Raw genomic sequence first — 140,280 nt, 5'->3', positions numbered from 1 at the left:
TTTTCACACAAATGGGGTTTACCCACAAACCAAAATCAAAAACAAATTTTATATTAAAAATTTTTATGGTCAGTTTTTTATCTAATCAAGCTGGCATATATGAATAAAAAGCAGAGAGCCAGCCACTTCACGAAGAAAACAAAGAAGGTCATGGTCTATCTGACAAGAGCGCCTCTCATTTTGCCAAAAATATATATATATATATTATTCAAAGATATGGGAAATTTTTTTTATATTATAATAAATTTATTTTTATATGCATATAATTTTGGAGAGAGAGAGAAGATCTCCGTCTGCTTAGTCTAATTCAACCTGCCTTTGGAGTTAGTGTAAACACACACAACCATGATGGATCTTTGTGTCCGAGAGTCATCTTCTGAAATAATTCATCTACGTTTATATTTTTTTGGAGAATTAAGTGAAAGTTTAAAGCTTCTAATATTATTGAAATAATGTCATACATGTATCATTTTGATGTATAGATATTTGTTGAAATTAATAATATAGAATGTATACCGCAATAATCTCAAGGGATTAGTCTGCCGGTCAAGGAGGTTTGCTCATTTTCTTGAGTTCTTAGATTCAAACCTTAGGGTGACCTTATCCTGTGGATTTATAAGGTGTTAAATTGACTCTGAGATTAGTTGAGATGCACGTAAACTGATCCGAACATCCCGATTATGGAAAAAAAATGTATATGTCAATATGACAACATCATGACTGGGTTTTACCTCTTACATTATATATTTATTGATTCAAAATTCTTTCAATTATCAATATTGACCTAGTATTAATTAATTAATTATAGGCAAAATTTACATCAAATTCTATGTAAAGTACAAAAAAAAAAAAGAGGAAGAGTATAAGTGAAGGAATTGTTTCCTCCCATGCAACTTAACGTGTACCAATTAATTAAAATGTTAAGCGTGTGAATGAACACTAAATCTTCATGATAATCCAACTGTCCATCCATTTAATTAATGTTCCCATTTATTCTTCCATAGTTCNTTTTTATATGCATATAATTTTGGAGAGAGAGAGAGAGAGAAGATCTCCGTCTACTTAGTCTAATTCAACCTGCCTTTGGAATTAGTGTAAACACACAACCATGTTGGATCTTTGTGTCCGAGAGTCATCTTCTGAAATAATTCATCTACGTTTATATTTTTTTTTGGAGAATTAAGTGAAAGTTTAAAGCTTCTAATATTATTGAAATAATGTTAATACATGTATCATTTTGATGTATAGATATTTGTTGAAATTAATAATATAAAATGTATACCGCAACAATCTCAAGAGTTAGTCTGACGGTTAAGGAGATTTGCTCATTTCCTTTAATTATTAGATTCAAACCTTAGAGTCATCTTGTAATTTGGATTTATAGGGTGTTAAATTGACTCTGAGATTAGTTGAGGTGCATACAAACTGATCTGAACATCCCGATTATGGAAAAAAAAAATGTATATGTCAATATGACAATATCATGACTGGGTTTTACCTCTTACATTATATATTTATTGATTCAGAATTCTTTCAATTATCAATATTGACCTAGTATTAATTAATTAATTATAGGCAAAATTTACATCAAATTCTATGTAAAATACAAGAAAAAAAGAGGAAGAGTATAAGTGAAGGAATTGTTTCCTCCCATGCAACTTAACGTGTACCAATTAATTAAAATGTTAAGCGTGTGAATGAACACTAAATCTTCATGATAATCCAACTGTCCATCCATTTAATTAATGTTCCCATTTATTCTTCCATAGTTCTAACTAAGTCAACTCACCACTTTTGCTAGCAAATTACAGGACCATGTCATTTTATTTTATTTTGTCGGCCAATTAATTAATTATTCGGATAGATTTGTGGCTATGAGTTGTCCATCCATCCATTGATTAGTGTGTTTTCAAAGATACAGAGTTATGACCAATCCCTCAAACCTGCACCTTCTACAGCCATGTAACATGTGTTTCCATATCAAATTAATCTTAATTAAGGTTTTATATTTCAACATTATATAGGCCAATAACTTAGGAAACCTTATTGGGTTGAGATATAAAATCACTAAGGCTTTTGAGATATTCAATATTAAATAGGGGAACGACTTACACATACCCAAAGTTTGCTATAAAGACAAAGTGGTACCCAAAAGGTTTGGAAATGATAAACACCCACTTTCCGTCATATTCAGTTAGGAATTTTCATCTGCTAAAAGACAAAAATGGTGAAAAAACTGGAATACCCACTGATCTCCATTCCCAACGCGCGCCAGCAAGGGCCAGCGCCATTGTTTATCGCCAAACTTTGCAAAAAAATGTTAAATCCAGTCAAAAAATTGATCGATGATACAAGAGGGTTGTGCAAACGGGCTTGAGGTGAGAATGGAATTACCATACTGTCTTTTAGCAGACATAAATCCCTAACAAAATATGACAGAAAGTATTTGTTTGTCATTTCCAAACCTTTTGAGTATCAATCTGTCTTTATGTCAAACTTTGGGTAAGTGGAAGTTGTTCGGCCTATTAAATATCAAAAACCCTTTTGAGTTGGGGATATCTCTTAAGGGTACATGAATTTCGGAGAGCATTAAATATTCCCTAAAAATAAAAATTTCCACAAATATCAAAAACCCTATTGAGCATGGCATTGAGGAGCTTGAACAATAGTTTAGTCCTACTGCGATGTAGCGTTTTATGTCGTTATTGGCATCTTTCACAACATCAATTTCGTTTAAAAAACAATCAAAGAATAGCGAATTTGCAATGTCTCCGCACGTCGATATAAACATTATATACCGACATTGTTCAAAGAATAGCGAATTTACAGTGTCTCCTCACGTCAATGTAGACATTATATACCAACATTATCTCTAACAAACCTCGTCGATACATTGAAGTTTTTATATGATCAACACTTGAGAAGTAGCTATTTTTGAACAGGCGAATGAAATTAATTCATATGTTGATAGAAATATAACTATTTATGTAAATGATTGATATGATTTAAAGTTTAAATTAATGATTAAAAATGAAATGAGAATGACCTTAATGGGATATTAGTAAACAGTAATTTCACCTAATCACTGGTCGTCTTTTCAAACTCAAAAATATATAATTCTAAGGTTTGACAAACTGCCATTAATGATCCTTTGTTCCTTGAACGTAAAGGAAGATTCATTGGAACAACAATGCTCCACATCTCTCTTTCTCTTTCTCACATAATTAATTAATATTATTATCATAAACTAACCTTGATTAAGCTTAATTAATTACACCCTCTTCTTCTCTTCAGTCTCATGAAAGCAAACACTCCCTCCTTGATTCCTCCCTCTCCAATTATATTTCTTTAGCTGCTTTACCTCATTTAAGCAGCTGTCAATTCTATTCTTCTTCTTCTAAACTTCTTCTCCATGCACTCTCTTCTTCTCTTCACTTCTTCTTCTCCTTTTCTCTTTCGCCATGGCCACCAAGTTCCCACAGATCTTTAGTATTATTCTCTCGCTCTCTCTTTTTCTTTTTCTTCTATTCTTTCATAGCTTCAACTCCATTTATGTTTTTCATCACAACACTTTGACCAACACCAAAGTTTCTGCACCTTCCAAATTCGACTTCACTCCATTTCTCTCCCACCACCACCACAACAACCACAACCACAGACACCACCGGAAACACTTGCCCTCGAAGCCGAAAACGGCCGGAGAAGACGTCATCGACCCGCTATACGGCGTAGAAAAACGGCTAGTTCCAACCGGGCCTAACCCGTTACACCATTGAGATATATATATATAGAGAGAGAGGTTTTTAATTCTTCTTCGATCATCATCACTAAGTGCTGTAACTTTGTTCAAAGTGTTCATGTATTAATTTTTGCAATTATTATATATATGATTATTTACCCTAATCATTCATTTTTCTTCTCATTATTCATCACCAGAAGAAAAGAAGAGATCATAAACAACGGCGTCGTCGTCCTGTATGATTATATTCCCATACTTGTTTAGAGATTGATGAGATAGCTTAGATTCATACTTTCATTTGGATCAAACTGTATGTGTTATGTGAATAAGTAAATTAAATATTTATTAATTGCTTTTGTTCTCATTGAATCGTATGCATGCTTGATCATGCAAATAATTTATGTTTATTTTATTTGAGTTCATTCTGGTGCATGTGTAGAAGAAACACAGGAGTGGCTGTGACGGCACGGCATGTTACTGAAACCAGAATTTCAGCAACAATGGCTGTGAGAAACATTATAATATTAATAATCTGATTCTAATAGATTATAATTCGTATGCATAGCAAGGCTATATTAATTACGATTAAGGGTTGACTTAGAGAGATAATTGCATTAATCTATATTTATATATATTTTTTAATCTAAATAATAGCAGTAAGAGAACCATTACGGAATGGTTGGATGGTATAAGAGTAAAAAGAGGTTTTATGAGCTCTTAAATTTAAGTTTTCACAGTCCTTAATAGAAGTAGCCTGAGGGGCTTAACCGGTCATCAATTTCAGGGCTCTAAGGGATTATCTAAGGTGTTTATAAACCGGTAATTTAGACATCCCCGGTCATCAAAAGATTCTCAATAAGTAAGTGTGTGAACAATTTCCGAGTAGATTGAAGTTGATCAAATGGTGTGTTTGTTGTACTTAAAAAACTTTAACCCTTCGGTTTCAATTTCATATTCAAAATTTCAACGTGGGGTTGGTATTAATTAGTTCAAGAAAAGTAAAAATGTCAACCTACTTTCTCAAACTATCTCCATGGACTTTCCTTTATATTTTGGCTAATCCAGCTTTCACATTTGCTTTAATCTCATTTGGGATTGAATTAATTAATTAACCATATATGTCATTTCAATTGAAATTCTCACTAAACATTTAAACGATAAAGTCAGTGTTGAATGTATTGCAATAAATCAAATTTATAAAAGTGATTCGAAAAGGGGCCCCATTTAATTTAATTTAATTTAATCTCTTAAAACCCCTGTGATTATCAGAAATCCCCAGTCTCAAGAGGGGATTTTCAAAGACTCAAACATGCTTCAAATTAAAGGATCTCGTAGAACTATAGGCTATATGAAATTTAGTTGATATAAAATATTAAATTTACATATGGAGAAAGCATCAAAATTTTGAAGAATCTGAAAGCACAAGTGTTGAGTTAGACATGTATTCCTGTTCCAATGGTGCTGCACTATTACTTGGCTTATTGCTTTTGACTTTAAAATTAGTGACAACACCACTTATAATGCCTGGGAATTTTCCTCTCTTCTTTGGCCAGCAATGGTGGGGAAACAACTCATCAACACAAATTTAGTGAAGAAAACAGAGGTACTACACGACAATTGCCGATAAATAACATGTAATGATGTTTTGATAATTATAAATAATAATAAAACTCGTATTATCGAAATGTCTTTACTATGTATACATTGATTACCACTTGTATTTGTAATGATTTAAAAGCACCACAATTGCACTATCCACACAAATTATTCACACTCTGAATTTAGATTTTGAGAGGCAATTGCCAATTCATTCACATATACCTTAGACTTTTCTCAAAGCTTCATTCGGAAAGTACCAGCCCAAAAAACTTGCACCCTTCAGGCATGATTATTAGTATCCTACGTATTCGATATGTATCATATGATATGATTCGATACGGATTACCAACGATACAAATCGATACGATTTATTAATTTTGGCCAAAGGCTCAAAAAAAAATTTGAGAGGCAATTGCCAATTCATTCACATTTACCTCAGACTTTTCTCAAAGCTTCATTCTGAAAGTACAAGCCCAAAAAACTTGCACCCTTAAAGTTCATTAGGCCCGTCAACCCATTTGGGCACAAAATTCACGGGCTAAATGGGCCATCTCAACTTGTACTGCACATCTAGTCCATCCTTGTGGCCCAATAGGCCCATCTTTACCCAGATACAAAACTAAAGCATGTATATTTCTTCTGTATACAAACAGCCAAGATACAGATTTTTTGTAGCTTCAGAATCCAACTGAATCTATGAAAGATATTTATAAACCTTTTGACCAAATCACCTGTCTAACTTTTTTCCTTTAAAAATAAAATAAAATTGAAATATCAATTAAATACAAAATTAATATAGGATAACCTCATTAGAGCATCTCTAATAGACTCTTTATATGATCCAAAATCTTTATTATAAAGAGTCTATCCATAAAAACAAAAGTCCAACAGACTATTTATTCTTTAAATATAAATTAAAGAGTGAGTTCGGCTCTCTATTTCTAGAGAGTCAAATTTCACTCTCTATCTTAATTTTAATTAATAAACTACAAGTTTCTATACATTTTATATATTAATTCTCTCTTCTGTTAAGTCTTTTTCTTGAAAATAAAGAATATCTTCGTTTAATTTAAAGAGTCCATTGGATTTGAATAAAAATTTTATTTTTTATATTTAGAAATTAACAAAGATATTTTTTATTTATATGAATGATGTTCTTTAAAATAAAGAGCATTATTGGAGATTAAATATGTTAGACTCAAACTAGAAGACTTGGGAATCCCAACAAGTGAAATTATTGGCACCCATTAATGGACTAAGAAAGTCTCATTTTTTATGACACCTCTTTTCAAAGTTTTAAAATTAAATCTTTTTTCTAGTGGCACTCCATCAATTCCATAAATGCCCTTCATTTTTATTTTTTTATATTTTAAAAGAGCCTCAATTATGTTATACAACCCATCATAGTTCTTCCTGAAATAAAATTTTAGATAATCAAATGGAAAGTTCATAAAAAATTAAAAGAAAAAAATTTCTACAAGTAATCCCAAGAATATAATATAGTTTAACAATGAAAAAATATTTAGATTTAAATAGCTAAAAAAATATAAAGAAAAAAATAAAAATAAATTTATATGTGAAGCAATTAAAAACTTAGAATTTTGTATTTGGTGTAACTTATATATCCTATTACCAATCTTCTTCCTTCATTAAACTATATTTTTGTTCTTTAAAGCATTAAAAAAAAAAAAACTAAAGTTAATTTTAATTATTTATTATAGGGTTAAATTTATAATTTTAAAAGTATGATTTCTTTAATTCATTAAGGGGGTGTTATCTACTTAATCCCAAAATAAAAAGACTAACGATGAAGAAATAATGAGATGGACCAAGTCATTAAAGACGTAAAGCATAAATTCCACCTATTTAATGGGATAAATCCTACTTTCCAAATGCCCATTGCCAAGGTATTAGACAAAAGTATGAAGGAGAAGTGAAAGGTTAGTACACCAAGACCACAAGATAAATTTTATAAATATTATGTTTCAAGGCATTGAACAGGTATTGATATAATTTTATATGTTATCTAAACATTGTGTTGGTGACCTTATCGATCTCACCATGCATCATGTCTCGTCTTCAATGTCTTTTACTCATTAAAAAATGATTGGTTGAATTGGTAATCTCTTTGGAGTGGTTGATTGTTTAGGAGTGTTCTTGTGCTGTTTGGGTGTCTTTTTTGGCCGATTTTCCCATCGCCAGCAATTCTCCCTTTTAAAAGTAGGATTTCTTTAATTCATTAATGGTGTGTTATCTGCTTAATCCCAAAATAAAAAGACCAACGACGAAGAAATAATGACATGGACCAAGTCATTAAAGGGGCAAAGCGTAAATTCCACATATTTAATGGGATAAATCCCACTTTACAAAAACAAGGAAGTAGCAAGAAAAATGAGTCACTACCATGAAATGTTGAACAAGCAAATGCACATCACCAAGTTATTAGATAGAAGTGTGAAGGAGAAGTGAAAGGTTATATTACACCAAGAGTACAAAATATATCTGAAAGATTACATGCCTATTAGGGTTAAAATGGTGGAAAAATGGCATAACATGAATTAAGGTTCAACACTTGAAGCTTCGATTGGCGATGAAAGGCCTTCAAAAACTATGAAGAATCCTCAAAGTGTATCCACCCCAAGAAGAAGAAGAGAGAGCCAACCTTGAGAGCTTGGATGAGAATTTTTCAATCAAATGAAATTAGGTTAAATTGGGGATAAATCACTTATTTATATACAAGGATTTTTTTGCAATAATTTGAAATTGTTCTCAAGTCCTTGAATTAATATGAATCCCATATTAACCCTTAATACAAATTCAATAATACTTTCAATCCCTTGAATCAATTTCAAATTTAATATTAACACCTAATATTAAATCATTATTGTTCTATGTCCTTGAAGTAATTTTAATTAACATTAAATCCTTGATTTAAACAAATTTATAATCAAGGTATATATTATCCCATTTAATATATTTAACCCATTATTGAATCTAATCCAATAATATATTAGTCCATTACTGAATCTTATCCAATAATGACCAAATTATCTTATTACCCTTGGTAAGTGCTAGCTTTCCATGAGTAATCATTGCTCACTAATATATAAATTCGGATGCACATGTTTACATCTGAACATTGTTAACCTCTACGATATGTATTACTCTCTCTTCTCATACTTGGTTTTTAGGTGTGACCAATTAGGTTCACTATAACATAGCCATGGGCCTAATATCGTGATCCGATAGTTTTGTCATAACTCTTTATGATTGAAACTCCCACTGATCATGATAGGCATCTAGCAATGCTCCATAACTCCTAAGCCACATTGAAGTTAAACTCTAAAGCACATTTTTCCCGGTTGTACGTTCTGTGTAGTAAAATCTCTCGTTTGTCTAATCCCAATTAAGTATAGGTTCATGATATGTCAAAACCTTTAACTTAATCTTTATCCAAATCGTCAATTAATACAATAGAATGTCTCATAATGAAACTCTTTTTCATATGATTATATTGTACTCTGGCAAGAGAATTTCTTTTTCCAATGTTAATTTATTGACATTCATTTGGGAACTCGGGACCAAACTATTTCGAGTTAACGGATCCCATCTTGACCATCACTTGTCCTCGCACATGAATAACATATGACCGAACCAGCTTCTTATACAAGACATGACTAGTCTCGTGTTTATACACCATATGAATCATATGCATCCTATGTCAAATCCAACTGTGATGTCTCAGGTCTAAGGACTAGTAGTACACTCATATGACCCTACGATGTATCATTGACTACATTCTAAATGTTCATGTGATTCATCATAATCAGTCATATTGGATAAACAGTTCACCAACAGTTTATTCAACTGTTTATGCATGCTAATGTTCTAGTGATATAACTCTTATAATCACCCACACTAATACCATCACATGATATTCACTGGAAACATTCAATATATCTACTATGCAATGTTATTGCCCAATTAACATTACTTACTTAGTGAATGCTTCGATGATTTGATCTTCTCAAGATCTGTATTATCCAGACATTTCACATGCATTATAAACAATATAAATGAATCAATAAACAACATATGAAATCAAAACTCTTTATTCCATTCTTAAAAGAATATTTACAAGATATATGCCCTGAAACCGATAATACGATTAGTTCTTAAGGCATACACTAACTATATTTTATGAATATTATGTTTCAAGGCATTGAACATGTATTGATATAATTTTATATGTTATCTAAAAATGGTCTTGGTGACCTTATCGATCTCAACATGCATCATGTCTCGTCTTTAATGCTTTTACTCATTAAAAAATGATTAAGTGAACTGGTAGTCTCTTTGGATTGATTGATTATTTCGGACCGTTCTTGTGCTGTTTGGGTGTCTTTTCTAGTCGATTTTCCTACCGCCAGCGATTCACCATTTTAAGAGTAGGATTTCTTTAATTCATTAATGGGGTGTTACATACTTAATCCCAAAATAAAAAGACTAACGCTGAAGAAATAATGAAATGGATCAAGACATTAATGGGGCAAAGCATAAATTCCACCTATTTAATGGGATAAATCCCACTTTACAAAAACAAGGAAGTAGCAAGAAAAATGAGTCACTTCCATGAAATGCTCGCCATGGGTAAGGAACAAGCAAATGCCTATCACCAAGGTATTAGATAGAAGTGAAAATGTATTACACTAAAAGCACAAGATATATTACATATAGTCAAGTTTAAATGTGCTGGACTCAAAATAAAAGATTTATGAATCTCAAAGAGTGGAGTTATTGACACCTCACTAAAAAACCGCATTTCTCAAGATACCCAATTTCAAAGTTTTTAAAATTAATTTTTTTTTTCTTATAGCACCCCATCAATTCCATAAATGACTTTCATTTCATATTTTTTTTTTCTTTTATATTTTAAAAAAGCTTCACTTATGCTATACACTCCACCATTGTTCTTCCTAAAATAAAATTTTAGATAATTAAATTGAAAGCTCATAAAAAATCAAAGCTAAAAAAAACCTCTATAAGTAATCCCAAGAATATAATATAGTTTAACAACACAATGAATATTTAGATTAAATTAGCTACCTATACTATAAAGAAAAAAATAAAATAAATTTATATGTGAAGTAATTAAAAAACTTACAATTTTGTATTTGTTCTTTGTAGCATTAAAAAAAAAAAATTTGTTTACAAGATATAGTGGAGTGTTTAAGTATTTGTAAAAAAATAAGAAACTAAAGTTAATTTTAATTATTTAATATAGGGTTGGGTTGAATTTATCATTTTAAAAGTATGATTTCTTTAGTTTATTAATGGGGTCTTATCTACTAAGATCCCAAAATAAAAAGACTCACAATGAAGAAATAATGAGATAAACCCAGTCATTAAAGGGGCAAAGCATAAATCCCACTTTCCAAAAACAAGGAAGTAGCAAGAAAAATGAGTCATTACCATGAAATGCTCCCTAAGGTTTGATGGAAACTCTTGAGTATATTACTCAAGAGGTCTTGAGTTCGAGTCCCTTTTTAGTTGCTAATAGAGGTAACCACTAGAGCTCTTACTCAACCAATAGTTTTAGGGTTCCGAGAAATTTGTTTAAGTGTGGGTAAGTTGGCCCGAACACTCCCAATTATCAAAAAAAAAAAAATTGTTCCCTAAGGCCCATGACCAATCATGCTATAAAAAGGTATTAGATAAAGGTGTGAAGAAGAAGTGAAAGGTTATTACACCAAGAGCATAAGATATATTTTATGTATATCATGTTTCAAGGCATTGAACAGGTATTGATGTAATTTTAAATGTTATCTAAACATTGTCTTGGTGACCTTATGAATCTCAACATGCATCATGTCTTGTCTTCAATGACTTCATCGGCTATAATAAATAAGGTAAACGACATGTTCTCACCCAAGGTTTCATGAATCTACAAGTTCCCACCATGGTTTCATAAATTCCAGATTTCTATCTTTAAATCAAGTCCGTTAGTGAGTTTTGGGGTCTGATACAGCATAAAGAGTGTTATTACCAGTCTGCCCTTGACACATAAATTAATAAATTACATTTTATCCCCCAAATTAGTAGAATCAGAAAATGAACATTTTACTTTCAAATTTATTTCAATAACATCCTCTTCTTCAACCTTCCATCTTCTCTAGTTGTCAGGTCGCCAAAAATCACCTCCAACCCAACAAGAGACTCACCGGCATCCCCCCACCAAAACCCCCAACCTCCCCAACCTCATTAGCCCATTGATTGCCGCCGCCAACCCTTTAGGGTTTCACGCGATTATCACGCCTCTCTTGCCAAATTCTGATTGATCCCGACACCAAAAATCACCCTCATCACTGCCAATTGAACCACCGGCACCCCTCCTTCAAAAGCCCCAACACCTTTGACCTCGGTTGCTCACCATTTGCTGTCCACCACTCTCTTAGGATTTCACTTGATTGATGAAATTGGATTTGATTGGAGGTTTATTTGGAGTTGATTTTGATAAGAGATGTTAGTGTATGCCTTAGGAACCAATCATCTTGTCGGTTTTAGGGCATTATATCTTGTAAATATTCTTTTAAGAATGAATCTGATTTCACATGTATGTTTACTGCTTCATTTATATTATTCATGATGCATGTGAAATATCCGGATGATACAGATCTTTAAAATATCAAATCATCGAAGTATTCCCTACGTAAGTAATGTTAATTGGGCAATAACATTGCATAGTAGGCATGCTGAATGTCTCCACTAAATATCATGTGATGGTATTAGTGTGGCTGATTATAAGAGTTATGTCACTAGGACATTAGTATGAATAAACAATTAGTGAACTGTTTATCGAATATGACCGATTACCATGAATCACATGGACATTTAGAATACAGTCAATGATACGTTGTAGGATCATACTAGTGTACTATTGCTCCTTAGACCTGAGATGCCACAGTTGGATTCGACATAGGATGCATATGATTCATATGGTATATAAACATGAGACTAGCCATGTCTTGTGCAAGAAGCTAGTTTGGTCATATGTTATTCATGTCGAGGACAAGTGATGGTCAAGAGGAAATCCGTTGACTCGAAATAGTTTGATCTCAGGTTCTCAAACAAATGTCAATAAACATTTAAAAAATGAAATCTCTGGCCAGAGTATGAAAATTGTCATATAAAAAGAGTTTCATGATGACACATTCCATTGTATTGATTGACGACTTGATTAGAGATGAAGTTAAGGGTTTTGTCATACCATAACACTATACTTAATCGAGATTAGACAACGGAGAGAATTTACTACACAGAAGTTTGATAGGAAAATGGGTTCATTGGAGTGTTTGTGTGTTTGTTGGTTGTTTGCAGATTTTTCCAGCCACTTTCCCTATTGACTGCCACCAAAGAATTTCATGTTAGGGTTTAAGGAAGTCCAAAACAAATATGAAATGTTTTAATGTTTTAATAGTGATTAAAATGTTTATGGATGCATGGAAATGACTGTTGTTCATGTGAGAAATTGTTGCATATTTTAATTTGGTGCAAAAGGGTTGTTTGATCTTTTTTGGCATAATTTGTCATGTTAAATTATGTTTGTTAAATATGTGATATAATGAACATTAAAGGGTATTAAGATAATTTGCCGTAAAGAGTGAAGGGTACAATTGTCTTTGTGCCAAAAAGATGGAAAAATAATGTGAACACAATTTAATTGTTAATTATGTGTTTTGATAAGTTTATTTTATAATTGCATATTTATATGCCATTTGTAATATAAGATAAGTTTAAACTTTTCCATCAATATTAATTTGCCAAGTGTTAGCTTTATAACTGCCAAGTGTTGGATATATTATTACATATTTAATGTAAATGTTACTTTATACCCTAAAGTTTATTTGGCCAACTCTTATTATGTGCCTTGTGCATATTCAATGCAAGATCCATGGTAATAATATGTGATATTATGGGTTAAATATACATGTAATTCAATTGTATTGTGAATACAGTTTTTTAGTGGTGAATTTATGGACATTGGCCATGTTTTAATATGTTAAAATTATGATGATGATCCACACATAAATTGTTTATGTGAAATAGACATATTTAATGGTGATTAGTAGATGTTATTTTTATGATTTTTGCTTGATAGTCATGTGAAAATTGTATGCATGGTTGACGTACATTGGATCATCACGTTTGGCCATGTCATGAATTATATGGTGCTTGAATTGTTCAAGATATGATTTTGATCAAATGTTAAATGTATGGCATGTTAATTAGATGAATTGTTCATGTGCATGTGTAATTAGGGATAAAGATAAGGATTAGGAATATTCTTGATTAACCAATCCATAGTTGATGGGTGGTTAACGTTTTTAATCATGTCACCTTAATTTGGTTAACAAATGACATGCGAGAGCATTCAATTAAATGTAGAGATTTTTTTATAAAGTATAAGATATTTTATAAAATGTTAAGGTTGGTGAAATGTCACATGTACCCTTGGTTACCTTTTCCATATTTCATGTAATTGTTACATGTGTCCATAGTTATCTAAATATTACACTATGCACAAGATATTTATTCATATTTTTTTTTAATAAATATTTGATAAATATACGTGATATATTTATTTATTTTGATTGTCATTCCCTTTATTATTTAATAAATGTGTTCATTTTATAATGGGAGTGTTTTGGTTATATTAATATTTGTTTATGTGATAGATAAATATTAATTAAGGTTTAATCTTAATTGTTAGAATTAGGTGAACAATTTCCCTAATTAGGCTGTTGAATCCCACCATGTTTTATATTTATAATGATTCATTAAGTTGTAGTGTATGAGATAAGTATAAAACATTTCTTAATCAAAGGTTAAACCTAAAATCCCCCTGAGGAATAATATTAAGTCTATGCCTTCCATTATGGGCTAATTAATTCTTTGGCATAAAAGTTAGAGATCCCAAGATTTCTATTATGTGAGGTTTATTAAATTTGATAAGAATTTGATTCTCCACTAGAAATTTATTCCAACGAAATTTTCGAATTTTCACTCACGGGAGTATGGGATTCGAACAAAATAGTGGGAGCTAATTAGATTAGCATTAAAGGTTTAAATTTACAAGACATTGATAAAACGTTTTAATTTCTTACAACCGCTTACAATAGTTGTTGTGTGATATTTAGTTAAAAATGAACAATAATCTTCTTTTGAGGATTTTAAACGACAACAAGTTGATCGGACCAAATTTCAAAGATTGGTTGAGGAACCTGAGAATTTTTGTCAATTTTGAAAAGGTAGTGTACGTTTTGAAAGCACCCCTTACACTCTCTATAGTTTTGAATGCCACACCGAAAGAGAGATAAATTTTTGATAAGGGGCAAGAAGATGTTTTTACAGCTTTTTTGAGTAAGACTTAAGAAGAAGCAATGGAAACCGAAGATTGGCCCAAAAGCTAGACTGCAAAAAAAGGTTTTCAAAAGGGGTGCAACTAAGGCTGAGAGGCCAAAGATAAAAGGAAGTGCTTCCACTATAAGAAAGATGGACATTGGAAGATGAATTGTCCTCTACATCTTGAGAGCTTGAAGAAAGCTCGAGTAGGTACTACAGAATAGTTTTTCATTGTCAAAAGATGAAGTCATGTTGAAGATAGCAAATGGAGCAAAAGTTAAGGCCGAGGCAATAGGGACTTGCCATTTGACATTGCCATCAAGACACATTTTGATTTATACAGAGTTTTATATTTTGCCACAATGACTAGAAACATCATTTATGTTTTTGTGTTATGTAAATCTGATTCCAAAATACAATTTAATGGAAATGAGCGTCTAATTTATTTTGGAAATAAATTAGTTGGCAAAGCTATTAATACAAATGGTTGGTAGGTTCAAGAATTGAATGATCATAACATAACTAATACCATTACTAATAAGAGATCTCGAAATGAAATTAATCCAAAATTGCTTAGGCATCATCGATGAGGTTATATAGGAGATAAAAAGATTAGAAGATTAGAAGTAGATGGGCTTTTTAAGTCCATTGGGTTCAAAACCCTATTCAACCTGTGAATCTTGTTTTTAAGGGGAAAGATCCAAAGAATTACTAGATTTAGTATATTCAAATGTATGTGGACCATTTAGTGAAATGGCCTAAGAAGGTCTTCAATACTTCATTACTTTTACCGACGACTATTCAAGGTATGGGTATGTGTATTTAATAAATACAAATCTAAATCCTTTGAAAAGTTCAAAGAATTAAAAAAAATGAAGGAGAAAAACAAACCAAAAAGAGTATTATAATTCTACGATCGGATCGTGGCGGTGAATACTTGAGTATGGATTCGATATATTCTTAAGGAGAATGGTATAATATCCCAGGTGACACCTCTGGATACGCCGCCACATAATGACATGTCAGAAAGGAAGAATCGTACTTTATTAGAAATGGTACAATCGATGGTGAGTTTCACAAACTTGCCAACGTCACTATAGGGATTTGCCCTGGTTATCGTTATGGACATTCTGAATAGGGCACCATCTAAATCTATCGAGAAGACACCATATGAGATTTGGGATGGTAAACCTCCTAGTCTCAAATATATGAGAATTTGGGATTGTCCAGCTTATGTTAAAATTGTCAAGACAGATAAGTTGAACGTTAGATTTGAGAAATGCCGTTTTATTGGATATCCTAAAGATAGTTTGAGATATTATTTTTACTTCTACATTGATCAAAGAATTTTGATCAGCAAAAATGCACATTTCCTTGAGAAAGAGTTCTTAGAGAAAGGTGGTGTAGGAAGAAAAATTGTGCTCCAAGAAGAGTCCGATAAGCCTCATACCAAAAATACTCAGATGGATGGTCCCTCTCAGGAAACCTTGATGCCTAAAACAATGGTTCTGGTTCGTAAATCATCTAGGGTATCTTGACCTCTGGAAAGATATGGATTTCTTCATGAGGAGATTTTTTAATCTATCATGATTGGATAAATAAATGATGGGGATGATCCTAGAAGCTATCAAGATGCGATATTAGATATTGATTCTGGAAAATGGCTAGAAACTATGAATTCTGAGATAGAATCCATGCACACTAATCAAGTGTGGACTCTTGTTGATCCTCTAGAAGGAATAGTTCCTATTGGATATAAATGGGTCTTCAAGAAAAAGATTGGCAAAGATGAAAAAGTAGAGACCGACAAAGTAAAGCTGGTTGCCAAGGGTTATACTCAGAAACAAGGGCTGGATTATGAGGAAACCTTCTCACCAATCACTATGATTAAATCTATCAGAATTATACTAGTCATAGTTGCACATTATGATTATGAGATATGACAAATGAATGTCAAAACAACATTCCTCAATGGGTGCATTGAGGAAAATATCTACATCCAATAGCCTATAGGTTTTGTATCCAGTTCTAAAAGAAATAAAGTGTGCAAGCAGCATAGATCCATTTAGGGGTTAAAACGAACTTCAAGAAGTTGGAATATCCGGTTTGATGAAACAATCAAATCGTTTGGCTTCATAAAGAATTCGAATGAACCTTGTGTTTATAAATAGACAAAGGATCATGTAATCATATTTTTCATACTATATGTAAATGACATACTATTGATAGGAAACGACATTTGAATGATGATTGAAGTGAAGATGTGGTTGTCCAAAACTTTCTCCATGAAAGACTTTAGAGAATTGACCTACATCCTTGGAATTCATATCTATAGACATAGAGAGGAAGGATTAATAGGCTTATCCCAAAGTATGTACATAGAAAAGATGCTAAAATGGTTTGGCATGTAAAACTCCCAAAGGGGATTTTTGCCCTACGGTCAAGGAATTCATCTTTCCAAAGATATGAGTCCAAAGATTGATCAGGAGCACTAATGGATGGGTGTGATACCTTGTGTTTCGGCTGTAGGCAGTCTCATGTACGCCATGTTATGTACTAGGCCTAATATAACTTATGTTGTAAGTGTTACGAGCACATATCGGTACAACCCAGGGGAAGAGCATTGGTCAGTTGTGAAAACAGTCCTTAAGTACTTGAGGAGAACTAAGAATCTGATCTTGAGTTATGGAGATTCAGGGATACTCAGACTCTGATTTTCAATTAGATGTAGATGATAGAAAGTCTACATCTAGGTTCATTTTCACATGTAATGGAGGAGCAAAGTTCCAAATAGTCAACTACTATTGATTCCACTATAAAAGCTAAATAGATTGTCGCTTCAGAAGTAGCAAAGCAAGTTGTATGGATATGCAAGTTCATGACTAAACTTGGTGTGGTTCCAAACATGGGTTATCTGATAACCTTGTATTATGACAATATTGGTGCTATTGCATAGGCAAATGAACCAAAAGCGCACAAGAAGTCAAAGCATATTCAATGTAAATATCACATTTTGAGAGAATTCGTTGGAGCTAGAGAAATTTTGGTGCAAAAGACACCTTCAATTGATAACGTAGCTGGCCCACTCACTAAAGCAATGACACAGTAGCAATTGGACTATCATCTTGAGAAGATAGATATTAGATACTATAGTGATTGGTTCTAGTGCAAGTGGGAGTATTGTTAGTGTATGCCCTAAGAACCAATCGTCTTGTCGATTTCAGGACATTATATTTTGTAAATATTCTTTTAAGAATGGAAGAAAGAGTTATGATTTCACATGTATATTTACTGTTTCATTTATATTATTCATAATGCATGTGAAATGTTTGGATGATATGGATCTTTAGAAGATCAAATCATCGAAGCATTCCCTACGTAAGTAATGTTAATTGGACAATAACATTGCATAGTAGGCATGTTGAATGTCTCCATTGAGTATCATGTGATGATATTAGTGTGGGTGATTATAAGAGTTATGTCACTAGGACAGTAGCATGAATAAACAATTAGTAAATTGCTTATTGAATATGACCGATTACGATAAATCACATGGACATTTAGAATGTGATCAATGATACATCGTAGGATCGTACTAGTGTACTATTGCTCCTAAGACTTGAGACGTCACAGTTGGATCCGACATATGACTCATATGGTCCATATGGTGTATAAACGCGAGACTAGCCATGTCTTGTGCAAGAAGTCAATTTGGTCATATGTTATTAATGTCAATGACAAGTAATGGTTAAGATGAGATCCATTGACTCGAAATAGTTTGATCTCGAGTTCCCAAACAAATGTCAATAAACATTGGAAAGAGGAAATCTCTGGCCAGAGCATGGAAACTACCATATGAATAGAGTTTTATGATGACACATTCCACTGTATTGATTGACGATTCGATTAGAGATTAAGTTAAAGGTTTTGACATACCATGACATTATACTTAATCAAGATTAGACAACGGAGGGATTTTACTACTCAGAACGTTTGATCAGAAAAATGTTCATTGAAGTTTAACTTTATTGTGGCTTAGGGGTTATTGAGCATTGCTAGATGCCTACCATGATCAGTGGGAGTTTCGATAATAAAGAGTTATGACGAAATATATCGGTTTATGATATTGGACCCACGACTAGGTTACAATGAACCTAAGTGATCACACTTAAAACAAATATGAGAAGAGAAAGTAATATTTATCGTTAAAGGTTAACGATGTTTGGATGTAAACGTCTACGTCCAAATTAATGTATTGGTGAGAAATGATTCCTCATGGAAAGCTAGCACTTATCAAGGGTAATATGGTCATTTGGTCATTATTGAATTAGATTCTATAATGGGCTAATATATATTTATTGGATTAGATTCAATAATAGGTCAATATATATATTTAATGGATTGGATTCAATAATGGGTTGATTTTCAAGGACAAACAAGAATAATGAAATTTTATTAAGAAGTTAATAACAATTTCAAAATTGCAAAATGATCCAAGTATATAAATATGTTTATAATCTCATTTTAACCTAATTTTTTTAGAAGAAATATCTCACAAAAAAAAACCCAATTTTGTTTGGCTCTCTCTTTTCATCTTGTGGTGGATACACTTTGAGGGTTCTTCATCAATTTTGAAGATCTTTAATCTCCAGTCAAAGCTACAAAGGGTTGCAAAGCTTTAAAGGTACAAATTCCACCCTATTTGTTTTAATTTCATGTCATATCATCATTAATTCATGTTACACCATTTTACCCCTAATAAGCATGTAATCTTTCAAGAGATGGGTTTTTTGGAGTGTTTGTGTATTTGTTGGTTGTTTGCAGATTTGTCCGACCACTTTCCCTACTGACGACGCCCAAATTCCCTGCCCACAAATTGCTTGACCTATTGCCCCAACCGGCAACTAGCCAACCCAACACCAACACCCTGCTACTCACCCACCTCCGTCGCATTTCCTTGGTCCTTGATCAACACATAATCTATCCACTCCCGCCTGGTCAACAGATTGGTGCCCATTAGTGTAGTCATTTGCTCAACCTAGTGTTGCGTTTCGTTTGCCAGTGGTGTTGGTGTTGGTGGTGGTGGTGGTGGTGGAGGAGTTGGAGGCAGAGAGGAAGGGTTGGGTTGTGAGAAAATTTGAGATGTGGAGGAAATTTTGAAATTTTACTAATTTGGGGGAGTGAAAGAGAATAAGGTTTACTATTTTTTTGGACAAGAAGACATAAATAGGGTTAGGATCTGGAATTTATGAAACCAGAGATGGAAACTTATAGATTTGCAAAACCTTGGGTAGGAACATTTCATTTACTCTAATAAATAAAAGGCAAAAGCCAATGTTGTTTGTTGAAGCTAGAGTTGGATGATATATTAAGTGCTCTGTGCTGTGCGTGACTTTTGACTTGCACATTGAACTTGCCTTTTCAGAGTTCATTTTTTTTAATTAGTGACTTGCTGGCTTGCTGCATCCCTTTCTTACTTCCTGATTTTTCATGCTATTCACTTTTCAATATTATTAAAGGCAAAATTAGAGACCAAGCTAATTAAGGAAGCAAGACTTTAATAATTGCCATTTGTACTGGGTTCATGTTTTAACCAAATAATTTAACTTAAATATAGTGATTCATTAGAATAAAACGAGCTTGTCGTCAAAACTTCTTGTTAAAATTCCACTAATTTCTCACTCAATTTTATTCTTCTATTCAATTATATATATATATATATAGTTTGAGCAATTCTTGTTAATCTTTGATTCTTTGTCCGTGCTCAAAATTTTCCAAAGATTCGTCCCACTTTTGGTTACAAATTCTAAGAATTGCAAACCAAATAACATAATAAAACATAAATAAATTAGTTTAATCCCTATTTTCCATTTTCTCATGTGAAAGCTATAAGCTTCTTTGAAAAAGCATGAGTTTGGAATTAGACTATCCGCTGATCGCTAATTTTTAGACAACAAAGACTCAAAGATTAATTAACAAAGACAATACGTGAATTTTACTAGGAAAATTAATGGAAGGTTACCTAACACCAAGTCAATAAGGTTCTGAGATGGGTGTAGTTCACCTTACATATTTGTTATTTATTTATTATTCCGTAACCTGCCACCATTTCTTAATGATAATTTAATTGTGATTTTCCATCAATTAAATTATTTATTTTCATGCACCATGAATCATCTTGGCTCTCACGTTATCATTGCATCTTTTGTTTGCCTTTTGTGCAGGTTTACTATAGAGACTCATGAGCATCTATTTTTTAGTTGTGATTTTTCGTCTTATGTTTGGTGAGAGGTTACTGTTAGGATGCTCGTTGCCTAGCCATCTTTCTCTTGGTTCTCTTTGCTCTAGTGGGCGAACTTGCATCTCAGGTGCAAAGGGAATGTCAGGCACATTCTTTCGCAATTAGTCCTTTTTGTAACAGTTTATTTTATATGGTATGAACGGAAATAATAATGTGTTTTATTAGTATTGTAGCTCTCACAGAGATATTGTATCAGCTACATGTGATTTAATTCAAGCCAAAGTTTTGGGTTTAGTACCCAAGTATGAGATCTCGGCGTAATTTCGCTCGATATGACACTTATTTAATTAGTTTTTTTTTTTTTTTTTTTTTTTTTAAAAAAAAAAAAAAACTAATTGAATGTTGTGTAAATTATGATCCGAGGATTTTTTTTTGTGAGGAGTCTGCTTACTCTTTGTGTCATTTGTGGATGTTTCTATGTTTTGATTGAGATTTTTTATCTTCGCTTGGGGTCTTATATCTTTGTATATTTATTTTGTCTCATTTATTTAATTCTTATCTTATAAAAAATAAAATTAATAAAATTAATTTTAAAAAAATAAAATAAAAAGCAAATGCCTATGACCAATCATGCTATAAAAAGGTATTAGATAAAAGTACGAAGGAGACGTGAAAGTTTATTACTCCAAGAGCAAAAGATATTGTCAATTATCCCTTTCTATTCATTCCTTACGTCAAGATAAAAAAAAAAAAATACAACCATCTTATTTATATTTTAAGTATATTATATTTCAAAGGCATTGAACAACCATATTATGAATTGTATATGTTATTTAAACATTGTCTTTGGTGACCTTATCCATCTCAACATGCAACAGGTCTCGTCTTCAATGACTTTATGGGCTGTAATAAGCAAAAGGCAAAAGCCTTTTCGGAGTTCATTTTAATGCTGCATCCCTTTCTCACGTGGTGTTTTTTCATGTTATTCTTAGTTGACCTTGACCAAGTCTTACAGTTAATTTCAATCATAAAATCAAATTTCTTGTTAAAAGTCCACTCAATTTTATTTTCTATTCAATTTTTTTATATTATAAAGTTTGAACGATTCTTTTGAATCTTTGGTTATTTGTCCGTGCTCAAAATTTTCAAAGATTCGTCCCACTTTTGGTTACAAATCCTAAGAATTGCAAACCAAATAACATAATAAAAACGTAAATTAATTAGTTTAGTACCCATTTTCCATTTTCACATGTGAAAGCGAAAAGCTTCCTTGAAAAAGCATGAGTTTGGATTTGGACTATCCATACTGATCGATAATTATTAGACCAACAAAGACTCAGAGATTAATTATAATTAACCCAAATTTGACCTTAATTAACAAAGATAATACTACGTGAATTTTACTAAGAAAATTAATGGAAGGTTACCTAACACTAAGTCTGAAATGGGTGTAGTTCACCTTGCATATTTATTTTATTATTCGGTAACCTGCCACCATTTCTTGACGATAATTTAATTGTGGTTTTCCATCAAAATAGTTGACTTATCTTCTTCACCACAAGTTAACTCCTTGTTCAAATTTTCTCAATTGGGATTTTCCAAATTAATTAATATTTTTCATATTATTTTATCTAATAATATCTAACCACATATAATATGCGTATTTTCATCACAAAATCATGAAATGATATCTTATATTATATTATTCTAACTTGCCTTTTCTGATTCTAAAACCTTCATCTACTTAAACTCACAATCGAGCTTAATCTTATTAGCATCTTATTATTTTTTTTCTTTCAATTTTTTTTTTTATGTTCATAATGCATTTTGAATTTATTAATATTTGCTAATGTATTTAAAGAAGGTAAAATAAATTTTATTTTTACATTTTCTGTCACCAATTAACAAAATATGCTGGTAAAGGTATTTTTGGATTAATTTATTGATTGGGGATTGATTAAAACTACAGAACTTACGATCATTAATAATTTTTAAACTTTAAGAAAATTAAGAAATAGATTTTTTTTAAATAAAAGAAAATATGTGCAATATAACATTACCATAAAATAAAAATGCTTTTTACATTGATTATAATTTGATTGGTTGATAATTATTGATGAATGAATTATGATATAATGCGCCCAGGATTTGGTTAAAATTTTTTTTTAAAATAAAATTATTCTATATATATTTAAAAAAAAAAAAAAGATAGTGGACTGGAACATGCACTATGGGCCCAAGAGAAGTACAAGACACACAAATTTCAAGTTGCAAAGTGAGTCATCGTGGGGGCCACGCGCACTTTCCTTGCCACGCTCCACTACTTGGCAAAATGTGAATAAAATCTAGAGTTTGGCCAAGTCTACGTAGACCTCATAACTTACCGCCATCTGCCGCTGACTCAACCAGTCGCCCCTCACTGCACGACACGTGGAAAATTTCATGATCCCGTGCTTCTCTTGCGTGTAGACTTTATCTGCAACCAGCTATCAGATGAGCTTCCACTAAAATCTTTTAATTAGAAAATATTATTTTTTATTAATTAAGATTAAGATGGTGTTAATCTTTAATTAGTGGCTATTGATTAATTAATATTATCAAATTGGTTTATAGATGTGTCGATATTTGAAAACTTAGCTGGTTAGACCCTTCATAAAATCTCCACCTTTAATTGTGCAATCAATCAACTAAATTATTTTATTAAAGTTAAATTCATAGCCGCTCAAAATTTTTCAGATTTTAATTAACCCAAAAAAAATATTTAAAACCTAAGTATATTATTAGAAATTATTTATTAATTTTTAAGAGGTTACATAATTAATTATAAATTGTCATTTTCAAATATTCAATTTCAAAAATATTAAATTCATGCTCTAAAGAATCTAAAGTCTAAACTCAAATTAATTGCCACCAGTTGTTACGGTCACCTAAACCCATCGCTCACTTATAAATACAATTAACCACCATACAAACACTAACCTTACCGCCATTTTTTTCCGGTTTCAGTTGTTAATAAAAAAAAAACCACCAAGCTGAAAAATTCAAGATGGTCCCAGCTTCCTCCGAACACGACGCCGGCTCCGCCTCACCGAAGCGGCACTCCGCCACCTTCCTCATAACCATCTCCTCCCTCATGGCTCTGTGTGCCAAGCACGCCAGTCGCGTCTCGAGTAAGCTCAAAGCAAAGCCGGTTACCAAAAAATTTTACAAGGAGAGAAGTTACAATACTTCTTTATCGGTTCCTCCGAGTCCTGCTCCTAGTTCGAAATCCCCGTTAAGGGCCCGGCCAAAGCAGCTCATGACGACGATAAGCAACAAGGCTATCAATTTCATGCACAAGAAAAAGGTCGACGAGGAGAAGGACGATGAGATGAATTTCCGCGTGTCCCGGGAGGAGGAGTTCGGGGATGGTGGGGTCTGGCAACGAGCGATTTTGATGGGGGATAAATGTCAGCCGTTGGATTTCTCGGGTGTAATTTATTATGACAACAGGGGGAAGCAGCTGAGCGAGGTGCCTTTGAGGTCGCCACGTGCGAGTCCGTTGCCGGGATATCTTGCTCGAAGACAAGAGGCGTGACTTTGATATATTGTCACAAGCGGGTGAGGAGTGGAGTTGAGTTAGGTCACGGCTAAACGGTCTTGGTCAACGAGTACGGAAACATGCGTTTTGTGGTGGTGGACTGGTGGTGGTGTTAGTGGGTGGGCACAAAGTAAGTTTGAGCGTGTCATGGTGAGGGGATGACCAAGTCTTTTACTGTGGCAAATTAGTAAAAGTGGTGTCGTTTTACATGTGTATGTACAAACATTTTAGATAGCAGAATATATTGGAGAATTTTGATTATGTTTTAAATTAGCTCTTAATTTTGTATGAAGACAAGATCTAATTAGTTAAAGATAAATTTCATGCTAAATAAATTCTTCATATTTTCGTCATCATCTTTGGCCCTTGATTGAGACAATAGCTGAGGAAGAAAGGCGTTGGTATGGTAATACTTTGAACATACTTGTATATATCATATATAACAGATGTCAGGGTGAAAATCAGCCATATCGTTTAAATTTTTTACCTGTTCTTATTATATAATAATTATAATAATATATGGGATAACTTATCTTAAATGATTATGACATTCGATACAAAGGGATAATTGCTCTTTCTTTCGTTTTTTCTTTTCTTACAAGTTATTGATTTATCAATTGTTGGATTACTGTATATAAACGATATTGTGTTTTAATTTCAATAATTTAGATGATTTAGGTTTCGTCTGGTTAGTTATTTAGAATAGCATTCTATGCTATTTAGCAATTTTGGAAAATTGGATACGATTTTGAGAAGCTTTTTTATATATTTCTGAATAGCATTTTTTGAAAATATTTATATTAATTTTAACCCCATAGGTTTGCTAATTTAACTAAACACCTCTAACAATAAAAGTTTATAAATTAACAAAAACATATTTATCCACTCACATGTTGTCCACAACCAGCCACCACCTTTAAGGTGGCCAGAATCTGCCGAAATGGTGCACGACCGATTGGATTTGGCCGGTCGTGTACCGATCTAGCCTTTTTCGGGTAGATCCACCGTGGATTTGGCCAGAAAATGTCATATCTTTGGTCGTTGTTAATGGTTAAAATGTGACCGTCATCAACAACCAGATCTTTGGTCGTAGATTTGGTTTTTTCCAACCATATCCACAATAGATCTGGCCGAAATGGCCAAATTGGTGCATGACCATCTAGATTCAGCCGGTCGTGCACCATTCCAGCCACCTTCGGTGGTAGTGGCCAATTGCCCGCAATATGTGGGTGGGTGGAGATGTTTTTGTTATTTTATAAACTTTTATTATTGGGGGTGTTTAGTTAAACTAACAAACCTATGGGGTTAAAAATAATCTAAATATTTTGAATTAAATAGAATATAATTGAATTTTGAGAATATTAAAACTTACATTTTTTGGTTTTTAGGATAAGATAGTAGGAAAGTAGTGTGCCAAAGGGACCCTTAGGTTTCAATTATTATGTACAGAATTTCAATTTCCAAGCTATTCATAGAAGAAAGCCTTCAACTTCAAACTTCAATGGCTAGATATAACGGTCATCACCATCTGACTGTGACTTCTATATTTAACTTTTCATACGCATAATATATATATATATATATAATTGTGCTCAATTTTATATGTGGCAATTCTGTCAAGATCTCTTGTTAGTTGGGGAAAGAATCCGCACGAGTAGGATTTGTTGAGGAACATATTGAGGGAGAGAGAGAGAGAGAGAGAGAGAGAGAGTTGGATTTGGTTAGATATCTATATGGTAAATAATACGTATCATATGATGTAATATACATTGACTAAAGTCAACATTAATTATATACATGACCATTTCAATTGAATTAACTTGATATGTAAAATTTGTTGGGATTTTTAAATCCCATACGAGTTGCAACGGAAAAAAAAAAACTTTGATTTGACACTGTTATGCCTAAAAAATTAGAGCTAACATCAGCAGGTACCAATCAGAGTTCAGGAAGGCTTTACGTCATCCAGGAGTTGCCACGTCGCTCTATAACAGGAAGAATATGGTTGTCATCAACTTGGCAGATCCAGGTTTTCTCTATGAGTGAATGAGAGTCGTACACTTGTCCAAGCCCCAAGTAATTTGAGGATATCTCATAAGTTACCAGCCAATGAGAGGCAAGGAAGGACTTGTACCACATCTACCCACTTGCAGATTTGTAATCATTATCTTGAATTCCCCTACTATAAATAGAGGACTCCCCCTCTCATTTTCGGGATTCTAATACTGAACCCACATTCTGATTTTAATCTATAACTTTCAAAGCAGAGATAACCTATGAGAAAGAGGCTGACTTGATATTTTATCTGAATACTCAGTTATTGTACCTCTGCTTGATGTTCGCTATATGAGACCTCTTGTAATCTCTCATATCTAAAAGAAAAGTGGACGTAGGATTCGCTTTAAGCATCCGAACCATTTTAAAAACCATTTCTCATTTATTGTTTAGTCTTTGCATTCGATTATCCTAATCATTCACGTATAATTTCTAAGAACAGCTTAGCACCTTGCACGTGCGAGTCATTGGTGTCAAAATCAAGCATCAATAGTTTGATGCTAGAATGAGGGTCTGATTTAGTATTCGCTCTTCATCAGGAATCTCTGATCAATCAGTTTTACTCGCGAACAAATGGCTCGTGGTCTTGAAACCGAGCAAGCTAGCACCAGCAACGAGGAGATCCCCTGGGTACAGGATGATACTTGTCCCGAAGTACCTCCAATTCCGTAGGGTACCACGACGGATATTCCCTCGAGCTCAAAACTCGACCCAGCTGTGATGAATTACCTAGAGAGGTTCAACAGTACTCTCAAAACAGTCAGCCGAAAGCTAGATCGCTTGGATCAGGTCGTACCACCTAATTCTGACAAAGCGGTACTGCCACCGAAGACGCCTGTGGGTCACGCTAAAGCACGGAAGCTGGCAAAAGGCCCATGTCACGCGCACTACAGCGCGTAAAGATAAGGGAAAGCAGGTGGCAAATAATGGGCCAAAGGGCTTCAAGAGACTAGCGAATACTGGTCGTGAAGTAGGTAAAATACCTATGGCTTTGCGACTTGGCAGTATGTCGCATCATGAACCATCCCACGCCACATCGCATGGGCACCTCCACAAGAGTGCAAGGTAGGGAGATTCTCATTATCGCCGGCGTGATGGTTCCAACCATCACCGCGAGGAAATGCCTACCATCCGCAGGTCGGTTCTGACCACCATGGAGGTCAAGATAACTCCCTTAGCCATTCAGTGCCATCACAAGGCTCCAGCCAGCATGTGTCAAGGTGTGCAGGAGGTCTTGCCTAGGTGAGGAAGAGTCCAACCTGCAGTCTTTCCTCAATCGCAATCGTGAGGGGTGAACCACGTTACAGAAAGTGATCCCCAAGTAGCTCTGATTCCTCAGATAGAGGAGTTACAACGAGCTCTGGATCAAATTAGAGCTCAGCAAAATAAGCGAGGGCAGGTCGCTGAGGCGTCTACTTTTTCTCCAGCAGTGTTGACTGCTCCTCTCCCATCAAGGTTTAGAATGCCCGATATGCGAGCATTCGATAAGAATTCTGATCCGCAAGATCATCTTTATGAGTTTGCCGACCTCATGGAGCTTCACCAAGTTTCCAACTTGGCAAAATGTCATTGCTTAGCAGTGACTCTAATTGCCCATGCCAAGCGCTAGTTTAGATCGCTTCCGTCTGGATCTATTAACTCGTGGCAGCAGATGAGTTTGTTATTTCTGAGACACTTCCAAACTAATAGGAAGTTCTCAATGTCGTGGAGCTATCTGAGCAACATACGGCAGGAGAGGAATGAGTCCTTCTAATCCTATATTGAAAAGTTTCATAGAAAGTTGAATAAGGTGGCTAATACACCCGAAGAGTCAGGTCGAACCCTTATTATTGCAGGAGTTCGCCCGCAAACCGACCTATGGAAGAAGCTGCATTCTAAGGATAATATTTCCCTCACCTGCTTCTATAACCTCACTGAGAAATATCTCAGAATTGAAAATTCAATGGCTGCCTTGAATCACCACGACCCCGATCCTTCGACTGGCGCTCCCAGTCGGAGGGAAGAAAACTGGGGAGAGAGTAGTAGAAAGCCTAATCACAGATGGGCTAATGACGATTAGAGAAAGGGAAAGAAGTATAGATTTGAGCCTAAAAAGTCTTATGCCCAAGTCCCTCGTTGCGATCGTAACAAGAATCAGTATACTCCACTGAATGCATCTGTATCAGCTATTCTGGATAAATCAGAAGAAGCTAATATGCTCAAAGAGCCAGTGCCTATGAATAATCCCTCTTCAGCAAGAAACAACAAGAAATATCGTCGTTATCATCGAGATAATGGGCACTATACTGATGAATACTGAGCTCTTAAGCAGGCGATTGAAGACCTCATTAAAAAAGAGCACTTCAAGGAATATGTTGATGGTCCAACTCCCACTTGAGAGAAGGATAAAGAGGACCAGGGGAAGAAGTGTCATGGTCGCAAGGGCCTCCATCTTGTCAGAACCATATTTGGAGGATCGCACCTTGCAGGAAATTCTCAAAGTGCTTAGGAGTAGTATGCTCTAGAAGCTCGCCATGACCCTGTGAGTGTGATGAGCATGGCGTCGTGGCCTGCTAAGGTATGCAGAGAAGAGGAGATTATCTTCTTAGAGAAAACGCAGCACGATTGCATCACCCTCATGAGGATGCACTTGTCATCGCAGCTGAAATAGGTCGGTGCGAAGTCCACAGGATGTTGGTGGATAATGGGAGTATCGTAAACATCATATTTCAACGAGTATTCGAGGAAATGCAATTGGACGAGGCATATCTGAAGCTTGCCTCTATCCCCCTCTATGGTTTTCACAAGGGATCATCTGATTCCCAAGGGAACAATTACACTTCCTATCACTTTGGGTAAGACTCACGAAGTGACTAAGATGACAAAGTTTTTGGTAGTAGATTATCTGTCCGCCTTCAATGGCATATTGGGACGACCTCTACTTCGGAACTTCAAAGCTGTTACCTCCATCTAGAGTGGACATTTGGGACCGGGCCCAAAAGCCTAGCATCAAAACATGGTCCTAGGACCGGTCCTAGGAGGCTTGGTTCCAAAATGGGACCAGGCCTAAGGAGGAGGGCCCTCTTCCAAGGCCCAGGCCTGGGCCCAAATTTTTTTTTGCATTTTATCATTTTAGTCCTTTGTAAAATTACATTAAACCCCTTAAATAAGTATAAATTATAAAGGCTAAAATGAAATTTTACAAAATTTATTTATTTTTTTTTTAAATTTAACTTTTTATAACCGTTGGCTGCCAACGGTCACAAGAGCAGCCAATGGTTATAAACTTATAATTATTTATTAATTATAAGTTTTTTTTTTCATTTTCCCCCCCACAACTACACTATAAATAACCCTAAAACCTTTCATTTTTTTTCACACCAATCAATCTCTCATTCTTTCATTCTCTCAATCTTTCTACTCCAAATCTCCAATCAATTTCTCATTCAATTTATATTTATAATTTATTCATATTATTTATTTATATTATTCAAATTTTTTTCTATTTTTCAATATCATCATAATTTCATATTATTATTTAATTTCTTTTCATTTTAATTATTTATTATTTTATCATAAATTTATAATGTCTTCCCCAAATGAGTTTTACATTCCATCCACCGAAGAAATTGAAGCCTTCAATCCATTTTCACCATTTCCTCCAGAGGATGCAGCTGTAATTCCACAACCACATTCGGCCGGGACGAGGTGTAGCCAAACACATGTGAGCTGCGAGTCAACGGGCACGGACATAGCCCAACCCCCCCGACCGTCAAAGAGGGTCGTGTCCGATGTCTGGCGATACTTCACCAAATCAAAACGGCCAAAGACAAATGGGGAGGGGGAAGAATCGTGTGGGATATGTAATTTATGTGGAACCATTATTGGGGCTGAGAAGGGGACTTCGACGATGCGACGACACGTAGAGAAGAAGCATCCCCAAATAAATGCATCTTCAAGCGGATCAGGTAGACAAATTCAAACTCAACTTAATTTTAATCCACAATCCTCAACTCTCTCAACATGGCAATACAATACACATGTTGCACGAGAGGAAATAGCAAGATATATAGTTGCTACAGACTCTCCCATTTGTTTATCTGAAAATCCTTTTTTTGTTAATATGGTTAAAACTGCATTTTGTCCAGCATATACCCCTGTTAGTAGAACTACAAGTAGAAGAGATATACTAAAACTTTATAACAAAATAAATAATAAACTTAAAAACGAATTTCAAAATTTTAGGAATATATCTATTGCACTTACATCAGACATATGGGCTTGTAGATCAAAAACCGATTTTTTAACTGTTACAGTACATTTCTTAGATCATAATTGGGGTTTACAACAAAAATTGATAGGTTTTAAACCATTATATGAAAAACATAGTGCTAAAACTATTTATTTTACAATTCTTGAAGTTTTGCAAGAATATTTATTAACTGATAGAGTTGTAGCGCTAACGCTTGATAATGCAGCTGCTAACACCGCGGCAATATCTTTATTTGAAAAGAAATTGGATCCGCTTGGTGAAGGCAAATTTTATCACCAGAGATGTGCTTGTCACATCATCAATTTGATAGTTAAAGCAGGTTTAGATGCTATACATTCAAGGATTGAGAGGGTGCGTAGAGCTATCGGATTTATCGTCGGCGGTAGCAATAAAAGATGGCAGGAGTACGTCAAATATTGTAAGCAAGAGGACCCACCTGTTCGACCTTTGAAGTTATGTACAGACATGCCTATCCGTTGGAACTCTACCTACTTGATGTTGGAAAAAGCTTTGCCAACCGCGAAACAAATTACAGATTTCGTCAACCGGAAGAACTATCCAGAGGAAGTTGTCAACTATGATGATTGGGCGGTTTGTGAACTTTTTTATTCATTTCTTAAAATTTTTTATGATGCTACTAATACATTAAGTGGTATTTATTATCCAACTACTAATTTAGTGTTAGATATTTTAGTTCAAATTGCTAAAACTTTTTATCAATATAGACATGATAACATTTTTAGTGAAATTGTTTCAAGTATGGAAGAAAAATATAAGAGATATTGGTTAGATATTCCATTCTTATATGGATTAGGCCTTTTTCTAGATCCTAGGTTTAAATTATCCGTAGTTAACGGTGTAATTACTGAGTTAGGCCATTATTTAGGACATGATTATACGTCTTATTTGACTGACTTTAAACACAAATTGGATAGACTTTTTTCTTTATATGAGAACAGGTACAATGGAAGTGGAAGTGGAAGTGAAACGTCTAGGAGAGGCGATCAGGACCTTGATGCAGCCCCCCCAAGGATCGAGCAAGTGGGCGTATGTGGAATGTGGCGGAAGCTCCAGCTCCAGCTCGTACATACATAGACCAAATGAGATGACTCGCTACCTACAGGTGGACCTTACCTTTATGACGATGAAGGAGCAACTTGACATGGATATTCTTCAATGGTGGAACCAACATGAAAGTCAATTCCCCATTATATCCCAAATGGCACGTGACATTTTATCTGTGCCGATTTCTATAATTGCATCCGAGTCAACATTTTCAACGAGTGGTCGGATTGTTGAAGGCAGAAGATGTTCTTTAACCGATGAGATGATTGAAGTGATAATGTGTTTACGAGATTGAACTCATGCAGAAAGAAGACTACAACAGCACCCTAAAGATCCCGAACTACTCGAACTCTTTAGGAATATAGATTTGAATAATGTAACTAGTGTTGATGATGAAATTGAAGATGAATAATTTAATAAAAAAAATATTTAATTGTTTATTTGTGAAGCGTGAATGTGTGAAATGTGAATATTACATTTATGTTAAAAATTAAAATTAACTATTAATTTATTATTTTTTTAAATTAATTCAATTTTTAGAAACTTACTAATCAACCCCTAAAAAATACTAAAAACTCCCTATAAAATTTCGTTTTGCCCCCAAAATATAAAAAAATTGAGAGGGGAAAATAAAATTATCCAAGCCCCATGGGACCAGTCCCGACCAGGCCTAAGGCCTGGTCCGGGTCCTGGTTTTTCTCATGGGCCTGGGACCGGTCCCAGGCCCATGAGTGACTGGTCCCATTTGGGACCAATCCCAAACAGGCTCAAGGACCGAGCCCAAGCCTGGGCCCGCAAGGGACCGGTCCCTTACCTACCTCTACCTCCATCTATCATCTAAAGATGAAATTTTTCACTCTGACAGGGTGTAGGGAAGTCAAGAGGTCTCAGTGTGAATCTCGTGACTGCTATGTAAGAGCGGTGCAAATGGCATGCAAAGGAAAATGGAAGCCAGTGGGCGTTCCCGAGTAGGCTATGGCGATCAGCAAGATCGAACCCCAACCAGGTCCAATGGAAGACAACATAGATCCTCAAGTTCAAGAGAAGTATTCCCACAGTGGGCCTATTGAGACTATTTGAGGTATTAGTCGACCAGAGCCAGCTGACTTGTGTATTGTCAATCGAAAGTAATCTCAGCCCTCAACTCGCTACAGATCTAACGAGCTTCCTCAGACATAATATTGATGTTTTTGCATAGACTCATGCTGACATGGTCAAGATCAGCCTAAATGTAATATGTCATGCACTCAACATCGACAGTGAGATCAGACCAGTTCGTCAGAAAAGAAGAACCATAGACCCAGAGCGTTATGTTGCTTTTAAGGTTACGGTGGATAAGCTCCTCTCGATCGGGTTCATTCGGGAGGCTCATTATCCGAGTTGGGTCATCAATCCTGTTTTGGTAAGGAAACCCAATGGCAAATGACGAACTTACGTTGATTTCACTGATCTCAACAAAGTCTGTCCAAATGATAATTTTCCTTTGCCTAAAATCGATCAGCTCATTGATGCCATTTCCAGGCACAAGCTATTAAGGTTTATGGATGCCTACTTGAGGTATAATCAGATCTCGATGTACACGTCTGACGAGGAGCATACCTCGTTCATTACAGATCGAGGACTGTACTGTTATAAAGTCATGTCCTTTGGTCTGAAAAATGCTGGGACAACCTATTAGCGTTTGGTTAACCGTATGTTTTCTAAGCAGATCGAGAAATCAATGGAAGTCTATGTCGATGACATGTTAGTCAAGTCGCATGTTGCTTCAGATCACATAGCCAATCTCGCAGAGATGTTTGACAGACTCTGAAGATATAGAATGAAGTTTAATCCTCTTAAGTTTTCATTTAGAGTATCCTCAGGGAAATTCCTGGGGTAGATGGTTAACCATCAGGGAATCGAGGTCAACCCCAAAAAGATCAAAGCTCTCTTAGATATGAAAAGTCTTGCCAATCGAAAGCAAGTGCAGAGCTTATATAGAAGAATAGCGGCTCTCAGTCGCTTCATATCAAGAGCAACAGATCGTTGTTTGCCATTCTTTAATATACTTAGGGCCAACAAGAGATTTGAGTGGACTATAGAATGTGAGTGAGCCTTCAAGAGTATCAAAGAGCATCTCAGAAAGTCACTTCTCCTATCCAAGCCACTTCCTAAGGAAATTTTATTTCTCTACCTATCCGTCTCTCAATATATGGTCAGCGCAGCTCTCATCCGAGAAGAACGCAGAATTCAGTGGCCAATATATTATATCAGCAAGCGACCACTAGATGCCGAAACACGGTATCCAGAGATGGAACGATTAGCTTATTCCCTGCTAATCACTTCCAAGAAGCTGCGACCTTATTTCCATGTACAGACCATCCATGTATTAACCAACTACCCACTTAGACAAGTTCTTTAGAAGCCAAAGGCTTCGAGTAAGTTACTTAAGTGGGCTATGGAACTAAGTCAATTCGATCTGCATTACAGACCAAAAACAGCAATCAGAGGGCAGGTTGTTACTGATTTTATTTCGGAGTTCTCTCATTAGCCAGATCGGGAATCCGAGCAGTTAGCAAAATTGTCTAGAAAACTGTTTGGAACTTGTCAACCTGGAGCCTTTATGTTGATGGGTCTTCGAACAGGAGAAGAGCCTGAGCTGGTCTTCTACTCATCAGTCTTGAAGGGACTTGCATTTATGGAGCCCTTAGGTTTGGGTTCAAAGCTACAAATAATGAGGCTGAATATGAGGCGTTATTTGCTAGTTTGCAACTAGCAAGTGGAATGGGGTCAAACATGATCGACATTAATAGAGACTCCCAACTGGTTGTCAATCAGATTTTGGGAGAGTATCAAGCCAAAAAAGAGAATATGATCAGTTATTTGAAGAAAGCCAAGGTCGTACTCGAGCCCTTCAAGCATTATACAATCAAGTAAATCTCGAGAGACAGTAACTCTATCACAAACGCTTTGGCAAAAATTGCCTCATCACTAGATTTCGATGCTCTGGACAGTATTTCAGTTTGATACATCGAGGTTCCCAGCATTAGCTCGCTTGAGCAAGCCGTAGCTACAATTGAATCTATCTTCTGGATGACTCCGATGTTAGAGTAGATGCCCTAGAGCCAATCAATTATTGTAGAATTGACTCTTTGTAATAATGTTCATTGATCAATAAAAGGCATTTTATTCTATATCGCGTAAATCATTATTATTGCAATATGTATTGATATATGTCCTTAGAATGGTAGAGCCGTGACGAGGGTATCAAGTGTTTCAAATCTTGATAGTGAGAACCCTATGAGCACATATGGTGGCCATTCTAGAAACGTCCGTAGCCCCAGTATTATTCTGAACTAAGGGCACAGATAATACGGTAAGGCTATCATAGTGTTGAACGACCCTGTCGAAAGGCAGTGACTGATCTCACTTGTCAAGGTTGTTTGGTGACAACCTGGTGCAACACATGGGTGTTTGTTGTAGGCGATTACACCACAGCAAGTTCACTGGACTGACCCACCAGAGGATTCCATATGGATGGTAACCCCAGTGTCTATGGAACAAATCCTCTAACGAATGGTGGTGCATGTGATCCTTAGACTTGAGATCACCGGAGTGCCTTGTCACCGATTGGTGTAGTTTGACACTAGCCTAACGCAGTTCTTTTCAGAGCTGTCAACGGTGGTGATTGGCTGCATCAAGGAGTGTATCAAGACTATGGTGGATTGACAGAGGATTCATCACTCTCGGGTACGGGAGAAAGTTATCTCACGCGCAATTCAGTATATGGCAATGACACTAAAACTGTGGCCACAGTGGGATTGAGTTGTTGCTCTATCCAGTTTATAATACGGGTCATTGGTCCAGAAACTGAATAAATAATATCGAGAGTAACCAAAGGTTGACACTATTTCTATGCCTTCGTCTCGTCGAGATAACGTATGATGAAAGGATCGAATTGCCGGTAACCATATCGTTGACAGGTACTACTTTGCTGAATCCGAATCTATCGGGTGGCCATGATGCCTGCTAGGGGCCAATCTTGGTCTGTGTATAGTGAGAACGTTAATTGGTGTTAATCGCATACTATACACTGCCGAAAGATGAGGAGCCTAAGGTCACACACATAGAAGCAATTTAAGACAAGAGAAAGAAGGGCTTTTTCGTCTTTTAAGGCGAAAGGGTATTTTAGTAATTTCACAGTGCAATTAAATTTGCTGAGGTCGTAGCCTTTTTTATTTGTTAGAAAAAATTAAATAAGTGAAATTACTTTAAATATGTGTTCGCACATATTTAAATATATTATCATTATTGTTAAATGTTAATATATATTTAATATATATTAATTGATTTTAATTGAGATAATGATGGAAATTAAAATAAATCAAATTGGGAGTGTTTGGCAACATGGGGCGTTTGGGTTGGAGCCCAAGCCTATTCCGTATGGGATTAGGGCAAATTGTTTTTAAGTATAAAAGGAAAAGTGTGTGATTTTTTAAAAAAATAGTTTTTATTTGTGAAACCTAAAACCACACAGCAGCCCCAATCTTTTGCTCTCCCACGGCAGTAACACCATTGCCAAAAATCAATTCAATTGATTTTGTCTTCTTCTTAATCTTGAAGCCAAAGATATCTAGCAAATCCCTCTTTGGTTCTTTTAAGATTGTCTTCGTGTGGACTACGCAGGTTCGATCCTATACTTGGATCGGTAGCAAAACGTTCGTCGACAAATTTGGAGGAGCCTTCAACGTGCGTTTGTTTCTCTTAACTCATGTTGAATATTTATACAGATTTTATTTAATATAAATTGTTAAAATCATACCCTTGATCTTGGCTCATGTAAACGATCCTGTTATTTATTTTTTTTTTTGTTTCCGCTGCGTATACGGGACCGTTTACTAACATCCGATTATTCAGCATCTCCGAGATCGGATTTTGCCCAACATCAAGACTGAGGTAAGACTCCTACAAACTCGAGTTGCTTGTTACACTCTCATAGGAGATCAGTTGTATAAGCGAGGGTTTAGCACTCCCTTCCTCCGATGTGTAACGGATGATGAAGCAGGCTACATCATGCGAGAGATACATGAAGGGATTTGTGGTAATCACTCTGTTGTACGATCTCTCACCAATAAAATTATTCGCCAAGGATATTATTGGCCCCTACTTCACAAAGATGCCTTCAACTTTGTGAAGAAATATGATAGGTGCTAGAGATTCGCAAACATCCCATGAGCTCCTTCCCACCAGTTAACGACAATAACCAGTCCTTGGTCATTCTATATATGGAGATTTGATCTCATCAGACTCATGCCAACTGGTAAATGGGGTGTCAAGTATGCAGTAGTTGCAGTGGATTATTTCACTAAGTGGGTCGAAGCAGAGCCTTTGGTTGCGATCATTACAAAGAAACTTAACAACTTCATCTTCAAGAATATAATGTGCTGCTATAGGATTCCTCATAAACTCATCTTTGATAATGGGAAACAGTTTGACATGAGGAATTCAAATAGTTTTACGAAGAGTTGGGGATTCATAAGAAATTTGCTTCAGTAGCAAGACCGCAGGCTAATGGTCAAGTTGAAGCTGTCAACAAGACTATTAAGCATACATTGAAGGCCAAGCTTGGCGCAGCTAAGGGCAACTGGGCGATGATCTTCCAAACGTTCTATGGCCATATAGAACAACTCCGAGAACTTCTACTTCAGAAACACCCTTCTCGATAGTATATGGTTGCGAGACAATGGTTCCAGTGGAAGTAGGAGTTAGATCACTTTGGAGAGAATTCTACAATAAAACAGACAATGAAGCACTCTTACATGCAAGTTTGGACTTAATCAAGGAACACTGTGACAAAGCTCGATTAAGGATAGCTTCCTACCAGTAGCGGGCAAAAAGATTCTTCGACTCTAAAGTTAGGAGGAGAGATTTCCAGGTTGGCGACCTGATTTTGAAAGAAGTCCTTTTTGGCACCAAAAAGCTAAGTGCGGGGGTATTGGGACCTAACTGAGAAGGTCCATTTCGCGTTCGCCTGAATGTGGGAAGCCTTTGCCTCTGCATCTGAAACTGCGAGATCTTGCTTCAGTTTGGCAATTTCTTCCTTTAATTCGTGGAATTTGCTGGCAGAATCGATCTTCATCTTCTGTTGGGCCACATTCAAGGCGAGCAAAGACTGCATGGAAAAGGAATAAAAAGTTAGTTTTTTAAGATCTTAAAAAACAAAAAGGTCAACTTGTATGGAAAAGTTCTCAAAGAGAATAAGTCATCTTACCTGACTTTGCATTTGAAGTGCGGTGGTCACCATTGTAATACTTTCTTTCTAGCTAGTATACTCGTAAAATAATTAATAAAACTCATTAAAAATATATATAAGAAAATAGACATATAAACGAGTAATAAAGTATAGGCCCATATTTAATTTTTCTTTATATGCAAATATTTACAAAATATACTCAAAATAGCAACTTGACAGTGTAGCCCAACCCTTCCACTGCATGACGTTCCGAGTGACCGCAACTCACCTATTTCCTGCAAAAACATTAAAAACAATGGAGTGAGCACTAATTGCTCAGTAAGTAAACCCGCTATGCTACCTTTCTCTCTCTGTTGCTTAAATCCTTAATTTTCTTTCCTTACAACTCATTTTCCGAGTATTCTCTATTCTTTCTCTGTTCTTTCTCTATTCTTTCTCTGTTTTGCTCACTGTTTTTCTCTCAATTTTCTAATTTTTCACTACTCACAATAATGAGCATGGTATTATGCATATTCATGATGCAAATGCACAAATGCGTAGATTATGCATTTTCTTTTCTATTTTTCTTATTATGTTTTCTGTTTCTTTTTCTTTATTCCTTTCTTTCTTTTCTAGTCTTTCTTTCTATTCTTTCTTTCTTTCTATTCTTTTTTTTCTTTTTTTCTATTCTTTCTTTTCTTGCCGGTCGGACTTGATTGAGGCATGGATTTGAAGCCTTGGTCGTATGAGTGAATTCTCTAATTTTGGGTATAGTCCTCATCCACACGCACTTGTAACGGACTGTACAATTTTTCTTTCTGAATTCTGAGGCCGCTCACTAAAGGCGGCATGCATGTGGGACTATGTCACTCACGGGCTCCCCATCGCAACAACCTTCTCTTTTTTTTATCTTTTTACACTTCTTTAACTAAAATTTCAGATTTGAATATCTTTGATATTCTCATTTCTTTCTATTTTCTCTTTAACATATTTTAGTGCTTTTTCATACTCTTATTAATATGTATGCATGTAGATGGTTTCATGCTTATCATTCTTTCTAAATGAAAATGTTTAAATGCAAGGATGCCATGTAGTATAAAAATAAGTTTCTCTCTACCATCTACAAACTCATATCAATTCATAAATGAATAAAACTCAAGCGTACACTTCTCTTGGACATTTCATCAAACATATTGTAGGCATAATCAAACTCTAATTTGACTACAATTCTATCTCTTTCTCAAGCCACCAATATTTGAAGTAAAACTCCCTTAAACAATTACCAAACCTGTCCAAAACAATACACTCCCAAAAATTCTACTCAACTCTTTCTAACTCTAACCAAAATTCAATTAATCATCTTACAACCAAAACCACTTCTCATGGCTAAATTCTATTCATCAATAATCATCAAACTCATCAATAATTCATCAATTTCATCAACAATTCTCAAAATCATAAGCATATACATGTATGTAAAATCTCTACACACTTGATTTCTCAAATCATAACTTGGGTTAGATTTACTTACCTTTGATATGAACAATCCAACCCCTTCAAGAATCTTCTTTGATCAAACCCTCTTTTTCTTAAATCCCATGAGCACAAACCATTAAAATTCAATACTTTAAAAATTAATCTCACATCTATTGCAAGAATTCTTACCTTTGGGTGCTTAAGATCAAATCTCTACCAAAATTCTAAGCAAAAGCCCTCTAAAATCCCTTGGAAATTTGATGAAGAGATGAGAGAAATTGAGAGTGAAGATGGCATGAGAGGGAGTAGAGAATGATAGGGTTTTTATGCTTGAACCCTTAATATCTTATATTAATAGGCATACTTTCCCATTTTGCCCTTACACTTTCTTATAAATTCCATCTTTGTCCATTAGTCAATTACCATAATGCTCTCATTTTTATTGCATTCTCCATGAAATTCTATCTCTTTTCACTCTCCACTTTTTCAACTAATTTTGAGTGAAAAGACCATTTTATCCTTACTGCAAGTTTAAGGCATTTTCTTCACATTTCCTTAAAATAACTTTAGCAAAAATATTCTAAAGGTATAAGAGCATAAATTAAATTACGTACCTCCACGTGGGCGTTACAACCAAGTTGGTGGGTCGAAAGACCACAAACTTATCAAAGGTTGTAGCAAGTTGGCATTCTAAGAGGGTGTAAACCACCGACCATAAATGGTTCGGTAGTTACCCTAGTAGATCCAACACGGACGGGTCTAGCCTCATGGGAGCAGGAACCCCTTGAACTCGTTGCTCGTTTGCTTCCCCCTTGAGCAGTCATGGTGGTTCCCTCTTCCCTTTGCAAACTCCCAGGAACAGTTGAAGTCCCGGGAGCATCCCTTGAGGACGTCCTCACAGAGAAGACTTGATAAGGCTGAAGCCTGTCTAGCAATACCCTGAAGTCTTCTGATTTAAACTCGTTTCTTCTTCAGTGGGTATTTGTTTTCTTTTCTTGGTCTTCTGCCCCATGGTCTTCTTCTTTGAAGCACGAGCAACCGCGGGCAGAGAGGCTTCCTTGCGTCGCTCAGGGGGTTGTTTCCTTTCGGCATCAGTTTGTATCCCCCTTGCTAGGATATCATTGGAGGTCGTTCCAACTAGTTCGGTCAGGTTAATCTTAGGGAATGTGAACCCCCTAGGTTTCTTTGATGTCTTCAGGACCTTTTGTGGCATAATTGATGCATGCATGAAAAGGCATCAGCAAAGAAAGTATTCTTTTGTTAATAAAGACTTAAGGTTTTTTTGCATGAGAAATACTTACGAGTTGGAGCTTCCAAAGATGCCTCGGGGTTGAAAAACCTATACTTTTGAAGATTGGCAGTAGTCACGAGCAACTTCGTGTCACGACTCTGGTAGGGCAATCGACCAAATGCCTCCATGCTACTGAAATCAGTTAGCGCCAACAATCTGGTTTTTTTTTTTTTTTTTTTTTTTTTTTTTTTTTTGCAGGAAAGCAAAAAATTCATTAGCCTTATTTATTAAGGAAGAGTTAAAGATAAAGGATAAGCAATCTGGAAATTAAAAGGAAACCCTACTTGGCTCCATAAATTTACAGACTCCATCATACTCGAAGAAGAAATATTTGGTTTCATAAGCCCCAATGTTACTGGGGTAACCAAATGTCCCTCCTTCGATCGTTGATCGCTTGGAGAAGTAGTATGAATCATTGTCTTTACTCTTCTTTAGGTAATAGGCGCAGCTAAGTTCCACTGTTGTTGACTCGTCAAGGTTGTGTTCGTCAAACGCGATATACATAGCGACCGCTATCGTATATGCATTTAGTGTCAATTGGAATGGCGCAACCTGAAAGTGATCGAGGATCGACCTGATGTAGGGGTGAAGGGGTATCCTCACTCCACATTTGAAATCACTTTCGAGATTGCAGCCATTCTCTCAGGAAGATCCTAAGCAGCGTGTGACCTATGTTAAAAGATGTTTATGCTAATCGTGTATTGGTCTATCGCTTTTTGTATCTCATCCTTCGTAACTAATGTTCGTATACCTACCCAGGACCTGTTGAGGTGCTCAGTGGTTGCGAGCTTCCATCTCCGGCTGTTCTCGCCTCATGGATGTCCATTGCTCTTAGAGTCTGAAAATGTACGACAGGTAAAGGTGACTTAGTCTTCGTTTACATTACCTCGTATGACGATTCAAAAAGAGTAAAAGAAACCCTGGTTTCTCTTCCATAGCCACCAAAAACCTAAAAACCCTAAAGATTCCTAAGGGTGATTTTCTAAAGGTTTATGCCCTAGGTTTCAAATCTTAAGAGTGTTTATTTTTAAACACTATCCGATAATGTTCATTGTCTGAACCTACCAGAAGTTTACACCCACCATTACTGTAAGAACTAAGTTTTTTAACCGGAATGAAAAGAGAAAAAGAGAAGAATTTTCTTTACCTCTTGATTGCTAGGAATGGATGTTCTGTCATAGCGACAAGTGCGTAGAGGATGAACTAATCTCCTTAGTGTAAAAACGTTGTTTTTTCTCTCTGAAAGTATAAGGTCTGTGAAAAACTTGAAATGGGCTTAGGGTTTTATAGGGAGGAAGGCGACGCTTGGTTTCTTTTATAAACGACATTTGGATGAGACGCGTTTACAGCCATTGATCGTGATCATGTGTCATCAATCTGCGCAAAGAGTAACCTTCACGCTTCGTGGAGATCAACCGGCGCTTCCCTTCATTGAAATTGCCAAACGTCGACGTGATTATCTCCTCCACATTAAATGTGCCCTCATCCGCATTTAATGCTTCAAAAGAGAATGTCGTTTCAACATGGCTTGCATTGAATGCTCATGGCTGACACTTATTGTGCAGAGACATGCCTGTCAGATAAAGCTTATTTTATTGACCAAAATAGTTGTCAAGCACAACGGATAACATCTAAAAAGGTCGATTGAATAAAACACTCTTCTCCTCGTGTCAAACTCAAAGTGAAGTGATTCAGACTTTCGACAACAAAATGCTCTAAGTATTTTCAAGTCACGAAAGATAGATAGAGTTCAAAACACATCGTTATAGCATTGAACAAGATCTGACATGGGTTGTTGAACCTTTAATAACAATCATCTCAAGTCGCTTGTGTAATTCTCAAAGATTCATGTCACGACCTTGACTCGGTTTGCTAGTTGAGTTAAGTCATCAGCCTCATGTCGTTTGTAACAATATGGTTGTCCTCAACTGTTAGTTCGGGCAAATACTCCTCGTGACAAGTCAGGTCATGGCATAATCATGAAGTTCTCAAGATTCAATTCTTGAACCTTAAGAACTGGGGAGCTTCTGTTATCAGCCAATGGGAGGCAAGGAAGGACTTGCATGATACCTACCTACTTGCAAATTTGTAATCATTACCTTGAATTCCTCTACTATAAATAAAGGACTCTCCCTCTCATTTTCAGGATTCTGTTACTGAACCCACATTTTGATTGTAATCTTTAACTTTCAAAGCAAAGATAACCTGCGCGAAAGAGACTTGATATTATATCTGAATACTCAGTTATTGTACCTTCGCTCGTTGTTCGCTATATGCGACCTCTTGTAATCTCTCACATATAAAAGAACAGTGGACATAGGATTCGCTTTAAGCATCCGAACCACTTTAAAAACCATCTCTCATTTATTATTTAGTCTTTGCATTCGATTATCTCAATCATTCACATGTAATTTCTAAGAACAGCTTAGCACCTTGCACGTACGAGTTGTTAGTGTGAAAATCAAGCATCAACAAATATCTTTGAAGCTTTCTCAACGCTTTAGTATCCCAAGTCATTGACTTCCTGATACTCACTAACACTAATATCATTTATTGTATTTTGAGCAATGTTATGCTTACAACTGAGGCATACAACCAAACAAAAAGCAAAAGACAGATTAGTCATTTTATATAAATTTTGTGTAATTTTTGTCTGATTGTATGACTCAACTATAAGTAAAACATTGTTTTTGTATTGTTAGGAACAATAAAGATAGCCAGACAAACCTTTCTCACTAACTTTCTCTCAGAAACGCAATGTAACAGCTCACAATTGGTCAAACGAGATCCACTATTGAGTAGGCGAGACCCATTGCGAGCTGACGAATTGCAGGTTGCCACATCGCGTTTGTGAAAGAAAGTTAATGAGAAGGGTTTGTCAAGTAGTATTACCCTGTTAGGATATTATTCTATTTGAAACCCGAGTTAAGTACACTTATATAGGTACTCAACCTTATGAGAGTAGGAAACCCTTTTAGTAATTAATTAGGATTATGAATCCTATAATAATTATATTAAACCATTTCCATTATGGATTAAAATCCATGACTTGATGGTAAACTGGAGCCTTACTAGAGCTTAGAGCTTAGAGCTTACGATGTTGGCTTTAAAACATTACAACTATAACTATATTTTATTTGTTTTTGTTCAAAATATAAAATAAAATTCTTCAGAAATAAATTTAAGGGTGCGTTTGGTTCAGTGAATGTTATATTAATGGAAAGATAGATTACCTTGATGATTACTGAGAATGTTTAGAGAAATATGTTTGGTTGATTGAAATAAATTAGTGGATATATTATATTTAAGAGTTAAGTAAGGATCAATGTGAAAATATTTAATTAAAACTTTAATGAATGAGTTCGTTATCTATTTAACTCTTAAATACAATGGGTCTTAATCCATTAATTTCGGGCTATTCCACTAAAGCCCAAAATTGAACTATTTAATTAAATACTCAATTAAGAAAACTTTAATAAATTAATCCAATTAATATAAAAGTCAATCTCCATATCGCAATTAATAAATTGCATGTGTATCCTCATAGAATATCAATAATTGGAGCTAGGAGAAGATTACCATTTAACCCCTTTAATTACATTTTAATCCATTGAGACCATTTTTCATCTAATAGATAATTAAGGTTGTCACAATGTATACAAATATAAACATAGTGCCAAGTTTATTATCCAAGTCCTTGAAAAATCTTTAAGTTGATAGTCTTATCTAATTCAGGAGTTATGAATTTTATATCGATTGATCGAAATTCTCAATGCTTATAAAAACATTCTCCCAACTAGCAAGAGTGTTGACCATATACGTGATCCAAAACCAACATGAAAACTCAAAGAAACATCACAACATCACACACATGGAATCGGCCAAGCTAGACTCTTCACAACCTTCATTCACGTTTCAACTATCTAGGGTATTTCAACTCCAAAATCATGCAAAACACAACACAAAACACATACAACCAGATTTGAATAACACTAACTACCATTAGAAATTCGGTCAAGGTAGGATGAAACACAAGAACACTTACTTAAACAAAAAAGGGATAGAGACAAGAAGAAATCTTCAAGCATAAAAGATTTATCCACCAACTTGAAGTTGAATCATCACCAAATCTTTCGTCAAGACTTGGATAAAGATTTCAAGACAAAAAGAAAGTCATTCTTCTCAAGTGTTTAATTTTTAATATCATTGTTCAACCTTACAAAATGAGAGAGGGTTTGCTTTTATAGTAGCATTACAAGGGTAATTAACTACTTAAGTAAAATAAATATGTCACCTAGGATAATTAACTAAACATAACAATAATTAATTAAACCCTACTAATAAGAGTACATGAGGTTGGGCTTTGGAATTCATTGAAGGGACCCCAAAATGAAATAGCATGGGAATGCTCTTTGGGCTTGGATAATGGGTTGTTTTGGACCTCTTGAATGCTTAGGCATTTTCTTTGTTGGACTTTGACTTCACTTGAAAAATTTGTGCTTGAATGGGCTTAGGCTGAAATGTCTCCTTTATGCACATGGGCTAAGTTATTTCCTTGCATAATTTGGGCTAATTTTTCTTCTTGAGCTTGGGCCGAATTTTGGATAACTTGGGCTAGCTTCCTTCCTTAGACTTGAGCTGAATTACAATTCTTGTGATCCACATATCATATATCAAGTGCTTTAGGACTTTGATTGACTATTTTTTATTCAATCGAATTTGTAAGTGTGTTATGATTTGCAATTCCATCTTCACTCAAGTTTACAAGTGTTTTAAGACTTGTAAACAGATCAATACATATGGTTTCACCTTTTATTCTAGTGAAAGAAAACATACTATAAACAATAGTCAATCTATCCACTCATGATTTAGATAAACATGCCTTAAATTGTCAAGAGTGTGAATTTTATGTTTAATAAAATCCACATGGTCCATTCAGTGCATTCTAAATACACGTGTCTTTGTCGAAAAGTCTCCACTTTAATAACTTTGAGACTGGCATTCCTCATTGAGGCAAGCAACACAATCTTAACTAAAGAACTATGTCTCCTATATATAACCCCTCTTATAAATAATTATTCACATTGATCCAGGTTCAGGAGACTTAGGATGTCTTTGGTTTATTATTTTAGATAGGATTTTAGGGATAGTATTGAATAGTTGGATAAAGTTATGATTACGAGAATATGATTTGTAAAATATGTGTTTAATAAAGTATTTTGACCTTGATATTTGTGTTGAATATTTGATTAATATATTTTTTTATAAATGATTTATTAATATAATATTTTATTGTGTTTTGTTAAAATAATGTATTATTATACATATAACTTATCAAGTTACATTTTAATAATACTAAATATTTTATTGGTAATTTTGTCACCCGTATATATTAAAAAACAAAAATTCATATTAATTTCAAGTACTAATCCAACTGTTTAAAAACATCACATTAATACATATATGACAAAAGTACTAATTATCAACTCTTACAATCATTATTACACGTATACTCCATTAACAACTACGACATGGTCTACTGTGCTGCCCACAGTGTATTCGTTATGTTATCCCATACAGTCATCATGTTGTCTATAATACCTTATTGTGGTTGACTCGGTCTTTCTCTATTTCGCCCATATTCTATCCCGTTTTAACGATCACAATATACTTGCTCATTAACCGTACTAAGAATAAATAAAGAAGCGTGAAAGAAGAAATGACGAACCGTGAAAAAGGACTGAAAAAAAACAAGTGAAGGCGTGAAAGAAGAAAAGAGAATGCGTCTGCAGAAAAAATTCAAAAAGGTCAAAAAGCTGTCAGCAAAATGTCGGAAAAGAGTTTTCAGGATTCTATTATGTAGATAATAAAACAAACACTTTTCCCAAAATCATACTCAAAATATGGATAAAAATAATTATCCAAACGCAGCCTTAGATATTGTTTTGATTAAGTTATCAAGTTTATCATAATAAAACTGTTTTATCTAGTATTGAAATGTTTATCATCGAAAAACGTCTTGCATCTAGGCCATATTCCTAACAAAATTTATAGCAATTTCAATAACATACTATAAAATTAAAAAATCCATTGACATCTTAACTAGTATTAAATATATTTGAATGCTGATATATACTAATTTAGATTTAATTTAATTTAATATCTATAGGCTTTTTAATTTGCTTCGTATTATAGGCCATATGTGGTGATTATTAAAACTATAAAATTAATAAATAAACACCCACTATTATTCTCTTTTCAATATTATACATAATCTATAAAACTACCACGTATTATATGTAATTAATGTTAGAGTGATGTTATTAGTCCCTAATTTTCTCTGTTAAGACTACTTGCTTTTGGAATCCCACATTTATCCTTGAATTAATTATCCCTATTATATATAATAAAGGCTCTTGTAAATTTAAAAAACATAGGTGAAGTCATGAGAGCCAGTAAGGGGCAATTGCCCCTCCTACAATGTGAAAAATTATCAATGTGTAATATATGTTTAGAAAAGTTGAAAAAGACAAAAAGTTAATAAAATACATAATTCACCATCTACACAATAGTACTTGCATTGCTTGTCGTTTTTGATGATATGGGTTAAAGTGTGGAATACTCGTGTTGTGCATTTGGTGGTCACTTAAGTAATCAATTCCGTCCCACCATCCCACGCCCATTTGTCCACCATGGCCTAGAGATGGCAATGGCCCGGTATTTTCGGGTACCCAATTCATCCTGTCCCAAAAAAATTAGGCTTTACCGAATATTTACGGACTTAGGTTTAGGTCTGGGCCTGATTTTAAGGCTTAACCTCGGGTACGGGTTAGATTTGAGTATATCTTCAGGCCCAGCCCGACCCGATCCAATAATTTTAGTATTAATTATACTAAATTACCTTTATAATATATATTTAATTACAAGATTATTCTACATATATATACTCATTTTTCTCAAACCTTACATGGATGGATGGATGGGTGCACTTTGTGGAAAGTTATTTATATATTTGGTGAGTATTTAAAAATAAATTAATATTTAAAAATTCACATTATAAAAATAGACGGGCTTGGGCCGGGCCCGAGGTTACAAAAAGTCTGTCGGGTCAAGCTTAGGCTTTACATGTCATACCCGTGACGGGCTTAGGCCTTTGTCATGAGGTCGGGCTTGGGTCTAGGCCCAAGGGTACCTGGTCTTGGCCCGATCTATTGCCATCATTACAGCATGCCTTACTTATATATATATATATATATATATATATATTGTGATTGTATGTTCGGGTTAGTTTGTGTGTACTTCACGAAGCCTAAAGTTAACTGTCAATTAAATTATCGGAATAGCTATTCCTTTAGTAATCTAGGTAGATCAAACTTATGACTTTTAAGTAATATATCTAAGAGATCTAAGAATTTTAGTTGACTATTTGTTAGTAAATTTGTGTATAAAACACGAATTATATGGTCAGCCATATAATTTGCATATTATATGTAAATTATTGTATTTTATTTAGTGTAACCGAATAATAAGTGAATTTTATATTGTAATTATATAATTCACGAATAATTACCGTATAATTATAATTCGGTCGAATTTAAAAAAAAAAAAAACATTATTTAAGAAGGAACAAAGATGCCGTTTTTTTTTTTTTTAATTCCCAAAGTGCCAGTGTCATTAATTAGTCCACAACTTTGACGGCGGGAGTGGGACATATTCTGACATAGGGTTGCACAATTACAGAAGAGTCAACAAATTTAGTCATTACGCTCAAAAAATTTATGAGTATTGAAAGTGGTTTAGGTTAGGGGTAGCAACTTTCCGTATAAGGGAAATATTCACAATAGTATTTAAAGTTCGGTGGGTTGGCTCCTAATAACACTGGTAAAACTTTAACCTGATCAAATTTATGCCGAGGAGATTGAGAAATCAGATTGGATACCATTATATATTATTTATTTATGTTATATTATTAGATTAATTAATTGAATATTTTGTATTTGAAATACTATATTGATTTTAATAAGATGATCCATAAAAAGTGCTAAAATCAAGATTAATATTACCAAATTTTTTAAAACATATTATTGATAATATATCGTATTAAACTCATATATATCCGTATCATATTTTTTTTGTATCCAAATTTTTACAAACATATTTTTTACTATTTTTCGTATCATACCCGTAAAATTTTCATACCTGTTTTTACTAAGCAGGGTTAACTGGGCCACCAGTGGTGGTTAAACTACAAATTATCACCATTACATATATCAATTTTATCATTATTTTTAAAATTACGAAATTAGTAAGGAAATTAATCAATAAAATTCCTTTTTCTTTTTTGTTCTCCCTTGTTTCCACTTTCAACCAAAGAACACTAACTTTCATGCAAAATTGAGAGGTCTATATTTTCATTAAACCCAAAACCAAAAACACAAGAAGACAAAAACAAAAATACCCTTAATAATAATTAATATCACCCAAATAACAAAGCAAAACCCGGTTCAACACAGGTGAGCCCGCCGATCTACCCTCAAGCGCCAGGAGCAGCGTCCTTCACCTTACTTTGCAAATACCCGCCATACTCTCTGGCGTAATCCTTCACGTGACTCGCAGTGTCATAAATCCGGCTCCTCGCGTAGTCGAACCTGTCCGAACCGGGAGGATGGAGCCCCCGGAAGTACCTGTACATCCACGACAACCCGGCCACGACGGCCACTCCGAACCCGCAAACCGACAAGAACCCGGCAACGGTGAGGAACAAAATGGTGCCTATGGGGACCCAAATAGGGCTGGAAATGATGAGCAAAGGCGCGAAGAAGATGAGTCCGAGAATGGTGGCAGTGACAGTTAAGCCAATGAGGAGGAGGAGAATGGAACCGGAAATGAAAAGGGCTAGAAAGCCGATGAGTTGGGTGGAGTTGGGCGCGTGGGCTTGGAGTTTACGGAGGAAGGAGTTGCCGTTGAGGGGCGGGTTGAGTCGGGAAGGCCGCTGGTGGGTGGCGTGTCGTTCGGCCATTGAATTTTGAGATGAAGAGAGAGTGATGAAGAAGAAGAAAGGGGTTTGTGGGGAGTGTTGAAGAGAGGTGAGGTGAAGAAGAAGAAGAAGAAGAAGGAAGAGTTGCGGTTAGGGGGGACAGGTGGGTTTGTTTGAGACATGCAGGGGGACGCGTGGAGAGAAATGAGAGAGTTTGGGAATCCTAGAAGTGGGTTTGTTTTTACTTTTTCTTTTTGAGTGGAAAACAAAACACTTTTATGTGTTTATTGCTCATTTGCTTTCATATATTTGTATTTTAAATGCTATTATACCAATTAAAACTAAGAATATTAAGGTTTTATGACATTTTTTAATTAATATTTTTTTTAATCGAGATATTTTGATCACCTTATGCATACTTCAATAAATCTTTCAGGATCCAACAAAACAATTTTATGTGTTTATTGCTCATTTGCTTTCATATATTTGTATTTTAAATGCTATTATACCAATTAAAACTAAGAATATTAAGGTTTTATGACATTTTTTAATTAATATTTTTTTTAATCGAGATATTTTGATCACCTTATGCATACTTCAATAAATCTTTCAGGATCCAACAAAACAATTTTATGTGTTTATTGCTCATTTGCTTTCATATATTTGTATTTTAAATGCTATTATACCAATTAAAACTAAGAATATTAAGGTTTTATGACATTTTTTAATTAATATTTTTTTTAATCGAGATATTTTGATCACCTTATGCATACTTCAATAAATCTTTCAGGATCCAAAAGTTAACTAATAATATTGTATGGTCAACACTATATCCATGTGGAACAAAAAATGTAATGTGTCAATTAAATTGAGCGAATTCTCACATCTCAAGTCGCTTTTAGTTAGTTAAGAGGATTCAAGAAGTATTAGACATCATGTGGGATCATAACCTTATCAGAAATTATGTCTTTATTTTAGGTCCAATCAAGTAAATAGTTATTGATATTAATGCAACCAAGTAGGTGGTTAATGTTGTCCTGTATACATAGTTAACAAAGTCCAATAAAGTAGATATTGATTGATATAATGTAACGTTGCTTTTTTCGTTTCACACAAGCATCTTTCACCTAAAACACGTCTCTATAATTACAAGAATGAATCTCAATCTTATTTGATAGAGATATAAGATGTAAAGTGATAAATATCTATAAATATTACCACTTATAATATCCTGGTGTCAGATTTCATAATTAAGAGTATAATTAAGGTGATTATAGTCAACAAAATGATAATTCATTTAGTAAGATAATTTGAGCCACAAGTTAATAACTAAATCCATCATTTTTTTGTTGGGTTTCTTTGAAAACTAGGGTTTAGTAAGTCTAGTGAGTGCCCTTAGCATTAAAGTCTTTTCTTTGTTTGAGTTGGGCTACTCGGCCCAATTTAAAAGTGGATGTTTGGGCTTTGCCTATACCAAATATTCTACTCTAAACCTTAAAAGGGTCCTTGCAGTAAAAAAAAAATTATTTTCTTTATTGGGTTCTTGAGTTCAAACCTTGGAGTTATCTATCATATTGCGACTTATCTTATCCTTTGAGCTTATAGGTTATTCAATGGGTCATGGAGATTAGTTGAGATACGCGTAAACTGATCTAAACACTCCAGTTATTAAAAAATAAAAAAAATAAAAAAATTCTACTCTAAATTAAACTAGAATTTGAATGTAAAGTTCAAATGTGCTTTAAATGCTTACAAGAACACAAGATGTCTTCAGAAATTTAGTACATAAAATTCTTTGTTAATTTGAAAATACACTAATCAGGTTTATAATTTATAGTTAATAAATAAGAAAGAAGATTTTTACAATATGACCCATCATAGACCATATACTTTTCTACCATCAAATGTTCATAAAAAAACACAATGGGAATTAAGAGATAATCCCATGTGTGATTAGCAACTAATTAAATAAACAAGCAACATGAAAAGAAAGAATAGAAAAGCAGCCACAAGCTGGAAAATACTTGTCTCAGCCTGATTTTCACAACCAAAATCATTGAACTTTCTTGAATGCAACTCCTCTGATTCAATCCTTCTTCCAAGTCATCTATTCAAGCTATTCTTTTCGATAGCTTCCAAGCATGAAACATATGGAGAGCTGTTGTAAATCAATACCAATCCTTCAACCTGCAAGATTAGTCACAATACAAAAATAACTTTAGCTTCCAATTGGGGCTGCCATCCAGGGTTGAGCTTTGTTCAGATTTCTCAGTACACGTTATTTTCAACTAAATCACAAAAAGAAACTCTCCTTACACGCGGGAAATTCAGTGTGTCCGGAGACTCGGTGGACTCTTGCACCATTTTAGGCCTGTTTGATGGAACCATTGAAGTAGAGTGTCGACGAATTAGGCCATTTCTGGTAAAAAGACTTCTTCGGCATGACTTATCTGGTGATGAAGCAGCACTGAAGTCATCCTTGCTACTTCTTTCCCACCTTTTAATGCTATGCACAAAACCAGATTTATTACTATTGACACTTTTCTGGCTATTTGAAGAGCTTTCAGTGCTAGTGGAACTGTCATTGCCCTCATTTGAAGATGAAGTGGGAGAAGAAATCCTGTAAAAACCGAGGTCTAATACTAGTTGTTTATCTTCCTTTTCAGCCTTGCGGTTTGCATAATTGTTGAGATCACATGAGATGTTTCTTGATGGTGTTTGATATTTATGTGTTTCAAACCTTAGACAAGCATTAAGCCATCGCTGGTAAACCAGTTCTTCAACCACATTAAACCTATTTCTCTGCAGCTTTTCGACTTCTTTCAACAGGTCTTCATTGATATGCCTCAAAATTCTCATCTCTTCCTCCATCTTTCCCAAGATTTTATCCTGTAAAACAAAGATTTCCCTCATCAATTAGTTTAATATTGAGAAAGAGATGAGGACTTTTGAACACATTATAAATTACCTGTGTCATGTTGGAAACGGAAATAATTCTAGCTTGAGCACTAACTAACTTAACTGTCAATTCCCTCTTTTCCAGCTCAAGTTCTTTGTTTATCCTCTGCATCTCCGCATATTCTAACTCTACATGCTTCGCGGCTTTAAGCTTCTTCTCAATCATGCCATTGTCAGTATAGTTTCCTTTACTGCACTGAAACTCAGATACTTGTTCTTCAAGCATCATCAAATGCTGTTTCATATGGCATGCATTGACATCCATCTTCTTTTCCAATTCCTCCACTGTTTTTTTCGCTTTCTCTAGCTGCGATTTGCAAAGATATTCTGCTTTATCTCTTCTTGAAGATTCTATATGTCATCGCGCAATGTATTAACAGTGCCACCGAGCATATCAATCTCTGTCATCTTCTCCTCTAAATGCCTATGCATTTGAGCAATGAATTCTTGCTACTCTTTTAGTCCATATAGCTCAAGCAGTTTTCTCTCAAGCACCATCTTCCTCTTCTCTAATTCCTTCATCAAAATATGTGTTTTCATCTTCCTTCTGATCCTTTTAACCTCCTCTTCTTGCTGAGCCTTCTCATCCTACTACAAGTGAAATTAATGTTAATTATTTCATATTTGTATTAATTTCCATTCCTTTTTTTGAGTATTTGTAAAAGAGAGAAAAAGAGTAATGGTAAGTTATCTGCAATCTTATCTTCTTCATCTTCTCCTTCAATCTCTTTAAAGCTTGAGCCATTTTTCTCTAAGTACATGTAAAACACCACAAAGAATTATTGAGTACTGACATTTGTACTGAAGCCATGAAATATTTAGCAGAATTGCAAACAAATATCCATAAAATTAGAAAGAAAAAAATAAAAAAATGAAGCACCTGAGTGTTTGATATTTGAGGATCTAGTCTTCTTGAAAGAGTCAATATGGTTGATCGGAGAAACAGCTAAAGCTGTAACTGAAGCTACAACAAAGAAGCTCAGCCTGCAGAATATCATGAAAATTTTTTACAGTTTGTAGCAGCTTATTTAATTAGCACATGCAAAAGTGGCAGTACCCAGTTGGGGTTTTGGCCTGAAAAATTGAATAAGTTGTGTTTGAAAGTGTTTTCACCATTACTACATTCTTATCAGGTTAGTTGACATTCAGATAAATATCTAGCAATCACAGTAGATAAATCGCATCACCAAGCTGTGGTTGATCTTTGCCCAGATACTTATCACTGCTATATATTGCTTTTTCGAATAACTTGTTACTATCACTAAACTATAACTTTTAATACCAAAGCCTTTTTTTAATTTCACCAACCCTCGTATGTATGAGGAAGGCAAAATTATACTTAACTTGAATCTAAGATTTTGTCAATCAATCGTCAAACTAGTAATAATTGTTGGAGTTGTCGACTACTTCAGCATTAATGAGTAACGCAGACGCACTCGGGGGTCCCGTAGGCGGTTTTGGGCTTTTCCATGTATAACCATTGTAGGATTTCTTTTAAGTTACTAATTCCTTATTGGGTTGGGCTTAGGAATAGGAATCCTTGTAAAACTAGGTTTGGTCTCTTAAACCTAGTATATAAACATAATTTTCTCTTATTATAGGTGTGATAGCAAATCATAGGGCAATTCATTCATTGTAAACAAGAGAGGTGAGACATATTGCAATAATATTGACTCAGCTAGATGTAGACCACATTGGGTGAACCAAGGTAAATCGCGCATATTATTTTCTTTGTTTACTGTTTGATCTGTTTTATTGTTATATTTTGTTCCTGTTGTTGTCTCTATTTCGTTCAATAATAACCTGAGAATGCCAATTTTCCAATGGGTTAATTGTCAAATATAATGTCATGCGGTTTCTCAACAGGTTTAGGTTATAGAATAGAGTTAAGTGGGAGGCTGTGACGATGGGTTGTTGCACTAGTCTTTCCCGAGAAGTAGTTGAGGTATAGGCGTTTGGATCATATAATATTTTATTATAGAAAGATATTATATTAACGGAAAAAAAAGATTACCTTGAAGATTACTGAGAATGTTTAGAAAATGTGTTTGGTTGGTTAGAATAAATTGGTGAATGATATGTTTGGTTGGGAAGAAAAATTGGTGGGTATGTTATATAGATTACTAAATTGCCGTCCTTTTTAAATATTAATATAATAGTAATTTTTATTATTATTTTTTGAATCATTTCTTTTAACCCCCTATATTTGAAATTTTACTAAAACACCCCAACCGTATAAAATTTTAATTTATAGCAAAATCACTCCCACCCACCCCAAGCCACTGCCGGCAGCCAGCCACCACCGCCGGCCACCGCCAACAGTCGACGAAATGGCGCATGACTAACCATATATGGTTGGTCGTGTGTCGACAAAGCCAAAAATGGGAAAACAACCAGATCTATAGCCATTTGTCGACCAAAGATGTGGTCGTGCCATTTCACAGCCAAAGATCTCACCTTTTCACAGCCAAATATGTGGCTATGATCTTTGGCTATGAAACTGCCACGGAAACGTCAGATTTGGTCGTTTTTGACCATAGATCATAGATTCATGGCCGGAAAAGGCCTTACCGGTGCATCACCAGCTAGATCCCGTCGGTCATGCACCATTACGGCGAGCGACACAGACGGTCGGCGGTGGTTTGGGGTGGCTAGGGGTATTTTGTTAACTTTTAAACTTTTTTGTGACTAGGATGTTTTAGCAATTTCTCAAATGTAGGGGGGCTAGGTAATTATTATTTGGTAGACATTTTAGGGCAGTTGTGTTTTAAATGATTTTTAATTAAGGGCAAAATTGATAGAAAAATCAGATTACCCTGGTAATGTTTTAATCCTAAGGGTGGGAAGGGTATTGGATTACTCCCCACATAACCAACAGTAAATACTATTTGTAATAAAAGATTCATGTAATATTTTATCACTTACAAACCAAACACTAGAATCCTACAAAATAAATGAAGATTACCCCCGTTATCTTATATACGCCTGATCCAAACGCCCCCTTTAATTAAAAAAAAAAAACAATAATAATAATATTCTTTTTTAGATAATAGAGTTAATTGCAACTTCTCCCTTGCAGTATCTTTAAATAACAATTTTCCTCTCTAAGAATTTGAAATAACAATATCTCATTAGGGTTGCCCTTTTCTGACTAACATATTTTTATCTTAATTTGTCATATTAAACCCTTTGTTAAATTAAACATCAAAACTCAGTATATTATTTAGAAAATATTGTCCACTTTGTGGTTGGACTGGGCCTACAACTTTCTGGGCTCTGGCCCAAATACAGATAATTCGTCGTTTCCCTTTCTCAAATAGTTTTAGGTTTTTTCAGCTTCTCTACCAGTTAAAGCTTACTTCGCTTCAGTTGTACCATTCCAGGTTAGTTCTCTAAATCTCTTTTGTTTTATTAAGAAGTTTTAGGGTTTATTTCTAAAAACATGAACGTTAATTAAAGTTCTTGATTTTGCTTTAATCAAGGTTGGGAATTTAATTTCAGAGATGGCGGCAAGTTTGGCTTCTAAATGGTCTCGTGGTATGTGATTTCTTTCTTTCTTTTTTTTTTTTTGGTAGTGGGTTTTTTCTTGTATTAATTTATTGTGAGTTTATTCATAGTTGTGCAGTTTATATGAGGAATTCTTATTCATTGATATGGGTTAACAAAGAGCTATACGCAATGATAGGCAACTTGTTATTGATATTATAATATGAGAGTTGAAGCTTCACATTGTTAAATTTGGTTGAGTTTAATATTTTTCATGCGATTAGTTATCTACTTAAATACGTAATTGTATCTGATTAAGCTGGTTCTTAAATTAAATCATGGCCGTGTCCATATGGAGTTTTTGATTTGTAGAAAAAGCGTTGAAAATCTTGGTTGCTCTACTTCTTTTAGATGATGTAACATTTGGTGCATGTTTAAAGTAGGGAGCTATATTTAAAACTTAATAATCACAAAAGTTAATTGGTATGCTTTAATTTTGCAATTAATTTGAATGTTTGTTGAGTTTTCAACTTCTATATTTTGCTTAAGGCAATGTGTTTGGTTGGAAACCGCCACACCTCCTCTACTTTATAAGTCAATGAAATTTTGCCTGATCAGCAAGTCATGGGGATTTTCCCTGGAACTATCTTTGCTACCAATATTTGTTAGCTTGCTTACCTCACTTTTAATGATGTGTTGACAAATTATTTGTTTACTTGGTGCGGAGTTCTAATGGTGTTGTCACTGAATAACTGCTTTTAAATTAATGTCTAGAGTATATTTCTTGAATTGATTAACAAATTCACATGGTAATTTTGGGCAATTCACCATGTATTTTTGCTACGTTGTTGATGTTGTTTGGCAGTACTTATTTTCAATGCATGTTTTGCAATATGTCAATCTGCATTTTACCTTACTAACCTCATATTTCCTTTGATAAAAGTACAAAACTTTGTTTTCAGTTTTTTTGCTTTACTGAAATGTTTCCTCTTTGACTCATTGGATTTTTATTTGCATGTTGGGCAACAAAACTAGTGAGCCGTTCATTGTTTGGGGGCTTAGAAAACAATTTGTCTAGTTTACTGAGCCCATCGACTGAGATGACAGCCTGCAATTTCTTCTCTCAGGTGAGTGTTAAGTTTGTTGTTGTAGTTTTTTTTTTTTTTTTTTTTTTTATTTGAATCGATGTTATGAAACATATAAAATCTTGTATAATATATTCAGTTTGAGAAGTAATGTTCTTGTAATCTTGTATACTGTATATGGAAATAGGTTGAAAACAGTTGACTGAAGTGATATTTGATAGGCTATAAATTGTGAATTCTTATACTTACATTGACCTTAAATATTTAGGAAGGTATTTTGTATTTCTTGTCCCTGGAAACAACTTATGCATAGACCAACTTTTCCACAACTTTATTTATCTAGAGCCAGGGCGTTGTGAATTTCTGATTTATTAGGTGTAGATTGAATCAATCAGCTGGCAACGTTGTTTTGTAAGATTAGTTTCTTTGGTCCTCTCTTTATAACCTCTTTGTAAACATAACCTAACGTTCAGTTTGCATTTTTACAGCAGCACAGGACTTTCATACAGATGAGGACTGTCCTCAAAGTTGTGGACAACTCTGGGGCCAAAAAGGTGATGTGCATACAAGCTCTGAAGGGGAAAAAGGGGGCTCGGTTGGGTGACACTATTGTTGCATCAGTGAAGGAAGCTATGCCAAATGGTAAAGTGAAGAAAGGAAAGGTTGTTTACGGTGTTGTCGTACGTGCTGCCATGCAGCGTGGCCGTTGTGATGGGAGTCAGGTCAAATTTGATGACAATGCTGTAGTACTTGTTGACAAACAAGGCCAGCCAATTGGGACTCGAGTATTTGGGCCAGTTCCACATGAGCTGAGGAAGAAAAAGCATGTCAAGATCCTTACTTTGGCAGAGCATATTGCCTGAGGTATGGACTTTTGATCAATGTTGATTTAGGTCTTCAGGCATTCAGGCTTTAAGATCTTTAGTATTGTATTGATGTGAAAAACTGAAGTCAAAAAAAGAAATTGGGCTTCAGGGTGGGGGCTAGTTCAAGTTTATCTAGAGCTGAATTTGACAATGTTTAGTGCTAATTTAAAGCAAAAGATATAAATTTCTGGCTTTCCAGCTTGCAGTTGTTTTAGTATCTTGGACCATTGATTTGCACACATTTTCTTAGTGGATATGCTACAATCATATTTAGAAATAAGAAGATATGTCTCAAGGATTTTTGTACAAAAATTAGCTTTGCCTTATTACCATGAGTATTAGCTTTTTTTTTTTTTTTTGGGTGATCGGGCTGTCTGGGCCAGTTTGCGCATACCTCAACTGATCCCTTGAGTCCATTGAACACCGCAGGTAAATAACAAATGTGGTAGGTAGTCACTTGGTGAGACTCAAACACCAGACCTCTGGGTAACCTAAAGTCTTGCTATCTGGCTACAAGCCAAGTGGTTCATGAGTATTAGCTTTGCTATAACGATTTCTGCTTATTGCAGTTTCTTTTATTTAACTGTGTAATTTTTTGTGAAAAATAAAGCTAACAAAATAATCCTTCTAACAAGGACAAGTCACTGACCCTATTATTCTTAAGGAAATAATGACTTAGTTGCAGCAAACTTTTTAAAGAATTGATAATTAATAGTTGCTAATATAAGGTGCGTCATCTCTAATATAGCAGAAAAATTCAACCAATAGTTCGTTGATGTTTGGACTTTGACCGATTCCTGTGAAATTAAATCACTGGTGTAGTTTGGTTTGAGCTGATTAAAGTTAGGGTGACTGATTTGGAGATGGGGCAAAGCTGTTTTGAAATATGCATTATATTAGCTTTGCAAATTGATAATGCAAGCAGTCTCCAACTCTATGGTAAAGATGGCTTAGAAATCTAAAAAGAGAAAAAAGTGAAAGAAACCTCTGAAAATAGTGACTTAAGGAGGCATGCTTTCTATATGGAAATACATCCCTTACTTGTTGATTTCATGAATACCATAAAGAACTTACATTGCCCAGTCTGTAGGGATTCCTAATTTGATTTCAATATATAAATATTCCTATTATTAGATTCTTGTTCTTCAAGCAGCACTACCCTTTTCTGATGGCTTAGGCCTCGCCTCCCAGAACTTGTAATGGAAAGCTCTGAGCTCCAGCATCTTCTCAACTTCCTCAATTGGAAGCCCTTTAGTTTCTGGAACACATACTAGAACAAAGATCAAAGCTATGACTGAAATGACCCCAAATATTAGAAATGTCCAGGATGTTCCAATTGCCTGAGTCAGAGATAGGAAGGATTGTGCCACAATGAGGTTTGATATCCAGTTTGCCGTGGCAGCTATTCCTCCACAGACCCCTCGGAACCTCAAAGGATAGATCTCAGAATTCACAATCCATGGGACAGTTCCCATTCCAGGAGAGAAAAATATGATGTAGAGTGCCAGGCCAATTAGCGCGAGCCACCCATATTTGCTTGGGCATCCCCTTGTGTACCACTCTCTGCCCTCTTTATGGCATGATTTCTTGACGTCGTCATTGGAGACCAAACATGCCCCGGGAAATAGCTGCAATAAAAGAAGAGAAGAGTATATTAGTATTGTTTTGCTTGTTATTTTCTGATGTGAAGAAGGGGAAATGTGTTTTACCTTATTAGAAGGTGAAGCACAGAAGCCACAATCTGGAGATGAAGCCTTCAGACACTTCATACAATCCCACCTCTCTGTTTTTGCAGTTTCACTATAATCTGGGCAAGTGGTGTTTGAGAAATGAGATGTTTCGACCAGACTAACCATCGGTGAGTGAGAAGTAGTCTCATGGAATACTGCTGATAAAAGTCCCAGAGAAATTATAACCCCGAGCAAGCTGATGATTAGAAGTTTCTTCCTTCCAGTCCTGTCGATGAAGTATATGCTCACAATGGAGCCACAGGCATTGAGGCCAGCAGTGACAAGTGAAAGGAGGAGTGCAGTTTGGTTGGACGCGAAACCGGCTAACTGAACAATGGTAGGGCTGTAATACATAACTGTGTTTATACCTACAAATTGTTGGAAAACCTGAAGGCCAACTCCAGCTATAAGTCCTCGTCTCACTGTTTTGGTTTTCAATAGTTTGATAAAGTTTATCTTCTCAGAAGATCCTTCTTCCTGAACTTCTTTATCAACTGATTCTTTTAGGTCCTGAATTTCTGTTTCAACCTCGTGGGCAGGGTAGATTTTCCGTAGAATCGCTTTCGCTTCTTCTTCTCTTCCCTGTAAATTAGAGAATATATGATTGGTTAGTTGATACTTAGAAAACATGCAGAAGAACTAGTTTGAAAGGAGCAATGATAGAAGTACCTTACGGTATAGCCAACGCGGCGATTCTGGAAGAAGCAACATGAATATGAACTGCAGAAGAGCTGGAATGCCAGCAACTCCAAGCATCCACCGCCATGTCCCTGGAGCCTTAGTAAAGGCTAAGTTGATAAGGTAAGAGAGGAACTGTCCACCGGTGATGAGAAAACCATTGGTACTAACAAGGGCTCCGCGGATTTTTGCTGGAGAAGCTTCAGAGATATACAGGGGAGCTGTCATTGATGCCATTCCCACCCCAAGTCCAACAAAAACACGACCGATAATAAGAGCAGCTGGGTTCGGAGCTGAGGCCATGATCACAGCACCAATGAAGAAGAGAAAATCAGCTATCAGGATCGCGCTTCTCCTTCCATAACGATCATTCATCCATCCACCAACTGCAGCTCCAATAATCGCTCCGGCTACAGCCATACTAACTATGCTCTCCTGTTTACAAATAACAGTTCAACATTCATAACTTCTTTGAATATTAATGCTTGGCCAAATTTTATTCCATATTTTTGCAGTACCATGAGATTTTACCATAGATTTATCAAGTGACGTAACACTAAACATAACCAGCAAGTTTAACTTTAACAAACATATTGAATCGTGCTACAAAATAATCTTAATAATACAAGTTAAAATATTGTTTAATATATAAATCAGCCAGCTGGAAAAAGGGTACTTTTGAACCCATCTGCAGTTTGAGGACAGCAATTAATGAAGTTCGCTGAACTATACAAAACATAAATCAATTTAATGATAAAAAGATGATTAATTTGGTTAATTACAAACAAAGAGATGGAAATAACAAGAAGAGATTAACAAAATTTCACCTGTAACACAGTTTGTCTATCCACAGACTTGAAGTCATCTCTGATATAAAGAAGAGCTCCCGAAATCACTCCTGCAAAATCCCACAACCCCACAGAGTTCAAAATCAAAATCAAAACTTTTCAAAACTCTCTCAAAAAAAACTGAAACTTCTGAAAAATGAAAAAAAAAAAAAAAAAAAAAAAAAAAAAAAAAAACCTGTGTCATGCCAAAGAGGAGGCCGCCGATTCCGGCAGAGAAAGCAAGGCGGAGAACATAAGGGTCTTCCATGTCAAAGAGAAACACTCTCTAAAAGCTGAATATCAGCGTCTGCATGAACTCCTCCCTCCATTTTTCACAAACAATGGTTGCCTCTTTTTTTTTTCCTACTGTTAAACATAAAGAAATTATTCTATATGCATTAAATGGAGATGAAATTACAGAGCATGAAACGAGGCAGCAAAATGAAGATAAGAGTGCTAAATATAGTGAAATTCTCAAGGCTGAAGTCAAGAAGTCTACAGACTTTGTCTTCGTGCATCATATGACAAATATTTTCAGAAATATTATTATTATTATACATATCCAAATATGTTTTAATGTTGGGTTGGTGTTCTCCATCCTTCATCAAGCGCGTGTCACATTTCTTTTATTTTTTTCCATGAAATTTAAAATTAAGGTTTTTTATGCTTATGATTATTTCTGCTATGACTATCTCCTTTCTTATTATTAAAGTTTTTTTCAACCTCGTCAATGCATGCACTTCGATTGGGCCAATTATTTATAAAAAGTAAAGAAGGTTGTTTCTGATAATTGCCAAAACATTGGGCGGGATTCATTGACAGAGAATCCTATTATTATTGCTCCGTCAAAGGACAATCATTTCAAACACTAACATTTTGGTCCTTTTATTTATTATATGTTATTAACTTGAAATATACAAATGACGAAAATACCCATTTGAAAATAACGAAAAATGCATTATACAAACTATACTTTACATAAATTCAAACCACCTTCAAGTAAACAAGGAAAATTAACGTTAGTGTTGTTTGTGTATGGGCCCCTTTTTTTTTTTTTTAAGAAATATATTTCTCTATTTTAACGAGCAATACATTTATTCAAATGACCAAAGAACAATATTGAGTTATACAATTAAATTATACAAACATACAAAAAACAAAGGATAAAAAAGTTATTTTATATAAAATTTTATGTAATTGTGGTATGTTTGTATGACTCAATTATAAATAAAACATTATTGTTCTCTCAAAACATCAATCATTCAAAGAATTAATAACAAATATATTTATAAATAATATAATTCAATTATTATAGAATATGTTCTATTCTACAATGATATGGTAAATTTATAATTCATATTCCAATTTTCATTATAAGAGATGATTCCATCTGTGATTAATTACTTCATATAATAAGCTAGATTTTTTCTTTATATTAAAGAATATAAAAAAAATACTAACAAAAAGAGAGAAAAAGAAATAGCACATGATCTCTGTCAATACTTTATGTAAGTAACGGAAATCTTCCTTAATAGAAATGCAAATTTCTATAAGAAATATCTAATTTAAGCATATATAGAAATATATTTAATTAATTGTCAGATATTTTCTGAAAAGTTGTATGGGGTTTTGTGCTACAGAATCTGTCCACAGGGAAAATATTAAATTTATTTAAAGGCAAGATGCCAAAAGCTTAATGAGCAGAAACAAATGCAACAGAACCCTATTTATAACTAAATTCAATTAGAAATTCAAAATAAAACAATCATATTAATTATAATAACATTTTTTTTCTTTTTTGTTATTTTCAACACAAAGTATATGGTGATTGCGTTTAAATATACAAAGGGTAAAGAGGTAATTTGTACTGAAATTAAATATAAAATGACCCACCCTTGTGCGACTATCAACTGAGGCCAAATTGGCCGGATTCCATTGTCGTCGACCTTCCCGATCACCACCAAATTACTCCCTTCGGCTACTTGACCAAAACCTCTTACCATCCCACAACAATTTGCTTGTCATTCATCGATCACTGCCTTTGGTTCATTTTGGTGCAGCTCAAGCTTTTTCGATCAATCCAGTTCATTGGAAATCATCTCCATCTCCACCAATTGCATCACCGGCTTCCCATCTCTTAAACCTCCATCCTTCTCGACTCGGTTGCTTGCCAAACGCCGCCTATCAAAGTCTCCTCTCCCTAGGGTTTTTTTTTTTCTTTTTTTTTTTGATTGATGATTTGGGTTTGATTTGTTTGAAGAATATTGAGGATGGTTTTTAGTAGCGTTTTTGCTTGTGTTGTTGATTTTTCAATCACTAACACTTCCCAATGCTCTCACCTTCCACCTCTTCCCGTGTGCACTCCAAGATTCGACAAAGGGCCACACCTAGCACTTGCCCCCAAGTGCGCACGCCCACACACCAACCGTTGTTTGTTTGGGATTTCTAGAGTTGATTGGTTGACTTTCAGAGTGTTTGGGTTTGTTGCTCGGTGGCAGTGGCAGTGGCAGTGGGTGGTGGTTGGAGATGGGGATGATGTGAACATTGAAGAAGATGGTGTTATTAAAATGAATTTGAAAGTAACATGGTTATTTTTATAATTCTATTAATTTGGGGGTTAAAAAGTAATTTATTAATTTATTTGTCAAAAGCAATATGGTAATAGCACTCTTTACTAATGTCTGAGCCTAAAAATCGCTAAGGGTGTTGATTTAAATGTGGGAATCTGGAATTTTTTGTTTGCTCATATACAAATATTAAGGAGAAAATATGAGTTGCATGCCTTTAAGATTGAAATATAGGAGCAAATAATTCACGAAGAACGGCAATTTTACAGCAAATATGTTGAGAGAAAGAAAATTATCTGTTAAAACTATGAAATTCCAGGTTTAATTTATAGCCTAAAAAAAGTATTAAATAATACACAAAAATCATAATCAATTATAAGTAAAACTGAAATCCTAATTCTAAACAGAAAACACGAGAAAAATAATTATAATTTGAGATTTCAGTCAACTTTGTCAGTGTCACATGCCGTTTAATTAGGGAGAGATGAGATCATGGGAAGACTAAACTTTCAATTAAAAAATTAAAAAATTACGAATGACATTGGTATCTTTATTTCACCTTCAATGATAATCACGAATAAGAATTATTATTGGGTCGATAAATGGTAAAGAAGTAAAATAAGATNATTTATTTAAAGGCAAGATGCCAAAAGCTTAATCAGCAGAAACAAATGCAACAGAACCCTATTTATAACTAAATTCAATCAGAAAATCAAAATAAAACAAACATATTAATTATAATAATATTTTTTTTCTTTTTTGTTGTTTTCAACACAAAATATATGGTAACTGCGTTTAAATATACAAAGGGTAAAGTGGTAATTTGTACTGAAATTAAATATAAAATGACCCACCCTTGTGCGACTGTCGACCGAGGCCAAATTGGCCGGATTCCATTGTCGTTGACCTTCCCGATCACCACCAAATTACTCCCCTCGGCTACTTGATCAAAACCCCTTACCATCCCACAACAATTTGCTTGTCGTTCATCGATCACTGCCTTTGGTTCATTTTGGTGCAGCTCAAGCTTTTTCGATCAATCCAGTCGTCATAAATCATCCCCGTCTCCACCAATCACATCACCGACTTCCGATCTCTTAAACCTCCATCCTTCTCGACCTGGTTGCTTGCCAAACACTGCCTATCAAAGTCTCCTCTCCCCAGGGTTTTTTTTTTTTTTTTCGTTTTGATTGATGATTTGGGTTTGATTTGTTGATTTGTTGGAAGAATATTGAGGACGGTTTTTTGTAGTGTTTTTGCTTGTGTTGTTGATTTTTCGATCGCTAACACTTCCCAATGCTCTCACCTTCCACCTCTTCCAGTGTGCACTCCAAGATTCGACAAAGGCCACACCTAGCGCTTGCCCCCAAGTGTGCACGCCCACACACCAACCATTGTTTGTTTGGGATTTACGGAGTTGATTGATTGATTTTCAGAGTGTTTGGGTCTGTCGTTCAGTGGTGGTGGCAGTGGCAATGGATGGGTGGTTGGAGATGGGGATGATGTGAGCATTAAAGAAGATGGTGTTATAAAAATAAATTTAAAAGTAACATGATTATTTTTATAATTCTATTAATTTGGGGGTTAAAAAATAATTTATTAATTTATTTGTCAAGAGTAATATAGTAATAACACTCTCTACTTATATTAGAACCTAAAAATCGCTAACAGCGTTGATTTAAAGGTAGGAATCTGGAATTTTTCGTTTGCTCATAAACAAATAATAAGGAGAAAATATGAGTTGCATGCCTTTAAGATTGAAATATAGGAGCAAATAATTCACGAAGAACGGCAAATTTACAGCAAATATGTTAAGAGAAAGAAAAGTATCTGTTAAAATTATGAAATTCCAGGCTTAATTTATAGCCTAAAAAAAGTATTAAATAATACACAAAAATCATAATCAATTATAAGTAAAACTGAAATCCTAATTCTAAACAGAAAACACGAGAAAAATAATTATAATTTGAGATTTCAGTCAACTTTGTCAATGTCACATGCCGTTTAATAAGGGAGAGATGAGATCATGGGAAGACTAAACTTTCAATTAAAAAATTAAAAAATTACGAATGACATTGGTATCTTTATTTCACCTTCAATGATAATCACGAATAAGAATTATTATTGGGTCGATAAATGGTAAAGAAGTAAAATAAGATTTTATAAACACTCTTGAGTTTGAATTATTTATGACTAATAGGGGTAACGTCGAGCTCTTTTTCAATCATCAATTTTCAGGATTCAATAGATTTATCCTGATAGATTAAAAAAAAAAAAAAAAAAAAAAAATATGTACAGAACAATTTACGTTTACTAATAATTCGTAAAATATTATTAAATAATTTTGGGTTGGTCAAGGTTCGTCGTGAGATCAAACTCTATCAAATTTAATGCTTGTTAGTTTTGGATAAGATCATGCTCAAGAGCAAGTTAATTTCTATTATTTTTTTAATTTTGAAAAAATAATGTCATTTGTGGACCATATTTGACTTTATAAATTAAAAAATTGACTCTAAGTTTTTTACTAAAGGTTTTATTATAATGTAAGGTATTTGACAATATTATATTGCCATTTTATAATTTTGATATGGGGATGTTATTTTCAGTCTATATATATATATGATTGATTGTGTTCAAGTTTTGTTTGAGTTTGATGAAAGTTTTAGTTAACGGAAGAGATCCCAAATTGAGATTCCCATGTCTTACTTTTTATTAAAGTTCATAGAAAACCATTTCATAAAGATAACTTTGGCCTACAACGTTTGCCTGATCAAAAGAAGTAACAATTTATAAGAGCTTCAAAACGGCGACTTTTGAAAGAAATAAATTGATGCGTTTGTTTATTATTTTGGGTAGGATTTTGGGGGTAGTATTGGATAATGAATATGGGAGTATTACGAGGTAAAATTTAAAAATTTATAGAAAACCCCCTAAGTTTGCAAATTTCATAAATACCCCAACATGTAAATTGACAAAAATACCCCCACCACCTGCAGTGCCAGATTCTGGCCACCACCGTCGGAATCTGGCCGGAAAATCGCGTACGACACAGACCGGTCGGATCTGTGTCGTAACGAGTTCTTTATGGCCTTTTTCGGCCAGATCCATCACAGACCTGGCCGGAAAAGGCCAGATCTACGGCCTTCCGTGGCCGTTGACGGCCGAAAAGGCCAAAAGACGGCCATCTTGCCGTCAGCGACGGCCAAAGATATGGCCGTCGTTTTCGATCAACGATGGCCAAGATTTGCCGTCGTTGATTCTTTGGCCGTCGTTCACGGCCAGATCTGGCCTTTTCGGCCAAATCCGTGGTGAACTGGCCAGAAAAGGCCAGATCGGTGAACTTCTGGCATTTATGGTCGGCAGGTGGCTGTTGTATATTTCGGCTACCACCGACGGTGGTTGCCGGAATCTGGCGAGTATGGGTGTGGGGGTGTTTTTGATAATTTTTAAACTTTTTTTTAGGGTGTATTTGATGAAATTAATAACCTTATGGGGTCTAAAAGTAATTAAAAAAATAGGTATATTCTTGGAATAGTGTGCCAACATTATTTGGAGAAATGATCCGAATCTGGATAAAAATAGTAAGCCAAACATAGTGAATATTTTTATTGCTTAATTAGCGAAAACAGAAAAGCCTTTTGATCTTTTTTTTTACTGGATATCTAGACTAGTTTGTACACACCTCATTAGTTTTTTAAGTTCCTAACGTTGATGACCACGTCCGTTCTTGTTGTGAAAAACTCGAATTCAGGTGCTCATAAAACCTCATTTTATTCTTTTATCATCAAATCATCCCCAAGAATATTAAGACCGTTTTTGTATGGTGTCTATATACACCATAAATTAAACATATAAATTTTTGTCATGTTATATTTATAGAGAAAGGTCGATTTTCTGCCTTCAAAATTGGGTCACCTTTGCCTGTTAATTTATTCACCTTAATCACTTTAACTCCTGTCTAGGCTTTAATTAATATAATTAATGGTTGGAGTGGTGGGCAAATAAATAGTGTATGGATGGTTACTAATAATTATTCATTTAGACCTCAACCGGTTGGCTTGATGGTCAATGATGTTTGCTCTCTTTTTTGAATTATTAGGTTCAAACCTACGAGTTATCTACCATATTGTGGTCTATCTGGTTTTTTAAACTTGTAAGGTATTCAATAGACCTTAAAAATTAGTTAAGGTGCGCACAAACTGATTCAAACATCCCGGTTACCAAAAATAAAAATAATAATTAGTGATTTAGGAGGGTATTAAAGAATAATCTTGTTTTATATTCCAAAGTAAAGCATACTATTTCAAACACTTTCTCAGCTTCTGGATGATTCCGAACCTAAGGGGGTCATTGTCCACAACTATTATTGTTTCTACTTTTCCAATTTTGCTTTTTATTATGGAGTTGGCAAAGATGCTCCCGGCCCCTTGACAAAGCATGATCATCAACCAAAAATAAAAGATAAACAAGTAACTTTAGGTCACCACAAATTATTCTCTTCTGGGCACTCTTTTCTGTGGGCTTTTATGTGTATATGCTATAATTATTTGGGCTTTAAAGTAATGGCCTAATATTTTTAAAGTATCCAATATCTTGTTTATATGGGCTTTTCCTAAATCTTATGATCCAACATATTATCACCTGTATTGACTTTCTTCTTCACAAGAAAAGAATATTAAACTTTCTTTAAAACGCCGTCGTTTCACATAAACAAAGTAGCGCTCCAGTGATGGTTTCACCATTTATTTCCAGAGTGAAACACAATTTCCCACCCAAGGTTTGCCGTAATTTATTTCCCAACCATAAACTTTGAGTAAAACATTTTCCCACCCATCGTCAATCTTTCAAGGAATTTGTTACGTGACAGGGGTAAGAGACTATAATACCCTTTATTACTGGACTTATGTATTTTAAAGAGTTGAATAATTTTTTCTATCCAAACTTTATTAAACATATCTTTCACCCTAGTTTGTTTTCTATTAATTTTAGGGTTAATAATTTTTTTTTAAATTTAAAAATAAAGTTTAAAAAACACACCTGACTAAATTAGGTGCGATTCTAACTAAAACACACCTGGCTAGGGGCGATTCGACCAACTTATTTTTTTTGTCAATTCTTTTTTCAAGTTTTCAAAATTTCTGATTTTTCTTATTTTTTTTTTTATAATTTTTCAGATTTTTTTCTTGTTTTTGGAAAATATATTTTTATATAATTTCATAATATATATATAATTTTAATGAAATATATTTTATAGTTTTATAAATATTTAATTGATAAATATTGAAAATGAAATATAATTTTAAATTTTGTTAGAAACACAAAGTAAACCTCTATTATAATTATAGAAATTGAAGATAAAGATTTAAATAGCTAATTTTTAAGTTGATAAAGGTAATTATTACGTATTTTTAATTTAGGAATGTACGTGAAAATAACCTTGTAACATATATTGTGAATTGACAATAATACCCTTTTGCTGTTAAAACTAAAGTTTGAATTTAACCATGGTGGGAAAATGTTTTTTTTTCAAAGTTTATGGGTAGAAAAATTGTCGTGAACTTTGGGTGGGAAAATGTCATTCACCCTCTAATTCCACTAACTATCAAGTCTTACGGTTTTTAAATATTTTATTTTAAATAAATATAAATCAGAATATTCCTCTACTCATCTTCTTTTAATTAAACCCTACAACAATCGCTTCCAATTTCTTCACCGAAACCAACGATTTTTCACCACGCTCCATGGATGCGCGTCGCGGCGCTGGCCCTCGAGCCGTTCCTAAGGTCCGGCAGGTCGGCTTCTTCACACCGAATCCAAACCCGAACCGGCCGTCACCACCGAGTCGGAATCGGTCCGTTCCCCCCGATTGCAACTCGCCTAAACTTGCCAATTCTCCTGCCAGCGGTAACTCTCTCTCACCTGTAATGATTCCTCCGCCACGTCACCTCTCGGAAAACCTCGCGCACCTCCGCACTACTGCTGCCGTACCTGTCCCCGACTCCCGCCGGATAGCGCACGACCAAATAGCGGTTGCCGGAAGTTACAATCCTAGCGACTCGGTGCTTTGCGAAACTTTTTCGCCGAATTTTTCGGAGGATAATTCTGATGCTTCAACTACTTTGGGGTGGTTTAGTAGAAGCGGTTCGGGTAAGTTGGCGGCAGCTTCTTCGAGTTTACCGAGTGGCGGTTTTGACTTGACGGCCGTGAAATTGGGGAAATTTACTGGGCTGGAGGATAAAAAACAATCTCAAGTGCCTGGTAATGCATATTAATTATGTCAGTTTGTTGACAATTAGGATTTAGTAGTTAAATAGTATTTGATTCGCTTTCTTTTTTTTTTTTTTTTTTTTTTTTTTTTTTTTTTTTTTTTATTTTTTTTTTTTTTTTTTGAAGTTCTTCGAAAACGGGATTTTTTATGACATTGAACTAACGTTTGTAACTTTCAAGGTATAATTATATGTTTGGTTCCAGTTAACACTGGATGCTATTAGGATGAGATTTTAAGTTATGTTAGTATCGCATTGTGTGTTACTAAAACAATGTTATTCTAGTGATGTTACCGGGATATTTTTGAGTTTTGTTGAAGGATGATGAGTGGACTCAAGTTGGGAGGAGCTGAGTAGATAATGTTTATAGAGGAAATGAGCGTTTGTTCATTCTTTGCTGAAGGGTAATTGTTAATGTAGCTTTGGACTATCGTGGGAAAGAGATTCATGGGTTCTTTTGCTGAATTTGTGTTTTGAGGGATAGACAGCACGTGGTTGCATTGTTTTTCTGTATAATTGGGTCAAATATACGGTATGTTCTTTCATGATGGGAAGAATGCTGTCAGGATTAGCAAGGTGGAACTTGTATGTTTTGGGAGATTTTGTGGGAATAGGGAGTGAAGGAGGATCTGAACCAGATTTGAAAGCTCACAGAAAAACTTCTTTTTAAATTAATAGGCTGTGAAAGGTGAACCTCAAAACTAATTTAATAGAGATTCAAGGTTGTAACTGTTGTTGATGATTGAGTGGAACTCTGCCGAGTGTCTTACATGTATTTGCTACATTGGGTTTAGAAAATGAAAAAATGACGAAATTTGGTCTGACAAGCGTAAAAAAGGTTTTGCTGATGAAGTTTTGTGGCTGCTCAAACTCATTACTTGATGTCTTCTCAAATACTGAGAAAGATAAGAAATGAAAAACTATTGTTGACCATAAGGGCTGGCGTTATATTCGGTAAAAGTTTGAGTATCTTGTCCTTTAGTTAAGTAATTTAAATGGGTTCTTTTCTTATAATCTTTTGACCGTTCATCACTGTATGATATGACAAAAGAATAGAATGGAACAACTGTCAACATTAAAAATTCGTNTTACGGTTTTTAAATATTTTATTTTAAATAAATATAAATCAGAATATTCCTCTACTCATCTTCTTTTAATTAAACCCTACAACAATCGCTTCCAATTTCTTCACCGAAACCAACGATTTTTCACCACGCTCCATGGATGCGCGTCGCGGCGCTGGTCCTCGAGCCGTTCCTAAGGTCCGGCAGGTCGGCTTCTTCACACCGAATCCAAACCCGAACCGGCCGTCACCACCGAGTCGGAATCGGTCCGTTCCCCCCGATTGCAACTCGCCTAAACTTGCCAATTCTCCTGCCAGCGGTAACTCTCTCTCACCTGTAATGATTCCTCCGCCACGTCACCTCTCGGAAAACCTCGCGCACCTCCGCACTACTGCTGCCGTACCTGTCCCCGACTCCCGCCGGATAGCGCACGACCAAATAGCGGTTGCCGGAAGTTACAATCCTAGCGACTCGGTGCTTTGCGAAACTTTTTCGCCGAATTTTTCGGAGGATAATTCTGATGCTTCAACTACTTTGGGGTGGTTTAGTAGAAGCGGTTCGGGTAAGTTGGCGGCAGCTTCTTCGAGTTTACCGAGTGGCGGTTTTGACTTGACGGCCGTGAAATTGGGGAAATTTACTGGGCTGGAGGATAAAAAACAATCTCAAGTGCCTGGTAATGCATATTAATTATGTCAGTTTGTTGACAATTAGGATTTAGTAGTTAAATAGTATTTGATTCGCTTTCTTTTTTTTTTTTTTTTTTTTTTTTTTTTTTTTTTTTTTTTATTTTTTTTTTTTTTTTTTGAAGTTCTTCGAAAACGGGATTTTTTATGACATTGAACTAACGTTTGTAACTTTCAAGGTATAATTATATGTTTGGTTCCAGTTAACACTGGATGCTATTAGGATGAGATTTTAAGTTATGTTAGTATCGCATTGTGTGTTACTAAAACAATGTTATTCTAGTGATGTTACCGGGATATTTTTGAGTTTTGTTGAAGGATGATGAGTGGACTCAAGTTGGGAGGAGCTGAGTAGATAATGTTTATAGAGGAAATGAGCGTTTGTTCATTCTTTGCTGAAGGGTAATTGTTAATGTAGCTTTGGACTATCGTGGGAAAGAGATTCATGGGTTCTTTTGCTGAATTTGTGTTTTGAGGGATAGACAGCACGTGGTTGCATTGTTTTTCTGTATAATTGGGTCAAATATACGGTATGTTCTTTCATGATGGGAAGAATGCTGTCAGGATTAGCAAGGTGGAACTTGTATGTTTTGGGAGATTTTGTGGGAATAGGGAGTGAAGGAGGATCTGAACCAGATTTGAAAGCTCACAGAAAAACTTCTTTTTAAATTAATAGGCTGTGAAAGGTGAACCTCAAAACTAATTTAATAGAGATTCAAGGTTGTAACTGTTGTTGATGATTGAGTGGAACTCTGCCGAGTGTCTTACATGTATTTGCTACATTGGGTTTAGAAAATGAAAAAATGACGAAATTTGGTCTGACAAGCGTAAAAAAGGTTTTGCTGATGAAGTTTTGTGGCTGCTCAAACTCATTACTTGATGTCTTCTCAAATACTGAGAAAGATAAGAAATGAAAAACTATTGTTGACCATAAGGGCTGGCGTTATATTCGGTAAAAGTTTGAGTATCTTGTCCTTTAGTTAAGTAATTTAAATGGGCTCTTTTCTTATAATCTTTTGACCGTTCATCACTGTATGATATGACAAAAGAATAGAATGGAACAACTGTCAACATTAAAAATTCGTTTGCTTATGTTAACAAATGTAGATTGCCCTTGCAATTAGTTGTTTTGTTTTTGACAATTGCTAGTTGTACTTTTGAATATTTATTTTCTATGTTTCGTGGCACATGATTGAAAATGTAAAGCATTGCAGAAAAAATTGGAGGGGCTGCTGTGGAAGTACAAAATGAAGTTCCATCAAGTTCAAAACCAAATAAAGCAAAAACAACAAAAGCTGAAAGACGCGCTTTGCAGGAATCTCAACGAGCAGTAAAAGCAGCTGCAAAAGGTTCAAACAGTGCCCTTCCCTTCCTTTTCTTCTTATTCTTTTTCTTTTTGCTTGAAATTTTGAAGTGATTATTATATTATGCAATTATTGTTCCATTTAAACCTTAAAAAAGGTTTTATTATTTTTTTCCTTAAATTTCTGTTTTACTTACCTATATTTTATTCCTATTTATTGCATAGATTCCCTTACAAGCCTAGTATCTAAATAATTCTTCTGTAAGGCCTTTTTCTGATTTCTTTAAGAAATGATCCTGCTGCAGTTGATCAACAATTGCCTTCTCTTTCCCTTTGCCAAAACCAAAAAACAGAATTTATTTTTTCTCCATTCTGGGTTGCTAAAACAAATAACTTTAAAATACGAACCGGTAATGTCAATTTTCCCTTTCTAAATCCAAAAAATGCTCAAGTATGGCAGAGAGTTGGTCCTCCATAAAGCTTCTATCCTCTTTTTTTTTGATAGAGGAGCTTGAAAAATGTCGGGCTTTGGCAGCTCCTGTGCACTTGTTGCTTTGAACTGTTAAAGAGCAACATACACAATCGGTTTGTGTATATGTGAATTCGTCTTATTTGTACTGTTACTGGCTTAGCCATATTATCATATTCATGGTTTTAATGGTGTTATTACAGGTGAGGGAAATAAACCTGCTGCTGCATCTCGGGGAGCAGCCCCTGCTAAACCTCAGAAGCAGCCTTCTCAGCCTTCACAGAAGAAAGATGATCCTCCGGTTGCATCTTCAATTGCAGCTTCTGACAGAAAAGGGACTGACCGTCAACCAGAGAAAGAGAGGAAGAAAGATGTTCCTGCCCCACGCATGCAGTTTGATGATAAACATCGAGTGGAGAAGGCCAAAAAACGTGCATTGGTCAATCAAACTGAAGCTAGAAACAGAGTTGAATTGTTTCGGCATTTGCCACAATATGAACATGGAACACAACTTCCTGATCTTGAGTCTAAATTTTTCCAACTTGATCCAATGCATCCTGCTGTTTACAAGGTACTTTGATTAGGTAGTGAATTCATTGCTTAATCTAGCTTGGAAGCATTAAAGTAGTAAAATGAGATACAGTTATTCAGCTTCTTATTGTAGGAAAAGCTTCATCAGGTGACACTGTCATGCTTTGTATGTTTGTCTTTACAATGAGATTCAGTGTAAAATTGAATATATTATTTTATATCATCTCTGTTTTGTATGAATGGTCCAAGTTATCTGTAATCTTTAAAAAATTGGTGTGCATTCATGAATCTGCATTGTTATAATAATACTCAATGCTAAATCTGTTTACTGAACCTTCTTTAGTTGTTCGCTTCTTTTATTGCTTTTTGCCTAAGTGGTAGCTGTTTTTTGTCTTTTCATCTGTGTGCTGAAGAACTGTCTTTGAGGCATCCCAAATGCAAATTCTTTCTGTTCATTTTTCTTGGGACTAGCTAGTATTTAGGATTCGGACATTGTTTCTTTCTTATTATGGGCAAAATTTTGGTATTATAGTTTTGTAGTCCTTATTGTACGTGTGCACCCTTTTTCAATCACAATTAAACCTTCATTGTTCTCACCTATTGCTATTGTTATCATTTCAACTTGCCATGTTATTAATGTTGTTCTCAATGTGTCAATGTTAATTTAGATGAAAATATACTAAGTTTTGAGAATTTTACAAATTTGTGCCCGTCGTATAATATTTGGCATGTAATGTCTGCTAACAGTGTGTGTCAATTTTGCCAACTTTTTCAGATTTCATCTACCAAACTTTGTTTAGGCTGATTCCTCGTACTAATATCTTGAAGGATACAAGTGGCCTTGAAACCAAAGAGTAATTGGGTTTTTAAATGTTGTGACCTAGAGATAGGATATGTTGATAAATAAACTATATATTATTTATATGAATTTCCTTCTATCTGAAAAGAAAATTAAAAATACCCTTAGTTCCTGGTAATATTTTGAATTAATATGAGAAACACACTGCATCTAGCTTGTTCACTGATGTGTCTATGAACTTCTCAGGTTGGGTTGCAGTATTTGGCAGGAGATATATCTGGGGGTAATGCTCGGTGTATTGCAATGCTTCGTGCTTTTCAGGAAGTCATTAAAGACTACACCACACCATCTGAGAAAACTCTTGTTAGAGATTTGGCTGCAAAAATCAGTAGTTATGTCTCATTTCTGATTGAGTGCCGGCCACTTTCTATGAGCATGGGAAATGCAATTAGGTTTCTGAAAAGTCATATTGCAAAGTTACCTCTGACTCTTTTGGAATCAGAAGCAAAAGCCTCTCTATATAATGACATAGATCGTTTTATAAATGAGAAGATAATACTTGCTGATAAGGTGATTGTTAGACATGCAGCGACAAAGGTCAGGGACGGTGATGTTCTGCTCACTTATGGATCATCATGTGTGGTTGAGATGATTCTGTTGTATGCCCATGAGCTTGGAAATCAGTTTCGTGTTGTGGTGGTGGACTCACGTCCAAAGCTTGAAGGCCAAGCATTACTTCGTAGGCTGGTAGCAAAGGGCTTGAATTGCACATATACTCATATAAATGCCGTTTCGTACATTATGCATGAAGTTACACGAGTTTTTCTGGGCGCTTCGTCTGTATTGTCTAATGGAACTGTATATTCAAGGGTTGGGACTGCATGTGTTGCTATGGTTGCTCACTCATTCCAAGTTCCAGTCCTAATCTGCTGTGAAGCATATAAATTTCATGAAAGGGTACAGCTTGATTCAATCTGCTCAAATGAACTAGGTACTACTCATTTACCTACTAATAACATAACCTTCTGCTTTAAAAGTGACTGCATTGAAGCATCCTTAAGTATCTTGCAGGTGATCCAAATGCTATTGCTAAGGTTCCTGGAAGAATAGATTTGGATACAGGAACCAGTAAAGAAAATCTTCAACATCTGAATTTAATGTAAGTTTTAGACTTTTTATCACATAGAAGAAAAAGAACAATACCATATATCCCAAAGTTTCCAATTTTTTCATCTTAAGTGATGTAGCATTGATTTAGAGTTTGCACATCGATTATGTGATGATGATATAAATGATGTATTTACTCTAAGTCATCCACATCACTGGAGATATAAAAGTTGAGATATATACTTAGGATGAAAGATAAGTTTATCTGAATGATTTTGAGTTCACTTGTCTTGTTATGGTATTGTAACAGGTATGATGCTACTCCTTCGGAATATGTCTCTATGATTGTCACAGATTATGGCATGGTAAGTCATGTTGTGAGGAAAATATCAGAATATTATTTGTTATCATTTAACGAGGAGCATGCGTACACTATGTACTCTTCATTCCATCACTGCACCTATTCATCACCAAATTGATTAGATATTGCTATGAGAAACCAATTAGCTAATGATAAGAATTTTCATATCCACGTTTTACTAAGGTGCATCAACATGGAATTTCTGACTTCTACGCATGATCTAATTGAGATATAGATTGCCGATTACTTTCAGTTTGTGACATTCTTTTTCCCACTGGACATGCTAACTTGTGGTCGAAAACTAGGCCAATGTCATAGATGCTTGAGATGTCTTTAAACTGGTAGTTATGTTTTTCTCTTCTTGTTCTCATTTGTAGATCCCTCCCACAAGTGTGCCTGTCATTGTTCGAGAGTATCGAAGGGAGCATTTGTTGATATAGAAAATATTCATCGTGTCAAGATTATTGGATATAAGAGCAAAATTCGTGCTGCCTCCGATTGCTTGCGAGGGATTGCATTTGCATTCATCGGAGAATAAGACTTTAGATTTTTCACAAATGTAGTTTGAAAACGATCTTGATCATTCTTTATGCATAAAATGATGATTACATATAATGTCAATTTGTAGTTGCTTCTCTGTGAAATTCACTGGTGAATATAATTAAATGAAGGGAGGGCGAGTTTTTCGCCTCCGGTCAGTTTTGGTAGTTCATTCTTGTATTTTATGATCCTAAAATTTTTCTATGTTAAGAGTAACAAGTATTTTCTTGTATGTGCTTTTCTTTGTTCCGACCAAATATGTTAATCCTCTTCAGGAAAATGTATTCATACGATTCATTAATTGTTTGCTGTACTATAGTGTATCTGAACTATATTTAAGGGTTAATCAAAATAATGAATAATCTACGTGGGTTTTTTTGGTAACAAAAGTCTCTTATAATAAAGATAAGCTAAATAGCTAACAAATGAATCTCACAAACCTAACGAGACAGTTGATAATTGGTTTCCGATCAATTCATCAAGCAGAAAATTTACTAAAAAGTAATTATCAGTTATCACATTGGTTTTGTATGAGAGTTTATAAGATTCGTTTGTCAACATAGTAATTACAATATTCTTACCCATCCAATTATGTATATTTCTTACAACCTTATTGAACTCTCTGTGTATATATATATACACACACACTCACACACGTTACAAAATGCATTAATTGTGATTAAATTAAAGAGATTAGACAATCAGTTTTATTGCATTTTTTGGAAAGGCAGGAGGCTAAAGAAGTAAAAGCAATATAAATTAAAACGAAAAGATGCAAATATAACAGCAAACAGATTTACTAAGCTGCTCGATGTGAAATCTTAAATCATATTTTTAAAATCAAGATGACACTAATTAGTGCCTGCCTTTCTTGTTAGCATTCTCATGACATCATAAACTGTACAATACATAATTTTTCATCGCTTACATACAACAATCACAACAGAGTATTGAATAACTGCTTCCTCCTCTCATTTTTTAAACTAATAATTCTAACACCCACCTTTCTTTCTTTATATGGGGTGGAAGCTAAATTACAAGTCAGAACATCATCTTCTTGAGCTCAATTCTTTGAAGTTGTGTCTCTGTTAATCACTTCTGTTTCTTGTCGGAACCAGAAGCGTTATTATCTGATGCAACAGCTGCCAATTCCATTAACCTTTCATAGTCTATCTCAGTTGATCTATACTTAAATTTCATACCACCCAGAGTCCAAGACCTTATACAAAGGATAGCTTGTGTGCTATCATGCGGCATACAAAAACGTTGTTTGTCGATCTCATCGCCTTTACTGCAAAACAGTTCTTCAGGAGCTACTGAAGTTGCCTGCACGGCCAAGAAATCCCGAGCCATAACAGAAAGTCGAGGGTATCGAGTACTGTTCACCTTCCACCACTCCAGAACATCTGTTGGTATTGGAGCAGGTGGCTCAGAGAGATACTGAGTGAGCTCATCTGTGGCACTGCTTATGCTTCCCCTTCGTTTCTTTCGAGCTATTTCCTCTGCGAAAGAAACACTACCTCCATCTTCCATCTCTTGAGCACCATATCCACTTGTCATGGATGAGAAATGGCTAGTGGAATAGTTTCTCACAAAATGGGCTCTTGCTTCTTCCAGATAATTTTGTGTGTTAAGGTTCTCAGGAATGAGCTCACATTTGATCCGGGGATCGAGAATGGCTGTCATGTAGGTAAATATGTTGCAAACCTGGCTGTTGTAACTCCTGGCCTTCTTGGCCATGTCTTCGGCAGCATTCTTTAGCCAGTCTGAGCTATGTCGGGATTCTCTGCACACAGTAATCATCTCAGAAATGTGATCCATGAAGAAGAGAACCAGTCCAATGGTTGGCATTTTGTTGGTGCACATGTTATTGGTGGTCTTATAGAAGGGTTCTAAGTATCCATGCACGGCACTGACCACATTCTTCTCTGCAGAGGACAGCAGCATTCGACTGCCTAATGTTTCATCATGCTTCCTGATAACAGCATCCATGGTCTTACCAGCCTGCAATCACAGCATCATTAGACACTAAATTCACATCTTGAGCATAAAATGAGAGAGAAGCAGCATACTATCTTAGTATCTTATGCACAGACAAGATTAAATACCTTATGCACTATATCAAGCATTTGGTAATTGCCACTCCACCGCACTGAAGTGTCGAGGGGAAATTTCCAACTGCCTTCTCGATAAGCTGTTGAAAATTGAACGAAATCATCAGAGAAATCTGTAGATTCATTCAACTCTAGAGCAAACTCCCTGATTCTAGAGATTAACGGTTTTGTTGTTCTCAATCCATCATCTATGATCAAGTTAAGAGTACGAGCAGCACATGGGATATAGCAGAAGGGTCCCACTTTCTGAGTATCGAACTCCTCTTTTAAAGAATGGCATGCATGGACCGCATTCGGACTGTTATCATGGGTACAGGACAGAACTCTATTCTCAATATTGTATGTCTTAAGAACCTTCACTAGAGAGTGAAAGATTTCAGAATCCGCACAAGGGTAAGGTATGTGGCATATATCAAGAAGCACTTTCCGAAAGGACCAACTTTCATCAATCCACTGACATGTGACGCTCATATAAAATATTTGCTCATAGGAAGTCCAGAAATCAAGAGTGATTGAGACTTTAGAAGAAACCTGTTCCAAAGATGCCCTTATATCTTCCCGCATGCTTCTAAAAACTTCACAAAGCACTGCTTTGTACTTCTCACCCGGCCAAAGTTGTACCGACGGATTTAGAAATTTAAAGGAGTTTGCTAACCACTTCTCCTCCACAGTTGAAGGAGGGAAAGAAGCTAAAATAAGCCACTTAATGAGCAACCAGTTTAGATGATCATAATCCACTTGGGGTGCCTTACACTGAGGTTGAGATTTTTTAACAACAGTAGTAACAGGCTGTGGAGCCGAACTGGTGACAGTATCCCCTGCCTTATCATATCCTGGATGCCGATTAGCGAGGTGCCTACCCAAATTACCTTACATAACAAAGGAATACCATCAGACGCAAGAAAGATTACATATTAGTTTTCACAGTCTAACATGCTCAGGCCTACCAGTAAGCTGGATAATATCAAAATAGATCCTCCTAACTGATAAGAAGGTATAAGATAAACAGTAATTTGCAAATTTTGTTTCTATTAGACAACTTATATATGAAATCAATTGCAAGTAAGCTTCAGAAAATCTGATATTTGCTTCAACCTGAAAACTTTGTACTCAGAAGGTGTACGATTATAAATGGGTAGTTGGATACTGCAGGATCTATTTGGATAATGATAAATCCTAATATCCAAGAATACATATCTTTATCATTGTACACAAAGAAATAATTGAAATTTGAGGCAAATGCATGAACTGTACCAGTGGCAGTAGCAATGGAATAGCTTTGTCCACAAAACTTGCACCTCCGACTTTTCGCATCAGGAGCTGTCTCAAAAAACTTAAGATATACAGATGTCATTGTCTTCTTTCTTGGTTTTGCTGAAGGCATAGCATTTCCCTTTTCTGAAGAACCCAATCCAATATCTATTGGATCAATGCTTGGAATTAGTGAGATGTCCATCACGTGTTTAGGTTCCATGTCTACTCCTAGAAGCAACAAGAAGAAGTAAATGGCAGATTCATAACCATAAGAAAGATTCATGTTCTTGAATGGCAAACTGACAACCTATATCAGCAATCTTCTTTTATTGAGACAGAAATTACCTATACCCACATTTGGAAAATATATACAAGAAGCAAACTGCAGTTGACTATCAGATCAGGTCTTGATTTTAAAAGAAAAAGCAACTTTGTTTTCTTTCCTTTTTTCCTTTTTCAAGAGTTCAAAAAATAGAAAGCTTTTTCTTTCTTTTTCTTAGCAGCTTATCAAAGCCTTTTAAGAAACATAATATGCACAGGAATTATTTAGTTTAAGCCAATGCAATCCTAGACCTAAAATGGTTATTGGTTACATAAACAAATTAGAATCTAACGAGTCAATGAGATGTATGTAAAATGGTTCAAAAAGTGAATTGCAAGTTATAGAAACTCAATTCAAGCAAAGATTCTCAACGGTTCTACAGATATCTCATCTGCCAATTTCCCAACATACCTCTAGGTAAAACAGTTAGTTTCACCACTGAGTGAAGTTCGAAACAAGTTTAATTCTACTCCATAAAGTACCTAATTTTAGCAAAAAAGTGCTCATTTCATCACAAAATACAACACACCAATACATAAAAGAGCACCAACACTGAACAAGTCTCATATCCGAAGTTCATATTTATCAGTAATGCCAACTTAATCCAACCATCGAAGTAATATCGATGCTTCAATTCATTCATTAATATCAGCATAATGTACTGGCCACATCTCCCCATTGCGAAAACGTTCTCTTGTACTAAATCACACAATCCGAAAGGATTCTACCTTCAATTACACTAATACTTCAATAATATCAACACAAATTAACATGAATAAACAAACATTAGAGGCAAATTATTTTAGTTAAATTACAGAGCAAANAGTGTTGAAATGTAAAATAGGAAATCGAATTATTCTCATTGTAATATAGGAAATAGAATTATTCTCATTGTAATATAGGAAATAGAATTATAATAGGAATAAGAATAGGAAATAGAATTATAATAGGAATGTAACAATTTCTTCCCAGATTACTTCCTAGATTAGTTTTTTGTTTTTGCTATAAATTCATTGTACATCTCATTATGAAATACAAGAAAAATATTTCTCCACAATATGTATCAGCAATGCCAACTTAATTCAACCATCGAAGTAATATTGATGCTTCAATTCATTCATTAATATCAGCATAATGTACTGCCCACATCTCCCTATTGCGAAAAAGTTCTCTTGTACTAAATCACACAATCCGAAAGGATTCTATCTTCAATTACACTAATACCTCAATAATATCAACACAAATTAACATGGATAAACAAACATTAGAGGCAAATTATTTTAGTTAAATTGCAGAGCAAAGAATGCTGCTCAACCCTTATAACTACCTAATTTAGGAACTGAACAACAGCTCAACTAAACTAACATCTAAAACACTCTCCCATGAACATTTTATGAACATTTTAAGTAAGTTTTCGATAAGAATTTACATAATGAGTAGTATAAATGCCTTGATCATAACGAAGATTATTAAGAAAACTTTGAAAGCATGAATTTGCAATACCTTTATACGTTTTATATGCATTATTTACGCCCCAATCCATCGAGTTCCCAGCTTTCCCACTTACAACACCAGCCTGAAAATCCAATTAAACTTTAAAAATAAAAAATAATAAAATAAGAAGCTTGAACAAAAGTCTTTAAAGTTGAAGTCTTTAGTCTTACCCCAAAATTCATGTGACCACCTGAAGTGAACTGAACTGAACTGAGCTGATCCGCTACTTGTTTAAGAAATATTTGTAGTTCATACTATAATTAGAAACAAAACAAAAGAACCTTAAAGTGAGTTCCGTCTTTGGTTTGGTTATTTAAGGAAAACAAAAAGCAGGAAAAGTCACTGATGATAAATCCAATCACTGACTTTGGGTTTCTACATTAGAATTTCATTCTGCAGCTTGAAAACGACGCCGTAGCTCTGTAACGGAAAAAATATGTAAATTAAAATTTAGAGAAAGTGAAAGAAATGGAGGGAGACGAAAGGTGGAAAGAAAGAAGAGAGATCGGCGGCGCTTATGGATCTGAGCCGGATCTGAGCCGAAAGAGAGAAGGATCAGCTTTTTAATTTGGCAGAGCCGCGACGCCTATTTCAGATCTAATCGCGGATTTCAACGGCTTTGGCAGACTCAGAGAGAGAGATAGAGAGAGTGGCTCGGCTGGTGTCGTGCGTGAGTGAGTCAGATGGAAATTAATTCAACTCGAGCGAGTGGCTGATAACCCGTTACTTAAACTTTACTTTTACAGTTTTACTTAACTCAACTCGCTCATTGAACTCACTCAGCTTTGGCCATGTCCCTTCCTTTGTCTTTAACTCACCAAAAATGTAATTAGACTTTATTTTAATATCTTTTATTATTTATTAATTAAAAAAATATATTTTCTGATTTTCATTTAAATTTATCACAGTTTTATTTTGGTATAATTATTTAATTTAATAAGAAAATTTGTTTAATTGTATTTGATATGTTTGAGAAAAGATTTTAGATTATTATTTTTAATTAATTATATTTAGTGGCGGACTGGTGGGCTACAGTGGGCTGGCTGGTGGCGGCTAAATTGAAAAGAAACAGTGAGTTAGCTTGGGTTTGGTGAGCCCAAGGTGGCTGCTAGCTTCGGGTTGGCTTCAAATTATATCGTTTCCTAATTCTTGCTTCCTCCCTCCATTCTTACTCATTCAAATTAATAAAACCTATTTAATAAATAAATAAGTAATTTTAATATAAATTATTTAGAACCCAAATGATTTTAAATTTTTTGAAAAACTCATTATATATATATATATATTTTTGGGTTGATTGGTAGTATTCAGGTCAATTTGTACACACTTCCACTAATCTTTTAGGATCCTGAGAAACTCGAATTTAAAAACCCATATCGGACACCTTTACTTTTTTACCATCGAACCACCCAAACCCAATTATGGTTTATATTCTCAATTATTGATAAGAGCAAATGTAAAATGTTTATAATAAAATTTTCACTCTAATCACTTGTGTACAAAGAAAATGAGATAATCAAATCAGAAAAAATCTATCAACTACTCTTTTTTGTTGTATACAACTTTTGTATGTGATGTGAGACAAAGAACAAAAAAAAAAGCTAGACACCAAACCATGCCTAAAAAAATGGACNAGAAACAGTGAGTTAGCTTGGGTTTGGTGAGCCCAAGGTGGCTGCTAGCTTCGGGTTGGCTTCAAAGTATATCGTTTCCTAATTCTTGCTTCCTCCCTCCATTCTTACTCATTCAAATTAATAAAACCTATTTAATAAATAAATAAGTTATTTAGAACCCAAATGATTTTAAATTTTTTGAAAAACTCGTTATATATATTTAGGTGATCGGCGATATTCAAACCAGTTTGTGTACACCTCCACTAATCTCTTAGGATTCTGAGAGACTCGAACTCAAGACAAGAACCCATATTGGACATCTTTGCTTTTTTACCATCAAACCACCCAAACCCAATTATGGTTTATATTCTCAATTATTGATAAGAGCAAATGTAAAATGTTTATAATAAAATTTTCACTCTAATAACTTGTGTACAAAGAAAATGAGATAATCAAATCAGAAAAAATCTATCAACTACTCTTTTTTGTTGTATACAACTTTTGTATGTGATGTGAGACAAAGAACAAAAAAAAAAGCTAGACACCAAACCATGCCTAAAAAAATGGACCTAAACCAAATAATTTACTTCTTGTTCTTGACTCTAGACCCAGAAGTTCTCTTCCTCGGTTTTTTGCATCTCCAAATAATTGCATAAGGGCTCGGACATATTTGATATGGGATTTTCGGAGAAGGCATATCAGGGACTCTGCAAAACCCATTCATGGAATCAACAACATTGTATTAGAAAAACACAAAATGTAGACCAACAAAGACCCTTTTTTCTTTTTTTTACAAGACAACTCCAGGTCCAGGTCCAGGGAGCAGGTGAATGAAGGTAAATTAAGAAATTAGAAAGTGGGAAACTTACTGTAATCTAGTGATGTCGATCACCGAAAAGTCCATGTTTGTTGAACTGTCTAGTGTTGGTACTACTGCTACTCCTGGTTGTCTGATGGCTAGCACTTTGCAATTGAAGTTGCTTGCTATATTGTTGTGGGCCAAAGCCAACCTGTCCAACACGCATACATTCACTGCTTTGAGTTCCATTTCCAATGTTACCAAAAATTTATATTGCTTTCGAGGTTGAAGTCAAAAGCTTTCCTAACTAGAGAAATTCTTAGCCATTGAATGAAGGCGATTTGTTCTTGACCTTGAACGTCCTTTAAAAGAATTGAATTGTTTAATGGTGTTTCAAATCTCAGATGGGACATTAAAATGTTAAAAGTCAAAAACTTATGGATTTAAACTTGAGTCGACATTAAATAATTGGTTCAATCAGACGCCCACATGGTTTAGGAGACTGTAGCTTTCTGCTACAGTTTGTTTTAAGTGATTCAATCTGACGCCCCAGAATCCTCAATCACTGTTAAAACTTTTGGCTCTTTCACCACCAAAGACAGGCCATGTGCCGGTGGCCATGGAGTTTCAGTACACTGAAACTCACAAAACTGACCAAATACAATAAGACAATTTACCATTTTTCTTGTACTTTCCAGAACAGAAAACAAAAACTCAACTTTATGAAATCAAGAAAAAGGCATCATCAATCAAAAGAAACTCTGAAATTAATAAACTCACTTGTAAAGAAAGCTCTGATCATGGAGACCAACAACGAGCGTCGAAGCACCGATTTCTCTCACCATGGAAGCGATTCTGGAGCCATTTTCATCCCCTTCGGCAACAACAATCTCAACATTTGTCTGCAACACAATTCTCTAATCCCTTAAATTAAACATCTTTGGAAAATAAAATTTTTAAAAAGAACATAAAAATTCTGTAATTTACGTTGAAGGAGTACTTGTTGCAAATTTCTTTGAAGGAGAGCGCCAACTGGAACCCTTTCAAACGGCGCAGCCGGAGCTTCTTCTTGCTTCTTGTTTTCATCGAAGGGAAGACGTGGAGGAGAGTGATGACATCGCCATAGCGGATAAGATTATGCAGAGCCCATAAAAGAGCGGTTCTTGCGACTTCTAAATCTTCAACTACAACAACTATTTTCTTGTCGTCCATTGATTCTTTCTTTGACTTGATTGATTACTGTGTGTAGAATCTCAGTTTAAAGGTGGAGATAGGGGTTGTAGCAAAAAGTTCATTCTGGTTGTGAGTTGTCTTTTGTTCTCGCTTGATTTTTCAATGAGTTTGTCTTGCATCAAGAATGAATCAACAGCGTCTTCTTCCTAAAATGGCGTTGAAGTTATGAGTTGGCCTCTCTCGGCAGGTTATAATTATGTTTTATTGGTCCTCGAGCTTTGGTTAAAATTTATTAGATCCAGTAAAATCTTAAAATAACATTTACGTCCTTATTAATTCGAGACTGTTTAATTTTTAATTTTTATTTTATCAATGTCGAAAATATCCCTGTCCATTATTAATGATATTAATTTTAATTTTTTATTTGTGTATCTTGATTGTTTTAATTTGAATTTTTTATTTTTTATTGTAATGATAGTTACTGTTTTACCCCCACTTATTAAACTTAATGAAAATATATTAATGTTTGAATAAGAGCGGAGAGTTTATGACCATGTCCAGTATCCCAAGGGATTTAAAAAAATCAGTAATGCTAGGTCCACAACCTAATTTTGCAACCTTCTTTCACAACCCCTAATATAGTAACTCATAATTTATCAACTCGTAATTGGGCAGACGAGATCCATAGCAAGCAGGCGAGACTTATTTACAAATTGTCACATTGGGGATTGTGAGATTGATTTGTGAACCTAATATTACTCTTAAAAATTTTGGAAAACCTCGAGGGGTTTAGAGAATTAAACCTTAAAAATTAATAGAATTATTAAAAATTATTAGATTATCTATAAAAAATTCTTAGAAACAGATGTTGACTCACAAGTCACAAAGGATGTAAGTGTTACTTTTAGATTCTACTGGATCTAACATTACTTCGACAAAATCATAGGACCAAGATTAAAAACTTGTCAAAATGGAAATGAAGCTGTCACAACTCACAACTTTGATTATCTCAATTAATAGAATAAACCCGTAATGTTAATTATTATTATTTATGTTAATATGATGATTAATGGAGAATATTAATCCAAAAAAAAAAGAAGTTATTTTTTAATGTTTTTGTTTTCTCTGAGAAAATAAAATGTAATAAGTTGCATGAATTATTTAATTATTTTCTTTGATTCCCATCTACTTGAAAGTGCATTGAATAGAATATAAATATTCTAAGAAAAATTTAAAAAATTAAATTACAATAAATATATATATTTTTTAAAGTCTTGTAGTGTTATCATTGATTGATAGAAAAATTAGTTGGTCAATTCAATAATGTGGTGTATGATAATATAATCATATTGAAAATAAAAAAAATAAAAAAAAATAAAAATCTAGGCATATTGTAAACGAATTTGAGTGGTAATATATTAAATGATAAATGGTCCAAACATGTCAATTTTTTTGTAATAAATGGTAACACGTCTTAATCATTTTCAACTCCAACCAAAATATGAATATTGTTTTCCGTATTTGTAATATGAACCCAACCTAAATTATTACCATATCTAATTTATTCTTTTTTTGGTTAATATTTATTGTGGTCAACTATTTGCCTTAATGATACTTGATTAATGTCAAATGTCACAATTTCCCTTAAATTCAATTTTTTTTTTAATTAATGTTATTAATATTTTTTTTATTTAACTAATACATTATTTCACCATGTTCGTATTTTAAATATTATATTAATTTCATCATACTATACAAGTGTATGATATGCTGCATCTTTGATCATGATCGAAACAAGTAAGCAATGCAGGCATATAGCGCGTCATCAGCTGACAATGCACATGAGCCACGTGTACGGTTCTGAAATTGGTGATTAAAAAAAAAAGTGATGGATGAATCAGCGGCTGTCGACTCATTTTATCTAGTGATGACGAGGAAGTGGTTGCATCGTGCCGTCAGTTATTTCCGTTCCATATGTTTGTCGTTTTAAATTGTTCTTTCATGTACACGCACACAACTCCACTCACATCTCTGCCGTCACGTCATCATTTTCCACAATGGTTGGGTCCCCGGCCGATGTTCTTTAAGACATGTCCAGTAAATTCAGCGCATTTTGTTTTAAATTTAAAAATTAATAAAATGGGGAACATAGTAAAAAACATAAGATCAAAGTTTGGATAAGGTGTGATATTGGACCGACTGTATTAAATGGCATGTGTAATGTGTTGTACAAATTTAAAAAATGATATGACATAATTAATAATTATACACTCACAATTATTTGCCTAGCAAAATGGACCATTCAATTTCACTTTCTTTTTGTATCAATATAATATTTGATTTTATAATGGCTTAAAACTTTTGACTTAAATGTATTGAATCCACGGTTGAAAATATTCATAAACGGTTCCGTATTGTAATTTTATTTCTGTTAAAATGAATGATAAATCGGTAATTAGATATATATTTATAAACTCATCATATTATAAATATTAAACCGAAAGTCGAGATTAAAAGCCCATTATAATTTGAATAGAATTTCGTGAATGTGGCATGGTTATTATTATAGGCCTGGAAAGCATGAGCTAAGAAAATGAAGAAGAGATGTTAACCTAAATGGTTGAGGTAGCATTTTCATACAAACCTCATGACTTAGAGAAGCTTATTATATATTCATTTTCTTTTGCAGAAACTCGTTCAGTTCACCACCTTTCTTAATCTTATTGTTATGTAGCTTTACTCTATGTTCAAACTAGCTCATTAATTATAATGTAATGCTGAGAGGTAAAGTGTTAGTTGCAATAATTTTACTGTAAGTTCTCCACCAGCCAACCACACAGATTCATTCTAGCATAATGCAGATGGAGTTTCGAGAGAAACATGATTCCAGAAACAGAGAGAGCAAGAAGATATATTCTCTGAATTTATTCAAATTTGGGTCTATTTTCTTTTCCATATCAATAACTTAAAGAAGAGATGATTATTATGTTACAGTTCTTGTATGAATTTATTAGTTTCAACTTATGGTACTGGATATAAATTACTAAACATCAATATGGGCAATGTAGGTTTAGCTTTTCTCAGGCTACCCAGTCACTTTTTCCAATTTATGATTACAAAATGAACAATACAGTGGGTGTTCAAACTACTGCTGATCATAAGATTAAGAGTGACAAAAGCAGAACAACATTAGCACATAAAGAAAACATTTGTGCAACATTTTCAGAATATCGGTGTATTTCTGACCCATTATAAGTACCTAAAAACAAAGTCAAAATATAATTACAATATTAAAAATTGAATTCATGTTTTAATGAACCAACAGTTGCTCCCACTTCAACTGATGCATTTAGAAATAGCCAACGCCTCTAATTTCTCCTCGTGATGGAGGCTGGGAATCACCACCATTTCCCAAAAACACAAGGCGACCTGCCAAATCCACATTGGATAAATCCAATAAACATGATGGAGAAACTGAGCATTACACTATCTTCACAATTCTCTATCAACAACTAAAATCATCACCATACACAAGTATTAATGCTCTACAAAGGCTAAACCTCTATGATTCAATATTATCAACATATCATGCCAATAAGCTTTAGTCGCCTCCAGGATATGCAAGTTTTGCTACTTCATAAGAGAACCTACACTTTTTTACTAAAATAGAATTATAAAACTGTAGTTACCATGCATCTCTCTCCTACTTTTGTCTTTAATTTTCAGCGTTTCCAACACAACTTCAATAAAATGTAAGGATACATATGTTTTGTTCTCAACAAGTATCATCAGAAAGTATATAATTCCACCTTTGAGTCTTTGACTCTAACATACATGGTGTTTGGAAAAAAAAAAAAAAAATTTAAATTCACAGGAAGAAAAAAAAAAATGTAAGAAATCTTTGTTGGTCAGAGAATAGCGTATTATCAGATAATATAAGATAGTGACATATAAAACAAAGTGTTCAAATCATAACGGCATAGAAAATGGTTATGTTAAGTAGATTTAGAGGCAACTCTAACAAATACACAACAAAAGCAAATTCAATACACATAAGGTCAAATGATTTTCTTCTTACCCTAAAGAAATTAATATTCACAATGGAAAAAAGAAATGTATGTACCATTACGACGAATTGCAATCTCTCGTATACGCCGAACAAGACCAGTCATCGGATCATTGAAAACTTTTTGCTCCAAATTTCCTTCTATATATATAATTGATCTACATCAAACAAGAACATTATATATAATAACTGAGATTAAAAAAAAAATGTAGACGACCTGCATCATAAGTCAGATGAAACAAGAAAGACAAAGTTCAGAAGAGCTAAGCAATGGTTAAATGGAAACAAAAAGCACTAGCAATCAAGTTTTTCTACTATATACACAAGCCAACAGTAAATAGATATACTTCAGCAATATCCATACTGAAGCAGATATTGTATCTACAAGTTGATGCAATGCAAAAATGTAGATAAACATTCACACTCATTCCAACAACAGAGATATACATTAGCTAATTGAATTGATAAAATCAATTAACTTAGAAGACCATTAAAATTCTAACCAATACATAATAAGCATTTCCCTCTCTCTCTCTCTCTTCCAGCAAGTCCAACATGCAGAACCTCACAATATCTCCAAGTATCTTTTTTCTTTCTTTTAGCAATTTAAATCAGCAAATCAAAAAATTCTATTTGCAAGCAAAATGAACATTAAATGTTATAGTAAGCTGCCACTGATAATATCATCTAATTTATTTTCACATACAAGAATTGTTCTCATTTCAGGATCCCTAACATCTTTACTTCCAAACACAGGATCAATTCTTTTATATACAAGAAATTAGGTTTCTTCAGAGACAAATTTTACAAAACAATCTATAATTCTAACTGTAGAAAGGAACTAATGAACTGTTCTCCCAGTTTTGTTTCTATACCATATAATTCCACTTATCTGCCCCATAAAACATATTTACAGCTAATACCCAAGCATCATTCAATCCAATCACATTCAATCCAATCGCTTAGATTTATAAACCAAAAAAATAAGTTCTCAATTGAAAATGTAGTTCAAATAAACATAACCTCACCCAGGAGCAACATGCTTCATGACAACCCCACCCAACCTCTCCAGGTAAACCGAAACCCGGTGCCATTGAACAGCGCACCGATTTGCATACTCTCTTGGATCCTCATTATCCAGTGGCCGCCGGTTGTTCCGAATCCCGCCCGTCCCCAACGAAAACAGCGTCACTGTTCTACCACTCCTCAGCTTCTTCTGTATCGGACTCTGCCCTACCTGCCCCACCAATATTGCCTACAACAAAAGACCCCACAAAAACCCATCAAACCCAGATATCATTTCTCAGCTCACTCAGTTACTCACCAAAATTTCATCATAAACAACAATAAAAGCTAAGTTATAAAGCCAATCAAGTGAAATTGGAAATTACCAATCTGAAATTAACAAAAGTGCTAAGTGAAGTTAGAAGTTACCTTGTAAATGCCCACATCGAGGCCGTTCTCCAGGGAGCGATTATAGAACTCACGTGGCTCACCGGATCCCGGTGTTGATGATGGTGAAGACGAAGAATCATGAACTGGGTCGGCGTCGGAGTTGACAGGTGACTCGTCAGAGTCAGAATTGGGATGAGAGGGAAAGAAGTTGGAAGAGCAAAAGGGCCTACAAACGTGAGAGATATTAGGGTTTGAGAGAAGAGAATGATAAAGTCTTCTTGAGAGAATTGCCATCAAGTGTAAATGAATTTTTCAGTGCTCTCTTTTGCTGGTGTTTGCAGTTTTCTGTGTGTTATTGCTGGGGTTTTGGCTTAAACCCTAACCCTTGAAGCGGCAAATTTTATTTTCATTTTGCTAGGAAATAGAAAATTTTACCTCTTCCCTGTTTAACGGACATTAGTCAAAACTGTTAACTACTTAAATAATAAAAATAACCCTAAACAGTGATGTTAAAAATGTATTTATTTAGTCTAAGATTTTAAGACTCAGGTTTAATTCTTTTTTTTTTTTTTCTTTTAATGATGGGGTGTTTAGGTTAGTTTTAATCCATTTTAGCCCATTACTATTTGAGGTGTTTTGGTCATTTCATTTATGACTGACGGACTTTACAAACTTCAGTTACGATAGGTAGGGATGTGGAATAGTTGATCAAAACCCTGGGGGAAAGTGTAAATAACTTAAAATTTTAAGAATGCTGTAATAGTGATTTCAACTGAAGTTTGATGAAATTATGGACCAGATTCATGGTCCATATCCAATTTCAGGACCTTGATTTCATATCAGGAAATGGCCCATGAGAACTCTTCAGATTGGTGGTGTACATTTGGTGCCATAAATAAAATGAAACATTTTCAAGCACATGGATGGATTTAATTTGTCCCTTTCTTATCCCGAAAATCTCTTCCCCTGGAAAGTGAGAGAAACAAGAAACCAACATATCAGTCTTAAAAGGCAAGGAAGAAACCAACCCAGAGAAGCAAAATCTTCGCATAGAAATGTTACAAAACCAGAAAGTCTTGCATTCTTCTTCACAAATCCTTCCTCCAGCACCATCAACAATCACTCCTCAACTCCAGAATTTTCCTACTTCCACACCTCTTCCCAGCCTTAAACATAACTGCAAATTGTCACGCCGGGAGCTTGCAATTTCTGGCAATTCGTCTTTGCTTCTTCTTTTGGGCACTCAGATTCTGGAACCATTCAACCTGTCCAAGGTGCGAGCTGAAGAAGAGAATTTGAATGATACTAGTCTTGGCTGTACTAACAAAGTTCCAACAAAGAAAGCTTTTCTTGATGTATCGATTGATGGAAAACCCGTTGGTCGCATTGTCGTTGGGTTATATGGAGAAACCGCTCCGGCAGGAGCTGCAAGGTTTAGTAGTCTTGTTAGCGGAACTGCTGGCATTAGCTACAGAAGAAAAGAGTTCGTCAAAATCATGCCAAATTATGTGCAGCATGGCGGGGTAAGATCATATGGAGTGGACGCTGAGCTAGCGCAGAAAACAGGAAGCAATCTGGCAATTGATAATCTCATAGAAGAATGGGAGAAAGACTATGTCAAGTGTTCGGGGACTAAGAACTTGGCCGGAACTGTCAGCATTATAGTCAGAGACCCTTTGAAGCCGCCTCCAAAGCTGAAGTTAGTCGCCCGGAAAGGCAAGCTGGAGATTGATCAAGAGGAGGTTGGTAAGGATCCAAATGGGACAGAGTTTGTGATTTCCACCAAGGATTCGCCAGAGCTGAATGTCTCAGCTCTGGTTGTCGGAAAGGTCTTGGAAGGAATGCAGGTCGTGGAGAAGATCGGACAGGTTAAGACTGTGCAAGAGAATACCAGTTCTCCATATTTCAGGTTAACTTTTCAATCCTGGGTTTTTCTTAGTAAAAAGACCGCATGCATAGAATATTATAGTGACCCAAACTCAGAGAAAAATTGATAACAGTAGTTGACTCCTGCTGGAACATAACTCTGTTTCAGGGATTTATAATGAATTTTCGCGAATATATAGTACAATTTAAAATTGTCAAACACAATATCAATTCCTGTTAAAACATGGACTGATTCATAAAAGAAGTAATGGGGACTCAGCTTTGCACAATCCAAGCTAAGGGTGCTTTATTTTCTGCCTTTCAGTCAGCTGTTCCTTTGTTCTCATTTCAATACAGCTGATGATTTTGCAATCATAAAGCAAAATAATAATCACCTGTTGTTTGCTGAGCAGGGTGGCAAAGCTAATAGGAGACAAAAGGGCTGTTGTGGCAGAAAGAGGCTTCAACCGCCCCTACTCAAAGGTGGTCATCACAAATTGTGGCTTGATGGCATAACAACAATTTGCAATTCTTGTTCTTTCAGTTTTGTACTATGAGAGAACAATTTCATGTGAGGAATGAATTATATTTGCCCTTGTCAAAAAATCTTGTTACAATATTTTACACTGTATCGTAGGACAAGGTGAAAAAAAATTGAAATTCACAATCATATTGTAATAAACACAAAACTATTCTGCTAAGACTTCTTCCTTGCAATAGTAGATACAAAACTTGTATGGGTTTCAATTGAGATACTGACATAGAGAAATACGTCTCTAAGGACATCAGAACCTACCAGATAAGAGAAGCAGGAGTCTCATCCCACACATATTTGGCAACTCGTTGATTTCCAGAAACACTGATGAAATGGTGCATACTTCGGCTTGACTATTGACTGGGCTTCAATCTTTTTGCAACCGGAGACATGAAAAGATTTCTAACTGAGGTGACAGGATCATCCACCTGTTAATAATAGCCAGCAAGATATAAATCCTTTCTAGATGAAAGTACTAAGAAATCTAATTGACCGTCACTGTATACCATATATACATACAAATTCACAGTGGAATAAAAGCATCGGGTTTAACTGGGGAAAAAGCATCCATATTTTGCTAAATACAGGCTTGCATCATAATTAACAGAATTCAGATAAACTTAGGATTAAGCTCAGACCCATTTGCAGGTTCAATGTTCCATTTATTATGATTGACTGAGTTTTATCACTGTGCTGCTCGCTGTTAATTTCAAGTGTCTTAAAACCAAGGCTTACTGGTAGAACATTTGGATATACCTTAATCACAGAGGTAGATGGAGGAGAATTTTCCAGTGATGGATGAAAATGCTCTTTCGCACGACATAAAGCAGATAGTGTTTGTTGCCATCCAGGTGATCCACTACCTGTTGATACAATCCAGGGGCAAAAATGTCTGTGCTGCCTAATTGGATCAAATTTCATCGCATTATCTTCTGAAAGTTGCTTAGTATCCTTTCCTGGAAGACAGTAGCATGGTTAATTTAAAATGTTATAATCAAACAACAAATCTTATGAGAATCAGAAAGCAAAAAGAAAAAAGTGAAAATTAACTGTATATGCCATAAATGCATAGACCAAATTGACATCCATCAAAGAAGGCAATACTTTCACAGTTCAGTAGTGGCTGGAAGACAGGAGCATGGTTAGTTAATATAAACTGTTATACTTGGCAAACTTAATACAGAAAGTAACAGCTACTTGTTAAAATTCATTATTCACTCAAAACATGAGTAATATTTAGATTTCATTTTTGCCTTTAGCAAGTTGATAGTATTTTACTTCTAAACTAAACTGTACTTTCTGCAGATGAATGGTGGATCTTAAATGCCCATTGAATATCTAATGTAACTGTATCATCAATCTTCTCAATACCTCGAGTAAACTTGTGCTGTTACCTTGTTTTAGCTTATTCTTTGAGGCACAAATATGCGACCCCGTCAAAATTATTCCACCTAGTGTGTGACACAGTCAGCTTATGGATAGGGGAAGAAACCAGCTATCAAAATCTAATGCAACTTTGTGAATTAAATTAGCCTCACACCAATAATGACCCTGAAACATAGGGTTTAGTCAATATTAAATACGATAACAGGATTCCTCTTCAGGGTCCTTCCTCAATGTTGGAAAAGAAAAGATGATGAGCTGTGAATGATCTTAAGACAAAAATGAGTTGCAAAAAGGACAAGGTTGCAACCATATTAGATTCATTAATTTAATATTAATGCACTGTTAAGCAGAGAAGAGGCCAAGACAATAATTGTTATACTCACTAGACAATACAATAATGTTTTGCTTACAACTGAATCATATAACCAGACAAAAATTGCACAAAATTTATGTAAAATAACTATTTTGTCCTTTGTTTTTTACCTGATTGTATAACTCAATTCTAAGTATAGCCTTGCTCCTAGACAATATCAATGAAGAAATTGCAGAAGGCACAAGTAGAAAGGTATAACATAATTAGCTCCAACAATTGCCAAATGAAAGAAGATGCAATGCTTCTTCAGAAAAAAAAAATATATAATGTAAGAGTTACTACAAATTTCTTTGAAAGATGATAGTAAGCAAGATTCCCAGCCAAAAGAAAAGGGAAACAGAAAGGTGTGAAAAGCCAAGATTAAAAAGTTGAATCAATTAATCAAGTATAAATAAGAAGAATAGTGATTTTACTTCAAAATATCATTGAAACAGTTATGGCGATTATCAATACTATATCTTACCTGTACTTCTAGAAACGACTGCATTGTCAGATGTAATCATCAATGATCTTTCATTTTTGCTCTGTTTCCCATTTGCAATAGTTAAATTAGCATCCTGAGTTGTAATAGAAGAATCTCTAGATTCAGAGCCACTGGATTCCCCTCTTGATGGATCAACGTTTGCTGCATTTTCAGGCAACAAATCAATTTGACTTAGATCTACGTCAACATTCTGAATGGTTGCTATGGGACTTTGTATAATACAACAATGCTTACCTGTTTCAGAAAATGTGGCTTGCTGGGTGACACTTGTTCCTTCCATAGGCATATGATCCCTATTCTCCTTTCCAAGAGTATCACCTCTTTCACTAGCGTTATGATTTGGACCAGGGGATTGTTCATCATTTGTAGAACTATCTGTTCCTTGATCGTGTTGTTTACTCCTCAACAACCCCATCTCTTCTATCTGGACAACTTGTCCAGTAAGATTGGGTTCTGTGCTGTCTAATCCCTCCTTAAGCAAATTACTATTCTTAGATCCATGTCGAATTTCTTCTTGTTTATCATAAATACTATCGCTAAAATTAGAATCATTTGAGAACTTAGCCCTTAAAGTTCGGCCAATAAGTGGTAAAGAAATGGTTGCTTTAAAGTTCTGTTTTGTTGGTGGTGGACCCCCTGCAATTGTCAGATTTAAATTCGGTGAAGTATCCTTATGCAATGGGGCACCATTTGAGACAGTGTTCATAGCAACTTCATGATTTTCATTCTCTGCACCATGAGTTCCAGAATTGTTTTCACCATTTTCATCAGCATATCCCACTACTCTAAAAAACTCTACTGGACGGGAAACCATACTAAAAGCCCATAATCCAACACTAGCACCACAAAGCCTGCAATCCAACACAACAGATTTATGAATCCCAGAGTTTTCAGCTGCCTCAACAATTTCATTGCTACCACCAGATTGAGCATCAATGCATGGATTTTGTCCATCAACATCTATAACAAAATTATTTACGCTGTCCTCACAATCAACCACATAAGGAAGTGAGCGTGGTTCCCAGCCACATAAACTTATGAGCTTTTGTGCCTGAAAATGCATTAATAGATCATCACTCATCTCAACAATGCGGAAACAGTGAACACTCTAAATCACGCTTGTCGTGCAATTATCACATTTTTTCATTTACTTTGTTCAGTACAAGAGCACAAAATGGGTTAATTGAAAGATGAAACACTGAACACCATAATCTACTGAATATTGTTGAATGTTGGAGAAATATGAAATAGTATGCACAAGTTATATAAGAGTGAGGCAATACCAAACTCAATTAAAAACACATGAATTTACAATTTCCATTGATTGCAAGTAAAAGAAAATATTCTGGCATAATTGAACTAATTAAAAAAACTGAACAGCAATAAGAGATAAAGTCAAGCTGGTTTTTATCAACTAATAAAGGTGAGAAATCGTCAGTTGATCAAGTGCAATATTGGAAATCAGTAAACAGGTCATTGATAGCAATAATGACCATGACACAGTATTAGAAGAAATCAGAAAGGAGAGCCTCTTGACTTCCAAGGAAATGGAATCTTGATCAACCATTACAAGCATACATAAATTCAATATGTGTGAGGAGGCAGGGAACATCAAGATAACATGTATTGAAGCTCATATGCCAGTGACAACAATATCAGATGTAAGCAATTGATCATATCAGCAACCCAGAATTCAGAAACTATTTACCAAACAAGTTTCAAACCTGATAATATAAGTCAGCAGAAAAGTCTTCACAGGCACTGCCAAGGTAATCTATTTGAGAAGCCTTCGCATATCCATCACCACATTCCGGCATTAACGAATGTTTAAGAAATTCTTCTAACTGAGGGCTTCTCATATACTCAATGGCAGAAGATGATATTACTGGAAGCGCTAACAGTTGTAAAAGTGCAGAAGAACGTTCTCGAAACTTGTCAACTAAAAAAGGAGGCGGTGTTGGAGGAAACTGAGCCAGTGTTTCATCGCAGATATTGTCAATCCAGGGGCAGAGTAATTTGTGTCCATTGTCTAACTTTAAGCTAAATACCAAGGCTGCCTTCTCAACTGAGAAAACACAGGAAATAGTAATATTAAGATAAAAACATTTAGAACTGATTTAATATCGCATGATGTAGTATGAGAATAACTACATGCCTTGCTGCTGCGTCCAAGACGATGGAGCAGAAAAAAGGAGACGAGCTCCACAAGATTCACAAGCTATGATATCTGTGTCCACATTGACCCAACCTCTCCTTGCACAATTTACAGCACTTACAACCTAAAAACAACAAGAAAGGAGCATTCAGAAATCTTATTAGATAAAACCAAGAGAATTTGTTTTCCCTTCTTACTAAGAGGACTAAAATCTTAAACAAGATTTCTCCAACCTTAGGCTTGGCAAACCATGTCATAGACTTGAAGGTCGCAAGCCTCCTCATAAGATCTCCTCGGTCCCATGGTCTACAAAGTGGAGCTTGAGATGATCCAGCTGAAGACAAAGAATGTTGGTGTTTCTCCACTGTGTTCACAATGGTTTTAGGTTCCACTAGCGCTAATGCAGATTCCGGATTCAGACGCTTTGCGCCTCTTGCCACTTCAACTGCTGAACAACTACTATTTATAAACAAAACCATTGAAATTTTTTTGTTAATATTACACTCTGTAACAAATATAAAGGTTACACTACCATCAAGGCCAGTTACCGGTAACACTATGGAACCAATTAAAAGCTGATAACATTTACCACTCAAGCATTCGATACACTTCCAAGTGATAAATATTTACCAGACTTGGCATCTAACATCACCTAAACATTAACCCTAAAACATAAAATAATTTTTTTTTTTAAAAAAAAGAGCAATTAAGAAAATAATTTTCAAATTCTGAAAGGTTATACTACCAGTATTTTCAATCAATATAAATAAAACGAAACATTACAGAAATATTCAGCTCAATTAAGCACAGATTCTCATTTTCATTTGTTTTTCTATTGGTTTCCTCTTTTTTCTCGGGAACCAAACGCTGAAAGGGAAAACAAAAATTAACCAAAAAAAGGGAAAAAAAAAAAAAAAGAGAGAGAGAGAGAAAGAGAACCTGGAGGAGCTTGGTGCGGATTTAGGAGGTTGAAAGAGCTTATCCATGATTGAGTGAAACCTCTTTTCTGAATCCTGCGCCATTGTGTTTGTTTGCGAGAGAATTCTCTTCTTCCTTTGGCCTCCAATCTCAAATTGATTTTTTTCTCTTGCTCCAATTTTTTTCGTGTTCAAACGACAACGTTCTTTGCTTGCTTCTCTGTTTTGTGTAGCTTCTGTAGTCTGTAATTGGTCGGAGTGTGAATCCCATATAGATCCGAGTCGGCCCGAGTTTTAGTTTATTGAGTTTATGGGCTAGAACCAAGTTGTATTTATCAGGGCCGGCCCAATCAGTTAACTTGACCTGATATCGGGCTCAACCGGTTCAAGGTGGCCATAATCTATTCCTAAATTAAAGAAGTCATTAGGGTCAAGTTTGCTACGGGTGAACGAACAAGAGAATATAATTTTATTCCTTATCCCTTGTTTGATTTAAAGAAGTTGCATAAGGAATATGAATCTTATTTCTTAAAAAAAGGGTAGAGTAGGATTCCTCCCAAATTTAGGAAGTCCATCCATAATGGATGGCTAAAATGCCTAATTTACCTTCTTTTAAATTTTGATTTCTCATTTTACCCCTAAATCAATTTATTTAAATCTAAATTATTTTATAATTCAATAATTATTTTATTTAAAATATTAATGAATAAATATTTAAAATTTTAAGAATTTTCAAAATTTAAAAAAAAAAAATTAAAAAATCTTTAAATCGGTCATCACCGATCAAATTTGCCAGACAATGAATTTTCGTCACATTACTAGCATCATTGCCAGTGTGTGAGCCATCATCGGCCAATGATTTGCCTATCTAGGTAGATCCCAGCTGTAAAAAACCGGCATTGTGATGTTACACACGATGGCTGTGATAGAAGGCCATCTCGCATGACGTCACACCATCGTTTTTCGATGGCCAAGATCTATCAAGATTGGATGATTTGCGGCTTTTGATTCTCCAAGCACTGGCGGTGACATTGGAAGCATGAGGCAAATTCGTTGGTCGACGAGTTTGGTCGGTTTGAAATTAAAAAAAAAATTGATTTTTTTTTTTTTGAATTTTTTGAAATTTTATATTTTATATTTTACATTTAAATAAAAAATAAAATTATGGTTCTTGAATAAAATAAATTCAAGGCATTTTAGTCTAAAAGCAACAAATTATTTTTCATTCCATCAACCTTCCTTATTACAAGCAAACAAAGTAATCTCATTCTATTCATTCATAATACTTTCATTTCATTGATTTCCATTCATAATACTTTCATTTAATCCAATTCTAATCCACAAACCAAGCCATCTAATCCATAAACCAAACATGGCTTATGATCTAGAATTTTCTTAAAAATGATAAATCACCTTGGGCGAATTTGATGTACAAATAAAGAGTTCATGTGATGTGTTGATGCTTAATTTTTGAGATCAACTATTCACACGTGCAAAGTGCTAAGTTGTTTTAGAAATTTCATGTGAATGAGAAATGAAGTAAATAAATGGGAGATGATTTTTAAAGTGGTCCAGATGCTCAAAGCGAATCCTACATTCACTGCATTTTTATAAGTGAGAGATTATAATCAGGTCGCGTATAGTGATCAGAGAGTAGAAATACAGAGAGAAAGAGTGAGTGTTTTTTTGTTATCAGAATCCCAAAAATGAGAGGGGGAGCCCTCTATTTATAGTAAGAGATTTTTGGGTAATGATTACAAATCTATAAGCGGGCAGGTGCCGTACAATTCCTACCCTGTTTCCCATTGGTTGATTGTACAAGAGATATTCTTAGGCTTGGGTAGGTGGGCGACTCCCAACCACTCACAAACTAAATCTTTACCTGCCAAGTTGATGACAACTTTACTCCTTCCGTCCTTGGATGACGTGGCAGCACCTAGGCGACACAAAGCCTTTCTAAATTCTGATTAGTCCTTACTGACGTAAACTTGCGTCAGCCCTGAGTTGTTAGGTGTAATAGAAGCCCCCTAGTTCTTGAGGTTTGAGGTTTGAACCTTGAGAACTTCATGATTATGTCATGACTTGACTTGTCTCGAGGAACGCTTGTTCGAACTGCAAGTGGAGAACGGCTGAAATAACATAAAGTTCATGGTCTAACTCAACCAGCGAACTAAGTGGAGGTTGTGATGTGGATTTTGAGAATTACACAATGTGCTATACCAACGTGCTTTGAACTTTATCCATCGCTCACGACCTAAAAATACTTAGGATATTCTCCGTCGAAAACCGGGAATCACTTCGCTTCGAGCTCAATATACGAAGAAGATTGTTTCATTCGAATGACCTTTTCAGATGTTATCCGTTGCGCTTGACAGCTAGCTATCTTTGCGCAATAAGTGTCAGCCATGAGCATTAAATGCAAGTCATGCTGAAACGACATTTTCTTTTAAAGCATTAAATGCGGATGAGGGTGCATTTAATGTGAAGGAGATAACCACACCGACGTTTGGTGTCTCTAACGGAGGGAAACGTCGATTGATCTCCACGAAGTGTGAAGGTTACTCTTCGCGAGGATTGGTGACACGTGGTTGCATCCAACGACTAGGAACGTGTCCCGCCCAAACATCGCTTGCAAAGGAAGCCAAACATCGCTTTCTTCCCTATAAAACCCTAAGCCCACTTCAAGCTTTTCACAGAACTCGAATCTTCAAAGAGAAAAACAAAGTTTTTGCACTCAAGAAACCAGTTCATCGTTCTTCCAGTTAATGCACACCTGCTGTTACGATAGAACGTTCGTCCCCCGAAACCAAGAGGTAAGGAAAACTCTTCCCTTTCTTCTTTTCATTTCTGTTAAAAACTCAATTTTTTTTTTTTTTAAAGCAATGGTGGGTATGAATGTCTGGTAAACTTACATGATGCACATTCTTGGATAGTGTTAAAAAAGGAACACTCTTAAGAGTTAAAAACCTAGGGCACAGATCCTTAGGAACCCATTCTCAAGGATGTTTAGGGTTTTCAGGGGTTAAGGAAGGAAAATTATGGTTTCTTTTACTTTTTCAAGTAGTCATACGAAACACTATGTACGGAGACTGAATCACCTCTACGTTTTGCACCATTTCAGACTTTAATAGCAATGGACGCTTCAGAGATGAGAGTAGCCGAAAGGACAAGCTCGCAGCCCTCGGGCACCTCGGCAGGTCCCAGACAGGCGGTACTATCAGCAACCACTACGGACGAAATTCAAAAGGCGGTAGATCAGTTTGCGATCAACGTAAACGTCTACCATCACAGGTCATACACCACTTAGGACCTTCCAGAGGGGATGACTGTGATCTCAAAAACAATTTTCAAATGCAAGGTGACGATACCCTTTCACCCTTCAGTAGGTCGATCCTCAACCACTTCTAGGTCGTGCCATTTCAATTAATACCCAATGCGTATATGATAGCAGTTGCTATGTATATTGCATGCCGCAAATACGGACTTGGCGAGTTAACAATGTTAGAACTTGCATGCTCTTACTATATAAAGAAAAGCAAGGATAAAGATTCTTTTTACCTCTCGAAGCAATCTACGATTGAGGGAGGGATATTTGGTTACCCCAACAATGTTGGGGCTTATGACACCAAATATTTCTTCTTCGAGTACGATGACGTTTGTAAATTTAGGGAGCCGAGTAGGTTTTTCCCTTTTAATTTCCAAACTAACTATCCTTTCCTATAACTCTCTTTTAGTAGTTAAGACTAATGCAATTTTAGTTTTTTCGTAGAAAACAAAACGACTAGGTTGTCGGCTCTAGCGGATTTCAACCGTATCGAGGTGTTTGGTCATTTACTCGATCAAAGTCACAACACAAGATTGCTCGTGACCACTACCAACCTGTGAAAGTACAGTTTTTTCAGTCCCGAGACATCTTTGGAAGCTTCAGCTTGTAAGTATCTTTGTGCCCAGAAGAACTTTTAGCCTTGTACCAAAGATGACTTTTTCGCTAACACATTTTCATGGCGTGCAGCAACCATGCCACCAAGGGTTCCGAAGCCATCGACGAAGGCTGGGGGGTTTGTATTCCCCCGGGTCAACTTGACTAAGCTAGTGGAAGCGACCCCCGGTGCCATCCCCATTGGAGGGATACAGATTAGTGCCGAAAGGCGGCCATCCAAAGAGCAACGTGAAAAAGCTCCTCAACCTGTGGCTACTCGTGCCATGAAATAAAAAACTATGGGCCAGAAGACCAAGAAAATGAAACAACTGCCTACCAAGGAGGAAACAAAGTCTGAACCTGATGGCCTCGGGGTGATGCTAGAGAGAATTCAGCCCTACTACTTCTTTCGCTCGAGGATGCCCTCGAGGGACACCCTTGGCACTTCGGTCGACCCCAAGAGTTCACGCAAGGGAGAAGGAGCGACCATGGCTGCCCAGAGGAGAGTGGGCAAATAACAGGTCGAAGATGTACCTGCCCTCTTGGGGCCAGACCCGACTATGTTGGATTCTCTTTGACAACTGTCGGAGCACTTGCAGCTGGTACTGTACACCCTGTTGGAATTCCAACTTGCTGTAACCTTTCAATAGTTCATGGCTTCCCGACCTATTGATCTAGTGGCCACCGTGCTCCAGTTGCACAGTCAGGTAAAGCAGTCTGTTCTTTTCAAGAACTTTCTAATACTAGCCGATTTCTCAGCTTTTTTAAGATCTTTAATAAAAAAAACTAACTTTCATCTCTTTTCCTATGCAGTCCCTACTCGCCCTAACCGTAGCATAGTAGAAGATTGATACGGACTTTGCCGGCAGACTCCACGAGCTGAAGGAGGAGAATGCCAAGCTAAAGCAAGATCTCGCGGCCGTGGATGCATAGGCAAAAACGATTCGCATCCAAGCGGATCAATACCTGGTAGAGAGAGATTCTGCTCTTTCGGCTATGGATTTTCAGAAGGTCGAGCTCAAAAAGAGAGGCAGGGACAACAAAAAGCTGCAATGGACGGTGGCGAGGCTCACCAAAGAGCTGAGCGAGAGAGAAAAGAAGCTGAAGGTGAGCACCGATTACGCAAAGGCGACGGAGGAGAATCAGCCTCAGTTGTAGAAGAACTCCGAAAAACAGAAGAGAGCGATAGAGGCAGACCTCGAGCTACTTCAGAGGCGAGCCACTTCATTGACCGAGCAGATGAAGCAGCAAAGCCTCGAGCTTGAGAGGAAAGCTGCTCACTAGGAAATATAAGCTATTTATAGCTTGCGACCGAGAAATCCGAAAATGGACATCTCCAACCTCTCGGACGAATATCAGTCCATTCTTATTTCCATGCTCCAGGCTGAAGAGGCCGAATAGCAGGAGGAACAGGAACCTCCTTCGGAAGATGATCAGCTAGAAACGAACATTCCTGAAAATCGAGCTGACGATTCAAACGTTGACGATCGTCCAAAGGATCGGGAGGTCATACCCGGGGGGCTTAGAAACGATGACCAATGATTGCCTTCTTTTCTGTTCTTGTAGTTTCTTCAGCTTAACTTTTGTTGCTTCTCATTGTTTTTTGTACACATTTGCTTGATATATGAAAGAAACTTTTAGCCACTTGTGATAGTGCTTTTATTACTTAAGCACTTCACAAAACAAATATAACTTATCTGACCATTGAACTTGTAAAATGTTATAAAAAAAACAAGATTTTTAAAAATGACTTGAGATCACGATTCACGATACAAGTTTCTCTTCAAGAAGAAGTGGAACAATCTTATTCATAATACTTACAAGAAGGAAAACTTTACAAGTAAAAAAGAAATGATCAAAGCTATAAACGAGTTCAGAATTACTGATAATAAGGACGAAGATGTTCAGTATTCCAAGCCCGTAGCACTTCGAAACTGTTAAACCTTTTGAGGTAATATGTTTCGGGTCGTATTACCTTAGCGATGCGATATAGACCTTCCTAGTTAGGTCCCAATACCCCCGCACTTGCTGAGAATGACTTCTTTCAAAACTAGGTCGTCAACCTAAAAGTCTTTTCTTTTGACTTTAGAGTCGAAGAATCTTTTTGCCCGTTGCTGGTAGGAAGCTATCCTAAACCAAGCCTTGTCGGTGTGTTCTTCAACCAAGTCCAGACTTGCATGTAAGAGTGCTTCATTGTCTGTCTCATTAAAAAATTTCCTCTGAAGTGAACCAGTTCCTACTTCCACTAGAACAATCACCTCGCAGCCATACGCTAGCGAAAAGAGTGTTTCTGAAGTAGAGGTTCTTGGAGTTGTTCTATATGCCCATAGAACTTTTAGAAGATCATCGGCCCAATTGCCCTTGACGCTTGGCCTTCAATGTATACTTAATAGTTTTGTTGACAGCTTCAACTTGACCATTAGCCTGCGGTCTTGCTACTAAGGCAGATTTCTTATGAATCCCCAGCTCGTTGCAGAACTGCTTGAATTCTTCGTTGTCTAATTATTTCCCATTATCAGAGATGAGTGTATGAGGAATCTCATAGCGACACATTATATTCTTGAAGACGAAGTCTTTGAAATTCTTGGTAGTGCTCGCGGCCAAAGGCTCGGCTTCGACCCACTTAGTGAAATAATCCACTACGACCACTGCATACTTGACGACCTCTTTACCGATCAGCATGGGCCCGATGAGATCAATTCCTTACATAGAGAATGGCCAAGGACTAGTCATTATCGTCAGCTGGTGGGAAGGAGCTCATGGGACGTTCGTAAATCTCTAGCACTTATCACACTTCTTCACAAAGTTAAATGTGTCCTCATGAAGTAGAGGCCAATAATATCCCTGACAGACAATTTTATTGGCGAGAGATCATGCAGCAGTGTGATTACCACAGATCCCTTCATGTATCTTTCTTATGATGTAATCTGCTTCATCATCAGTTACACATCGAAGGAGGGGAGTGCTAAACCCTCACTTGTATAGCTGATACCCGATAAGTGTGTAACGAGCAGCTCTAGTTCGTAGGATTCTCGTCTCAGTCTTATTGCTGAGTAGAGTCTCATCTCAGATATACTGAATAATTGGAGCCATCCAGGAAACAGATTTGGTTGTAACTATGATTTGCTCAGGCGAGCTGATGTTGGAAACCTCGACGTACCGAACTGGAATGTTGTTTGGGGCATCGGAGTCTAGTGAGGAGGTTATTTTTGCCAAAGCATCTGCAACAAAGTTACTATCTCTCAAGATTTGATTGATCACATAATGCTTGAAAGGCTCGAGCACGACTTAACTTTCTTCAGATAGCTTACCATGTTCTATTCTTTGGCTTGATATTCTCCCAAAATCTAATTAATAACCAGTTGGGAGTCGCTATAGATGTCAATAATTTCTAACCTCATTTCTCTTGCTAGTCGCAGACCAACAAGTAGCGCTTCATACTCGACATCATTATTCATAGCTTTGAACCCAAACCTAAAGATCCCATGAGTTCGAGTCCCTTCCAAACTAAGGAGTAGAAAACCAGCTCTGGCTCTTCTTCTGTTCGAAGACCCATCAACATAGAAGCTCCCAGTTGACAAGTTCCAAACAATTTCTTGGACAACTTCGCTGGATGACTGTTCGGGTTCTCAATCTAGCTGATAAAAGAACTCCGAAATAAAATCAGTGGCAACCTGCCCTTTGATTGTTGTCCTTGGTCTGTAATGCAGATCAAACAAACTTAATTCCATAGCCCATTTAAGCAACTTACTTGAAGCCTCCGGCTTTTGAAGAACTTGTCTAAGTGGGTAGTTGGTCAGAACATGGATGGTATGAGCATGGAAATAAGGTCGCAGCTTCCTGAAAGTGATCAGCAGGGTATAGGCTAACCGTTCCATCTCTAGATACTGCATCTCGACATCCAAAAGTCGCTTGCTCGTGTAATACACTGGCCACTGAACTCTGCCCTCTTCCCAGATGAGAGCTGCTCTGTAATACCCCATACTTTTTTTTATGGAGTTTTATTAAATTTTATTTTGTGATTTTGGGGGTAAAGTGTAATAATTTAAAAGTTTTGGGGAGTACAATACAATAGCCAAAATAAGTGAGGACTAAATTGATATTTTTTAGATATTTTGATGAACAGTGACCATTCAATGAAAAGAAAAAAGGGGAAGAAGAAGAAGAAAAAAAAAAGAGGAAAAGAGAGACGGAAAAGAAGAGAAAGAAAATAGAGAAAAGAGAGAAAGAAGAAGAAGAGAAAGAAAGGAAGAAGAAAGGAAATGAGGGAGAGGAAGATGGAACCAATAATAGAGAGATAGGAGAGAAGAGAACGACGGAAGTGGCTGGAAAAGTGGCCGTCGGTGAGCAAATTCTGGTGATCGGAAAGATCAAAGAGAGATTGAGCAAATGGGAGGTGAGTAAAGCTTGATATTTCCCCTTTTTGGTAATTTATGATTCAATTGGTTTAAAGAACTCTCTTTGGATTGTTTTGTCTATGATTTGGTATAAATTCATGAAAACAAAACTAAAATAGGGAGATTGATTTTAATAAATTGGTGTGGGTAGAATATACATGTGTTCCCTAAATAAAATTTGGTTAAAGATTTGATTTTGATATAAGGGCTCACTATACAAAAATCTGACCATGTGGAATTTCGAAAATTGTTTGTATGTTTTGAGTTTTTGTTTGAAACTGAATTTCGGATATGCTATTGTGTTGTAGACTTCTTGAGGAGTGTTCAGAAATTATTTCACTCAAAAACTCGAAGGATTGAATTTTATATGGATTTTTGAAGTTGCCTTGTGAATTCTGGAATTTTCGTTTTCTACAGAATATGTATTTTTGGAAAATGATTTGATGCATCTATTCTTATCCAAATTGAGTGATTTTAAATTCTGGTGAATCATATATGTGTCTAGTTTAATTCTGGAGAGTTTCATGAGGTGGAGATGGCTTCTTAGGATTGCCAGAGGGATCAATAGTGGAAGGATCCTTGATTTTCCAAGAGTGGGATGTATGGTCTGTAGTAAAAGGATTAAGGGCTGAATTGTTATGAATTTTTCAAGTCAGTAACCCCAATTCTGGAAACAGGGGACATATTTGAATGAGCTAAAAGAAAATTGTGTTTTAAATAGTTATTGATTCTGGAATGACTTAAGAAAATTATGGGAACAACTAATGTATCTCTAGAACGCCCCATTAAAATTATGGCTTAAAATGATAAATATAATTTTTAAGAAAAATCCGAGAGCGACCGATGTTCGATTATGAGACAGTTTTGTTAAAGAAGAAGTTATGTTAATCTTTTCGTGTGTGAAGTATCCAATGATTTTAATATTGAGGTGTTACCTTATGGGGACTTATGTATGGAGGATTTATTGGATTTTGTATATAAGGAGGCAAGCGGGGGCATTATTAGAAGATTTCAATCATTTTTCGGCTTAAGGGTTGAGCTTCAAATTGTGAGTGGAAAAATCTAAACCCCTAACTTTCTTTTTAACAAAGTTATCTCTAAATGCTCTTTTATACTTATTGATTGTTTTAAATTGCCTAATATGTTTGATTTATTTATATAAATGAGCTTTATTGCAATGTTATTGTTGGAAATTGTTGATTGACATGAGAAATATGGAATTTTGATGTTTTGTGGCAATAGTTAGAAAAGAAATGAAAATGGGTTTAAATTGTTAGATTTGAAAACATTTAAGAACCTACATTTATATTTTTAAGTTGTGCAATTATTATATGCTCATGAGAAAAATGTTTTGAGAATAAGTATGAGATGAAAGTGGGTTTCAAACCACCATACGTAGTACCCAACCCTCTCATGATGTTGATTTGATTCTACATATGTATATGATTTGATATTGCTGGCCCAAGTGGGTCGAAGGCCAAAGCGAGATAGATATCACTACATTAGATGGATTTTGCCGGCCCAAGCAAGGTAGATATCGCTACACATGATTTGATTTGTTGGCCCAAGTGAGTCAAAAGCCTGAGCGAGGCAGATATCGTTACACTGGATATGATTTTGCCGGCCCGAGTGATGCTTGGACTCACTGGGTCGAAGGCTTGAGTGGTGATCGATTTTGCCTAGCAGGATGGATTTAGTGGTTCAACCCACGCGATGTTAGATCTTGCCAGGTTGGACGGATTTACCCCTAGGTACTAGTTGGGTGAGAGTTTTCACATGTGATTGAGAGATAGTTTGGATATGTGTATATATGTATATCATTTATTTGAAAATAGGAACTTATAAATGTAAATGTTATCCGTATATGAACTGTTTCTTAGAAATGATATTTTTAGCGAAACATGAGTATTGATTCGTTTACCATAATAGTGTTCAAAAAGAGGTCTTGCCATGAGAGATTTCAACATGTGTTATGAACGATGGCTTATATTATAAAATGTATTTATGGAATTGAAATTTTATAAGCATGAGTGTTTTTATTGTATATTGAAATGTTTTATTACATACTAACCTATTCCCCACTCACTGAGCATTTCTAGCTCACCCCTCATTTTCAAATGTTTTTCTTTTTCCCCCCACTAGGTCAAGAAGGAGATCGTGCAGAGGAGTGAATCCCACTCAAGGTTGGGCCACACGACTTCATTTTATCATATATTCTATAGTTGTGTTTTATTTTTTCGCTACAAAGTTTATGTTTTCTTCATCATGTATTTATTTCTTGTTCTGTATTATTAAAGATATGGAAAAAATCTGATACCATACATTTCATTTGTGAAAATTTCAGTTACATTTGTTTATATGCAAATGACGTTACATCTATTCGTGAGAAAAAAATAAAAGAGTGCTTATAAATGTTTTGGCTAAAAGAGTTTTATGATGTTTTTATTCATAAACAGGTTTTATAGTTTTTCCACATGGCACGTCTCGATCACCCAAGTCTCATGGGTGCGCCCGGAGCCTATGGGATAAGGAGGGTCGAGACGGGTCGTGTCATGCTCTGACCGTATATTGAGAGACGGACATGTAGAGAAATAAGATTTCCTTAGGAAGAGACTTTGATAGAAAAGGTGACTTTCCAAGATGTTCTTTTATGCCCTAGAAGGCTTGCTTACATTCTGGAGTCCATTCAAACTTCTTGTTGACCTTAAGTATATTAAAGAACGACAAGCAACGATATGAAGCAACTGAGAGCTACTATTCTCCCATTCAAGCCTTGAACTTGCTTCCGATTGGCGAGACTTTTCATATCCAGGAGAGCTCGAATCTTTTCGGGGTTGATTTCAATTCCCCGATGGTTAACCATATATCCTAGGAATTTTCCTAGGGATACTCAAAATGAACACTTAAGAGGATTAAACTTCATTCTAAATCTCCGAAGTACGTCAAACATCTCAGCGAGATGGGCTATGTGATTTGAAGCGATATGCAACTTGAGTAGCATGTCATCGACATAGACTTCCATTGATTTCTAATCTGCTTAGAAAACATATGATTAACCAAACACTGGTAGGTTGCCCCAACATTCTTCAGACCGAAGGGCATGACCTTATAATAGTATAGTTCTCGATCTGTGATGAACGAGGCATGCTCCTCGTCAGGCTCATAAATCTGGATCTAATTATACCCTAAGTAGGCATCCATGAATCTTAACAACTCGTGCCCAAAGGTGGCATCGATGAGCTAATCGATCCTGGGCAAAGGGAAACTATCCTTCAGACAGGCTTTGTTGAAATCAGAGAAATCAATGCAAGTTTGCCACTTGCTGTTAGGTTTCTTCACCAAAACTGGATTGGCGACCCAACTCAGGTAATGAGCTTCCCGAATGAACCCGTTTGAGAGGAGCTTATCCACCTCAACTTTAAGAGTAGCATAACGCTCCGGGTCCATGGCCCTTATCTTTTGGCAAACCAACTTGACTGCACTGTCGATGTTGAGTGCATGACATATTACATGCAGGTTGATCCCAACTATATCAGCATGAGTCCATGCAAAAACATTGATGTTATATTTGAGGAAGCTCATTAAATCTACAACAAGCTGAGGGCTAAGATTACTCCTGATTCTCAATACTCATGTTGGCTCACTCTGGTTGATAGATACCTCGAGTAGAGACTTAACCAACCCATTGTGTGAGTACTCCTCCTGAACACGAGGATCTATGCGGTCTTCCATTGGACCCGATTGTGGTTTTATCTTGCTGATCGCCATAGCCTGCTCGGGAATGTCCATCGGCTTCCCTTTCCCTTTGCATGTCATCTGCACTGCTCTCACATAGCAGTTGTGAGATTCGGTCTGAGAACCTTTCATTTCCCCACACCCCGTCGGCGTGGGAAACTTCATCTTCAGATGATAAATGGAGGTGACGACTTTGAAATTCCATAGTAGAGGTCATCTTAGAATGCCAATAAAAGCGGACGGACAGTATACCACTAAGAACTTCGTCATCTTGGTTACTTCATTGGTCTTGCCCAAAATGACAGGAAGTGCGATCGTACCTTTGGGAAACAGATGATCCCCAGTAAAACCATAGAGAGAGATAGAGGCAGGCTTTAGATCTATCTTGTCCAATTGCATTTCCTCAAAAGCTCGCTGAAATAGGATGTTCACAGCGTTATCATTGTCCACCAGCATCCTATGGACTTCGCACAGACCTATTTCTATCGCGATGACGATTGCATCCTCATGGGGATGATGCAATCGCACTGCTTCTTTCTTTGAGAAGGTAATCTCTTCTTCTCTGTAAACCTTAGTAAGTCGCGATGTCGTGTTCATCACACTCACGGGGTCATGATGAGCTTCTTGAGCGTATTTTTTCTAAGTTACTCGAGAGTTCCATGTGAGGTGTATTCCTCTAAAGATGATCCCCACGAGGTAGAGACTCTTACGACCACGACATTTTTTCCCCTAGTCCCTTTGATCTTTTTCCTAAACAGGAGTCAGGCCATCAACATACTCCTTGAAATGCCCCTACTTAATGAGGTCTTCAATTGCTTGCTTGAGAGCCCGACACTCATCGGTGTGGTGCCCATTATCCTGATGATAATGAAAATATTTCTTGCTATTTTTTGCTAAAGGAGGATTGTTCATAGGTGTTGGCTCTCTAAGCAGGCTGACCTCTTCTGACTTATCCAGAATAGCCAATACTAACGTGTTCAGAGGAGTATACTGCTTCTTGTCGCGATCGCGACAAGGAACCTGGGCATAAGATTTCTTGGGCTCAAACCATTTTTTTTCCCTTTCGCTAATCATTATTATCCCATCTGCGATCAGCTCTTTTACTACCTTCCCCCCAATCAAGAGCACTGGTCGAAGAACCGGGGTCGGGGTGATCAAAAGCGGCCATAGAATTCTCTATTCAGAGGTACTTTTTAGTAAGGTCATAAAAGTGGGTGAGGGAAATGTTGTCCTCAGATTGCAGCTTTTCCAAAGGCCGGTCTATGGGCAAACTCCCACTATAATGAGAGTCCGAACAGATTCTTCAAATGTATTAGCCACCTTATGCAGCTCCCTGTGGAACCTGTCAATGTAGGACTAGAGGGATTCATTCTTCTCCTACCGTATGTTGCTCAGATAGCTCAGCGACATTGAGAACTTCTTATTCGTCTGGAAGTGTCTCAAGAATAACGAGCTCATCTGCTGCCACGAGTTAATAGATCCTAATGGAAGCGATCTAAACTAACGCTTGGTGTGGGCGGTCAAAATCACTGCCAAACAGCGACATTTAGCCAAGTTGGAAACTTGGTGAAGCTCCATGAGGTCGTTAAACTTATAGAGGTGATCCCGCAGATCAGAATTCCCATCAAATGCTCGCATATCGGGCATTCTAAACCTTAATGAGAGAGAAGCAGCTAAAATTGTTGGAGAAAAGAAAGACGCCTCAGCGACCTTCTGACGCTTATTTTGTTGAGCTCTAAGCTGATCCAGAGCTCACTGTAGCTCCACAATCTGAGGCAACGGAGCTACCTGAGGATCACTTTCCACAACGTGGGTTCGACCCTCGCGATTATAGTTGAGGAAAGACCGCAAATCAGGCTCTTCCTCACCTCGGTCGAAAGCTCTGGCATACCTTGACACACAATAACTAGAGCCATGTTAAGGTAATGAATGGTTCGGAGAGTTATCCCGATCTTCATGGTGGTCAGAATCAACCGGCAGATGGTGGGAGTTTCCCTCACGATGATGGTCAAGGCCATCTTTCTGGTGATACTGGGAGTCTACTTGCCTTGCACTCTTGTGGGGGTGCCCATGCGATGGGTCAAGAGACGATTCATGATGCGACATATCGCCAAGTTGCAAAGCCATAAGTATTCTACCTGCTTCATGACCGGTATTCGCTGGTCCCTTAACGCCCTTTGGCCCATTACCTGCCACATGTTTTCCCTTGTCTTTACGTGCTATAGTGCAAGCGGCATGGGCCTTTGCTCGTTTCCGCGCTTTAGCGTGACCTACAAGCGTCTTCGGCTGTGGCACCACCTTGTCGGACTCGGGTGGTACAATCTAATCCAAACAATCTAACATTCAGTTAACCGTTTAAATAGTATTATTGAACCTCTCTAAGTAATCCATCACAGCTGGGTCGAGCTGCGAGCTCAAAGGAATATCCACCACAATACTTTGCTGAATCGGGGGCGCTTCGGAAGAAGTGTCATCCTGTACCCGAGAGATCTCCTCGCTGCTGAGGCTAACTCGCTCGATTTCAAAACCACGAGCCATTTACTAGCGAACAGACCTAATTGATCAGAGATTCCTGATGAAGAGCAGATACTAAATCAGGCCCTCCTTTTAGCGCCAAATTGTTGATGCTTGATTTTTGACACCAACTATTCGCACATGCAAAGTGCTAAGTTGTTTTAGAAATTACACGTGAATGGAAAATAAAGTAAAAAAATGGGAGATGATTTTTAGAGTGGTTCGGATGCTCAAAGCGAATCCTACGTCCATTGCCTTTTTTATAAATGAGAGATTACAATCAGGTCGCGTATAGCGATCAGAGAGTAGAAATACACACACACAGAGTGAGTGTTTTTTTGTTATCAGAATCCCGAAAATGAGAGAGGAACCCTCTATTTATAGTAAGAGATTTCTAGGTAATGATTACATATCTGTAAGCAGGCAGGTGTCGTACAATTCCTACCCTACTTCCCATTGGCTGATTGTATAGGAGATATCCTTAAATCGAGCAAGACTTGGGCAGGTGGGCGACTCCCAACCACTCACAAACCAAATCTTTATCTGTCAAGTTGATGACAGCTTTACTCTTTCCGTCCTTGGATGACGTTGTAGCGCCTAGGCGGCACAAAGCCTTCCTGAACTCTGATTTGTCCTTGCTGACGTAAAGTTACGTCAGCCCTAATTTTTTAGGCATAACATGATGAATGATATGTTAAATCACTTAAGACGGCACATTATTTAGGGTTTCGCTTGAAAAGTATAGCATTATTCTAATTTTAAAGTTTGTATTTAAAATAATGTTATATGGAGTTGTTTGGATCATATAATGTTTTATTATAGGAGATATTATATTAACGGAAAGAAAGACCACTTTGAAGATTACTGGGAAAGTTTAGAAAATGTGTTTGGTTGGTTTGAATAAATTGGTGAATAATATGTTTGGTTGGGAGGATAAATAGGTGGGTATGATATATAGATTACTAAATTACTCTTATTTTTAAATATTAATATAATAGTATTTTTTATTATTATTTTTTGAATAATTTCTTTCAACCCCCTACTTTTCAGATTTAGCAAAAACACCATAGCAACCAAAGACGTTTTAAACTTAACAAAAACTCCCTTACCCACCCCAAGCCACTGTTAGCAGCCAGCCACCACCGCCGGCAGTGCTACAGGATGGTTGTGACGCTGGTAGTGCCACAGACGGTTAGATCCTAGAAAAGGCCTTACCGGCGCACAACTAGCCATATTCGGCCAGTCGTACACCATTATGGTGACTTTTGGCAGCCTCCGGCTTCGGTTAATAACAGTTGGCGGTGGTGGCCAGTTCTGGGTACAACAACATTTAGTGGCATTTCTGTAAATGATGACAATAACAAGGGCAATGTCGTCCGAAAAATTTAAAAAACGAGGACAAAAGGGTCTGCATGAGTGAATTGGATGTTTTGTAAATTTTAACAAATATAAGGTTAATTTGGATCAAATGCTCAACTGTTTAGAGGCAACATGGGACACAACATTGGATTATCTCAGGTAAGTTTTAATAACACAACCAACCCCCACCCCACCCCCAAGGTATTAATATTCCCGACAACTTACCCCCCAAATGCCACTATTTGACATATTTGATTTTAGGAATAATTTTTTACAAATCAACCAAACATCGTCATCTACTCAATTTAAAAAATATTACCCCAGTTATCTAATATTAGTCGAAAGCCCCACGCGTTGCGCAAGTTGTTTATGAAATTGGTTTTAACATCACGTTTGTTTGAATAATTGAATGTTTCAATTGGTTGAAATCTACTATAGAGGTACATACATTGTATAGGTCTATCAAATTAAAGATTTTAATTATATATAGTTTTACATACTTTATAGATTTTATTTTTTAGATAATTGTTATTCTTTGCTCCTGCCCGTTTATTGTTATTATTTTTTACTATAAATTGACGTAGGTATCACGATTTGTCGAAAAAAAAAAATTCTCCTCATAGCTACAATATACTTCCTGCTAAAATTTCTCCTCGTACTGCCAAACTATTGAAATGGATCATATTAATGGTGAGGTAAACCATAGTGATCCAATCAATGATTAATAGAGATGGATGACTACATAATTAAAAGTAATAGGAGGTGTTATGGCCAAAAAGCTAACTGATTATAGTAATATACTGGCAGCCTACAACATCATTGTTGGAGCTTAAAACACATCTTCAAATATTTATTTGATAATTGTGCTGCCGAACCATAAGTGGCTATACAAAATTTTGATGTATGTGGTCCATCAAAGGCTCTTTAAAGGCCATGAACAGAAATTTTATAACACGATATGTTGGGTGCTGCCGAATAGAAATTATAGCATATTGTTCGCCATATTATGAATGGTGCTGCCGAACCATAATGATGTGTATAATCCATACTGATGTGTTTTAAGCTCATCAGCCAAAATTAATTGTTAATAGTTCACAATTTGATATATGTGGTTCTATATCAATTATCAAATAAATATTAAATAGGCTGCCGAACCACCATATTGATGTATGTTGTGCCAAACCATAGCCTAAACACATCTTCATTTCCCACAATATTTTAACAATATTATCCCTTGTGCTGCCGAACTATTGAAAAACACTCCCAAAATAGGTAAATAACGACATCAATCATGTAGCTGGCATATTCTATTTGATATGTAAAACTGAACTCAGAATAGATTTTACTTTCTCCTCCCCATCCTGATTATTGATATGTAAAACTTGGCTTGCAGCTACACTACCAACCAGTTCCACAATCTCTGGAACATTTTGCATCACACTCTTGAGCTCCAGCGGCAATGATTTGCTACTAGTAATAAGTCAAAAGTACAAAAGATCTTGCATGATAAGAAAACAAAAATGAACTTTTACAAATTTCTTGAATTTGTTATGCATCCTACTGGCAATACAATAAAGAAAGATGTAGGAACATTTAGACAAATAAATGAGCAAGAAGACTCAATATGCGGATATTAAACTCTTATAGAAACAGATGTTCTGTAATAGGTACCACAAACCAGGTGCAGAGGCTAAGTCCATTACACTAAAAGCAACCAACAACATATATCACAACTATTCAAGATATTCACTACACCATTAGCAGATGCTCTTGATGTTTTACCAAGTTCATTATTCTTCCCAGCTATCAAATTCAAACTACCCAAACTTCCTCTTGATCTTTTAATAGTCAACTTTTCCTTAACATCAGAAATTTTACCATCTGCTTCCATGCTTCCTGGAGTATTTACCTACATAGGAACCTACCGATTAGTATTAATGTAGGCATACAGACAAAATATGCATTTGGGGTAATAGACCATTAAAAGGAAACTCATAGATGCTTCAGAGATCCCATTTGAAGAAGGCATTGCAAAAGGACCAAAAGGATAAGATCCTTGCAGGAGATCCAAACATGTAATTTAAGGTAGCAAATAAAAAATACAAACACCCAATGAAAAATGATGATCTGAGATATGAAAATAAAGCATTATGGAAAAGAAACTACAGGAGGTATGGATGGATGGGCATATATGCCGCCATGGGGATACATTGCAACATATGGATGTGGGGGGGTAGCATAGGGAGGCATAAGATGGTGCAACAAAAACATATATAATTAAAAAAACAAAAATCAAATTTTGAAGGCCAATTTCATTACTATGGATTATTTGTATACCCTCCACCCCAACAACTTCGTATGGCAGGACAAATGCCGGGAATTCACTTGTTCCCTTCCACCACATCGGCATCAACATACAGTAACATTTTAGGAGATTATCTAAAATAAGCCTAAAAAAACTGCATACTAAAACTATTAGTAGTATGAACTATCACAACTTCCCCTTCAAAATTCATTTGTTAATCTTTTAAAATCAACTACACTACCTATTGCACTACCATAATATAATAACTGAAGTTCAATAATCATAATTCACTGAACCTAAAGACGATACAAAAACCATATATAACCTGAACCCCCCGGTGAGCTTGGGGACTTGATGTTAAGAACCCATGAGGAGGTATAGGAGAATATGCCTGTTAATAAAGATCCAACCAGTCCAGATTACAGTTAACCAACAATTTTGAGTCAAACAGAACTACCCAAGTCAAAGATCTTCCTATCAAACCTGAAATCCGGACCAGTCTGAATTCACAAAATATGCCTTTTGGGTAATAGACCATTAGAAGGAAACTCGCAGATGCTTCAGCAATCCCATTTGGGGAAGGCATTGCAAAAGGACTAAAAGGATTAAGATCCCTGCATGAGATCCAAACATGTAATTTAAGGTAGTGAATTAAAAAAAAAAAAACACCCAATGACAAATGGTGATCTGAGATCTGAAACTAAAGCATTATGGAAAAGAAATTACCGGAAGTATGGATGGATGGGCATATACATTACGTAGGACATAAATTAGTTAAAGTAGAAGACTTTTTTATTTCAGAAGCCACATCAATTTCTCTAACAACTGCTTCCCAATCAAACTCCTTTAGGGGCGTTTGGTTCAGGAATGTTAGATTACTGGGAATGTTGGATTACTGGAAAGATAGATTACCTTAGAAGATTACTGGAAATCTTTAGGAAAATATGTTTGGTTAGTTGACGGGTATGTTATATTAATATGTTTGGTTATGGGGAATAAATTGGTGGGTATACTGTTTAAATTACTAAAGTGTCCCCCTTTTAAATATTAATATAATATTATTTTTATTATTTATTTTTGAATAATTTCTTTTAACCCCCAATATTTCAGATTTAGCTAAAACACTCCTACTTAATTTAGGGGTGAGCACGGGTAGCGGGTAGAACCGGAACCGGAACCAGAACCTACCCAGAACCGGTACTGTGAGGGTAGGTTCCGGTTCCAATTTTTTGGAACTGATACTGTGCGGTTCCGGTTCCGGTTCTTGTGTGTGGAGGAACCGGAACCGGAACCGAAACCGAAACCGAAACCGAAACCTGTAAAAAGGGTACCCTGTTTAGAACCTGTAGGGGGTACCCTGTTTGGAACCTGTTTTGGAACCTGTTTGGAATCTGTTTGGAACCTGTTTTGGAACCTGTTTGAAACCTGTTTTGGAACCTGGACTACAATGAAATTTTTGTGAAATGTGAATAATGGAGGGTTTCTATTATTTTACATATAAAAAAAAATTAAAATAGAAAAAGTTAAATTTTTAGAATAACCTAATTAAATAAATATACGAATACAATTATACTTATTACATATAAATTACACCATATTAAAAGCTTTAATATATTATAATACATTAATATTAAAATTTTGATTAATTAAGTGAATAATTGGAATTTATTGTTCAATTAAAAGTGTTTTACATTTTTAATGTTATTAAAAGAATTATTTTTGAATAAAATAGTATATTTGATTGAGTAATAATATATTTAGTTATTTACTTCAATTATCAAGTTATAAGTATATCTATAATAAATTAGTAATTAATTAATTACATATGATAAATTGATAAATATTAATAAATTTAATTATTAGTTAAATATCATACTTAATCAATTATAACATTGTATTATAGTTAAATGATTACTTAATTAATTATAATTTTATAACATTATTTAATTGATTTATAGTATAATTAATTATAGCATTATATTAATTGATTACTACTTAATTAATTGACTTATAAGTTATAACATTTAATATATTACTTAATTAAATAATTAGAAATTTAATTAATTATAGCATTACATTATAGATTTATAATATAATTATTTAGTCAATTATAACATTTTATTATAAACATTAATACAAACTTAATTAAATGATTAAAAATTTAATTAATTATAATATTACATTAAAAATTTATAGTATGATTACTTAATAGTTAATTCACTATAACATTACATTATAATATGATTATATAATTAATTATAACATTACATAATTAAACGATTACTTAATTGATTATGACATTATATTATAAATATTAGTAATTACTAATTTACTACATAAACATTAGCATAATATTTAATTAAATGATTAGAAATTTAATTAATTACAACATTACATTATAAATTTATAGTACGATTATGTAATTAATTGTAACATTACATTATAATTAAATGATTACTTAATTAATTATAATATTCTATTATAAACAAATTAATTATAATATTATATTAAAGACTTATAGTATGATTACTTAATTCATTGTAACATTTCACCATTTCATTATAGTATGATTAGTTATTACATAATTAATTATAACATTACATAATTAGATGATTATTTAATTGATTATAACATTATATTATAAACATTAATTATAACATTACATTATAAACAAATTATTATTTAATTAAATGATTAGAAATTTAATTAATTAAATATTACATTATAGTTAAATAATTACTTAGTTAAATTATAACATTATTACGTTACATTATATTATGATCACTTAATTAATTATAGTATTACATAGTTAAATGATTACTTAATTAGTTTTAAATTTATAACATCACATTATAAACATTAGTAATTTACTACATTATTATTTATTACATTACTTAATTAAATTATTAAAATTTTAATTAATTATAATATAACATTAAAGATCTATAATCTGATTACTTAATTCACTATAACATTACATTATAGTATGATCACATAATTAATTATAACATTACATAATTAAATGATTACTTAATTGATTATGACATTATATTATAAACATTAGTAATTTACTAATTTACACAATACTTAATTAAATGATTAGAATTTTATTAATTATAACATTACATTATAAATTGATGGTATGATTACTAAATTAATTATAACATTCTATTATAAACAATATCACAATACTTAATTAAATGATTAACAATTTAATTAGTTATAATATTACATTATAATTAAACCCTAAACCCAAATAGTATATTTGTTAGGGGTGTATTTGTAAACTTTTAAGGTATTTTTGTCATTTTTTAAACTAATAGGGGGGTAATTGATTTTTTACAGGGTGCCCGGGAAAGGAACTGAAACCTGTATTTTAGGTTCCGGTTCCCTGAATTGAAGAACCTGCACTATGCTGTTCCGGTTCCAGTTCCGATTACTTTTTTTGGGAACCTGCACTGTGCGGTTCCGGTTCCGATTCCCCCAGAAAATGGAGGGTACCCGGAACCGCTCACCCCTACTACTTATATAAAACTTTAATTTATGACGAAATCACCCCCACCTCCTGCCGCAGCCTGCCGCCACCGCGAACCACCGCCGGATGTCTCCAAAAGTCCCCATGAGTACGTCACCATGACCAAGACACTCCGATATGGCTGTTTCTAGCCATATTGATGGCCGAAAACGGCCATATCGGGCCAGATCCCTGGCCATTAGCGGCCAGATCTGGCCGTTAATGGCCAGATCTATTCCGACCAGATTTGGCCCAAACCTAGCCGTTAATGGCCAGGGATCTGGCCGTTAACGGCCAGATCTGGCCTGATATGGCCGAAAACGGCCATATCGAAGCCTCCCACTGAATTTCTTTCTTTTTTAGGGACTCCGGCGATTTCCCGACGGTGATCCGTGGTGGTTGGCCCGCTGTTGGCGGTGGTGGCTGGGTGACAGTGGTGGTCTGTAAATGATTTTAAATATAAGGGCATTATTGTCCAAAATTTTAATTAAACAGGGGTAAATTTGAAATAGGATATTAATGTAAATTTGTTTTAAAGTAGTGGTATTATTGTCCAAATTTTTTATTAATAAGGGATAAAATTGTAACAAAAAAAGATAATCCTGATAATCTCAGAATACCTAAGAAAATGGAGGTAATCAGATTACCTCTAATATTACCAATAGTAACCACTATTGGTATTTGAAGATTACCGGTATCTTATATTACTTGACAACCAAACATGGTAATCAAGTAATATAAGATGACATTACCCCAGTAATCTCACTTAACCCCTAACCAAACGCCCCTTTTAAGTATTTTGGATCGGTCTCTTTGAGTTCCAAAAACCTTGACAGAAAGTCTTCTTTCTTCTCCTGTAAAATTGACTTGTTAGCTAATTACGCTAATATTATAAAAATTTGGAGGGTTCTAGATGTTATACTCACAGAACCTATTTTAACTATAAATGTCATACAAAGTAAAGAGCCTATTTTTAGGAGTGTTCGATTCCGTGTATCCTACACTTTTTTAAGGAACCGGAACCAGAACCAGAACCGACGGTTCCTTGAAATTTGGAACCGGAACCGGAACCGACGGTTCCGATTCTTAGGTACCCAGAACCAGAACCTGTAACAACGGTTCCGGTTCTAGGTATCCTGTAAAATTACATGACCTCCCAAAAGTTTTTAAAATCGTAAAAAACCCTTAAAAACTTACAAATACCCCCCCACCTGGCACTTGTTAACAAAAATAAAATTACAAATTACAAACTCCATTATTTTGTAAAGGTAGATTCTCAAAAGTCAAACCAACTTACTTTAAATGTTATGAAATATAAATATAAATGTATTCACATTACTTTTTCTACAAAAGTTTTTATTAACCCACCTAATCTTTAATTTTATTTTATATTAGTCTCGGTTTCTGGTTCTGGTTCCGGTTCCTAACTATAGGAACTGGAACTGAAACCGTACAATAACGGTTCCAAAAATTTGGAACCGAAACCTACCCATTGATGATTGGTTCTGGGTAGGAACCAGAACCAAACCTAGGGTACCCGCCGATTTCGGTTCCAACCGGTTCTTTTGAACACCCCTACCCATTTTAACACAGAAAGCCTGACAACTTATGGTACAAATTACTTGTATAACTTTCTCCAAGTAGTGCTAACTGCTAAGCCAATCCAACCATTTCATTTGAGCCTTCGTTTCGTAAACTAAAAGATGATAGAAAGCAAATCCATAGAATAAATTAGAAGTATCTAACCACTGTAGTCTTTTCCGGAGCATAAAAAGCAAATATGCATCTGTTCCAAGAGGACTGATGCCCATATATTTGCACATATTCACCAATCGAGGCCTGAGAAGAGTGAAATAAAGCAGAAATAAAATAAAAAATTCGTCAAGCAATCTCTCCCAGCAAGCACAGAAAAATAAAGTTAACTTGATATTCAGATACATTGAATTGAAATGGCAAACTAAAGGAAATAGAAGCCGACCTGCTGATATTATCCAAAGTAAGTTCATCATTACACAACTTAGCAAAGCCCAAAATCTCCTCATCAGAGACACCGACACCCCTTCTAACCTGCATAATAAATGGATGGACAGGTAAAAAGTAAAAAAAAGAAGAAAAGAAAAGAAAAAACAGCATACCAATCGCGGTGATTTTAATTACATCTTTAGGAAGAAAAGCGCAGCCTTCGAACTTTCTGCTTCCAATTGATTATCAAGATAAACAAAATCATACAAAAATGAGGAGAATATATCTCTATACGAAATGAAGTCGGCAGAGCTTTGCCGGTTTTCTTTTCATTCAAAAAACTTAGTAACAACTGAATATTTAACTAAATAAATATAAATAACAAACATTACCTGAAATTTTCACGGACTCTACTTCAACTCTCTTTCTCTTGCCGTTAACCCAAAACCCATAAACGTAAAACAGAAGAGTCATGAGTAGAAAAACAAAATATTTATATTGGATTAAAAGCTTAATGTAATAATACCCACAGCCGCCAAGACATGATGAAGCACTATCTTTCTGAGCCAAAACTGAAACAAACGGTTTAGAGAGATGGGTCTTGTAACGAAAGAAGATGAAAGGATGGAAATGAAATGGAAACTTGTAGAGGCAACGGTTCGTAGAATGTGCGTAAATTAACTAAACCAATCACATCCTGACACATATCCACTAACCAATCACTTCTAACCATTTTTTGGGATCCAAGTTTTTAATTAGGCCTTTAAATGACCCACTTACATGATGTCACGGGTCTAAAATATTCTATTATGTCAAAAAAAAAAAAAAAAAAAATTACCTTTGAATACCCCAATTACATGATGCCACATTTCCAACAATATTCTACATGTCAAAATAAATAAAATCTAAAGCTTCAAAATGACTATTATACTTGTTATGCCTGGGAAAGTAAAGGCTGACGTGGGAGGGTCACGTAGAGGATGACCTGCTCCTGTCAGAACAACAAACACACATCAGGCCTGCCAATCGATATGGAGCTCCCACGCGTCCATTCTCCTGCTGTAAACCGTGCGAAGTCAGCTTGGGAAGAGGGTGATGGGACATAAAGCCGGATTATATCCTGACAATCACACCAACCCAAAGATTTAATGATGATCACATGCTTTAGCTTAATATAAGAAGAAGAAGACCCCTTCATTAAGGGGATTCGACCATTTTTTACCAAAAAATCACTCTCTCTCTGTCCTGTAAACAACTCATTTACTTTTTCTAAACATCTTGTAAGTCAGTCCGCTGTTGCGACCTGACCCACACTCACTATCAATACAAATCAGTGGACGTAGGACATGCTACCTTAGCATCCGAACCACTTTAAAAGTTCTTATAGCATTTATTTCTCTTTATATATTCATTTTCACGTGTGCTTTTTGATCAATCAACGTTGCACACGTATTGATTAGTTGGTGCCCAAAATCCCGCATCAATAGTTTGGCGCTAGAAGGAGGGCCCGATTTAGTGTCTACCCTTCATCAGGAGAATCTTTGACCTACTGGTCCTGCAACAGCAGATGGCCCGCCAATCTGAGCTAGGGCAAGCTAATCAGTGTACTGAAGAAGTTCCAGTTTCACAAAATGCTGCGGGGGATATCCCGGCAGCTCCACAACTTGACCCTGCCATCAGAAACTACCTGGAGAGGTTCGANAAAAAAAAAACTCATAAATTATATCGGAATAAGTGGTAGCACAAAGTGAAGTTTAGTGAAACGTGAAGGGAGATGATAGTTAATAAATGAAAAATGAACGTGGTATGACGAAGTCGAAGCCAGTTGCAACCCTAAAATAGAATCCAAAGCACACATGTCTGCAAGATATTTTAGCCACTAATATTCACAAGTCGTAGGCACTGGCACTAATCCTTTATTTATATATATCTCAAGACCACCTTACATTACCATTCAAAATCAAAACAAACAATTTTATTTCATTTTCCGAAACTCGATAAGCATTAAAGCATAAGCTCGATTCAACGATACGACCCGACTTCCTTCGCCCGTTCCTCTTTGCGTGTTCGTCTCTCTCCTCTAAATTCCTTTTGACCTAAATAATCTTCTTTTAGTTTCTGAGATCTATCTTTTCTCTTTATTTTGCCTATCAATCCACTAATCACACGCTTTTATTCTCACTTACTGTTAACTTACTTTGTGCTGTGAATGATTTGTTTTTTATTTTCTGTTCTATTCTGTGCTTCTTCAACATTTCGTTACCGAATTGACTGAATTTTTGGTTTTTAATCCGTTGAGTTTTTAATTTTCTGTTTACATGTTCATAAATTGTGTATGGATTGTTAATTTTGATTTCAAAAGTTTTACTTTGCAACTGACAGTTTAGCGGCTATTTGTGATGGCTGGGCAAAGTAATAACAATAATTATGGTAAGAGGACTCATTTTCAGTCCGATTCTGCGGTTAACGGAGGGAGTAAGAGGAGAAACCCTGGTGATGACAGTGAACAGCATGGCATTGGTTCGGAAGATACTGTTTACCGTTACTTGTGTCCTTTGAAAAAGATTGGGAGTATTATTGGTAGAGGTGGTGAAATTATCAAACAGTTGAGGTCTGATACTAAGTCTAATATTAGGATTAGTGAGACCATCCCTGGCTGTGAAGAACGCATTATCACTATTTATAGTTCGAGTGAAGAGACTAATTTGTTTGAAGATTCTGGGGAGTATGTTGCACCTGCACATGATGCTCTCTTCAAGGTCCATGACAGGATTGTTGCGGAGGATGCTCCTGCTGAGGATGATTTTGATGATATCCAACAAGTTACTATTCGAATGCTTGTGCCAGCTGATCAGATTGGATGTGTTATTGGGAAAGGTGGACAAGTTATTCAGACCATACGAAGTGAAACTCGTGCTCAGATTCGTGTTTTAAAGGATGAACATTTGCCCCTCTGTGCCTTGAATTTTGATGAACTTCTTCAGGTAGCATATTTTGTTCACTCTATGATGTTCGTTTTGTTACATGAACTGTATTCTGGTTCTTTTTATCTCTTTCAAGTGTTGTTAACTTCACCAAATAAAGATATGTAAGATTAAATCCTGTTCGTTCTTCGGGTACCATTGTGTAAGAGAAGTTTTTCTACAGTATGCCCGTTTGGAGAGTTTGTTTGCAAGTGCCATGTTATCAATGAAAAGTTCATTGTGGTTTGTTGGAGTGAATATTGATTTTTTTTTTTATTTCTTATAGTTAGGAAGTTGAGAGGGGATTGTGGTAGGTTGATGAGCATAATCTATTGGTTCTGTATTTGTCAGTGATAGCAGTTTTGAATGATTAATTGTGAACTTTCAATTTAATACAGAATTCGACAATTTAAGTTTTGAATTATTATTTTTAAATCAGTTGGTTTATGTCAGTGAAGCGTCTGGATGAATATTTGGTCTGTTTTGACATCTGTTTAAATACTTATCAGTGTTGATGATACTGTGTACTGATATTGATTCTTCTACTGAATTTTTTTTTTTTCTTTCACGGGGTGTTTGGGGGTTGGGGATGTTCAGATAGTTGGCGAGCCCTCAGTTGTGAGGAAGGCTCTTCTTCAAGTGGCATCTCGCCTTCATGAGAATCCATCACGTTCCCAGCATCTGCTTCTGTCTTCCTCGGCTAACATTTATCAATCTACTGGTATGTTCTTGAGTGCCCCACTTATGGGTTCTTATGGGAATCACTCAACTCGAAGAGATGAAGCTTCTGCAAGGGAATTTTCTCTTCGTTTGGTGTGTCCCACCGGAAATATTGGAGGTGTGATAGGGAAAGGTGGTGGCATTATTAAACAAATTAGACAAGAATCTGGAGCATCCATTAAAGTTGATAGTTCAGGAGCCGAAGGAGATGATTGTATTATATTTATATCAACAAAGGAGGTGAGGACATTTTTTTTTCCTTCCTTCTCCTTATAAGCAAATTACATTTCTTATACGTAATATTGTGCTGTTGATAATACTACATGCTTTTACAGTTCTTTGAAGACCCATCTCCCACCATTATAGCTGCGCTGCGCTTGCAACCACGATGCAGTGAGAAAGCAGAAAGGGAATCAGGTGATTCTGTAATCACCACCCGTATACTAGTTCCGAGCTCACAGATTGGATGCCTTATTGGAAGAGGCGGAGCTATTATATCTGAGATGAGGAGTGCTACTAGGGCAAGCATTCGAATTCTTTCAAATGAAAACCTTCCCAAAGTTGCATATGAAGATGAGGAGATGGTGCAGGTGATTGGGACGTATTTATGAATACAGTTGATATTGGCATTCAAACATTCATAATACATATTTTATACCCACCCCACAAACTTTCTATAAGCAAGTGCTTCTTTGTTGCTTGGTTGCTGCATTTAATTGTCCTATTATTATTAATGAGATGGATGTTTATTTTTCTATGCTGACCAGATCACTGGAAGTCTTGATGTTGCTAGTAATGCCCTTTCACAAGTAACTTTGCGCTTGAGAGCTAATATATTTGAAAGGGAGGGAGGATTAGCTGGATATCCTCCGGTGCTTCCTTATGTCCCCATGTCAGTGGACATGTCAGATGGTACAAAACATGGAAATCGTGATAGCCAATCACGTGGACGTGGATATTCTTATGCATCTGGTGATGTGCCTGCTCGTGACAGTTATGGAAGTTATGGTGGTTCACTGGTATAGCTTATCTCTATATAAATATCAAATTTTGCTTTTTATTTTTTAAATACTCTAGTTGCAATTACTTAATGCAGTTAAAGTTCTAGTCATTTGTCTTATTTTAATGGGCAAATGAAGTGAAAGATGTGATTGAAGTATGTATTCCTATTCTTAATGAGCCAATTGATTAATCGCCATGTCACTTTATTCTTAATTTCTTTTTATGAAAAGTTATATGTCATTGCCATTTTTTAGAGTGGTGGCGATAGTCTTTATGGAGCGTATGGTGGCCACTCTTCCGGTCGTGGGTACGATTTTCTTTGTTTCCTTTAAATCACATAATTTTTCCTTTTACATGGCAGAGACCTACCAAATATTTGTTTTGTTTGCTAGTAAATGTATTATTTTTTCATCTTTGATAATTTTATTCATGCCTGATTTTAAGCTTCTGTTGTTAGGTTATCTGGTCAGAATTCAACCTCTCAAAGAAAAAATCATGGGCATTAATACCTGATTGTAGGCCCTGCAGGTAGATAGTTTGTTTTTTTCCCTCTTGATCCTCTCTTTTGGAATTTAATAAAGAATTTTTGTTTTGATTTTTTTAGCTAGTGAAAGAGACACTGCAATTAGCTGATGGCATCTTTACCCTAGCCAACCGTTGTCTGCCTAGTAGGATCTAATGCACCATTTTCCCTTTATTGCCTTCCCTCTCCCATCTAAACAGTTGTGAATTACAAATCCTGAAGTCAGCCCTTTGCCCTTTTTGATGAAGCCTCCTGCCTAGACCAGAAGATCAGCTGCACAGGGTTTGACTAAATTATGCTTTGCACCCTTGATGCTTTGTTTAGGGTGAACAGCATTATCTGATGATGCAATTCACTGTACAATCTTTTGTGGCCTTGACTCCAACAATTATTGGGTTTATATTGTGCCTCCCAATGGTTTTTGCAAGCAGAGTGACTTGAATGTCATAGCACAATATGTATTTCCCTGTAAAACTTGCATGATTGTTTGCCATGACTTTGTTTCCTTGGATTTATGAGGGATTTTTTTAGTTGCAGAATTGAAATGCCATTTTGTTTTCAATGTAAGTGTGGATAACAAAATTGTGGCTCTAGAGCTTTGAACTTCAATTTTGTATTCTAAAATGTTACTGCACCATCATGTTGGGAGTGCTGTATTTTGGTTTCATCTCCATTTGTTGCAGTTTACTCTGTGTAGCCCATATGGCTATTTCTTTTTCTTGGAGTTGATGTGGAAAGCAAAAGAGAGCTTTTTTTTCCTAAAGTAAAAGAGAGAAACTTCTCTGCTAGTTATTTCCTTAGAGATATAGAATTTGATTTCTTAACTCTGGTGTTAGTTTTGAGGTAGCGTGCATGAAATGGGTTGGAAATAATGGTATGAGAATGTTATGAAACTTAAAATTTCTTTAAAGTCGGGTGTTTTTGATTAAATCTCTGTTCAGGTTAGTTTTGGAGGCTGTGTTATGAAGGAAACCATCGATGCAAGCTAGTTATAGAAATTCCTGGTTGGATTGATTCACAGATTGTCGGTGTGGTAAAGATAAGATAAAATCAGTTCAATGGGTAGGTTCACTCTCTGTATTGAATCATCATGTATTATCTATAATTGGTGTTCTGTGAAGCATTTTTAGTTCTGTGCTATCAATTTGGCAGGTCTGATGTATCATTGATTTCTTCAGCATTAGCAGGTAAGTTGTTCTGTGAAATTGTTGGATCAGTTGTAATTTATTCACACTTGTGAAATAAGCAGTAATAAACTAATAACTACTAGATCAGGATATATAGAAATGTGTCGTGAAACCAAATGAATTTGGTGAAATAATAAAAACTAGCAGTTAAACTGCTATTTAATATATATATATATTTTCACATCTCTCTCTGGGATGCACTTAAATGTACAGGATTAGTTTCTCTTTCATGGGCATGCTCACCTGTAAGCATATGTGCTTACACATACACAACATTCAGCTGTGTTGTCTAATGCACAGCAATGAATTTAGGTTCACATTTTGAATGAGACTATTTTTTTAATTCCAAATAAGTTAGCTGTTCACATATTATGCCCGTTTGGAGAGTTTGTTTGCAAGTGCCATGTTATCAATGAAAAGTTCATTGTGGTTTGTTGGAGTGAATATTGAATTTTTTTTATTTCTTATAGTTAGGAAGTTGAGAGGGGATTGTGGTAGGTTGATGAGCATAATCTATTGGTTCTGTATTTGTCAGTGATAGCAGTTTTGAATGATTAACTGTGAACTTTCAATTTAATACAGAATTCGACAATTTAAGTTTTTAATTATTATTTTTAAATCAGTTGGTTTGTGTCAGTGAAGCGTCTGGATGAATATTTGGTCTATTTTGACATCTGTTTAAATACTTATCATTGTTGATGATACTGTGTACTGATATTGATTCTTCTACTGAATTTTTTTTTCTTTCTCGGGGTGTTTGGGGGTTGGGGATGTTCAGATAGTTGGCGAGCCCTCAGTTGTGAGGAAGGCTCTTCTTCAAGTGGCATCTCGCCTTCATGAGAATCCATCACGTTCCCAGCACCTGCTTCTGTCTTCCTCGGCTAACATTTATCAATCTACTGGTATGTTCTTGAGTGCCCCACTTATGGGTTCTTATGGGAATCACTCAACTCGAAGAGATGAAGCTTCTGCAAGGGAATTTTCTCTTCGTTTGGTGTGTCCCACCGGAAATATTGGAGGTGTGATAGGGAAAGGTGGTGGCATTATTAAACAAATTAGACAAGAATCTGGAGCATCTATTAAAGTTGATAGTTCAGGAGCCGAAGGAGATGATTGTATTATATTTATATCAGCAAAGGAGGTGAGGACATTTTTTTTCCCTTCCTTCTCCTTATAAGCAAATTACATTTGTTATACGTAATATTGTGCTGTTGATAATACTACATGCTTTTACAGTTCTTTGAAGACCCATCTCCCACCATTATAGCTGCGCTGCGCTTGCAACCACGATGCAGTGAGAAAGCAGAAAGGGAATCAGGTGATTCTGTAATCACCACCCGTATACTAGTTCCGAGCTCACAGATTGGATGCCTTATTGGAAGAGGCGGAGCTATTATATCTGAGATGAGGAGTGCTACTAGGGCAAGCATTCGAATTCTTTCAAATGAAAACCTTCCCAAAGTTGCATATGAAGATGAGGAGATGGTGCAGGTGATTGGGACGTATTTATGAATACAGTTGATATTGGCATTCAAACATTCATAATACATATTTTATACCCACCCCACAAACTTTCTATAAGCAAGTGCTTCTTTGTTGCTTGGTTGCTGCATTTAATTGTCCTATTATTATTAATGAGATGGATGTTTATTTTTCTATGCTGACCAGATCACTGGAAGTCTTGATGTTGCTAGTAATGCCCTTTCACAAGTAACTTTGCGCTTGAGAGCTAATATATTTGAAAGGGAGGGAGGATTAGCTGGATATCCTCCGGTGCTTCCTTATGTCCCCATGTCAGTGGACATGTCAGATGGTACAAAACATGGAAATCGTGATAGCCAATCACGTGGACGTGGATATTCTTATGCATCTGGTGATGTGCCTGCTCGTGACAGTTATGGAAGTTATGGTGGTTCACTGGTATAGCTTATCTCTATATAAATATCAAATTTTGCTTTTTATTTTTTAAATACTCTAGTTGCAATTACTTAATGCAGTTAAAGTTCTAGTCATTTGTCTTATTTTAATGGGCAAATGAAGTGAAAGATGTGATTGAAGTATGTATTCCTATTCTTAATGAGCCAATTGATTAATCGCCATGTCACTTTATTCTTAATTTCTTTTTATGAAAAGTTATATGTCATTGCCATTTTTTAGAGTGGTGGCGATAGTCTTTATGGAGCGTATGGTGGCCACTCTTCCGGTCGTGGGTACGATTTTCTTTGTTTCCTTTAAATCACATAATTTTTCCTTTTACATGGCAGAGACCTACCAAATATTTGTTTTGTTTGCTAGTAAATGTATTATTTTTTCATCTTTGATAATTTTATTCATGCCTGATTTTAAGCTTCTGTTGTTAGGTTATCTGGTCAGAATTCAACCTCTCAAAGAAAAAATCATGGGCATTAATACCTGATTGTAGGCCCTGCAGGTAGATAGTTTGTTTTTTTCCCTCTTGATCCTCTCTTTTGGAATTTAATAAAGAATTTTTGTTTTGATTTTTTTAGCTAGTGAAAGAGACACTGCAATTAGCTGATGGCATCTTTACCCTAGCCAACCGTTGTCTGCCTAGTAGGATCTAATGCACCATTTTCCCTTTATTGCCTTCCCTCTCCCATCTAAACAGTTGTGAATTACAAATCCTGAAGTCAGCCCTTTGCCCTTTTTGATGAAGCCTCCTGCCTAGACCAGAAGATCAGCTGCACAGGGTTTGACTAAATTATGCTTTGCACCCTTGATGCTTTGTTTAGGGTGAACAGCATTATCTGATGATGCAATTCACTGTACAATCTTTTGTGGCCTTGACTCCAACAATTATTGGGTTTATATTGTGCCTCCCAATGGTTTTTGCAAGCAGAGTGACTTGAATGTCATAGCACAATATGTATTTCCCTGTAAAACTTGCATGATTGTTTGCCATGACTTTGTTTCCTTGGATTTATGAGGGATTTTTTTAGTTGCAGAATTGAAATGCCATTTTGTTTTCAATGTAAGTGTGGATAACAAAATTGTGGCTCTAGAGCTTTGAACTTCAATTTTGTATTCTAAAATGTTACTGCACCATCATGTTGGGAGTGCTGTATTTTGGTTTCATCTCCATTTGTTGCAGTTTACTCTGTGTAGCCCATATGGCTATTTCTTTTTCTTGGAGTTGATGTGGAAAGCAAAAGAGAGCTTTTTTTTCCTAAAGTAAAAGAGAGAAACTTCTCTGCTAGTTATTTCCTTAGAGATATAGAATTTGATTTCTTAACTCTGGTGTTAGTTTTGAGGTAGCGTGCATGAAATGGGTTGGAAATAATGGTATGAGAATGTTATGAAACTTAAAATTTCTTTAAAGTCGGGTGTTTTTGATTAAATCTCTGTTCAGGTTAGTTTTGGAGGCTGTGTTATGAAGGAAACCATCGATGCAAGCTAGTTATAGAAATTCCTGGTTGGATTGATTCACAGATTGTCGGTGTGGTAAAGATAAGATAAAATCAGTTCAATGGGTAGGTTCACTCTCTGTATTGAATCATCATGTATTATCTATAATTGGTGTTCTGTGAAGCATTTTTAGTTCTGTGCTATCAATTTGGCAGGTCTGATGTATCATTGATTTCTTCAGCATTAGCAGGTAAGTTGTTCTGTGAAATTGTTGGATCAGTTGTAATTTATTCACACTTGTGAAATAAGCAGTAATAAACTAATAACTACTAGATCAGGATATATAGAAATGTGTCGTGAAACCAAATGAATTTGGTGAAATAATAAAAACTAGCAGTTAGACTGCTATTTAATATATATATATATATATATATATATATATTCACATCTTTCTCTGGGATGCACTTAAATGTACAAGATTAGTTTCTCTTTCATGGGCATGCTCACCTGTAAGCATATGTGTTTACACATACACAACATTTAGCTGTGTTGTCTAATGCACAGCAATGAATATAGGTTCACATTTTGAATGAGACTATTTTTTTAATTCCAAATAACTTAGCTGTTCACATATTGGAAATACAATTTTTTTAAGTTTTTTCTCCTTCAAGTACCATATGTTATGGCTGAGTTCAGTGGGAAACCCTTTTGTTCTTGTGTCATTTGTGTTCTGTTTTAGATGTGGCTGAATTTTTCTAGTCGAAGTTACTTATTATTGACAATAGTAACTGTATGAAGCTTCGTTAACAGTCTTTAAATAATCTAGCGAACAACAATTGACTTTAACATCTATTTTTGTCCTTTTCTTTTGTTTATGTTTCCCCAGCTTTTGTGTGCATGTAATTTATTTATTTGTATGTTATCTATAGAAAGAAAAGCTAGGTTTAAGCCAAGTGAATTTTGTGCTGGTATTACTGGCGCTTATGGGACATGTGGTGATGTTTTTTGGTCAAGGCAGAGTTTGAAACCATTGATACCTTTCCGCGCTAATTGGAGTTGGAAAGTGTTTTCTACCAATTTGATTTTGTCAGGGTAACTTTCTAATATTGGAGGCATCCTACTATGTTGGAGAAGTTAGAGGTTGTTGAATTATAAGCAAGTTACGATCATCCATTTTCGTATTCATGAATATACACCAAATGCTCAGCTTTTACTTAAAGGAATATTTTAAAGTTATTGTAAGAAATTTTCCCCCAAAAATTGGATCTCTGACCGAACTTGAGTGCTAAGAGTCTAAGACCACACATTTCAGAAGTGCGAACCCATTGCATTGCCATGGATTGGTATTTTAGAATGAATCACTGGCGTTTACTCGGGAAAATATGCCAACCTTTTTGGTCAATAATTCAAGTGTTACGATTTTGGTGAGTTGTTAATCAGTTTGTGAGTCTTAAGGTGGACTGAAATATGACTATATGAGGCAGCGATAACTTGGATTGCAGGATTCGAACTAGTCCTTTTGCAAATCAACTTTCGCTTGGAAAATTTCACTATAGCATAATGTGTTTATATTTTATTTGTTCCTTTCTTAGTATTTGCACAATACCAATCTGTTATGTGTATCTGTGCCCATCTTCAATCACGTTTAACAATTTGCAATCTGGATTCTTAGAGCATAGCCAAAATGATGTCATCGAAAACCTTTAGTATAACAGTTAGTTATATGATCTATCTTCATTTGGGAAAGCTTTAATGACGGTAGGTCTCAAATATGGAGGGAAGGAATACAAAATTGTATAACCAATATCAAGATTTAAAGTAACATTTATGCTACAAAAATTCTAAATGTTTAGTGGAGGCGTTATTGGAAATGACACATGAATGTCTCACCTTTTTCAGAGTGCAAACATAATTGATTGTTACAACATTGCCGTCATTCATTTATTCATAAAATGGTTTGATGACAACCATTAGTGGGGACTCTTTTCATCAGACGTAGTGTTGTTATTTTGGCCGCAATCCAATGCACAGCTTTGTTCCTCTGACGAAGTGTTGTTATCCGCACCATCTCCATCTCCATCTCCTGTTAAAAGCGAAACAAGAATAAGAAAAATGTTATTTCACAAAGCGCATGAAAAACCCTGCAAGTAAAATCCACAATCATACCTTCATATTCGTCTGCAGGAGCATAAGCTGAGCGCCTTGAGCGCACTTGCTGGTGAGGCGTGGGCTGATAATTAAGCACCATAATTAGCACAACATTAAAACTAATATTCCTTATTTTCAGGCGTTATTCATATTGCATTGACTATTCAAGTACCTGCAATTTTGGGCGAAGAGCTTCAAGAGGTCCTTTAGGCTTCTGTGCTCCTTGCTGTTTATGAACAGTTCAAAGAGTTAGCAGGAATTGTGTATTCCAAATGAATGATATGTAGATCAAATAAAATGAGTACCTTTCCCAAAGCCCAATCAGCAGAATCAAAGAAAGCACGCTCATGATCCTGGTAGAGATAGAGATGTTTATAGGTGAACTCTAGTTAACGAAGAAGATGAAGCAAAAACAAATAACAGTTACCTTGGAAATTAATGGAGGTTTCTTTGGTAGTATTCCTCCATACTTTTTCTTGATAATTTCCTCCTGCATCATAAACATTCAGAATTAAAGAAAGCATTAAACGATATATCAATGAAATTCAAAAGCAAATTATACCTCCTGCTGGGGTGAAGGCATGGGGTGGCTTTCACCGTCTTCTTCTTGCACACACTTCTCATTTACTTGTTTTTGAAGGGTATCTGATTCAGCTGCCACCTCTTCCTCCTTCAAATCCTCAACGTTTGTCTCTGACATTTGAGCTCCTAACTATTTCAGTAAAACAAAAGATTTAATGGCAGACCATGACTTCAATTCTGGTTGTAATCAACATGTAGCATTAGGAATTTACTCTTTTTATCTTTATAATTTTCTAACAACAGACTGCATTTCTTTGGACTAAATTGTAATTGATTGATTCAGATGATAGCATGATCAATAAAACCAGCAAACTCAGCAAATACCAGTTCATTATTAAAAAGCAATATATTTGATGATTTTGAGAGTCATAAAACATCTTCTTATCCAAATAAAAAAAAAAAAAAAAACTGGTATATGATATGCGTATGAAAAGATTGATTATATTGTTTTTGAATAAGAGAGTAAATCACTTGAGTATTTCAGAGTGGAACAAACAAAATTCTAATGGTAAAATTTGATTAGAAGAAGTAGAGCGTACCTGATCGAAGGTCCGACTGCAGAGAGAATGAGAGTCCGACACAGAAGCGGGTCTACCCGACTTCAACTCTTATCATCAAAATGAAGCCTGAAACTGACGCATAGTATTATATACTTTAGGGTGGGTGGGGCAGGGGATCCTACGACCCATGGGCCATTCATTTGGGCTTAGGTTTTCATGGTTTTGAAACGGGCTTCCAAATTGAAAATTCAGTGATGCTATTTAAGCGCCGCTAATTCTTTTTCTAAGCCCCTTAAAAATTAAAATCATTTTTTTAAAATTCAATTTATTAATATTTTATATTTCCTTTCAAAATTGCCCATTTCTAATATATTTCCTTCTAAACTTTTTTGTTAACCTCATCATCGCTATTTTTTTTTCTCTTGGTTTAAATAGCCATTTTTCCTTTTTAATTAAATTTGAGTTCCTTTCCTTCGACAAACTATTTTCTCTCCAAATTCTTATATGTGGTATTTTTATTTCAACCAACTTCTGCTTCATGAGAACTAAGAAAATTAAACAGGATTGAGATGATGGTTAGTAATAATTATATGAAACCTTCGGAACAAAATTTTCCAAGGAAAGTAGTGAGAGATCATGAGGTAGATGGATATACCGCTTTGTCCGCTCAATTTACAACCATACCAAAGCAATTGGGTGCTCTTAAGGTTAATGCCATCAATTCTCCTAGGTTAACTTGTGAATTTTGTGGGAGAAATCACTTGACTAGAGATTGCCAAATAGGAAGTCCGTTTACTCGGCTTGAACAAGTAAACTATGTCAATAACTTCCAACGAGGGCAAAGGAATCCGTACTACAACACTTATACTCCAGTATAGTGTAATCATTCTAATTTTTCTTGGAGTAATAACGATAATCCAAAGTCACCTCCCAATTTTCAAGCTCAAGAAAAGAAATTTAATTTGGAGAATATGCTCTTATTGATGAGTCGAGCAAGTGGTTTGAAAAGAATGAAGTTCTTCTCCAAAACCAAGTTGCATCCATTAGAAATCTTGAGACTCAAATGGGGCAAATTCATAATAACTTTTGGGAAGAGTTCAAGGATTTTTGCCTAGTGATACAGAGAAGAATCCTAAGGAGCAAGCCAATGCTATTACTTTGAGGAGTGGTGGGCAGTTGAAAGAGCCAAAATTGGATGAAAAAGAAGAAAACTTGAAGTTGGGCAAAGAACTCAATGCCACGACGAAGGAAAATGAATGTCGCAACAGAGATGTTAAGGAAGACCAATGTTGTTACATAAATAATTCATGTCGCGTTAGGACATAAGAAACTGGGAAAACTACAGTTCCTTTTTCTCATGTCAATGCAAGATTGGAACCTGCTTTTCCGTTTCCTCATAGATTGAAGACGCAAAAACTAGATAAGCAATTTGCTAAATTCATTGACATGTTTAGAAGCTTACACATTAATATTTCTTTTGTAGATATGTTGGAGAAAATGTCAAAATACATGAAGTTTCTAAAGGAGATCCTCACTCACAAAAGGAAGTTTGGAGAACACGAGATGATCATGCTCACTGGGGAGTGCAGTACATTGCTTCAAAAGAAACTACTACTTAAACTAAGAGATCCAGGGACATTCCTTGGACTCGTGGTAGTTGTTTTGTTTGATAAAGTTGTATGTGATTTAGGAGCAAGCATTAACTTAGTGTCATTTTCTATTTACAACAAACTTGGATTAGGGGAGGTGAAGCCAACTATGGTTTCTCTTCAATTGATGGATAAATCCATAAAACATCATAGGGGAGTGGTGGAAGATGTCCTAATAAAGGTAGAAAGACTGATTTTTCAGGTAGATTTTATAATTTTAGACATGGAAGAAGATCGGGAAGTACCTTTAATTTTAGAAAGACCTTTTCTGGCTACGAGTGGAACCTTGATAGATATTCATCAAGGGAAAATAATCTTAAAGGTGAAAGATGAACAAGTGGAGTTCAATGTATATGGTGCTATGAAATATCCATCCTAGTTAGATACTTGTTTTGAAATTAGCATTCTTGATGACATAGTAGTTGAAACTTTAGAAGAAAACTACCGTATTTCACCCTTAGGAAATTGTTTAGTCAACTCTAGGATTAAGGAGGACGAAATTAAGAGATAAGAGATAAGAGAGTGTTTAAGCTACTTAAATGTTCTGCCATCATTAGAGACTCCATATGCCAAGAGATTCAAAGAAATTGGATTTGTGGAAGTTCAATCCAATCCACCAATCAAAGAGTTGCATACACTTGAACTCAAGCCATTACCGTCGCCCTTGAGGTATGCATTCTTAGAAGACTCTAAATATTTTACAATTATTATTAATGCTTCTTTGAGTGATCTAAAGGAAGAAAAATTACTTCAAGTGTTGCAAAAATACAAGAAGGCAATCGAATGGTCAATTGCGGACATAAAAGGATATAAGTCCCTCAATTTGTATGCACAAGATTCTCATGGAGGATAGCTACAATCGTACCATTGAACCACAATGAAGACTGAACTCATCCATGCAAGAGGTGGTTAAGAAGGAGGTTTTAAAGATTTTAGATTTGGGAATCATTTATCCAATCTCGGATAGTGCATGGGTAAGTCTAGTTCAAGTAGTACCAAAGAAGGGAGGAATGATTGTGGTTCAAAACGATAACAACGAACTTATTCCAATGAGAATGGTCACGGGATGGCGAGTGTGTATCAATTATCGTAAACTAAATGCCACAACTTGCAAGGATCACATCCTATTGCCATTCATTGATCAAATGCCAAAGAGGTTAGTGGGTCATACTTTTTATTGCTTCCTTGATGGATATTAGGGGTACAATAAAATTGATATAAGGTCAGAGGATCAAGAGAAGACTACCTTCACATGTCCATACGAAACTTTCGCCTACGAAGAATGCCTTTTGGGTTCTGCAACACTCTAACTACTTTTTAACATTGTGTGATGTCAATTTTCTCGGATATGATTGAAAAGTCCATTGAAGTATTTATGGACAATTTTTCAGTTTTTGTCGATTCTTTTGATGAATGTTTGACTAATTTATCTTTGGTTTTACAGTGATGTGTAGGCACTAATTTTGTTTTGAATGGGGAGAAGTTTCATTTTATGGTACAAGATGGTATTGTGTTAGTCCTAGTTAGTAAATACATGAATTTTACGGGTATAATACGGCAAATGGTGACAAATATGTTTGTAAAAATTCAGCCATAAAATTCGGATATAGGAAAAATATGATACGGATATATACAAGTTTAATACGACACATTATCAATAATAATTTTTGAAAAATACATCAATAGCAATCCTGGTTTTAGCACTTTTCAAAACATCCTAATTTAAATAATCCATTGTCGTCGACCCTACAATTTATTTTCCTTTTTATTTAAAGTATATTTGAACAATAACTAAGACTGGTATCTTTATCCATAATTTTACAGCTACACATACAAAATTTGGATTCCAATTAGTGTAGTTGTTTTATTTTTTGAATTTTATGTTCTGAATTTAATTGGACAGTGCATTCAAAGGTCACATAATAATAGTATTATGAAATCTAAAAACATGATAAAGTGCACATGGGTTTACAATTTGCAATTGGCGTTGGACCCATAAGAGACAATTAATCAGAGGTTGCAAGTTGATGGTTTGTTGTCTTTTTCTTCTCCTTTAAGTATCTACCAATTCCAAATCCAAGCCTGATAATATTATTTTTATAAATTCATGCTTTTCTTTTGCAGTTTTGCCTTTACCTTTTGCTTTCACATATGATCTTTAGTCTTTTCATTTTGACCCATACAATAAAAAACTAAATGGAATATTATGTTAAAATGGATACCAAATATAACTCTCACAAGCATTTCTTCAAATATGTTTCAAACAAATCTATCAATCCACCAACATAACAAATCCATCAATCCATCAGCCCCTACTACTACTACTACTACTCACACACCAGCACAAACACAAGCAAATCACTAACATACGAGATTCAAAGAGAGTTAAAAAGAAAAAAGAAGAAGTGTGTAGCTTGAGGCTTGAATAGTTGAAGTCTTGGACTTAAAGCTTGGAGAAGAGAGTTAAAAAGAGAAGAGAAGAAGAGATCAAGATTCAGGAGTCAAGAGATGAAGAAAACAAAGTTAAAGAGATGAAGATATTTGATAGTTGAATTGTTGAAGAAGAGATGAAGACTGTCGAAGAGAGAACCGAGGAAGAGGAGAAGGAGATTTCCTTTAATTTTAGTCAAACCCCACCAAAACGACGTCGTTTTGCCTGATCATTTAATGATTTGCCTACAAAAAATTGGCAATAATTCGCGAATTATACGAATGGGGCATATAATTTGCGAATTATACGACAGCTTTGATAAAATATGTGAATTCGTGTATAAAACACGAATT

The 140,280-nt window shown here is 35.4% G+C and overlaps 15 protein-coding genes across 24 annotated transcripts; 7 read left to right on the top strand and 8 right to left on the bottom strand.

Annotated features, from left to right (window-relative positions):
* The first annotated feature begins 3,288 nt into the window (after positions 1-3,288).
* On the top strand, positions 3,289-4,060 carry LOC116146675 (CLAVATA3/ESR (CLE)-related protein 12-like). The gene has a single exon (XM_031432091.1). It carries the CDS (start codon positions 3,462-3,464, stop codon positions 3,774-3,776), a length of 315 nt encoding a protein of 104 aa, XP_031287951.1. The 5' UTR covers positions 3,289-3,461; the 3' UTR covers positions 3,777-4,060.
* A 19,835-nt stretch (positions 4,061-23,895) lies between these two features.
* LOC116146676 lies at positions 23,896-24,914 on the top strand. Its single transcript, XM_031432092.1, has one exon. The coding sequence runs from the start codon at positions 24,028-24,030 to the stop codon at positions 24,556-24,558; it is 531 nt and encodes a 176-aa protein (XP_031287952.1). The 5' UTR covers positions 23,896-24,027; the 3' UTR covers positions 24,559-24,914.
* A 24,379-nt stretch (positions 24,915-49,293) lies between these two features.
* On the bottom strand, positions 49,294-50,054 carry LOC116146684 (oleosin 1-like). The gene has a single exon (XM_031432104.1). It carries the CDS (start codon positions 49,928-49,930, stop codon positions 49,445-49,447), a length of 486 nt encoding a protein of 161 aa, XP_031287964.1. The 5' UTR covers positions 49,931-50,054; the 3' UTR covers positions 49,294-49,444.
* A 2,120-nt stretch (positions 50,055-52,174) lies between these two features.
* Positions 52,175-53,931, bottom strand: LOC116146689 (protein CHUP1, chloroplastic-like). The gene is made up of 4 exons (XM_031432113.1): positions 53,727-53,931; positions 52,857-53,597; positions 52,408-52,777; positions 52,175-52,328 (listed from the first exon to the last, which is right to left on the bottom strand). The coding sequence occupies exons 2-4, from the start codon at positions 53,109-53,111 to the stop codon at positions 52,297-52,299; spliced, it is 657 nt and encodes a 218-aa protein (XP_031287973.1). The 5' UTR covers positions 53,112-53,597; positions 53,727-53,931; the 3' UTR covers positions 52,175-52,296.
* A 2,247-nt stretch (positions 53,932-56,178) lies between these two features.
* Positions 56,179-58,500, top strand: LOC116146666 (50S ribosomal protein HLP, mitochondrial). Of its 3 annotated transcripts, none has more exons than XM_031432078.1 (4): positions 56,179-56,229; positions 56,329-56,383; positions 57,368-57,459; positions 57,906-58,500. In XM_031432078.1, the coding sequence occupies exons 2-4, from the start codon at positions 56,350-56,352 to the stop codon at positions 58,278-58,280; spliced, it is 501 nt and encodes a 166-aa protein (XP_031287938.1). In that variant the 5' UTR covers positions 56,179-56,229; positions 56,329-56,349; the 3' UTR covers positions 58,281-58,500. The 3 variants fall into 3 exon arrangements, with proteins under 3 accessions (XP_031287938.1, XP_031287940.1, XP_031287939.1); XM_031432080.1 differs by having other exon boundaries at positions 56,191-56,229; positions 56,348-56,383; positions 57,909-58,500; XM_031432079.1 differs by having other exon boundaries at positions 56,191-56,229; positions 56,348-56,383.
* A 771-nt stretch (positions 58,501-59,271) lies between these two features.
* LOC116146665 (probable inositol transporter 2) lies at positions 59,272-61,847 on the bottom strand. Its single transcript, XM_031432077.1, is given in 8 exon segments — positions 59,272-59,911; positions 59,993-60,595; positions 60,683-61,126; positions 61,519-61,589; positions 61,715-61,723; positions 61,726-61,779; positions 61,782-61,817; positions 61,820-61,847. Coding segments are annotated over 8 exon segments (1,728 nt in total). The 3' UTR covers positions 59,272-59,428.
* A 7,905-nt stretch (positions 61,848-69,752) lies between these two features.
* LOC116146668 (translation initiation factor eIF-2B subunit delta) lies at positions 69,753-77,380 on the top strand. Of its 2 annotated transcripts, none has more exons than XM_031432084.1 (7): positions 69,753-70,343; positions 73,313-73,447; positions 74,074-74,441; positions 75,447-76,191; positions 76,272-76,359; positions 76,618-76,672; positions 77,046-77,380. In XM_031432084.1, the coding sequence occupies exons 1-7, from the start codon at positions 69,827-69,829 to the stop codon at positions 77,106-77,108; spliced, it is 1,971 nt and encodes a 656-aa protein (XP_031287944.1). In that variant the 5' UTR covers positions 69,753-69,826; the 3' UTR covers positions 77,109-77,380. The 2 variants fall into 2 exon arrangements, with proteins under 2 accessions (XP_031287944.1, XP_031287943.1); XM_031432083.1 differs by lacking the exon at positions 69,753-70,343 and adding an exon at positions 71,486-72,088.
* Positions 77,381-78,282: 902 nt separating this feature from the next.
* Positions 78,283-82,486, bottom strand: LOC116146664 (zinc finger BED domain-containing protein DAYSLEEPER; the record flags this gene model as incomplete). The annotated part of the gene is made up of 4 exons (XM_031432076.1): positions 78,283-79,212; positions 79,317-80,191; positions 80,577-80,804; positions 82,402-82,486. Coding segments are annotated over 4 exons (2,100 nt in total), but the record flags the coding sequence as incomplete, so codon positions are not given.
* Positions 82,487-83,877: 1,391 nt separating this feature from the next.
* LOC116146685 lies at positions 83,878-86,187 on the bottom strand. Of its 3 annotated transcripts, XM_031432107.1 has the most exons (5): positions 85,792-86,187; positions 85,585-85,706; positions 84,875-85,015; positions 84,561-84,712; positions 83,878-84,011 (listed from the first exon to the last, which is right to left on the bottom strand). In XM_031432107.1, the coding sequence occupies exons 1-4, from the start codon at positions 86,014-86,016 to the stop codon at positions 84,589-84,591; spliced, it is 612 nt and encodes a 203-aa protein (XP_031287967.1). In that variant the 5' UTR covers positions 86,017-86,187; the 3' UTR covers positions 83,878-84,011; positions 84,561-84,588. The 3 variants fall into 3 exon arrangements, with proteins under 3 accessions (XP_031287967.1, XP_031287965.1, XP_031287968.1); XM_031432105.1 differs by lacking the exon at positions 83,878-84,011 and having other exon boundaries at positions 84,442-84,712; XM_031432108.1 differs by lacking the exon at positions 83,878-84,011 and having other exon boundaries at positions 84,442-84,712; positions 85,585-85,719; positions 85,805-86,187.
* A 2,965-nt stretch (positions 86,188-89,152) lies between these two features.
* LOC116146677 (single-stranded DNA-binding protein, mitochondrial) lies at positions 89,153-91,845 on the bottom strand. The gene is made up of 4 exons (XM_031432095.1): positions 91,478-91,845; positions 91,072-91,298; positions 90,101-90,201; positions 89,153-89,406 (listed from the first exon to the last, which is right to left on the bottom strand). Exons 1-4 carry the CDS (start codon positions 91,730-91,732, stop codon positions 89,327-89,329), a joined length of 663 nt encoding a protein of 220 aa, XP_031287955.1. The 5' UTR covers positions 91,733-91,845; the 3' UTR covers positions 89,153-89,326.
* A 551-nt stretch (positions 91,846-92,396) lies between these two features.
* LOC116146670 (peptidyl-prolyl cis-trans isomerase CYP26-2, chloroplastic) lies at positions 92,397-93,834 on the top strand. The gene is made up of 2 exons (XM_031432087.1): positions 92,397-93,347; positions 93,718-93,834. Exons 1-2 carry the CDS (start codon positions 92,494-92,496, stop codon positions 93,818-93,820), a joined length of 957 nt encoding a protein of 318 aa, XP_031287947.1. The 5' UTR covers positions 92,397-92,493; the 3' UTR covers positions 93,821-93,834.
* Positions 93,835-94,125: 291 nt separating this feature from the next.
* Positions 94,126-99,374, bottom strand: LOC116146669. 2 transcript variants are annotated; one of them, XM_031432086.1, is made up of 8 exons: positions 99,177-99,374; positions 98,471-98,696; positions 98,238-98,361; positions 97,807-98,147; positions 96,317-97,133; positions 96,062-96,223; positions 94,596-94,795; positions 94,126-94,267 (listed from the first exon to the last, which is right to left on the bottom strand). In XM_031432086.1, exons 1-8 carry the CDS (start codon positions 99,257-99,259, stop codon positions 94,193-94,195), a joined length of 2,028 nt encoding a protein of 675 aa, XP_031287946.1. In that variant the 5' UTR covers positions 99,260-99,374; the 3' UTR covers positions 94,126-94,192. The 2 variants fall into 2 exon arrangements, with proteins under 2 accessions (XP_031287946.1, XP_031287945.1); XM_031432085.1 differs by lacking the exons at positions 94,126-94,267; positions 94,596-94,795; positions 99,177-99,374 and adding an exon at positions 95,272-95,842 and having other exon boundaries at positions 98,471-98,839.
* A 25,336-nt stretch (positions 99,375-124,710) lies between these two features.
* LOC116146678 (KH domain-containing protein At4g18375-like) lies at positions 124,711-129,602 on the top strand. Of its 3 annotated transcripts, XR_004130559.1 has the most exons (9): positions 124,711-124,924; positions 125,242-125,843; positions 126,420-126,782; positions 126,878-127,132; positions 127,310-127,561; positions 127,799-127,851; positions 128,002-128,072; positions 129,009-129,129; positions 129,220-129,601. XR_004130559.1 is itself a non-coding variant. In XM_031432097.1 (8 exons), exons 2-7 carry the CDS (start codon positions 125,259-125,261, stop codon positions 128,048-128,050), a joined length of 1,557 nt encoding a protein of 518 aa, XP_031287957.1. In that variant the 5' UTR covers positions 124,711-124,924; positions 125,242-125,258; the 3' UTR covers positions 128,051-128,072; positions 129,009-129,602. The 3 variants fall into 3 exon arrangements, 2 of the variants coding, with proteins under 2 accessions (XP_031287957.1, XP_031287956.1); XM_031432097.1 differs by having other exon boundaries at positions 129,009-129,602; XM_031432096.1 differs by lacking the exons at positions 129,009-129,129; positions 129,220-129,601 and adding an exon at positions 128,149-128,734 and having other exon boundaries at positions 124,713-124,924.
* A 409-nt stretch (positions 129,603-130,011) lies between these two features.
* LOC116146663 (RNA-binding KH domain-containing protein RCF3-like) lies at positions 130,012-132,347 on the top strand (the record flags this gene model as incomplete). The annotated part of the gene is made up of 6 exons (XM_031432075.1): positions 130,012-130,395; positions 130,491-130,745; positions 130,923-131,174; positions 131,412-131,464; positions 131,615-131,685; positions 131,762-132,347. Coding segments are annotated over 5 exons (993 nt in total), but the record flags the coding sequence as incomplete, so codon positions are not given.
* Positions 132,348-134,369: 2,022 nt separating this feature from the next.
* On the bottom strand, positions 134,370-135,963 carry LOC116146679. 2 transcript variants are annotated; one of them, XM_031432099.1, is made up of 7 exons: positions 135,887-135,958; positions 135,328-135,473; positions 135,193-135,255; positions 135,071-135,118; positions 134,938-134,991; positions 134,784-134,847; positions 134,370-134,688 (listed from the first exon to the last, which is right to left on the bottom strand). In XM_031432099.1, exons 2-7 carry the CDS (start codon positions 135,463-135,465, stop codon positions 134,588-134,590), a joined length of 468 nt encoding a protein of 155 aa, XP_031287959.1. In that variant the 5' UTR covers positions 135,466-135,473; positions 135,887-135,958; the 3' UTR covers positions 134,370-134,587. The 2 variants fall into 2 exon arrangements, with proteins under 2 accessions (XP_031287959.1, XP_031287958.1); XM_031432098.1 differs by having other exon boundaries at positions 134,372-134,688; positions 135,328-135,477; positions 135,887-135,963.
* Between the last annotated feature and the right edge of the window lie 4,317 nt (positions 135,964-140,280).

Source organism: Pistacia vera, unplaced genomic scaffold (assembly GCF_008641045.1).
Source record: "Pistacia vera cultivar Batoury unplaced genomic scaffold, PisVer_v2 Contig481, whole genome shotgun sequence".
Lineage (NCBI taxonomy): Eukaryota > Viridiplantae > Streptophyta > Magnoliopsida > Sapindales > Anacardiaceae > Pistacia > Pistacia vera.
This window is presented reverse-complemented; position numbering and strand designations above follow the sequence as displayed.

Coding starts and splice junctions, on each gene's coding strand:
- LOC116146675 (XM_031432091.1), top strand. CDS start 3,462: ATGGCCACCAAGTTCCCACAGATCTTTAGTATTATTCTCTCGCTCTCT.
- LOC116146676 (XM_031432092.1), top strand. CDS start 24,028: ATGGTCCCAGCTTCCTCCGAACACGACGCCGGCTCCGCCTCACCGAAG.
- LOC116146684 (XM_031432104.1), bottom strand. CDS start 49,930: ATGGCCGAACGACACGCCACCCACCAGCGGCCTTCCCGACTCAACCCG.
- LOC116146689 (XM_031432113.1), bottom strand. CDS start 53,111: ATGGATGTCAATGCATGCCATATGAAACAGCATTTGATGATGCTTGAA. Junction 52,778..52,856: donor CCGTTTCCAACATGACACAG/GTAATTTATAAT, acceptor TTTGTTTTACAG/GATAAAATCTTGGGAAAGAT. Junction 52,329..52,407: donor TGTCAATAGTAATAAATCTG/GTTTTGTGCATA, acceptor AGATAAGTCATG/CCGAAGAAGTCTTTTTACCA.
- LOC116146666 (XM_031432078.1), top strand. CDS start 56,350: ATGGCGGCAAGTTTGGCTTCTAAATGGTCTCGTG. Junction 56,384..57,367: donor GGCTTCTAAATGGTCTCGTG/GTATGTGATTTC, acceptor CAACAAAACTAG/TGAGCCGTTCATTGTTTGGG. Junction 57,460..57,905: donor CCTGCAATTTCTTCTCTCAG/GTGAGTGTTAAG, acceptor GCATTTTTACAG/CAGCACAGGACTTTCATACA.
- LOC116146668 (XM_031432084.1), top strand. CDS start 69,827: ATGGATGCGCGTCGCGGCGCTGGCCCTCGAGCCGTTCCTAAGGTCCGG. Junction 74,442..75,446: donor TGCATCCTGCTGTTTACAAG/GTACTTTGATTA, acceptor TGAACTTCTCAG/GTTGGGTTGCAGTATTTGGC. Junction 76,673..77,045: donor TTGTCACAGATTATGGCATG/GTAAGTCATGTT, acceptor TCTCATTTGTAG/ATCCCTCCCACAAGTGTGCC.
- LOC116146685 (XM_031432107.1), bottom strand. CDS start 86,016: ATGGACGACAAGAAAATAGTTGTTGTAGTTGAAGATTTAGAAGTCGCA. Junction 85,016..85,584: donor GATCAGAGCTTTCTTTACAA/GTGAGTTTATTA, acceptor CGTGTTGGACAG/GTTGGCTTTGGCCCACAACA. Junction 84,713..84,874: donor ATCGACATCACTAGATTACA/GTAAGTTTCCCA, acceptor TGGGTTTTGCAG/AGTCCCTGATATGCCTTCTC.
- LOC116146677 (XM_031432095.1), bottom strand. CDS start 91,732: ATGGCAATTCTCTCAAGAAGACTTTATCATTCTCTTCTCTCAAACCCT. Junction 90,202..91,071: donor ATGAAGCATGTTGCTCCTGG/GTGAGGTTATGT, acceptor TGTTTGATGTAG/ATCAATTATATATATAGAAG. Junction 89,407..90,100: donor GATTGCAATTCGTCGTAATG/GTACATACATTT, acceptor TGGATTTGGCAG/GTCGCCTTGTGTTTTTGGGA.
- LOC116146670 (XM_031432087.1), top strand. CDS start 92,494: ATGTTACAAAACCAGAAAGTCTTGCATTCTTCTTCACAAATCCTTCCT. Junction 93,348..93,717: donor ACCAGTTCTCCATATTTCAG/GTTAACTTTTCA, acceptor TTTGCTGAGCAG/GGTGGCAAAGCTAATAGGAG.
- LOC116146669 (XM_031432086.1), bottom strand. CDS start 99,259: ATGGCGCAGGATTCAGAAAAGAGGTTTCACTCAATCATGGATAAGCTC. Junction 97,134..97,806: donor CTGCTGACTTATATTATCAG/GTTTGAAACTTG, acceptor ATGCATTTTCAG/GCACAAAAGCTCATAAGTTT. Junction 94,268..94,595: donor CATCTACCTCTGTGATTAAG/GTATATCCAAAT, acceptor TATTATTAACAG/GTGGATGATCCTGTCACCTC.
- LOC116146678 (XM_031432097.1), top strand. CDS start 125,259: ATGGCTGGGCAAAGTAATAACAATAATTATGGTAAGAGGACTCATTTT. Junction 125,844..126,419: donor ATTTTGATGAACTTCTTCAG/GTAGCATATTTT, acceptor GGGGATGTTCAG/ATAGTTGGCGAGCCCTCAGT. Junction 127,852..128,001: donor GGCCACTCTTCCGGTCGTGG/GTACGATTTTCT, acceptor TTCTGTTGTTAG/GTTATCTGGTCAGAATTCAA.
- LOC116146679 (XM_031432098.1), bottom strand. CDS start 135,465: ATGTCAGAGACAAACGTTGAGGATTTGAAGGAGGAAGAGGTGGCAGCT. Junction 134,992..135,070: donor CTGATTGGGCTTTGGGAAAG/GTACTCATTTTA, acceptor GTTCATAAACAG/CAAGGAGCACAGAAGCCTAA. Junction 134,689..134,783: donor TCCTGCAGACGAATATGAAG/GTATGATTGTGG, acceptor GAGATGGAGATG/GAGATGGTGCGGATAACAAC.